The sequence below is a fragment of the Myotis daubentonii genome, chromosome 4 (genome assembly GCF_963259705.1).
Source record: "Myotis daubentonii chromosome 4, mMyoDau2.1, whole genome shotgun sequence".
Taxonomy (NCBI): domain Eukaryota; kingdom Metazoa; phylum Chordata; class Mammalia; order Chiroptera; family Vespertilionidae; genus Myotis; species Myotis daubentonii.
Window position 1 is genome coordinate 73,655,514 of NC_081843.1, and position 144,179 is coordinate 73,799,692.

General features: G+C 39.7%; 1 protein-coding gene, 1 non-coding gene and 1 pseudogene across 3 annotated transcripts; 1 reads left to right on the forward strand and 2 right to left on the reverse strand.

Moving 5' to 3' along the window:
* Positions 1-1,033: 1,033 nt before the first annotated feature.
* Positions 1,034-74,671, reverse strand: JMY (junction mediating and regulatory protein, p53 cofactor). 2 transcript variants are annotated; one of them, XM_059694242.1, is made up of 11 exons: positions 73,053-74,669; positions 49,229-49,402; positions 29,351-29,501; positions 25,240-25,409; positions 15,174-15,339; positions 14,599-14,786; positions 12,355-12,441; positions 11,220-11,315; positions 9,523-10,120; positions 7,944-8,254; positions 1,034-6,561 (listed from the first exon to the last, which is right to left on the reverse strand). In XM_059694242.1, exons 1-10 carry the CDS (start codon positions 74,085-74,087, stop codon positions 7,947-7,949), a joined length of 2,973 nt encoding a protein of 990 aa, XP_059550225.1. In that variant the 5' UTR covers positions 74,088-74,669; the 3' UTR covers positions 1,034-6,561; positions 7,944-7,946. The 2 variants fall into 2 exon arrangements, with proteins under 2 accessions (XP_059550225.1, XP_059550226.1); XM_059694243.1 differs by lacking the exon at positions 11,220-11,315 and having other exon boundaries at positions 73,053-74,671.
* Positions 74,672-88,480: 13,809 nt separating this feature from the next.
* On the reverse strand, positions 88,481-88,592 carry LOC132233914 (U6 spliceosomal RNA). The gene has a single exon (XR_009452764.1). It is a non-coding gene; the product is annotated as a U6 spliceosomal RNA (small nuclear RNA).
* A 23,114-nt stretch (positions 88,593-111,706) lies between these two features.
* On the forward strand, positions 111,707-112,419 carry LOC132232424 (chloride intracellular channel protein 1-like; annotated as a pseudogene).
* The last annotated feature ends 31,760 nt before the right edge of the window (positions 112,420-144,179 follow it).

Below are 144,179 nucleotides of genomic sequence, written 5' to 3' on the forward strand. Positions count from 1 at the left end.
GCTGACACTCTATCCATTGAGCCAAACCAGCTAGGGCTGCACCAAAGATTTTGTAAGCTTCTCCCAAAGGGCTTCCTGTAGCAAATTCATCACGTTTCAACCAACTTATAAAAACTCAGCAAGGTCAGGATAAGCAACAAGGCCACGCAGGAGTAAGGAATTCCAGTCAGGCCTAGATTTTCAGGAGGTTTTCACCTGTCATAGGAAAGATGACTAACCCCATAGAGAAGTCCACCCAGTAAACCCGTCCCAAGCCAATAGCACCATGATTTTCACAAGAGTGAACTAGATACTAGGAGTCTTCTGAAGTACTGTCGAGAGTGTATTAATGTATCTAAGTTTAATTCGAGGCAGAAGGTGTTATTCTGTTTGGCTAACGTTCCTCTCATGTCCATTTTATGGAAAAACTATCTAGTAATCAAAACCCTTTGGTTAGCTGCTGATATATCTGTAGAGAGAATACATGGAAGTAAGGCCTTTCCTGGGAGAAATTTCTCACTTCTTAATACAGAACCCCGAAGCCGGAAAGTCCCAAAGTTTATCCTGTTCAGCCCATCATTTTATAAATGACTTGGGGAAAAACTAGGGCTTAGCAGCATCTGTGACCTCAGTCTATTGAAGGACGCCTCCTTAGACCTGTGTGTGCTTCATCAAGCCAGTGTTGGGTAAGAGTATGTGCTGGGACCCAGTTAAGCTCGTCCTATGTTTAAGTATAAAGCCAATAATCTCTCCGTATTAGATGAACACAAATTGACTCCTAACATGAAAGGCATTTAAAGACCTTCCAATTTTGGAAGTCGTTGTTTTCAAACTATGTGGATAGTTATAGAGATGACATGAATAAGGCTGTTACTAGTACAGATAAAGCTGCCATGAAAATATTTCATAATAAACAGTAGTTGGGAAGAGCCAGAAGTATAGGGGTAAACAGTCACTGAATCCTGATCAACATAACAGGTGTATGACTTGCTGTGCTCCTTCTATTTGAAAAGAAGTGACAGTATCTCCCACCAATGTTAAACAAAGTGAGGTCAATGCAATAAATATATTTTATTAAAGAAAAAATGGAATATTGTTAAGCACCAAAACTGTATGTTGTTACATTGCATGTACAAGAAGAGAAAGGTGATTGCAATACTTGGTGTACAAGTACTTAACTCTGAAGTCATGAGTGTAAAAAACATGAAATACAAAGCAATACAATAATTACAATGCAGAAAAGTTGCACTAAAGAGTCAAAGGCAACAGTCAAAACAATTATTGGAGATTTCAGAATATTGCTATAAATGCTTGCGTAGTTTTTTCTTTGTACTTTTAATACTTTAGGATGTTAATTTAGCATACTTAAGTATTGTAAATTTGCAAGAGTTGGCATTTACAATACACTGTGCACACTGCCCATGTGATGTGATGCTGTTAAAGCCATCCTTAAAAGCCAAGCACAATGTGCTAGTGTTTTGCTTCTACCATTATAATATTGCACAAAGCTAGTAAATGGTGAATCAGTTTGCTATTAAAATTCTCATTTGACTGGAAAGGCTAAAAACATGTCAGTTTCATTAGTCCTAATGGGCTTTACTCACGCAAAATGACCTGTGGCCTTCAATTTTCATAAACTACATATTATGGTTTCAACCTTGGCAATACATACAGTACGACGAGAAATTCAGTGACACAGGGGATTCTGTCCACGTTGAAGAAGTCAGAAGTCACTACATGGGTTATATTGGCTATTCCTTTTGGTTAACCGTTGAAGGGAAAATGCCACCTTGTGATTATGGAGACTTCTTAAAACCAATTTAATTAGTATTGGGAAAAGCTAGAATAACTTGTTATATACTCTTTGATAGTTAACCATAGAACATGCAAGTTTAAAAAAAACACCAAAACACCAAAACTTCGCTTGTTAAAACTGAACTCTATAACCAATACCTATACCTTTTGTACATGTCTAAATATCATTTTCCATGGTCCTTCCTTAACTCCCCAAAATGAACCAATCTTAATTATAACCTGACTTTAAAAAACACACAAAAACTTTCCCCTAACCCTCAAAACAAATGTTTGAGATTCAGTGTGAAATAACATTGATAAAATATTTAATATGTCAATCTCAGAGGTATTTTCTGTACATGCACCTTACAGTGTGATAATAAATGCATGGAGAAGGGGAGAAACATTTATAAATTTGGAATTCAATTAAATTCCTCAAATGCCAAGCTATACATTTACTATGGGCAAAAGAGAACATTTCCAAATGAATACATCTTCGAAATAATTCAGTGGACAAACATTTAACACACACAATCCAGACTCCCTCTTACCTTTAAAAAGCCTCTGTTTACATACATGATAGTTTAGGCAGCAATATAAACTCATTTTTTGTAGGAAAACTTTTAGATTAGCCTATATTTATAGGATAAAAAATACCATTGCTTCATTTTACAAAGCAACTGAGCAGAGATTTTTTAAATGTGCTTTAACTACAGAGCACTCTGCAGTGAAGATCAGACACACCACTGAACTGTCAGTAGCTTCATAAATGCAGCGCGCTCCCACAGTAAGGTGCTCTACTTCCTGCCCTCTCTGCCATTGGAAGTAAGTCCTGCTGGTCAGTCCTCTACCTGAAGCATAGTTCTTCTATGCTAAGTAGTAAACGGGGAATAAAATCTGTTTAAAATGCACATTTAACTTTATATTATTTAAATTCAGTGCAAAAATTAGGCAAAACTTAAGGTTTCTGCTTTCACTATATAATGGTTGCACGTTAACAATGAGTCTGCCACAGTTTTTAAATGTTTTACATCTGTTCAAAATTTTTTTTTACAAATAACCTGGTAAAGTATATGAAATTTCAACTCCCTGATAAGGCCTTTAAGGACCCATTAGTACTTTACATGTTGGCATCTGATGTTAAGTGCATAATAAATTATAAAGATTAAAAAAACCCTTGTATTTAGTGAAAGAAAAAACTTTTCTTAGGCTAAAAGCATTACATTCTCAGTGAATGTAATTAAAAATGGAGTCTCAGGGAATGTATAAAGTTAAATTGTGTTAATTGTATACTGGTCCCATCCCAAACAGAGAGAATGTTCCCCCCATTTATTTTTGTTCCACTAATAAAAGAATTTCCATTCTTAGTGTCTGCTATGGCCAAAGTATGCTTCACAAAAGTGGTCACGCCATGTTACCAAATATTGCTACATAGTTCAGCTTTGTAGAAACCAAGGCCCCCTCCCCATCCTATATAATAAAAGGATTATATGCAAATTGACTGAATGGCAGAACGTCTGGTTGCTATGATGCACACTGACCACCAGGGGGCAGACGCTCAATGCAGGAGCTGCTCCCTGGTGGTCAGTGCACTCCCACAGGGGGAGCGCCACTCAGCCAGAAGCCCAGAAGCTGGGCTCACGGTTGGCGAGCACAGTGGCGGTGGCGGGAGCCTCTCCTGCCTCCGCAGCAGCACTAAGGATGTCCGACTGCCTGCTTAGGCCCGCTCCGCACGAAGTAGACCTAAGCTGTCAGTTGGTCATCCCCTGAAGGCTCCTGGACTGTAAGAGGGCGCAGGCCAGGCTGAAGGACGCCCCCAAGTGCATGAATCTCATGCACCGGGCCTCTAGTTACATGAAAGTGCTGAAATTTTTCTATGGTTTTATAGAAAAGCCCCACAGTCCCACTATGGAAATACTACACCTGATCAAATGTCATAGTCATGTCTAAAAGTCTATTTGAAAATGCATTTTATAGAAATGTTTAAGTTTCACAATAAAGAATTAAGGAATGATTGCTTTTATGCTGCTCACAAACTCAATAAGCCTATAAAATACACATCAAGTAAACAAGACAGTTGCTCATCTTTTAAAAATCTTTTTTAGCCAGGCATTTCTTCATATTGCTACAATATAGTACCATTGGGATTTTAAATCATTAGGAATACCTTTTCTATACATTCCACATTGGTTATATACACATAATTTTAGTTGCATTAGAAGAAATAGTTAACATTGACATTTAAGTGAGCAGTAAGTAATACTGTCCTCAAAACATCCCCCAGATCACCACCTGCTTGTTTCCCTATTTTAAATATATAGTAGTTGAGGCCAGATTAGTAAATTAACTTCTAAACTGATTCAGCATAAGCAAGCAGTTGTTTGCAGATTCTTATATATGGCAATGATACATTAACAGAAATATAGCTGTCAAATATTTTAAACCATATAAACAGTGTAGGCAAGTTTGGAAGTGGAAACGTGATCTATAAGTACCACCATAACTAAAATATATACAAATGAAATACTAAGGCCCAAGGTGCTCATCTTACTGGGGCAAGAAAAAAAAGAATTTAACCATGTCAACATAATTCCTGTTGGGGTCTAAAATTGCTTTAAAATTAAAATGAGGACTCAATTGGTCAACTCATCTTAATAGACAAGTCGATGGTAGTTATTTTAAATTTTAATATTATTTGTGAGAACTCTTAAAGGTTGATGACCTACAGTAACATGCAATTCTGTGGAAGTAGGAATCTGAATCTCTAAGGGAAGTGAGTGTGTTAAAGTTATTTACCAGAGAATGAGCATAGCTGGCTGCTCTAACCTACTCGTCTTCAAGTGTGAGATAACCTTCATGGAGATCACAGGACCCTTGGAATCGCAGCTGGAACACCAAATGGGTAGCAGTTCTCTCTAGACATATGAGAGTTCTAGTGCTTTTGCTGTTAATTTAACATTGCATTCTCCTGTATTTTTCTAAATGTCAATGAATGAAAAACAAAACAAGCATCCAAAGGCATAACATTGAAATGTGATTTTTTTTTTTTATGATTTGTAAATTTACTGAAACTTCTTAAAAAAAAAATACATTATCAAACCAATCATTCTTTGGGTTAGGAAGCATGCTTCAATGCCTTATGGATGTAGACAGGAAAAAATCTCCCCCACTCACCATCATGGGATGAAGATTAGTTTCTATATTAGATCTATATTTTCAATCTTCCCAGACAAGATGTGAAAACAGTGCTAGAATAAACCAATGTATTGTGAAACATATTACCAACATTTAAGCAGAAACATTTTGTTTTACATGACCTGATGTCAGAATATTTTCTCCATAATTGCTCTCAAGGAATACCACTTTAATGTGACAAAGGAGCGAGCATTTCTTTTTCCTCCGGAATATCGATTCATTGGAGGGCTTTTACACTGGGACTGCTTTCTGAGTCTAGGTCAGATAATTGCCTCATAAGAAATAAAAGTCTTTTTTGGTACTTCGGTCCTCCCTGCATATAAAGGCCAAGATCTGTCTTATACTCTACAGAGTACTGTACTGAGTCCAACATATCTACCTTCATTTAAGCCCACAGCAGTCCAGCTGAGAACACATAATGGCTCCATTCATATAAACGCATCCTTCAGGACTCCATTACAGCAAAACAGGCACCTAGAGCTACATACATCTTTAATTTAGTGACAATAACAAAGACTCTATCCAAAAACTCCACTCAAAGCATGTGAAATGCCAGCTAAAGAGGCTTTTCTGCTTGTCTAATTTTTTCTGCATATCTGTAGAGCACTTTTTTTCCACTGTGGAGCATAAAAATAAAAACTTAAATGGTACATGATAAAAAGACTTAAGATCTGCATTCCTATTATAGAATCCTGATTTTTGATTCTCAATAGGGAAGTCATGTTGAATTACAGTAATCAAGCAATAGTTCAAACAAAAAGACCAAAAATAATTTGAAATATTATCAAATTACAAAGTATTGCTTCTCATAAACAAAGCTGCACATAATATTCAAACTATTATAAATTCACAATTATGAAGAGCTATTTAAAAGCATGGAAATTTTACTTCAAAAACTTACAAAGTGTAAGAGTGTGTGGTCTTCTAAAAATATGCCATGTTAAATGTATCATATTGTGGTAAACACATTAATAGATGTATCTCCATAGTTTTGTATCTTTCCAGATATTGTTCAACATCTTTATGAAAATTCCTTTGGAGATAATGTGGAAATTTTCATCATCTGATTTTCTTTCAATTCCTGTCCCAATGGCTATCATGATAAACTTCTTTTTCAGAGTGTCACACTATTTATATAAGCTGATATGGGAGAAGCTCTGTAATTTTCAAGCAGATGACTATTCAGTGCACTGAACAATAGATTTCAAAGCAGTCCCAATACAGCTCACAGGAGACCTCTGTCCACCCAGTGCTCTTCCAACTCATAGCAACCCCTAGCTTTACTGGCCACTATAAGTATGTAAGTGGGTGGACAGGAGGGGAAGATGGTAAAAAAATGGGAATCTCTTTGAAGGCCTCTTCTTCACTATAGTCAGAAACATTGCACATCTAAAACTCATGTTAACCACCATCTATTGGAATGACTGAAAAAGTGAAAACTTGCCAATTGTGCTTCCTTATTTCACACCACTGAGCCAATACACTTTGGGTCTAATGGAATCCAATTCTGGAACCAAGTGTTTAAAATTTGTTTTTCAAAAGAATATGAATCGGTCTTCAACTGCAGGTATTTTTTTCTTTTTCGTGAGTCACCTGTTTACAAATGAAATAACAATGTATTAAAAAAAGAATGACCTAGTAAATGTAGAATGTACATATGCTCCCTCATAACTTTAGCAATATCCAGAATGAACACTGATGATTTTTCCTTATAAATGGCCATTTATATAGACAGTTAAAAAAAAAAAAAGGATATGCTTGCATTTAAAAGCAATAAAAATGAAAAAAATTTACATATGGGTTTTGATCACTGTTAAAAGGTTGTAAAGATTCTTTCAATTTTATTTACTTCTTTTAAAATAACATTTTATGTCAATACAAAAAGGAAAAATATAATCAAGCATGTTTAAGAATAGTTGTGCTGATGTGCCCTAGCCAGTTTGGCTCAGTGGATAGAGAGTTGGCCTGCAGACTAAAGGGTCCCAGGTTTGATTCCAGTCAAGGGCATGTACCTTGGTTGCAGGCTTCTCCTGGAGGCAACCAATCAATGTGTTTCTCTCACATAGATATTTCTCTCTGTCTTTCCCTCTCTCTTCCACTCTCCCTAAAAATCAATGGAAAAATATCCTAAGGTGAGGAGTAACAACAACAAAAAGAATAACTGTGCTGATGAATATGTTTATTCTTTACTCCCTCCAGGACTATGAGTCCCCCCTTTTTGGTGAATGTTGTGAAGCTGTATACTATTTAACTTATAATATATGTTATCGTTACTGATTCTATATATTTAACATAATTTATAATTATCACGTTACTTTAAAATTACCTTATTAAAATATACATTAAATAACGTATTAAAATAGTATGTTAAAATGTACTGGAATATAACTCTCTATTACCCTGGTAGAATGCCAAATGTGTAACCAATACTCATAGGGGTACTCAATAAGATATGTATATGTATAATTTTTATATTATATTAACTGCAATTTTAAACAATGCAGTTACTATAATAAGCCTAAAAATGATTAACCTCAGTTTTAAAGGCTCAGAAAGCTAAATAATCAGATAACACAATTACTTTTCTAGACTGATCTTCGAAAATTCCTTCACAGGCAGCTAATAAAACATCAAAATTTAATATGCATATGTTTGTAATAAAAATGCTTCAGTTAGAAAAGGCCTTTTCTGTTTTTAAAGACTTTCCCGGTATTAGATAAGAATATCCTCTATACTTGGGATATGACTGTACTGCCATATAAAAAACAGCATTTACATAGCAGTATCTTTGAAAAGTGCTTTCTTATTAAGTTTCTAGAAACTACAGAAGTAAAATCTTAAGTTTACAAATTTATGACCCAACTATAATTGGCCTGTATAATAAATAGTAAACCTCAGGCTCAATATAAGAGACCTCATCATATCCAATATAAAAGCCGTGTTACCAACGCTACTGAAGAAAGTAAGACATTTACTTGTTAGTTTTCCCATTCTGTGCAAGGCAAGGCCTCCTCTTCATCCTCAGACTCAGGGGATGCTTCTTTGATTCTCCTAAGAGCTTCATGGATGCTCCGTGTGAGAGGGTCTGTGTCAGGCAGAAGCGTGAAGGATTCTCTCAAAACTTCCTTCTGTACTTTCTTCAATTTTACCCCCTTCCTTATTTGTGCCAAGATATTATTACTATCATCTTCATCAGGAAAAGGAGGCAGAGTTCGTTGTTCAACCTTTTTCAGATGAAAACTACCACGTTTCAAGGAAGCTAACACCTCATCCATGGGTGAGCTCACTTTAGAAAATGAAAGAAAACAACTGGAGTTAGAATAACACATGAAAAGTCAAACTACTACAACCTCTAGACCAGGGGTCCTCAAATTTTTTAAACAGGGGGCCAGTTCACTGTCCCTTAGACCGTTGGAGGGCCGGACTATAGTTTAAAAAAAACTATGAACAAATTCCTATGCACACTGCACATATCTTATTTTGGAGTAAAAAAACAAAACGGGAACAAATACAATGTTTGTATTTGCATGTGGCCCGCGGGCCGTAGTTTGAGGACCCCTGCTCTAGACTGTAGGACTTGACAGCCCATGACACTGGAAACACCATCTACAAAATGGCCCATGCAGTGTGAACAGAAGGGTCCAAAGCACAGGGCATCCTAATTACACTTACTAAAAAGAAATCCCAAGACTCAATTCCATGTCAGGTATTATTGGTATTCCTATCATTTCCCATGTGAGAAAAGGGAACAGATTGGGAGCTAGGAGTTGGACTTTAGTAGTATCATGGGTGAGGCCCAAACTGAATTCCAAAGTGACTGGGTTACACATTTAATTTTTAAAAATTAATTTTGGTTCATTATAGTGATATTTTGCATTTAGTTGTTTTATACACGCAATTCTACTTGGATTAAGGTAAAAATATTTTAGAGGATAGTCTTTCAGATTAAAATATAATATGCAAAATGTTCTATATAATATTCTATGCAAGCTAAAGCTCCTTGAGGGCCAAGATTTTCTGTTCTTTTCAAAAAACAGCTTTAACACATAATATGACATGCAAGAAATTATACATATTACTCCTTGTTCTTCTTTGATTCCTTATATGAGAGTATACCAAGGTCCTCAATAAACACGTGACCAAATGTTACATTGTCCTGCCAATGCCATCCTAGTGTGATAATTCTGACGAAATGACTTAAGCTTTCCGGTGTGAATACCTTTCTTGTATTTCCCAGGTTTAAAATCACTTTTTTTTACACAAAAGGAGCTTCCTACTATGTATTACCAAATAGATCAAGTATCACTTCAGAAGATTTATTTTTAAAAATATGCCCAACAGCTAAAGGTACACACTGCTATGTCTGTAGAAATTTGTCGATATGGGTTGGTGAGAATTCTGCCCTGCTGTGACCTCGAAAACCTATTCGCTATCAAATAATGTCCAGAAATAATGTACTAGTATTAAGCTTCGTAAGATCCTGTGAAATAAAAAGTGCTTTGATTATGCCTCACTTTTTCAACAGATGAACATGAAAAGATCTCTTTAACTTACCTCTCCTTCTCTGCAAACCTTCAGCAGTCTTTTTGAGCTTCTTCCTGGCACTGACCAGCTGGCTGCTATCAAAGAGATGTGCTGAAGGGGCACTTGCAGATTTAGGGATCCTCTTCTCGTTCCCCTCCACTCTAGGCAGACCTTTCTCCAGTGTCTCTGGGATGTTGTCCTTAGCAACAGGCAGAGGTGGTGGCGGTGGGGGTGGGGGAGGAGGGGGTGGTGGGGGAGGTGGTGTTGGAGGAAGAGGTGGTGGGAGTGGATCTGTGGTAACAGAACCTGGTTCAAGGTCAATATTATTCAAAAGTGAAAGAGAAACAGTGGGGCACAGTTCCGAGGTAACACCACTGAGAGGTAATGAAGTGGCTTCAAGTTGCACTAATGAAGTATCTTCAAGTTGTATGAAGCTTTGGGCTTCTGCTGTCTGTGATGACCCAAGCTTGCCTCTTCCTTTCTGCACCTCTTCACTTTTCTCTTCTATCTGCAGTGCTCCTGGCAGAGAGTTGCATTGGTCCTCGCAGGGCACAGGACTAGCGGCACTTTTTCTTGCATGAGCCAGTCGCAATCTGCTTGACTTAAATATAACTTGGCCAGGGTACCTCTAAAAAAACAGAAGTTATCATACTGGTTAAATTATGTTAAAATGACTTATGAACAATTGGCTATTTTCTCTCTCAAATGAAAGATGTTCTTTTGGAGCTTTTGTAATTTTCAGGGAAACTTTTGTAATACAAAATTGTAATACAGTTATACAGAAAACCAGAATACCAAAGTGTAGTAACTTTCAAACAGTTATCACCAAACTCTTTAATGTGTGCTCATCATCGAATCCTTTATCAAGATCTTGTAATCCTCTTATCAACTTAAGCAACTATTCAAAATTACCACTATTAAAAAAAGGTCTTTACTGAATAAAATTATGAATTTAAACGGAAAAATAATAGGAATGTAAATTACACAACATAAATGATGTAAAACATATATGTGCAGAAAGCTAAGGGACTATTAGGTTCTTACATGTATTTTCAAATGCTTACAGATAAAATTTTTGGGAGTACTGACTGACATAACAACCCTCATTCTATATTTTTACTGTAGTGAAACCTAGCATTAATGCATTTGCTTACCTCAAGGCTTAACGCCCTTTTCACTTTAATACTAATAGGACTTTATCAAAAGCTTCCGACAGTGGAAGCTTTATCAACTAAAACCATTCAGCTCAAGCACAGTTCGAAGGAAATATTTAGCTGCTGTGATGTCAGTGTCCAGAGTCATGGTTTCACCTGGTAAGAAAACTGCTGAAGCATTTCTCATGTATGCTGATCCACTCTCTAATTCTGTCACTGATCATTTCCATAGATTACTACCATAGGTTGATGTATGTGGAATCAATAACAAGTTGATGCTTGAAATGGAGAGTTGGCTGTAAACTAATTAGTTTATAATTAGTTTATAATTCAAGGGGAACCCATGCTTCCCAGGGGCCTTGACCATTCCTCTTATACTCGACTGAAGTGGTAGCCAAGGGTCACAGGATATTAATTCTGGAAACAACCAGAGGAAAGGTAGCCATGCAATCAAAACTAACTTACTTTCTAAACAACAAAGGGAAAACCCAAGTTTTTCTCAGACAAAGAAATCTTATAATAGTAGTGTGTATGTAGCAATGAAAAACCATACAGTTACTGTACTTTTATTACCTGTTTAAAAGTTCGAAGTCTATCCAGTGTTCTCTGTCTTTCTTGGCTAACCCAAGCACTTTTTCTTTCTTCTTCATCATGTAATTTCTCTCTCTTCTGGTAAAAAATGAGTAGTAATTCAATTATGATGTTTCCCATTTCTTTTTATCATTATTAGGAAAAAAAGAACAGAGTTCTCCCAGTATGTCAGGTGGGTAACCCCAAAGAATGATGCATTAAACAAAATATTTTATGGCATGAAGCACTATCCATTTTTAACAAATTATCATTTTAAAATTCACAATGGTAATAATAATACTATTTTATTTTTTTCATTTACTCCAAATTAAAGAATTTTATTATGTAAAATAGAATAAAATCTCTGAACTAAAAAATGTTTCATTTTTGTGGCCCTGGCTTAAACAATTTTAGTATGAAATACTTATAACTGTTAATTCTGCTAACTCAAACAGTGGACCTTAAAATAAATCCATAAACACTTGGTCAGTAATTTAGGTATTACACAGGTCAACCAATATAACCAACAGTTAGAAAAAAATAAAAGTAGTTCCAGCATCATACATAAATTATTTGCTTTACTATCATAACTTATAGCTGGCAGTTATCTGTACAAAAATTAAAAATTTTTCTCATATTGTTGAATCAACTGAAAGTCATCTAAATTAAGTCTTATTAGGCAGAACAAATATTAAATAAATGAAAAGGCTTTCTAGATAAGCAAATGGGTTATGAAACTTTATTTTTCTGCTTTGTTTTAAAAAATTGGGGTTACTTCCCCCAAGACCAGATAATTTCACATGGAGTATGATGGTGGTTCCAGTGTGTCATTAATCTGTCTTTTTTCCATTTGTCTGCTGTCCTTTACAAATTCTATCATCCATTATTCTCTTATTCTATTGCTTCTCTCTCCTTTCCCACCAGCTTTGTCCTGGACAATATAATTTCTAATGAGACTTACTGCTCACATTTGCCTTAGATGATTACATCAAAATCTAAAGGATGACTGGAATCATCAAACTAAAAGTGTACATGAAGTTTCAGGAAACCGTCATGCACAATGCTCAACTGGTAATGTTACTAGACACTACAGTAAAAATCGAAGTTTTGTTCTAAGTCTCCAAGAATACAAACTTACTAGTTGTACTGTGTGATGGGTTCTGTAGTTCTCTTCACTCTGAAGGTGCTGATGGAATTTTTCATTGTGTTTTGCAATACAAATTTCCTATAAACACATAAAATATGTTTTAATATAAGTGGAACTTAAAGATTTAAACAACATACCAGGGTTTATGTGATAAGTCACATTTTAACATATAACTGCATAGCAAAGTATCAAATAAACCACCTCTGGTTTCTCATTTGTAAGACTGAAGCAGCATAAGCCAAATAATCAGGATCTTAAAAAGAGTCTTCTATCAAATTATTAAAACTTCTCTTCCATTCCTGATTTGCCGGAAGCCGGTCCATCCTTGCTGTTTCAAGGGACCTGGCATATATGGCATACTGTTCTTAATATGTTTGCTCACCTTCTTGGCACTATGTGTTTTAACCAAGGTCTCCTCTCTGAGAAAGGTTGTTTCCCCAGGTAGGGATTTTCCCCTGAAGTTAGGGAGAGAATAAAACCCTTTAACTAAGTGCCAGGCGGGTAATTAATCACTTTAACTATGAACAATCATGCTTAAGCTACATAATCTTTACTCCCTGGAATGGAGATAAGAAACGCCCTAACCTTTGTACTAGAGATTGATAGGATTGAATCAACTGGTATAAATACAGATGTAACAAGACAGAAAGAGACAGAACTTAGAAGACAGAACCAAGAGGCACAGAACCTAGACCAGAACCTACACAGAACCTAGAGACAGAACCTAGCGAGAGAACATGGCAAAAGATCCTGGACTGAACCTGACTACAGAAATTGGCAAGAGAACCTGACTAGAACCTGGTGACTGAACCTGGCTGGAGAACCTGGACAGAACCTGGCTGGAGAACCTAGCGAGGGAACATGGCTACAGAACCTGGCTGGAGAACCTGGAGAACCTAGCAAGAGAACATGGACACAGAACCTGGCTGGAGATCCTAAGCAGAACCTCTCTGGAGATCCAGACCAGAACTTGGCTGGAGATCCTGGCTGGAGATCCTGGCTAGGCTGCTGATCAACTGAACACTGTCTCCGTGTCCTTCCTTCTTCGCCGACTCCGTCTACGCCTTTGGGAACCCCTGGACCTGCTGGGGTTGGACCCCGGCACTGATTTCCCTTTTTTGGAGGGGGAGGGATGGGGCAAGGCAGAGTGGAAGAGGGTGTCCTTATGTAATCTCAAAGGTCTCTTTCAGCTCTATGGTCTGTGGCCAGAATATTCTGTCTTACTGTACTCCTTAAACTGTCTGGGCAAAAAGGATATACAACTCCTGGCTTAAAGTCTGTATTCTTAAACTCTCTCTGATGAATTAAAGAACATGATTTTGTCCAAACTGCTTTGAAGCATATTATGAAATCTTAAACTTCTTGCCACAGACTTTAGAACAAAAAGAGACCTTAAAGACTAGAAAGTCAGAATTATGTTCTTTCTAATCACGTGAAAACAAAAACGTAATAATAAAATGGGATATATGTGCTTCTTTACAAAATAATGCACTGCCATTTGGCAATTTCAGTGGCACCACGCTGAATCTATATTTTCCCTGCATCCTTTTGGAAAGCCCTCCAGATGAAAAGGTTTCCATTAGTTCCCAACACTCTCAGAGCTACACCAAAGATTACTCTTCTAATCAGAGAAAGGCATCTAAGGAATGACATTTTAAGCCAGTAAACTATTTTTCTAAAGCAACTGTTGATATTATATTCTCCCCCCACACTGGGTTAAATCTCTTGCCTAACAAGTATTGATCATGAAATGAACTTATCCAGGGCAGTCTCCCTGGGGAAAAAAGGCAGTCCTATACAGTGACATGATACAGTGGTATACTGACTTAGGCTTCTGGGTCACACAGACCTCAGATAGAATCCTACCTTACCCCATACTAGGCACTTTTTCTTGGGTCATTTATTTAACCTTGGTTCCCTTGGTTATAAAATGAGAATACAGGTCCACAATCCCTTATCCAGAACAAAGGTCAGATGTGTTTTGAAATTGAATTTTTTTTCAGATTTTAAAAAGGTGATAGGTTACATATATCATATTACCAAGGAACTCCAGCAGGATTCTGAAGCAGCACCCCATAATAACTTACTTCATTTTAAAAGATGAACAAGTATTAGTGACAAACTAGATTAAAATGATTAGCTATGGATCAAGGATTAGGTAATGAATAAAAGCAAAATTTAAAATTAAGGCTGAATTTCATAAATACATAACCTATTATACCTTTTTTTTAATACCTTTTTATTTCTGAGGTAGGCTTTCTTGGCTGAAACCCGTCCACGTCTTGCTTCCAGCTGGCGTGCTTTCTGCTGAAGTTTATGCAGCTCTTCTCTCTGTAAATGCACCGATGCTGCCATCTCTTCCTTCTCCAGCATGGCCTCCATGCTTTCATAAGTGTCATAGTACACCACTTCATCTCTCTTTTCTGGTACAGAATAGCAACAAAGGGTAACGGTTAAGAGCGTGGACTGCAGGGACAGAACAGGGTTCTCATCCACTTACTGGCTCTATAACCTCAGGCAAAGCCATTATCTATATATATAAAAGCCTAAGCAACCGTTATGATCCGACGGTAGCTATGACGCACACTGACCACCAGGGAGCAGACGCTCAATGCAGGAGCTGCCTCCTGGTGGTCAGTGCGCTTCCACAGCCAACCTCCTGCAGCTGGCCAACCTCCTACAGTCCCTCCCCCCTGCTGGCTGGCCAGGTCGAGGGACCCTACCTATGCATGAATTTGTGCACCGGGCCTCTAGTCTCTTTTAAAGCATTCTATCTTTTGTGGACTTATGTGGTTAAATGTACACCATACCAGATATAAGTCTTTTGATGCTTTCTAGTTGTGCTGTCAACAATAACTCTTCACACTTCAAGATTTCAAACTGTACTTCATACAACTGAAGTTGCAGATCATAATAATCAGCTTCTAACTGATCCAATCGGGCTATGGCTTCTGTACCACCCTGCAAACTCTGCATCTGTATTGAAAATAAAAATATTTCTAGTTGGTGGGGACAAGAAAAAAAGTCATGTTATAATTTCTAATTAGAAATGAAAACTAATCAGACAGGATAAACCCATAAAGCAATTGTTCTAAGAAACTTATGGGCAAGAATGAAGATTTTCAAAAGACATAAAAACAGTAATAATTAAAACATATGGTTTCAGAAATAACTAGGCAAACACTGTAAAAATAAGGTTTTTAAAGTTTATGTTACAGCTCATCTATATTTAGGTTAATATATTATTCTAATTATCTTGACATAAATATTAATGGCATCCCTTTTCACTGACAAAAAGAGGTTGATAGTTTTGCAGTTATCCTTTTCATATAAGATACATGAATACCATTAGGCCATACTTGGATAGACACAACAGAGGGGGGAAAGTCTGCTGAACACCATACATCAAGAGCTTTATTTTGCTCCAAGGTCACAGCCTGGCTGGCTTCTAGGACCTGTTGACTGGAGAAGAAGGTGAGTGGATGTGAGCTAGAGCAGCATGACAACTGCTTTCCATGGAAATCCTTGCAACCTACTGATAATGATCATTATTAATATCTAAATAAACACACTCAGGGTCCTACAGTGAACCTAAGGGATTCAGACATTTCTATATATGTCTCATGAAGTAGTTGGGTGATCTTGAATGAGATTTTTTGTTGGTTGGTTTTTAGTCCTGAAGTGAGAGGGAAGATATTTTGCTGGGCACCAGAAGAAAATCACCATGAGAAAAAGTATAAGTTAGATAATGGTTCCATATATTTCTATTTGGCTTTTTGGAAAAAGACAGGTGCAAGAAACTTTTCATGAGTCTGTAATATGGCAATAGTTTTCTGGTATGAGAGAGGAGGTATTCTTCCAAAAACGTTTCTTCTAAGAACATGGCACCACTCTTTGGCAGTTTAAAAGTTCAAGCTCAGAAGTTCCAAGAGACTCCTGGCACAGGTATCAATTTTCTGGGAACTAGCAGCACCGTGAGGAGGCCCTCGGCTCAAGTGGCATGCTAAGGAGTGACTAACAAAGGAAATGGGGGGAGAACAAAGAGGGAAATGAGAGAAATGTTTATGAGCTCTAGTGAGACATCACCGGGGCTTCCAGAATCCCAGGAACACACTTAACTGACAGTCCTGGGCAGCCATGGCAGCAGACAGTGAATTCTCATTGCTACAAAATAACCCCTTCTGGCTAGTGAGGTTGGTAAAACATGTTAGCACATAAAGAGTATTTTAAAACAAGATTCCGGCCTTCCTTTACATTTTAGATATCCATACAGTTCAATTCTTTTAATAAAAATTTTGAACTGTAAAACAACAGTTAAGCTGGGGTCTAAATGTGCAACAGTATACATTTAAAAATAACCAGATGAATTAAATACAGTGCTATTTAATTTTATAAACATTTTATAAATATATAGTTAATAAGTTATCTAACTTGTAAGTCAGTGATCCTGCTACACTAGGGAACATGAGTAACAAACAAGAAATATAGAACAAACTCAAAATGGGATTAATTATAGTTTCACATTAAGGAGAATGCTGACACAATGAAATCCTGCTGCTTCTGTCCTAAGTCATAAACGAAGAATCTAGGAGTGATTTCTTTGCTAAGACTCCCAGTCTTGCTATAAATTACAAACCCTTTACAGACTATCTTGGGGGTCTTGTCCAGTCCTGGAGATCACAGTCCCATGATACGAAGAGATAGAATGTGTAATATTAGAAGGCTTTAATTCTCTTAAGTGGGGATTTATAATCAGTAAAACCTTAGTGTGAATCACTAAAGGTATCACTAAAAACCTTCATCTATGATCAGTTCTCCAGTGGTGCTGTCCAGTGCGGGCTGTCCCATCTTTACTACCTCTGGTTCTCGCCAGCCAGAAGTGACCATTTATCTGCCACTATTATGACATGTGCTAACTACCAGACTCCTGTCCCATACTTTGGCTAAGGAAGAAAGTTCAAAGTCCCCTGCTAACATACCTGTACATTGTCAGCTGTCTCAACTACAAGTAGAACAATACTCCAAATTCCTGCCCAGGGCCCAAGTACCTTAAAAGCATTTGAGATGAATAATGATACCAGAGTACAGCAAATAGCAAAGAAAGGAAGGGGTATTCTTTCACAATAAGTGATCTCATCCCCAATTTTCTGGCTTAGTGAGTTCTCTTCAGAGCAAGGGAGTCCAGAAGTGTATTTGGCATGGCTGGGTTCAAAAGAAGGGCGAAACCTCATGAGAGACAGAAGCACAGACAAGAAATCTGTTAAGTACCAAACTCTGAGAGAACAAACAATAGGGCAGTGATGGGTCTCAGGAAAGTTAGAGAGATGTAGAGAGGACTTCCATGGGATAAGCTAGGAGAAGGGGGTTAAAGACAAGCCAGGGAAATCTTAAGAGGGCAAAATGGTGCTGAGAGGTTTATCTAAACTTCAACATGGTGGGGAAATTCTCACTGAAAGGCATGGAGAGGTATGCGAAGGCCACATTGCTCCAAATCTCTTCCCTGTAACATCTGAAATTTCCAGACTGACTTTTTTCCTGGTGCCTAACTCAGATGACAGCCACAGAACTAAGGGAATGGGAATCCAGAGTGGATGGAGCACTAATTGTGAGCAATGGAGCCATGCAGAGAAGGAAGGTGCCACAGATGAAACCTGGGGGGTAGTGCTTCCCCTGACAAGGAGGAAGTCTAAAGAGCAGGTTAAGTGTTCAAGAAAAAGAATCAATGCCAATGAAAAAATTCTGTTCGTTTCACCCTTCTAAATAAACTTTTGAAATCAAGACCCCAAACCAAACTGTGACTTCCTAAGGTAGCCTAAGTAGTACTAGCAATGTTAGAACGAGCTCAATTCTACCAATTCCTACAAGGATGGTCTTTCCACTTAGACCAGTGGTTCTCAGCCTTCTGGCCCTTTAAAAGAGTTCCTCATGTTGTGACCCCCAACCATTAAATTATTTTTGTTGCTACTTCATAACTGTAATTTTGCTGCTGTTACGAATCGTAATGTAAATATCTGATATGCAGATGGTCTTAGGTGACCCCTGTGAAAGGGTCATTTGACTGCCAAAAGGGTCGCGACCCACAGGATGAGAACCACTGACTTAGACAAAAGTAGGGAGCACTATTCCAATAAATATGGAAAAGGAAACAAAGAAAAATATTTCTGCAGTAAATCTAGCAAGGAAATGGAAGTACAGGAAGTATTAGTCGACATCCGTATATCCACATAAGTACATCATACACTGTTGACCCCACAGATAATCATTCCCCCCTGCACAATAATGATATAGTAGTTTTCATGTGTACCTATTTTACTGACCGTACTATATCATAAAAACACATATAAAGTCATTTACATAAAGACCGATAGCCCTGTCCTGCCTTTTACTGTATTACGCTAGAAAACCTCACAACATGTGAGGGGCTGTGAAAAACAGAATATCTATGGGTTGAGCCAATATAGTAGCCAACAAATACTCACTGAGCACTCACCACTATGTGAGTTACAGAGAAGACGGCAGTAAACAAGAAATGAAGCACGGGTTCAAAGAGTAGTCATAAAAATAATGCACAGTGTAAGAGAAATAACATTAAAGGCAAGCTCGGCAAGCATTCAATCAAGACTAGCCCTTTTATGTGGAAAAGATGAAAAGAACATGAGACTTATAACCAGACAAACCTGGGGTTCCACCATAACAGCTGCACGAATAGGGAACTACATACAAGCTGACAGAATTATCTAAAATTCCACATTTCAGAAATATTTTAAAATTGGAAATATACATAATTTCTTTGATGTTGAAACCTAATCTCGCCATCCATTTGTAGGAAAATATGATCTGACTTGATGTGAGTCCCTATTTATTCCATCTAATATAAATATCTATATGTTTCATTACTGAAATGCTAACACCTGTCTAGTAGTTACATGCCCTCAACTGGCTTTCTAAAACCTAAAAAACTAAGAATTCTGAAACATACCTGGTCTTGGGGGTTTCAGATAATGACTTATGGGCTTATAGCACAAAGGGTTATGTTTGGGAATTGAGATAATAAGCACTAAGGACAGGGCCTGAAACATTTACAACTTTTTTTTATAACCACTATCAAAATATAACTTAGATAGTAAAAATGGAATTTCACAATTAACATTAGAGCTTTTGGAGTGGAACCTAGCTTTCTGTACTAAGAGACTGAAATACCTACTGTACAGATATGATGAAACAGACTCTATCTGCTTACTGACAAAAAAATTAAAAACACAAAACCAGCCTCTCTGCCTCAACAAGCACTCTGGCTTCCCCACCTATGTTCCTTGAGGTTGAAACTTTTTGGAAAGGCCCATACGAAAAAAAAACATCTTAAAACATGGGAATTATATTTTTCCCACCTCTGTATTCCCTTCCATGATACATGCACAGTTAGCTAAGATCACAATAATATCAAATGTTTATTTTGGGGTTCTTACTCTATGCCAGGCATTTTGCTAAATGACTTATATACATGAACTCATAACTCTACTAGAGGTATATATTATTTCTAATTTATAGAGAAGTTAAATAATTCACCCAAGGTGGGATCTGTAACTCTGTCCAATTTAGCAGCCACAAGCCATACGTGGCTATTTAAATAATTTAAAATAAAAAATTCTGCTCCTCTGTCATATATGCCACATTTCAGTGGCTCAAAACAAATATGGCTAGTAGCTTAGCTTATGGGAAAGTGCAGATGTAGGACATTTTCATCACTGAAGGAAGTTCTGTTGAAGATCTCTGTCTATATCATAAGCTCATGCTCATTATACTATAAGTGCTCAATAATCTCTCTATATAAAAAGCCAGCAACTGGAACGCCGAAATGACCGGTCACTATGATGCCCACTGTGGCCAGCCAACCAGCCTGAATGGGGGCAGGACCGGCCGGCCAACCACCCGTGGCCCCTCCCCGCCACCGGCCCAGGCCCCCCGATCAGCTCCCATTGGGGAGGGCCAGCTGGACCCCACCTGTGCACGAATTCATGCACTGGGCCTCTAGTCAATAACTAATGACTTAAATAAACTGACATAGAAGGCTATAACCTTAATTAATCATAATTTAGCCATATGCTTTTTGGAGAAAGACAAAATAATGAAATAAAAGGAACTAGCCTCAGGATTGGTAAATACAATCAGCTCAATATTCTGTAAGTTTATGTATATTCATAGTGATGACCTCAAAGAATCAGTTTTAAAAATATGAATGGGAATGGTTAAAATCCTCTGCCAAGACAAGAAAGCACATTGGTATATTTTAGAACTTTCAACCACAAGGACTGGAATCCAAAGGGTTTTCTGGTTAATTCCCTATTAACCAGAGAACATGGTCAACAGAAGGTAACAGTCCACAAATTAATTGAGATATATGATTTGTTTCATGATGGCATCTTAATTTTAGTATCTATTTCAATTAATAACTATAAAAAGAATCCCTTATTTCATTAATAAACATTATTTTAATGATACTTCTAAAATATATCCTACTCCTAACCCTGTGTAATTATATGTAGCTTAACCTTGTTCAGTGGTTTAAAATCTGATGTGATCTGTAAGTAATAATATCTAAAATTAAAGATGTATCTGGATAGACTGTGCTGTTGTTTTAAAATCTGGATTGATGGGGAATATACTATTGAAAGTGTGGAATAAAATAGTCACAACTAATTGAACTCACCCTTTCAAAAGTATTGGGCCAAAAGGGCAATGATATTTTCAAGAGTTTTTATGGAAAAATTTGAACACCAGCAGATAGAGGCTCAGATACAGATGATCTGGGAACCTACTAAATTTTTGTGCAAAGCTGTGCATATGTGTATTTCTCTGAGTACAGGGTTCCTCGCTTTCAAATCATTAAAGGGACAAATTGTCTGTGACCTAAAAAGGGTAAGAATGGCTATAATCAAGACTCAGAAACAGTTAAAAAGGAGATAGAGTAAAAGGCATCATACTTATTCTGAATACTAGTGTTAAGAAAATTTAAAATTTAAATAGAATTTTGCTTGCCCAGTGACATTTAATATTTCGGTGTTAATTTAGAAATTTTGTTTCAAGTTCAGCATTATACTCATGTCAAATATTACTAAATATTTTCAATTTAATTGCTATTTTTAAAGTGTTTTGTCACATCAGGAAGAAGTCTTTTGTCTTCAAAATAACCTAAGGAAACACAACATAGTGACATTTTTTAAAAGAACAAAAGTCTCCCCATCACTTAAATCACAGGGTAGTACTGTATCACAAGGTCTTCACTGGCAAGCGTTTGTTTGGGATGGGCTTAATAACTGACATTTGTTCTGTTTCTCATGAGTAATGTGGTCACCTTAAATTAACGCTAATAAAACTGTATAGTAAATCATCACAGACGCATATAAAAAGCACAATGCATATATTATATACACACAACAATCATAAACCTGGCAAGAATGACTAACTGGCAGTTTTACCAAAACCTTTGAAGATTCAAATACAATCCAGAACGTTAAAAAACAGACTGTTAAGGTAACAGGATGGCTCCAAGGAAAATGACCCCACAGATAATCATCATCCCAGATTCTCAGGGCCCATTTTAGCATCCTCTACCACCCTAGACCAATTCCAGTAAGAATAATGTTCCTGCAATAGCAAGTACTGCAATCAGAAACCTTACACTCAGCAGCTCTTTTAGGCACCCTAAAACAAACATAACAAAAAAGTACCGATGAATGCTACAAGATGGATGAACCTTGAAAACATGCTAAATAAAACCACATATTTTATGATTCCCTATGTTGTCAGAACAACTCAATGTCAGTCTGCTTAGAATAAAGCTAGTCAATGTGATGAAGACAAAGAGTGATACTCTACTTCACAGGCAATGAAGTGCTAGGATTTTAAGTTTCAAAAGTTCTGGAACTTAGAAGAAAATTCCAGACGGCTAGTAACAAAAAGATCCAATTTTATCTTTAACAATAGCAGCAAATAAGAAAATGTAAGGGAAAAATAAAACTACAATTTTAACTTCATTAAAAAAAAATAAATCCTCACCCGAGGATATGTTTTTTCATTGGTTCTAGAGAGAGGAAGAGGGAAAGAGAGAAACATTTATCAGTTGTCTCCCATACATGCCCTGCAACCTGGGTATGTACCCTGACTAGGAATTGAACCCGTGACCCTTTGGTGCACAGGATGACACCCTAACCACTGAGTTACACCAGCCAGGGCTCATATAGTATTTTTTAAACAAGAGGCAAGCATATGCACTTTTAAAATGTCAATGAGAACTGTCTTGGTATGCCTCCTAAGCCCAAAATGTTTCATAAAGCTATATTAATACTAGAGGCCCGGTGCATAAAATTGGTGCACTAGGGGATGGTGGCGGTGGTGGAGCGGGGTTCCCTTAGCCCGGCCTGCACCCTCTCACAGTCGGACATCCCTCTCACAATCCGGGTAGGCCCGATCCCAGCCTGGACCTCAAGCCCTCAGCTGCCTAGAAATACCCTGAGTAGCTTTAAAAGCAGCAATTTCAGGTTATCAAAACATAATGTAAGTTTAATCTTTCTCAATTTCCTATTGCCTTTAACTCAAACCTCTTTCATTACAGAATTAAAGATCTAAATTATGAGAAACGCTTTGCTTTCAATGATCATTAGTAAAACAGAATTTGAAAAGTTTCCTGTGTAAAGAAAATGGGTTAAGAATTTAAGAATGGCTTTCAAATCAATTTTCTAGAAACTGCCCAGAATAATATTTCATAAAAACAAATCTGATCATGTTACTCCTTGATTAAAATCTTACAATGGCTCTATACTGTTTTTAGGGTAAAATTCAAAATTCTTGGCAGGGCATAGAAGGCCAACCCTAAACTTTGCTTACTTTCCAACTTCCTTTCTCACTCTCCTCCAGATAACTAGGCTGACTTTTCCTGCCTCTACTAGGACTCCTGCAACATGTAGTTCTCTTCACCTATGACCTTTGGGTCAAAGTGGAATATACCTCCAAGGGTCCACTTTGCATATAATGATACCTGTCTATTTCACAGCTCATTTGCACACTGCCCATGTCTTACCCCACCATACTCTAAGAACTCAAAACACCAGGACTGCACCTTTTTATGCTTAAAGAAAGGGGGGGAGGGAGTAATCATGTCTTTATCCCCATCACCTATTATAATTCCTAGCAAAAACATTAAAACCTTAAACAAATAGTTATTAAATGAATAAACTGAGCAGGGACATTTTAGTTGGGTAGAATTCTAACAAGCAGAAAAAGGAGGCAAAGGAAAGGGAAGAGTTAAAGATGACCCTAAGGTTTTGGGCCTGGAGTATCTTGAAGAACCATGCGCCCTTAGCAGAAAGGAGAGATTTGAGGAAGACCTGCTATACGGGGAAATGAAGGAGTTTGGTTTTAGAAATATTTCATGTGTGACATATTGGCCCCCAAAAAGTGATTTCATTTCCCCCCCCAAAACGACTTAATAATGTATGATACAATAAATTGTTAACTATCTCAATAAGGTAGAAAATGGGTAAAGAAAAGGAAAAGTAATCCAAAATTTATTTAATAATTTGACTGCTTTTCATCTTTGATATGCTAGTGTTTTGAGTTTTAACTCTGGGTACAGCACACAAACTGAATAGTTGTGCCTAAACAATCAAATGTTACTACCTACTATCTAGAACACCTGCTTAGATCCATCCCTAACACTAGTTTTAATCTTCATTCACTATTAAAACTATATACTTTCCTGATTTTCAAAAATACTGTATTCCTAGACCATAACATTTGCTTCTTCAAACACTTAGAAAAACTAGCAGCATACACCATTGTAGATAGTTAAGTACTCTTTTATAAAAAGCTATTTGTTCTGGCTGAGTTTAATAATAAAACATAAAATATATAATAGTATTTCAAAACTAATGGTTCAGAACAGCCGTGGGCAAACTACGGCCCACGGGCCGGATCCGGCCCGTTTGAAATGAATAAAACTAAAAAAAAAAAAAGACCGTACCCTTTTATGTAATGATGTTTACTTTGAATTTATATTAGTTCACACAAACACTCCATCCATGCTTTTGTTCCGGCCCTCCGGTCCAGTTTAAGAACCCATTGTGGCCCTCGAGTCAAAAAGTTTGCCCACCTCTGGTTTAGAAGGTACATATTTAGTATACATTTAATGGTTGCAATATTTTCAAGCAAGATTTGGGCATTAATGGTATATCCAGTGCTGTTTTGGACCCTACAAGGAATACTAAAACCACTGATAAACAGGATGAGAATGAAAAAAAAATTAATTTTTATAAGTTCATTTTAGGTAGGTTTTAAGAAACCTTTTCAAGGATTTCTATAGCTTTTTCTCTTTTTTTTGTATCCATGAAGAGAAAATTGAAGCCCAGTCAAGAAAATTGGACCTCTATTAACCTTGTTTTGTTCCAGAAGAAATAAAGTGAAAGTTCCAAAGGTAATGGTCTGAGCATAATATAATGAAGTCTAACAAAATGTTACTGCCCTAGGATTTTTGCTTAATTTCCCTAGGCAGTGAAACTTTAATAATTGTTGGAAAGCTTTGAACATTACAGTATAAAAATTTTAAAAGAAAGCAAAGGAATTCTAACGTAGACCTCCTTTTTGTCTTAATAGTGCATTGATGCCTATATTCCCACTGTGATGCTGTGAAAATACCATATGTATCTAACTTTTCTATTAATGGCACCTCAAATCATAGGCCCCATCATGAGTATTATTGTCTAATGGACTCAGTGCAAAATAAATAGTTGATTGTACAATCAGAAAAATGTCAGTCTTGTACAAAGATAAAATTAAATCTTAAGTTTTAAAAATTTTTTTATCTTTCTGCATTTTTGTTACCTCTTCTTTTAGTGCATGTTTCCTCTGTTCCAAACAGATCTCTTTAGCGCGCATCATCTGCAGCGTCTCCTTAGAAACTGCATACTGGAGTTTCTCCATACGTTCAGCGGCTGCTGCCCAAGATGCTTTACCAAATTTCTTCTGATCTGCTCGCATTCGATCGTACACAGCTATTAATAACAATTTTTTAAGTCATTAAGATATAAAACAACTTGATACTAAAGAATTTGAAAGACTTAGCTTTCACTAACCACATACTCAAACATCCAAATCCTACCCCCATGATAATTTACTTATAATGACTCTTAAATATTATTCAACAATATCTTAGATTCTAATGTCTTCAATAAAAATTTTAAATAATCTTCCTCAGAAATAACTTTATGAAAATGAAACTAAGTTGTCAGATTAACTTTAAAAATGCTTTCACATGTCCAGTGTCATTACTTTCAAAGTTTCTATATAAACTTTATTCTGTGATGGTTTATACATTTTTCCTGGTAATCTTAGTTGAAATATTCAAGATTATTTAAAATTATATAAGTCCCACTAAAATTCACTTCTGTGGATGACCTTATTTCCTGTGACCTTGAGAAAGTAACTTGTTAGTTCCAAGAGTTTAGAAAATAGATTCCATATAATTCTCTACATAAACAATGTTATCATCTGTGAATAGGAAGGACTATTATATTTCTTCCTTTCCAAACTATATACATTTTATTTCTTTTTCTCACCTTATTACAACCAGCTAAGATTTACTGTATTACATTCAATAGCAATAGCAAGCATGAACATTTCTTGACTTTTTACCTAGTTTATGGGGTATTTAGTCTTTTACCATTAATTGAGAGGATGTCTTTAGGGTTTTTGTAGATGCACTGTATTAATTTAAGGAAATTTCTTTCTGTTCCTAGTTTGCTGAGCTTTTTTAGCACGTGATGTTATATTTTGCCGAATGCTTTTTCAACATCTACTGATCATGCCTTTTTTTAAAATTAAGACTAGAATTTCTCAACACCAGCACTTTTGACATTATACGCCAGAAAATTCTTAGCCATTATGGTGGGCTGTCCTGTGCAACATAGAATGTCAAACACAATCTCTGGCCTCTGCTGGCTAGATGCTAGTAATACGCTATGCTGTCGTGAAAACCAAATATGTCTCCAGACACTGCTCCGTGTCCTTTTGTGTGACACATCACAACCAGTTAAAAATCACTGCTTTAGACCTTCAATACAGTAGAATGCATTGATTGATGTTCACATACCGAATGAGGAAAGATAAACCCCATTTGGTCATGATTGTTAATTTTTAAATATTTTAAAATTTGCCAATATTTTGTTGAGGATTTTTGCATCTATCTATGTAGAATGTAGGTCTATCGTTTTCTTCTTTTTTGTACTGTTTTTGTGTAGTTTTGGATTTAGGGAATTGCTGGTCTCATTTAATATAAATTGGAAGTGTTCCTTTACTTTTCTATTTTCTGGAAGAGATTGTGTAGAAAGAGCTGCATTACTATTCAGATATTTGGTAACATTTGCCAGTGAAACCATTTGGGCCTAGAAAATTCTTTTTTGAAAGATTTAAACTACAAATCCAATATCTTTAATAGTTATAAAAATATTCGTTATTATCAACTTGTATGAATTGTGGTAATTTTGTTTTTAAGGGAATTGTTCCATTTCACCTTTGTTAAATTTGCATGTGAAGTGTTGTCTGTAGCATTTTCTTTATTATCCTTTTGATGCCTGCAAGTTCTATAGCAATATCTCATCTTAATATAATGTATTTTTAAATGTAAAGTATTTTTATGTGTAGTTGAAATGGACATGAAATAGGAGATGATGACTGATAATAAAGTATATGTGATTTTCAAAATTCCTTAATCATATTATACTATTTTTTCCCAAAAGACTGAAGATGGGGAGAGACAAGTAATATGGCTTACTCAAACTTTTGCCACCTGCTTAGGCAAATATCTATATTTCAGGACCAGGAGAGATGGGACACGATAACCTTGGTGACTAAAACTATGAGTTTAAAAAGTAGCAATAGCATAAACGTCAGACACTTTTGCCAGCATCTATGCACAAAATCACTCACATCAACATTAAAACAAAAAGTATTACCAACTAAAACATACCTTAAAAGAATGAAGGAAAGCACTTTGTAGTCAAACACTACATGTTAATTATAATTCCATCTATCTAAAGCATTTTATGAAATCTAAGAAACAAACCATATTTACTTTATTCTTTAACAAATAAAAATCACATGTAATTATTGACAGCTTTTATCACAGCTATCAAATTTCACTTTGTATAGAAGTGAAACATCTGCATAAGAACCTGAACACATTCTATACCATATTAATCACCAAAACAGAATTAAAGATTTGAAGATTAAAGAATAAAGCTCAAAACCTATTAAAAGGAATAATGTCCTTTCATAATAACAAAGGTAAAACATAAAAGCCCAGAAGTGAACTGAACAAGAAATGTGTAGGACCCAGATAAAAAACCAAAACTAAAACAAAACAAAAAGCCTAATCAACTTGAATAAATGGCATGATATATCAACCACACTTTCCCCCTACAAATTATCCTATAACATGTTTATTTAACAAATAAAGCATTTACTCTTCCTCATGAATATTAAAATCCTCTTTCAAATCCTAAAACATTGTAGTTTTGATCAGAATTATATTAGTTTGGGAAGAAATAATTCTAATTTAAAAAAAAAGAGTATATGTGATTTTTCAAAAGGGTTATAATACTATTTTAGTGAAGAATAATTGAGTATAGCTAAGATATTTTAAAAAATAATGAGAGGGGTTAATTGATAAACTAGGTAATAAATTTTGTTATAAAGTTACAATTACAGTATAAGAACAGAAAAGACAGTCTAGAAAGAAATCTAAGTATATAAAAGGATTTTTAGTACGTTTTAATATTTGGAGGAACACAGAAACTTACTTTAGAAACTACAGGTTAACATAATTTAAAGATTAAAAAGGAAATCATTCTTAAAAGCTGATAATTTTTACAAATAAAATTTGTATAACAAAAAATGTTAAAAGGAAATTTAGGAATAGATATTTGCAACAGATGTCAAAATTATACAACTATAATAGAAATATAATAAAAATATCAATGAACATATTAGGAGCTCTTACAGAGCAATACAAAAAATACCATAGAAAAATAGGCAAAATGTTAACTGAAAAAAGAATATGCAAATACCAATTATTACATGAAAACAAAAAATATCAACATTCAATAACCAAAGAAATGTAAAATTTAAAAACATGATACTATTTTCACTTATCAAATTGTTGGTTTTGTGTGTTTTTATGACAATGCCGAAGGATGTGGAGAAATCAAGGAAAAGTATTCTCATTCTGCATTGGCATTCTGAAGGGATAAATTGCTTTAAATTAAACTTAAGAAAATGTGGATTTGATGAAAGAATCACCTGAATGTTAATCTGTATTATTAACTGCAGGTAAAGAGAATAACAGATAATTAATATAATGAACAGCCCTGAGTTTGAATTCATATTAAGAAGCCACTGAAGAACTTCTATGGCCACCTATGGAAGGAAGTTGAAAGAAATGAACCTTCACAGAGTTTGCCCTGTGTCTCATTTGGCTTGTCCTGATTTGTATCATTTATAAGTTCTAAGAATGTGCTTTCCTGAGTTCTTTGAGTCCTTGTAGTGAATTACTGAACCCAAAAAAAGCTATGGGAACCCCCAAATTGGTAGCAAGTTGGTTAGAAGAGCAGATGGCCTGAGGACCCCCCCTAAATGAGGGAGTAGTGCCCGAGATGAGGATAGTCTTGTTCAAGACTCACCGCTGTGCCTTTAAATTGTGGGGTCTGTAATTGTGAATAATTAGTGTCAGAACTGAATTATACTATATCAATATCCCATTACTAATATATCTAGAAAAGACTCAAAGGATATAACTTTGTTAATAGTGATCTTCCTTCCTAATTGTTAGGACTATTAGTGATTTTCATATACTTTTCAACACAGTTAATGTGAAGATAAAATATTTAAACCACTTGTTTTCAAAATTAAACAAGGATAACTTCACTGAGAAACTCACCTTTTTGAGCTTTAGCTGTTATTTCAAAATATTTGACAGTAAGATCTTGAATAGAGAGCACAGCCATGTGAGCTTTCCGCTGCCAATCAGCATCTTCTTTTTGTAAACTTTCAATTCTTCGGGGACCCAGATAATCATTCTCCATGGAAATCTTTAGAGAGAGAAAAAGAAAAATTAAGTTCTGCCCAGCTGGTGTGCTCAGTGGTTAGATGTCGCTCCATTAACCAAGAGGTCACTGGTTCGATTCTAGGTCAAGATACATGCCCCGGTTGTGGGCTCAATCCCCAGTAAGAGGCATGCAGGAGGCAGCCAATAGATGATTTTCTCTCATCACTGAAGTCTCTATCTCTCTAACCCTCTCCCTTCCTCTCTCTAAAATCAATAAAATAAAACATTTTTTAAAAGTTCTTTTCTTTCTTTTATTCATTTCTTAAGCATTTACTGAATGCTTACATCAGGCACTGTGCTTGATTCTAAAACAAAGAATACTTGTTTTTCCCTGCTTTAGAGTGCTAGCTATTAATTCATAACACAAGAAAATTAACACTGTTGAAGATCCTGACATAAAACTTGTCCTCCCTTCATCCTTCTCTATCTTCTTTTTCATCCTTTCTTCCTCCATATATAAACAAAAGGCATTTAGCACACTGTTGTAACTGGTTATTTTGGGGTGCTGAGATCATGAGAAATTTATTTCCTCCTTTGTGATAATTATATTTTCAGTGAGGTTAAGAGTTATTTGTGCCAATAAAATACTTATTTAATAAATGATAAGTAGCCGAAACCGGTTTGGCTCAGTCGATAGAGTGTCGGCCTGCGGACTGAAAGGTCCCAGGTTTGATTCCGGTCAAGGGCATGTACCTGGGTTGCAGGCACATCCCCAGTGGGAGATGTGCAGGAGGCAGTTGATCGATGTTTCTCTCTCATCGATGTTTCTAACTTTCTATCTCTCTCCCTTCCTCTCTGTAAAAAATCAATAAAATATATAAAAATAAATAAATAAATAAATAAATAAATAAATAAATAAATAAATGATAAGTAAAATAAAAACTCAATATTTTAAGACTGATAATACATAAAAACCTACCCATCTACCTAATGAAGGGCTCTGGAAAAAAATAAAAATTTAGCTTTGTATTATTTACGAGAGTCATGACTGAAACAAAAACACTAAGGAAAGTGAAACCCAAATGATGGATATGGATATACCAGGTGAATGCTAAAACAAAATTAACTGAAGTGACAATATTAATATTACGGTACATAAAATCATCACATAGGTAAGTTTAACATGGAAGAAGGGTGCAATCCAACAAGAATATCAATGAACTCTTTATACACATTCCATCCTACTTTATCATATCTTGAGAAAAGACTGTTAAAAATGAAATGAGAAGTTAAAACCATGAGGAACGTGAAAGTAAAATATACAGAAAAATGTTGATACACTCCTGGGATACTTTTTAAAAAGTTATCAAGTGTTACAAGCCTTGATATAAAAATTGATAATAAGTTTCAAAAGCAGAAACTGTACAGGCCATATTCTCTAAATTGTGCAATAAATAGAAATTGAAAGTCTAAAACCAAAATAAAATTTTAATCACCTGGAAATTTAACACCCAATGGAAGGTAACATTTACTGTTAGCTATAATACACTTGTTCCTTAAGCAAATGAGGAGTCTTCCAGATAGAGGAATAGTGTGCCCAGCACACAGTGAACAATTTTTAGCAGTGTTAAGACAATGCCAGAGAAGAGGGAGGGGTCAAGAATAATCCAAGATTACTGGGGGGAAATATGTATGTGCAATTGGCATTTCCTTAAAAAGTAAACAGTGAAGGGAGGAATAGCTTATTTCAAAAGGAAGAAGACAGAGGATTTCGTTTTGCGTATTTTAGATTTGAGTTTGCAAAGGTCATGGCCAGAAATATAAATCTGGGTCACCTTGACACACAGAAGACATTTAAAGCCATGAGAATAAATGAGGGTACCTAAGGAAGTCACAAGGGAAAGGCTCATGACTGAGCCCTAAGTTCATTCCGGCACTCAGGTTGGGTGAAAAAGTGCATACAGAAACCAAGCCAGAGGTAGGGGGTACACCCGGAAAAGTGTGGAATTACATAAGGAGCAAGATTCAAAGGAGGAGAAATTGATGCTATCACACACTATTTAGGGATCAAGTAGGATGATAACTAGTATCCAGACTTAACAGCATCAAGATCACTGACCTTAGCCAACAACAGGTCTGGGAAATTAGCAAACTCCCTTTGCCCATTAACTCACATCTCAGCTGAAGTACTGGTTCACTTCCAAACATGTTTTTCATAGGGAGAGTAATGAGGACATGTAACAATAAATATTCTTTTGAAAGATATGTGAATTGAGGAAAATATGGTGGGGCTAAAAAACAATAAGGCTTAAGGTAAGGCCCTTTGCTTTTTGTTTTATTTTAATGAAGATCATGGAGCGGTTTGAGCAGTGAAAAGATGTATCAAGCAGAACCTATAGATGCAGGAAAGAGATGGGGCTAACAAGAGTGGGAAGGTCCTTGAAAGATAAGAAGGGACAGGATCAGAGTACTGGTGTAGGGATTTGCTTTTGGCAAAAAGAGAAAGAATTCCTTCACGGCACAAAGAAAGGTAGGTTTGGGGTTTGGTAAAGAAAGGATGAAGGGAACTCCTGTTCCAAGATCTCTGTTTTCCCTTGTGAAGAAAGAGCCCAGATAAGAATAAGTTGATGCAGGGAAGGGGAGAAGATAAGACACTAATAGCTGCTTTTAGATGGCAGGATGATAACCACTTAGAAAGATTCATTAAGTAAATATTAATAATGAGACTAAACAGGCCCTAGCTGGTTTGGTTCAATGGCTAGAGCATCGGCCTATGAAGGGTCCTGGGTTTGATTCCAGTCAAGGGCACATGCCTGGGTTGCACGCTTGATCCCTAGAAGGCGGCCAATCAATGATTCTCATCAATCATGTTTCTATCTCTCTCTCTCCCTCTCCCTTCCTCTCTGAAATCAATAAAAATAGATTTTTTAAAAAATGATGAGACTAAACAGGTGGTAATGGTGAAAAAGACACACACTTATATACTGCTAGTGGAACTATATAATGATTAAAACATTTTTTGGAAAGTATTTTATGATACCATACTTTTTGAAGGTATTTAAGACAATATCTTCCAAGAATAATAACCAGAGTGTTCACTGCAATATTGTGCAGAGATGTAATTTCAATTACATAAAAGAATACCCAGGAAAAAAAAGACAAAATATGTAAAGTATATTATTATTGATGTCATCTTTTGGTAGTAAATTATTGGTAATATTTTTCTTCCTGTTTAAAATCTGAACTTTCCAAATCTTCTTTATTATACATATATTTTTAAGCATGAACAAGAAAAAATGCTTTTATCTTTTCTTGGGGTCACAAATCATACCAACTAGACAGGCTGAAGACACACCATCCCAGAGGTTTCCTGTTTCTAGTCAAGCAAACAATGAGCTCATGTTTTCATACATAAGGCCCCAAAATTATGAGACTTACCTCTTTTTTCCAGTGTGTGGGGGAGAGGAAGTGGAGATATGGATCAGAACATAAATGCCTTCCTTATTAATTTGGAAACAGAATTATGTAAACTCCATTTCTGAGACTATAAAAATAGTACCAAGCAAAGACAATGAAGCCAGTAGAAGCAGCTTGGATTCTTGATATCCAATTCCATACTCATCTAGACTAGATTTTTTTTAAAATTCTCAAATGATTACTGTATCTCCAGTTTCAAACTGCAGGAGTCAAACTTAAATGATGCTACTACTGGATACGGTTGATTTTTTTTTCCTTTTAGATTTTCCCATGGCTAATATTTGGAAATCATCTCAATTACATAATTTGAATGTAGAGACTACTGTTATCAGTAGGTGCTTTAGAGGAAATATATGAGTAACATGTATATTCTCCTCCCAAGAAACTTACAATCTAATTGAGGGTAAGAAGAGAGATATCTGTGATGAAGAAATCTGGTTTGAAATGAGACTAGCTCTGCTGTGAGACCTTTGACAAAGGTCTCAATTATTCAATTATTCACTCAAAACAATCATGTATAATATTTGCTCAGTGCCAGTATTGTAGGTACCAGAGATCACAAGCTATTCAACCTAGTGGAGGACATAAATACCCAAATAAAGAATTACAATCTTATCTAATAAAAGAGAAACATGGTAATTAGCCATACCTCTGCTACCCTTCCCATTGGCTAATCAGGGCGATATGCAAATTAACTGCCAGCCAAGATGGCGGCCGGCAGCCAGGCAGCTTGAAGCGAAGATGAGGCTTGCTTGCTTCAGTGACGGAGGACTCCAACATTCCCCGCCTGCTGCTGCCGGCCTCTGAGCTTGCAGTTTGAAACATTGTTACAAATATAGAAGCTAAACAAAACCCCAGAAACATGCTTTCAGCCAGCCGGGATCTCAGAGCTGGAGTTGAAACAGTATTTCAATTATAGAACCAAAAAAAACCAGATACCCGCTTTCAGCAGCCGAGGCCTAAGAGCTGGAGCCAAGCCTCAGAGCTAAAGCTAGCCCAGAATAAAAAAGAAAAAAAGGAGAGGTTGGGAGCTTCAGTCACCCCCAGCCTGAAAACAGCCCTCAGCCCCTCACCCAGACTGGCCAGGCAACCCAGTGGGGACCCCCACCCTGAAGGGTGTGTGACCAGCTGCAAAGAGCCATCATCCCCTCATCCAGACTGGCCAGGCACCCAAGCGGGACCCCCACCCTGATCCAGGACACCCTTCAGGGCAAACCAGCCAGCCCCACCCATGCACCAGGCCTCTATCCTATATAGTAAAAGGGTAATATGCCTCCCAGCACCGGGATCAGCGGAGCCACGAGGCCTCCCGGCACCGGGATCAGTGTGACGGGGCAGCGCCCAAAGCCCCTGATCGCCCTGCAGCTCTGTGTGTGACAGGGGGCGGGGCCACAACCTCCCTATCCTCCCTGCTCTGTTCGTGACAGGTGAAGGCACCCCAACCCCCTGATCAACCCTGCTCTGTGCCTGATAGGGGGGAGCTCCCCAACCCCCTGATCGCCCTGCGGCTCTGTGTGTGACAGGGTGCGGCGCCCCAACCCCCTGATCGGCCCTGCTCCGTGACAGGGTGTGGCGCCCCAACCCCCTGATCCGCCCTGCTCTGTGTGTGACAGGGGCGGTGCCCCAACTCCCCTATCAGCCCTACTCTGTGAGTGACAGGGGGGAGCTCCTCAACCCCCTGATCGGCCCTGCTCTGTGCGTGACAGGGGGGAGCTCCCCAACCCCCTGATCGACCCTGCTCTGTGCGTGACAGGGTATGGAGCCCCAACCCCCCTGATGGGCCCTGCTCTGTGAGTGACAGGGGGCAGCGCCCCAACCCCCTGATCCGACCTGCTCTGTGCGTGACAGAGGGTGGCGCCGCAACCTCCCCATCCACCCTGCCTTGAGTGTGACGGGGCGGTGCCCCAACCCCTCAATTGGCCCTACCCTGAGCATGACTGAGGGTGGCATCGCAACCTCCCGATCCGCCCTGCTGTGTGCATGACAGGGGGCGGTGCCCCAACTCCCCAATCAGTCCTGCTCTGAGCCCAACCAGGGGCTGCACCTAGGGATTGGGCCTGCCCTCTGCCACCCAGGAGGAGGCCTAAGCCAGCAGGTCATTATCTCCCGAGGGATCCCAGACTGTGAGAGGGCACAGGCCGGGCTGAGGGATTCTCCCTCACCCCGAGTGCACAAATTTTTGTGCACTGGGCCTCTAGTCTAATCTAATAAAAGACAAACATGCAAATTGACCATACCTTTGCTATGCCTTAAGCCACGCCCACCGCCAATCAGAGCAACTCTATGCAAATTAACCCAACCAAGATGGCAGCCGGCAGCCACGGAGCTGAAGCGAGCAGGAGCTTGGCTGCTCCAGTAATGGAGGAAGCCAAGCTTCCCAGCCGGCTCTGAGCGCCACTGAAAGCAACAAAGTTTCAATTATAGAAGGTAAATAAATCCCAGAATAATAAAAAGAAAAGAAAAAAATGAGTGGCTGGGAGCTTCCGTCACCAGGGGGCATAGCCAGCCTGAAAACGGCCCTTAGCCCCTCACCCAGACTGGCCAGGCACCCCAGTGAGGACCCCCCACCCTAAAGGGGGTGTGGCCAGCCTGAAAACAGCCATCAGCCCCTCACCCAGGCTGGCCAAACCTCCATGGGGTGAGGGTCCCCACTGGGGGGGTGGGGGGAGGGCTTGACCAGCCTGCAAACAGCCATCAGTCACTCAACCAGGCTGGCCACACCCTCATGGGGTGAGGGTCCCCACTGGGGGGCTTGGCCACCCTGCAAACAGCCTTCAGCCACTCACCCAGGCTGGCCAGACACCCCAGGGGGACCCCCACCCTGATCCGGGACAGCCTTCAGGGCAAACCAGCTGGCCCCCACCCATGCACCAGGTCTCTATCCTATATAATAAAAGGGTAATATGCAAATTGACCCCAACAGCAGAAGGACTGGGAATGACTGGTGACTATGACACACACTGACCACCAGGGGGGAGACACTCAATGCAGGAGCTGCCCCCTGGTGGTCAGTGCGCTCCCACAGGGGGAGCTCTGCTCAGCCACAAGCCAGGCTGATGGCTGCCAGTACAGCGGTGGTGATGGGAGCCTCTCCTGCCTCCTCAGCAGCACTAAGGATGTCCGACTGCAGCTTAGGCCTGCTCCCTGCTGGCAAGTGGACATCCCCTGAGGGCTCCTGGGCTGCCAGAGTGATGTCTGACTGCCAGCTTAGGCCCAATTCCCCAGGGAGCGGGCCTAAACCAGCAGGTGGTCATCCCTTAAGGGATCCCAGACTGCGAGAGGGAACAGGCTAGGCTGAGGGACCCCCCCGCCCCCCGCGAGTGCACAAATTTTTGTGCACCGGGCCTCTAGTCCTATATAATAAAAGGCTAATATGCATATCAACCAAACGGCAGAACAACTAGTCGCTATAACGCGCACTGACCACCGGGGTCTGACACTCAATGCAGGAGCTGCCCCCTGGTAGTCAGTGAGCTCCCACAAGGGAAGCGCCGTCCAGCCAGAAGCCAGGCTCACAGCTGGCAAGGGCAGCTGTGGTGGCAGGAGCCTCTTCTGGCTCGGCGGCTGTGCTAAGGATGTTCAACTGACAGCTTAGGCCTAAGCTGTCAGTTGGATATCCCCTGAAGGCTCCTGGATTGCAAGAGGGCGCAGGTCGAGTTGAGTGACACCCCCCCCCGAGTTCACAAATTTCGTGCACCGGGCCTCTAGTAGAGTATGAAAAATGCCATGATAGAGTATGCTTAAGATACCATGGGGAGCACCAGCTGTGGAGTTTGGGGTGCAAAGTCTGGGCAAACTTTCTAAAGGGAATAATGAGTAAGTAGCATTTTGACCAGATATTATAGATGGCAAACAGTGTCTCTGTGTAACAAGGAATAAAGGTGTTTTAAGATCTTTAAGAAAAATGAAAGGTTTGTTGAGAGGAACTTAGCTATTTATAGGGAGCAGGGTGAGGTAAAGAAGGGTATAGGGGGGATAAATGATAATGGGGGAAAAATAAAGAGAAAAAAATCACTACAAAAAAATAGAACTTACTGAGGTTCATAACTGCAGAAGCTTTAGACGTTGAGGCATAGGATTTTGACAGGCACAGATGGAGAAAGAGAACCTCCTTCAAAAGGCATGCTGGAAGCAAGAATTAACCTGAGCAAAAGCCTAGAGGCAGGAAAGATAAGTGTATGATAAGAGATAGATAGCAGTCCAGCCTGGCAGGGGTTTAGGTAAAATAGATAAAGGTAATGGGAGATAGGACCAGAAAAGGAGGTTGTGATCACCACGAGGCCTTTAAATGTCAGGCTGAGGAATTTGTATTTAATTTGACAGGAAACAGGAAACCTCTGTGGGATTCTTAGCAGTAAGTGGCATATTTAGACTACAGCTTAGATTTAAGGGTTCTAGAAGACTTGTTTGCTATTACAAAACCATCAAGGTTTCTGCTTTTTATTGTGATTACTTCTGACTTTAAAGCACTCAAGTTAAAAAATATAATATTAGAATTCGCAAGTATGGAATAGTAATTTAATAAATTGAACACTTCAGCCAAAATTTTAAACTCTTACTCAGCACATTTTGAATAGAAATCCTTTTCAAAGACCTGACTGATTAAACTTTGTACCCTTTAAAGAACTTGGAAGTTTATTTTACCTAAGATCATAAGTTAGGTTACTAGATGTTTTCCCTAACTTTGAAAATCTGAAATGTATGCAAATGGCTTGTCTGTTAGCTCCAAGTTCCACCTTCTGCCCTGTGATGCGAGGGTTCAAGCTCTGCAAACCACATTTAGGCTTTGTCAATAGGAAGGGTGGGAGGAGATTTCAGGGTTGGAGGAGGTAAAAGAGATTTGCTTCTTCCCATCTGCATCATTTGACTTTACTGTTTGCTGTTCCTGTGAGCATCATCCCAGCCTCGCTTCTTCAACCCAGCATCTGCAGTATTTTCCTGAAGCAGTTAACAGAATCCAGTTCCCAGCTTTCCCACCTTTGCAAAACAACCTTCATTGTGTGCCCCCAACCCCCAGCCCCTCCTCCGAAAGACAAACCAGCACCAGCCCACCAGTGCACTATCCCTAGAGAGCAGGGTCTCTCCACTAGTGCAGCTCAAACACCAGCACTAGGTGAGCGATGTCCTCTTCCTCAGAGACTAGTTTCGCCGGGACCCGACCCATCCTCTTTGCTGATTATTAATAAAGTACGTCTTTCCTTTATACCCCCCAAACCTAAGAGTGGTGGCTGTTTTGGCAATTGTTAACTCTGTATCTTACAGAGCTACGTTCTTGCCTTCTTAATGATCTGATTAACAACTTTATACCTAATTAACAACTCTTTATATTGAAGTCCCTTTGCTGAAGTATCTGGTTTGATTTTCCAACAGACACAACTATGAAACAGAAATTTAATAAACAGAACAAGCAGTGTTCCAAATTCAAAAATCTTAACTCAGATTATTAGCAGAAATTATTTTCACTTGAACAATTAAACACTGTACACGGAATTGAGAAAATTTGCATTATGGCATTTTGAAGAGAAAAAGTTAAAAAATAAATCCAGTCACAATTATTTGAAGATAATTTACACGTTGTTGGATTATCTTTACCTTCACTGTTCATGTATATATTATGCTTTTCAATGTTGTTTTTTACTGACTTTGAAATTTAGTAGCTAATGTTTCAGCCAACTGTTAAAAAATGTGATTACAACTGCACCTAAGACAGTAAGCGAAGATAGGATACTAAGTTCATTTCCTAACTTGGCAAATTTGAAGATGCACAGCATTGGTCATCTGGATCATGTGCTAAACACAGTGACACCTCTGTTTTCAATTTCAGAACTAGAAAGAAAACAGTGCCTGTTTTTAGCATGGAAAAAAGAATGTGTCAGTTTAGGTAGCTAGGACAGTGAGATTCGTTTATAAATACAAATTTCTTGGCACAGAATTACTTATGATAAACACATCACTTGCTTAGATACCGGGTTTTAGGTGAGAAATTAGTGTTATTCCTGTCTATTGTTAGGAGAGTGGGAAAGAAAAAAACAACTCCAATTCTTAGGTGAAACAAATTTCAGGATAAATTTGTGAATATACTGATGTAGCAATACCGGGAATTGAACCCACAACCATCATACATAATGATGCAAACTTTCCAGGCCCAGGGGTCATCTGAAGTGACTGTTAACAGAATGAAAGGATTAGCTTTGGCAGCATCTATTCATAAATGTTTATACTCAAAGCTAATATTAGACATAATATTCTCAGTAAAGAGTGTAAAATAATACGTTTTTTAGAAGGTGAAATTTAAAGGCAAGGAAACAAAACAACAACAAAAAAAGCTCAGGTAAGAGATAAGGACCTTAATGTACAGTGGCACTATGTAGTTCGCAGTGTGCTAGCCTATGCTCAGCCAAGCCATGTGTACTGTTCCATCTGCCTAAAGGGGGGCTCCACTCTAATCTGTCAGCTGGGGTGGGGGTGAGTGGGTAACTTTTTTATTTCACAAAGTACTTATTGATTTACTTGGTCCTGGAGAAGGAAAGGGGTGAAGAAGAACACATTCAAAATTCACTAGGAAAAAGGTCACAAAATTTGGTAGCTATATAGAGGGATTCAACAGTAGAGGATTTCGAGAATTAAATCAATGATTTGGAACATGAGGAAGCAAAAAACACCCAATTAGAAAAGCAAAAAGCAAAAAGAATCCAAAAAGATGAAGATAGTGTAAGGAGCCTCTGGGACAACTTCAAGCGTACCAACAATCACATTATGGGGGTGCCAGAAGGAGAAGAGAGAGAGCAAAATACTAAAAACCTATTTGAAGAAATAATGACAGAAAACTTCCCTTACCTGGTTAAAGAAATAGACTTACAAGTCTACGAAGTGCAGAGAGTCCCAAAAAATAGGAACCCAAAGAGGCCCACATCAAGATACATCATAATTAAACTGCCAAGAATTAGAGACAGAGAATCTTAAAAGCAACAAGGGATCACCCATAAGACTATCAGCTGATTTCTCAACAGAAACTTTGCAGGCCAGAAGGGAGTGGCAAGAAATACTCAAAGTGATGAATAGCAAGGACTTAAACCAAGATTACTCTACCCAGCAAAGCTATCATTTAGAATTTAAGGTCAGATACAGAGCTTTACAGACAAGAAAAAAATGAAAGAAATTCATCACCACCAAAACAGTATTATATAAAATGTTGAAGGGTATTCTTTAAGGAGAGGAAGAAGTATAAGAGTGCAAATGTGCATTACCTATGGTCACAGACAATAGGATGGTGAAGGCCTGGGGTTGGGCAGGAACCAGGTGGAGGGGGGCAATAGGGGGGGAAAAGGGGGACATCTGTAATACTCTCAACAATAAATATTAAAAAAAAAATGTGCCATAGCTGTGGCCAGGTGGCTCATTTGGTTGGAGCATCATCATGTATGATGGTTGTGGGTTCAATGCCCGGTGGTCAAGGAACATACCTAAGTTTCCTTTTTTTAAAAAAAATATATTTTATTGATTTTTTACCAAGAGGAAGGGAGAGGGATAGAGAGTTAGAAACATCGATGAGAGAGAAACATCGATCATCTGCCTCCTGCACACTCCCCACTGGGGATGTGCCCACAACCAAGGTACATGCCCTTGACTGGAATCGAACCTGGGACCCTTGAGTCTGTAGGCCGACGTTCTATCCACTGAGCCAAACCGGTTAGGGCTAAGTTTCCTCTTTAATCCACGGCTGGGCATCATAGTGAAGGCAACTAATCGAAGTTTACCTCTCTCCGTTTCCCCCCTCTCCCCCCTTCCTCCTCTTCTCCTCTCTCTCTCTCTCAAATCAATTTAAAACAATAACAACATATCTTTGCATGAGGATTTTAAAAAATAAATAAATAAATAAAAATAAAAATGAAAAGATGTGGTCTTCCACAATAGACTACTACGTGGATGTAAAAAACGAAGGAACTCTTAACCTTTGCAACAGCACGGACTGAGATTACTATGCTAAAAGACAAATATGATCTCATTTATACGTAGAATTTAATGAACAAAATAAACTGACGAACAAACTAGAAACAAAGGTATGGATACATGGAACAGACTGACAGTTGTTAGAGAGGAGAGGGGAGGGGGCGGACTGAATGACAGAAGGTAAAGGGATTAGCCCAGTGGTTCTCAACCTCTGGCCCTTTAAAACAGTTCCTCATGTTGTGACCCCCAACCATAAAATTATTTTCGTTGCTACTTCATAACTGTAATGTTGCTACTGTTATGAATCGTAATGTAAATATCTGATATGCAGGATGGTCTTAGGCGACCCCTGTGAAAGGGTCGTTCGACTGCCAAAGGGGTCGTGACCCACAGGTTGAGAACCGCTGGATTAGCCAAAGAACATCCTATATAATAAAACTATAATATGCAAATCGACTGAACGGCGGAATGACCAGCAGAACAACCAATCGCTATGACGCACACTGACCACCAGGTGGGCAGTAAGGAGCGAGGGGTCCTGGACTCCACCCCCCCCCAGTGCATGAATTTCGTGCACCGGGCGGGCCTTTAGTATATGCATAACTCATAAATACAGACAACAGTGTAGTGATTGATGGCCAGAAGGAAGAGGGGGTGGGAGCTAGGTAAGAAGGGCAAAGGAGGGGAGGAGGGAAATGGGAGTATCTGTAATACTGTCAACAATAAAGTTTAAAAAAAATGGCCAAACTGCATTCTAGCCCCTGAACCCCTTTCCTTTCATTTCCTACAAAACACCTAAGACCTGAGGCATTCCAAACAATTCACACCCTGTGGTGTAACTAAAGCAGATTTTCAGTCAAACAGACAATGTGTTTCAATCCCAGCCATGCCACTTACTGCTGCTAAATTGGTGTGATGATTCATTAATTTGTTTCAATAATTTATTGTGACTAAAGCACAGGTACTATGTCTGTTTACTATATACCATTCTTGTATCTATATATCTCTATCTGGAATATTCTCAATTCCAATTTCCTATACAGACATAGGTAACCACTTCCTACAGGCTTGCTCTCAATAATCCCTCTTTTCCCATGTATCTTTAGGCAGTGTTGATCACCCCATTTTGCATTCTTCTACATCAAGGATGGGAAACCTATATTCTGCCAACAGCCATTTGGATATTTACAACATCATTCATCATTCAAGGATCATATAAAATTATCAACCTAAAAATTCACTTGCTATATTTGGTCAACTTAATTTAATTACTCACCTCTAATGACTTGGCAGGGCCAGACCAAATGATTTTATAGGCCTTATATGGCCTGCCATCAGGATGTTCCCCACTCCTCCCAGGGGTGGGCAAACTTTTTGACTCCACAATGGGTTCTTAAACTGGACCGGAGGGCCGGAACAAAAGCATGGATGGAGTGTTTGTGTGAACTAATATAAGTTCAAAGTAAACATCATTACATAAAAGGGTACGGTCTTTTTTTTTTTTTTTTTTTTTAGTTTTATTCATTTCAAACGGGCCGGATCCGGCCCGTGGGCCGTAGTTTGCCCACGGCTGAACAGGCCCATACTGCTCATTTATTTTCCTTTTTAAAAAAATCACCTCTATCAACAAAATGTACCCATTTTAAGTGTAAATTTTGATAAATTTATACACCCACATAGCAGCCACTATAATCAAGATTTAGAGTATATCAATCACCCCAAAAGATTCTGTTATACCTGCTACCTCTCAATCTCTCCTGCCCCACTCCACCCCAGGCAACAACTGTTTACCTTTCTGTCAATATAGGGGGAAAAAATCACTTCTAGAATTTATGAAAATGGAATCAGTTTATACTCTGTGTTTGGTGTTTTTTGCTCAGCATAATTTTTAGTAATCTATTTTATTGAGGTTAAATTTACATGCCATCAAGTGAATCCATTGAAAGTGCTCATTTGACAAGTTTTGATAGCTGTACACATACAAGAAACAACCACTACAATTGAAATACAGAAGATTTCTATCACCTCCAAAAGATTCCTCATGCCCCTTTGCCATCCATCCCTTTACACTGTATATATAGTCTTTTTTGTCTTCTATGCTTTGGGATTTATCCATGTGTGTCTATCAATAGTTAATTCCTTTGCATTGCTGAGTATTCTCCCCTATTATATGGAAACTAGGGACCCGGTGCATGAAATTTGTACACTCGTTGGGGGGGGGGGGGGGTTGTCCCTCAGCCCGGCCTGTGCCTTCTCACAGTCAGGGATCCCTCGGGGAGCGGGCCTAAGCCAACAGTTGGACATCCTTAGCGCTGCCAGGGAGGCGGGAGAAGCTCCCACCACCGCTGCTGTGCTTGCCAGCCGTGAGCCTGGCTCTGTGTTAACACATTGTCTGCGGGTAGTTTTTATCGCGCACTAACAGGTGGTGCGGGCCATTTTTGCTAATTTTTTGCGCAAATGGGAACTTTCAGTAAAATTATGATAACTTTAGTTTTACATATTTTTTTTCAATGAAACTTTTTGTGATTTACTATAAAATGTATACTGAATTATTTTTCTTAGAATCACACTGAATGCATGGCGAGGCAGAGAATTGTGTGAAGGGATGACTCTACGCAGTTGAATAGATTACCGTTATACCTGGAAGTACATACATAATTCACCATTGTATGTGTTAGAGACCCAAATTTTGTCCTTTGGAATTCGTATATCTGCATGTTAGCATCCCTTTAGAGCAATAAAAAAGTATAAAAATAAACATATTTATATGTTACCCACATTCCACCGCTAGTCTATAAAAAATGTATTAATACGTGTCCTGCGCTCTACCAGTCAACGTAAAACGTATAAATACGTTTCCCGCATACAACGTGTTAAGCGTTTGCCCCCTGGTGGTCAGTGCACGTCATAGCAACCAGTCATTCTGCCGTTCGGTTGATTTGCATATTAGCCTTTTATTATTTAGGACTAGAGGCCCAGTGCACAAAATTCGTGCATGGGAAGGGGGTGGTCCCCTCAGCCTGGCCTGCACACTCTCCTAACCGCTCACCTGCCTGCCTGCCTGATCACCCCTAACCGCCTCTGCCTTGGCCCCCGCCACAGTGGCTTTGTCTGGAAGAAGGACTGGACGACCGGAAGATGTCCTGTCGACCTGGTCTAATTAACATATTACCCTTTTATTAGCATAGATAGCACATTTTGTTTATCCATTCACCTGTTGATGGTCATATGGGTTGTTCCAATTTGGGGTTACTATGAATAAAGTTGGCATGAAAATTAGTGAGTAAATCTTTTTGTGAACAGATGTTTTCATTTCTCATATAAATAACTAGTCAAACAGCTGATTTGTCAAGGTATGTATATGTTTTTTTGAAAAAACTGCTTGTTTTCCAAGGTGGTTGTATGACTTTAAAGTCCTGCTAGGACTGTATGAGAATTCCAGTTACTCTACATCCTCACCAGCCTGTGGGAGCGCCAGGATTTTTTATTATAATCATTCTAATGAGTGTGTAATAGTATCTCATACGGCTTTAATTTGAATTTCCCTGGGGACCATGTTAAGTATCTTTGTATGTGCTTACTAGCCATTTCTTTAAATGCTTTTTAAAATATTTAGCCCATTTTCAAAATTTTTGGTTTTTATCTTATTAAGCTGTACACTTCCTTTCTCAGGTGTATTAGAAGTCTTTTCTCTCAATCTATGGCTTATCATCCCATTTTCTTAGCAATCTTTCAAAGAGCAAAACTGTTTAATTTTGATGAAGTCTAAATTTTTTTTAATTTTACCTTTATTATTTAAAGTATTACAGATGTCTACTTTTTACCCATTGATACCCCATCCCCACTTCAGTCATCTCTCCAGGCCTTCACCCCGCTATTGTCTGTGTCCATGGTTATGCATACAAATTCTTTGGCTGATCTCTTCCCCCCCACCACCCCTTCCTTCTAAGGCTCTTGAGTCTGTTCCATGTATTGATGCCTCTGGACCTATTTTGTTTGTCAGTTTATTTTGTTCATTAGATTCCACATATAAGTGAGATCATGTGATACTTTGTCTTTCTCTGACTTGTTTCACTTAGCATAATACTCTCTAGGTCCCTCCATGCTGTCTCAAAGGGTAAGAGATCCCCGTTTTTACAGCTGCATAGTATTCCACCGATGAAGTCTAATCTATCTTTCTTAAGTTCTGCATTCTACCTAAAAAACTTTTGCCTTTCCTTCCCAATGAAGCTATAAATTTTCTATGTTTTCTTATATATGTTTTATAATTTGAGCTTTTATGTTTTAGGTCTAAGATAGATTCCAAATTAATTTTTGTGTAAAATATAAGGACTGAGGTTCATCTTTTTTACGTGGGTATCCAGTTGTTCTAGCACCATTTGTTGAAAGGATTCTTTTCCCAAATGAATTGCCTTGTTACCTTTTGTGGAAAACTGGTATGTAACAATGGGTCTATTTCTGAATTCAGTTGTGTTTCATTAGTTTACATGTCTATTCTATGTCAATACCCCAACGTCTGGATTCTCCATCTTTTTGTAAGCTTTGAAGTCAGGTATTAAGTCCTCTAACTTTTATCTTTTTCAAAAATGTCAAGGCTGTTCCAGGTTCTTTGCCTTTCTATATACATTTTGTAATCAACTTGTCAGTTTTTGTATATTAAAAAATACCATACTGGAATTTTAATTTGAATCCACAGATCAAGTGATAGCTGATAAACATTATTGAGTCTTCCAATCCATTATGACTGTCTATCTCTCCATTTATTTAGGTACTAGAGACCCGGTGCACAAAAATTTGTGCACTGGGGGGTGTGGGGGGGAGGGGGGGAGAGAGTCCTTCAGCCCGGCCTGTGCCCTCTCGTGGTCTGAGACCACTCGGGGGATGACCACCTGCTGGCTTAGGCCCGCTCCCTGGGGGAATAGGCATAAGCTGGCAGTCAGACATCCCTCTGGCAGCCCAGCAGCCCTCAGGGGATGTCCACTTGCCAGTGGGGAGCAGGCCTAAGCTGCAGTCGGACATCTTTAGCGCTGCTGAGGAGGCGGGAGAGGATCCCACCACCACTACTGTACTGGCAGCCGTCAGCTGTGGGAGCGCACTGACCACCAGAGGGCAGCTCCTGCATTGAGCATCTGCCCCCCTGTGGTCAGTGTGTGTCATAGTGACCAGTCATTCCCAGTCGTTCTGCTGTTAGGATCAATTTGCATATTACCCTTTTATTATATAGGAGTGCCTGGCCAGCCTGGGTGAGGGGCTGATGGCTGTTTGCAGGCTGGCCACAGCCCCTTCAGGGTGGGGGTCCCCCTTGGGGTGCCTGGCCAGCCTGGGTGAGGAGCTGAGGGCCGTTTTCAGGCTGGCTAAGCCCCCCAGTGGGGACCCTCACCCCATGAGGGTGTGGCCAGCCTGGGTGAGGGGCTGATGGCTGTTTGCAGGCTGGCCACAACCCCCAGCCACCCAAGTTCCCAGTGGAGGCTGGCTGGAAGCAGGTATCTGGGATTTGTCTTCTATAATTTAAACTTTGTTGCCATGAGCGGAGGTTTGGCTTCCTCCATCGCCCAGGCAACCAAGCCTCCTGCTAGCTCCAGTTCCATGGCTGCCGTCCACCATCTTGGTTGGGTTAATTTGCATATAGTTGCTCTGATTGGCTGGTGGGCGTGGCTTGGGGCATAGCAAAGGTACAGTCAATTAGCATCTTTGTCTTTTATTAGTGTAGATGTTTTAATTTCTCTCAACAAGGTTTTATAATTTTCAGTATACATGACTTGAGAAGATAGAACATGCAATTGAATTTTTAATACTGACCTCCTGGTTAAAATTATATATTATTCCAGTAGCTTTTAGATTTCTTATAATTTTTTATATTCATGGTCATGTAATCTACAAATAAAGAGAGCTTTACTTTGGCTTTTCCAATTTATGCCTTTTTCCTCTTGCCTTACTGAACTGGTGAGAACAATCTTGCCTTGCTCCCAATCTTAAGGGAAAGAAGTCAGGTATGATGTTAGACTTTTCATACATGCCCTTAATCAGGCTGAAGAAGTTCCCCTCTCCTCCTAGTCTGTTGACTTTTTATGATGAAATTTTTAAAATGATTTTCTGCAGCTGTAGAAATAACATTGTTTTTTTCCTTTATTCTGACTATATGGTGAGTTACATTTATTTATCTTTGAATGTTAACCCAACCTTATACTATTTCTGAGATAAACTGAAACATGTCATAGCATCCTTTTTATAAATTACTAGATCCTATTTTTAATATTATGTTAATGAATACTGCATCTACATTCATGATGGATGTTAATCTGTAGGTTTGTTGTTTTTTTTTCCTGTAAATGTCATTTGGCTTTGGTATCAGAATAATTAATGCTGGCTAGAAAAATAAGTTGGAAAGTGTCCCTTACTTTGTTTTCTGAAAGAGTTGGTGTAAAACTGGTATTACTTCTTCCTTAAATCTTTGATAAATCCTCTAATGGTGTCATCTGGAATTGGAAGTTTTCTTTGAGGGAAGGTTTTAAGTTATGAATTCAACTTTGTTAATATAGGGCTATCAAAACTTATATATTTCTCTTTGAATCCATTTTGATAGTTTGTATTTTTCAAAGGTTTCCATTTCATCTAAGTTGTAGACTTTATTGACAGAAATTTGTTCATATTCTCTTGTTAGCCATTTAAAATCTGTAGAAATTTTAGTGATAGCTATACTTTCAGTAAAGTGATATGTGGTTCTCTTTTTAAAAAATCAATTTAGTTAGGCTTATAAAATATAACAGCACCATTAAACACACTTATCTGACAAACTGCATGAGCTCACAAACTAAATCTAATACTTCTATTTAAACCTTCACAAAGGTAAAAAGAACGAAGAGTCATAGTTGATTGGGCATTTAGGAGCAATATCACAAAAACAGCAATAAAGTAAAATACCATATTTACCTTTAAAAAAGTTACAAATTTAAAAACTTTGTCTATTCCTCCTTATCTATATTCTGCTTTCCAGGAAAAATGAAACAAAATGTAATGCTAGTGGATAACACAGCATGACAAGTAGGTTCAATCAATTTGCTAATGTCAATACTTAATACAAATCTTGATATAATTAATATGAAAGCAAAATGCACATAGATTCTGATATGGGGCCTCCATGTCATTCAGTTCATTCCTGCCTTCCAGGCAATTTCTCAAATGACAAAAATCTCTATTTCATTAAAAAATTTGGAGGATGTTCTGGTGCCTACAAATTATTACATTATTTACAAGTTACTATTTTAACCAAAATACCAAGTTTATGATAAACTGACTGACAACCCCAATATTTTTCAAAAGTATTAATAAAGGAGTATGAGTTTCATTTCTTTGCTGCTCTATATTCTGACTGATTAGTAAAGGGGAAAAAATACAGACATACCTCATTCACCTTTTCATAATTTTTCAAATATACTACTCATCCTTGCTCCCAATCATAAAGTTCCCAGAATAACTGCTAATTTCTTTTCTAAAAAAATTGATTGATTGATTTTAGACAGAAAGAGAGACAGAGACACAATGATTTGTTGTTCCACTTATTTATGCATTTATTGATTGCTTCCTGCATGTGCCCTGACCAGGGATTGAACCAGCAATCTTGGTTTACTGGGATGAGGTGACGACGTTCTAACCAACTAAGCTACCTGGTCAGGGCCTAAGTAAAGATGCACACCTGAGAGGGAAGAAAGGTGTGGATGTGCTCCAGAGAGAGCCCACTGCCAATTTCTCAAATACACATTTTTTATATAATCTGTTCCAATTTAAACCATCATACAAAAACACAATTTTCATGTCCTAGATCAGCAACATTTCCATGTGAATTAAACAGAGTACAGTTATTTGAGGTCAGCTCTAAAACCCAATCCTTAAAATTTGCCTCAAAAAATGTTACACTTTACACATGAAAATTAGGTATCATGAATTTTAAAGCTCTACCATTAAATCCTTGTAACTTTCAAAACAAGGTCTTCCCAAAACAAATGTTCCCAACTTCTGGTAAAGAAGTCTAGGACTACCTGGTACCCAAAACATTAAAAGGGAGACAGGAGTAGAAAGAGATGTACAGGAAAGCGGCAGGGGAATCTCTCACTGTATTTACTTTCTAGGCTGCTCTCCTGGCTACTCAGCAGAATTGTCTTTTGAGATGCTTTACAATGATGTGTTTAGGCTCTACATAGCCCAAACCTATCAAACTAGAATCTTTGTGAACAAAGAACCAGATATGTACATTTTTATGAAGTTCCACTAGTAATTAAAATGCATGGCCAGCCAGGTTGAGAACTATGAAACAGGCAGGCTACTATTTAGGTTTTAAAAAAATACCTTGATCTGCTGTCTTCGTAGCATGGCAAGTTCTCTCATGTCTCGGAATGGCTGTAGTAAATACTGATAGAGTTCAGTTGTGGCTTCTGCAAGGCTGCTGTAGGCTTCATCCTCCATCTGATACAAGTTCAGAAGCTCCACCATGCTCTCTGTATTCTTGTGCTTATCCAAGAGCTGTGGAACAATAAGATTTTACTACAAAGAAATCCGATTTTATATATATATATATATATGTATTAAAAAAAAAAGAAATCTGATTATAACAGCCTATAAATATTGGCTTTTTGCACCCTATCATGAGGACATGGGAACCCTGAAACACAGAAGCAAGTGGGAACAAAAAGCTCCAATTGCCTTTTATCCCTCATATACATGCCTTAGGTGTATTATTCAAGACTGCTGCCTGAATTATCCTTTTCAAACTGTTTTCACCATATTATTCCTGTGCTCTGTATTTTCTAGGACTCCATACTATTTATTTGTCTAGTTAACGCTTTAAAAAAGTTTTCCAGCCTGACCGGTTTGGCTCAGTGGATAGAGCGTCGGCCTGCGGACTGAAGGGTCCCGGGTTCGATTCCGGTCAAGGGCATGTACCTGGGTTGCGGGCACATCCCCAGTAGGGGGCGTGCAGGAGGCAGCTGATCGATGTTTCTATCTCTCTATCCCTCTCCTTCTCCCTTCCTCTCTGTAAAAAAAAAAAAAAAAAAAAAAGTTTTCCATGGTCTAGTACCTTTCTCCATATTTATTTTTTAAAAACTTTATTGCTAATCTACAAGATAGCTAACAACTCTTGCCAATTTCCCCAAATCTTCTTGCCACTCCTTTCTTCCTCCCAATTTGGAACTCAATTTAACTTTCTTCATTGCTCATGTATGTATCTATGTATCATTCATTCATTCATTCATTCATTCATTCCTCAATAAATATGGGCTGAGATCTAACATATCAGACAGTGGGCTAGGAGCTGGGGATACAAAAGCATAGTCCTTTCCTCATGGAGTTCACAGTATTGCTCTATTTAAAAACATTACACAAGAAAGAAAAAAAAAAAGAGAAAGAAAAAATAAAAACATTACAGCCCAGCCTGCATGGCTCAGTGGTTGAGTGTTGACCTATGACCCAGGAGGTCATGGTTTGATTCCCGGTCAGGGCATACGCCTGGGGTTGCGGGCTCGATCCCATGTGGGGCATGTAGGAGGCAGCTGATTGATAATTCTCTCTCATCATTGATGTTTCTATCTCTTGCACCCTCTCTTCCCCTCTCTGAAATAAAAAAAAAATATATAAAATAAAAACATTATAAACAATAATATGTTATGAAGAATATTATGTTTTAAGAGTATAAAAGTAACACAATAAAATGATAGGTCCCATAAAAAAAAAGGGCAGGAGTTGGTGTTATATAAACTGCGACCTACTTTACAGAGTAGAGAGAAAAGGCTGTCCAAGGAAGTATAAGCTGGAATTTACAGGACCTCTAAAAGAACCATGTGGCAAAAATAAAAAAATATTTTACTTATTTATTCTCAGAGTCCATTTACTGGGTGACAGTGTCATCTGCCTACAGGCACAAAATTCTGCTTTTCTTTCTGATGCCTAGTTTCCACTACTACCTTCCTTCTTCAACTTCTTGCGTTAGCTATCACATTTTGTTATACACAATATTATGCTAAATTTATACTTCAGGATTCACTTCCTTCCCAGGTTCTTGACCACAGTGCAGCAGTACTAGGGCATTTAGTATTCTGCCTACTATATCAGTAATAATCATGGCAAATCAGATAATCTACATTATAGTGCTTTTATAAAAAAAAGTACCTTATAAATATTAGTTATTCTACTGTTTCAAGGCTATTATAATTCCAACTTTCATGGCTAACATGGAGAACTTCCACTTCTACTATCTCTTGAGTAGTTCCTATTAGTCCTATTAAAGCAACTCTCCCTCTGACAATAACTATAAACTTGGGCAAAATATTATAAAACAACTGCCTAAAGGCACTATAGAGTGGCCAAAAGTAAATGAGAACAGAATTTGGTAAAAGAGTGGATTTAGGATACAGGGAATTAAGGATTACTATTAGGTTTCTGGCATTCATTGAGACAAAGAACACAAGAATAGACACAAGTTTTCAGAGGTAAAGATTATAGATTCAGAGACACTCTCCAAATTGCTCTTTAGATATCCAAGAGGAGAGGTCATGTAGGGGATGTAAAATGTCTAAGATCAACTTTATCTTTAAGAGGTCTACAATCTAACTAGAGAAACAAAGAACAGATATAAAAGTAAAATAATGATTGTAAGTAACAGTAAAAGTTTAGAGAAAAAAATGGATCAGAGTAAGCTAAAGCAGTTGAAAAAGGTGTTCTAAAGCTAGTATTTGAGTTGGGTCTTAAAGGATAGGAAACATTAGGGAACCCTGGTACACTGCTGGTGGGAATGCAGACTGGTGCGACCATGATGAAAACAGTATGGAGTTTCCTCAAAAAATTAAAAATGGATCTGCCATTTGACCCAGTGATCCTACTTCTAGGAATATATCCTTTCGAAACCCAAAGCACAAATCAGAAAGAATGTATGTATGCACCCCTATGTTTATAGCAGCACAATTTGCAATAGCTAAGATCTGGAAACAGCCCAAGTGCCCATCGGTAGATGAGTGGATAAAAAAGCTGTGGTACATTTATACCATGGAATACTATGCAGCAGTAAAAAAGAAGACTCCATTAATCTTTGAGACAGCATGGAGGGACCTAGAGAGTATCATGCTAAGTGAAATAAGCCAATCAAAGACAAGTATCACATGATTGTACTCATATGTGGAATCTAAGTAACAAAATAATGTTGCTGATGAATGGAGTGGATCCAGAGACATGGAAGCATGGAACAGAGTGGGGAATCTCAGAGAGAAGGTGGGGTGGGTGGGTGGGTAGGAGGTAATCAACCAAAGACCTTGGATGCATATATGCATAACCCATGGACATAGACAATAGGGTGCTGAAGGCCTGGTGGGGGGTGGGGGTGTAGGAGGACTAGGGGTGGGCTGGAGGGGGTCAATGGGGGGGAAAAGGGGGACATGTGTAATACTTTCAACAATAAAGAATTATTTAAAAATAAATAAATAAACGAGAGCAATAAAACACTTAAAATAGAAAAAAAAAGAATAGGAAGTACTAAATATGTGAAGAAGAGCAGCCCAAATTCAAAAAAGCACATGAATAAAGCATGAGAAATCTTGGTGGGAGGAAGGGGAGTGGCAGAAGTAGAGGGTACACACTAGGGAGGCAGGGGATCACACTGAGTCTATAAATGCAGCACAATCTAATAAGCAGTGAAACCATCTATGGAGTAGAAAACAATAGATTATGCATGTGGTCAATCCACCCCATTTTACCATCAACACCAGCATCATCTGGGAACTTGTAAGAAATATCGAACCTCAGGGCCAACTCCAGACCCACAGAATCAGAATCTGAATTTTAACAAGATCGTTCATAAAGTAGGCTGGTCAAAGTTTGAGGAGCATTCTTTCAGTGCTGCTTTTTGGGTAAATATATTAATATACCCATTTAACTATAATGTGAGGATGTCTCCATAAAGTTATATAAATTATGTGTTCCATATTCAAATACGTGCAGTTATGGTATGTAAATTTTTCTTGAACCTAAAATAATTTTTCCACTTACTTTCTCTCACTATATTTACTGTTATTTTACATTAGATCAATTAGCACTGTTTAACTAAAATTAAGCCAACATTCCCATTTCTCATGGTTTAGTTCTCTATTGAAGCACTTTTACCTATTCTAAGGAAAAAAAGAAAAAGAAAAAAAACCTTTGCTACTACAGCCAATCACAGAATGACCTTCATCTTTAGACGAGAGGTACAAGGCTATTCCCTCTCTTCCTGTCTAATGTCCAGTATCTTATCTCCAGTACATGGGTCATTCAATGAAGTTGGATGTTTAAAGCCAACAGCCATTACAATCACCAAATTAATTCTCTTCATTCTGACGACATACTTCTTATTGTGTTGGTTTTTTTTATTTTATTTTAATTTGGTCTTATACTCCTACAAAGAAACAATAAAATGATCATGAAGATATTCTAGTTCTTTTGAGAAAAATCTGCTTTAAAAAAATCTATTTTAGAATAAACTAAAAAATTACAATAGAAATAGATTTCAATAAGCTGTTATCATTTCTATGCAAAAAGCAACAGCCCTTGTACAGTCAATATAAGCAACAACCAGCAAGGATTCCATTTACAACAACAAAGAAGAAAAATACTTAGGACTAAACTTAAATCTATTAAGAGCCATGTAAATAAAATGTTAAAGGAGGCCAAAAGACAATGTAAATAAATGAAAGACTAATAAAAATACCAATTCTTTCTTATTAAATTAATTTATAAATTTCACACAGTAATAACATAGCCTCTTGACATTTTTTTTAATATATTTTTTATTTGATTTTTTATAGAGAGGAAGGGAGAGAGATAGAGAGTTAGAAACATCGATGAGAGAAAAACATCGATCAGCTGCCTCCTGCACATCTCCTACTGGGGATGTGCCCACAACCCAGGTACATGCCCTTGACCGGAATCGAACCTGGGACCTTTCAATCCGCAGGCCGACGCTCTATCCACTGAGCCAAACCGGTTTCGGCTTGACATTTTTATGTCATAAGAAAAGTCCAACATTCACATGGAAAAATAAGAGGAAAAAATAAAAATAAGGAAAATTCTTTAATAAACTGTATTTGTGAAGAAGGGAAATGGCCTTACCAGGTAATTTAAATATTTGCTATAAGCATCAAGCACAATAAAGTAGTAAAGAGTTCAGATATATGAAAATTTACTGCATGATAAGTCTGAATCATTCAAAAAACCATTTTTGTGATAGCTGTCATTTCATCAGGAAAAATAAGCTGGGTCCCTACCTTATTCCTTACACCAAAATAAATTCCACTGGCTCACAATTTAAAAGCAAATAACAAAATCATAAAACTAGGAGAAAAAACAAGGGGTGTTTTTGTTGCTTTAAATAATCTCATTATGGGGGACTTTAAAGCATGACCCAAAATCTAGAAACTATTAAAAGAGTAATACACCTTGCTATAAAATCTTTAAACTTTATAAACAGGCATAAAAAAATAAAATCAAGAGACAAATGACAAAGGGAAAAATATTTGTGAAACATAGACAATTTCTGTAGTCACACAACACATTAAAAACCAGTAAAGAATTGGAATGGGTTCACAGAAATGACTTGAACAAATGAAGACTCACTCATGAGAATTGCAAAATAAATTACAAACTAAAACTTTTCATGGATAAGGTAAAAAAGGTTTTGAAAATAGAGTTTTGTGTTGAAAAGGATATAAAAACAGAAAGCAATTTAAACAAAATGCACATTCTCTTTGACCCAGCAATTCCTCTTATAAAATTTATCCTATAAATATACTTTCACATCTGAGAAAAGATACGCTATTTTAATAGCAAGAGCAAAAGATCAGTAAAAAAATAAAATAAAAATCCTGTGTATCAAAACAAATCCATTCAATGGAGTATTATTTAGCCCTTAAAAGAAACATAACCTAGCTCTAGCAGGTTTAGCTCAGTGGATAGAGCATCTGCCTGCAGACCAAACAGTCCTGGGTTCAATTCCGGTCAAGGGCATGTACCTGGGTTGCAGGCTCCTCCCTGGCCTGGGCCCTGGTCAGCGCTCATGCAGGAGGCAACCAATTGATGTGTTTCTCTCTCTGTCTCCCTCTCTTCCACTCTCTCTAAAAATCAATGGAAAAATATCCTTGGGTGAGGACTAAAAACAGAAAAAGAAAAATAGCCTAAGAGAAAAAACCCCAATATGTATACTAGAGTATATAGTATATATGGGTTGTTTAAAACATAGGGAGTATCAATGTCCTATATATATTTGTATATGTGACTTTATCTGAAAATAAACTCTTATGGGTGATTACCTCTGAGAAGGGGAACCACAGACAAGAAATGAGGGTAGAAGGAGAGAAGATTTACATTTCAATTATACTTTTTTCAATCATGATCTATCAAGTGAATACATACTTTTTTTAAAGAGAAAGGTTGTTGTTTTTTAATTGAATAACCTTATGTAAGTTTCAGGTGTACAGTATTCCCTTTACCTATTTTGCCCCCCACCCTCTGGCAACGACCAATCTGTTGTCTGTTATCTATGAGTTTGTTTTTGTTCTTTCATTTCTTTATGTTTTATGTTCCACAAATGAAATCATACGTTTTTGTTCTTTTATATCTGATTTATTTCACTTGGTATTAATACCCTCAAGATACATCCATATTGTCGAAAACGGCAATATTTCATCTTTGTATGGCTGAGGAGTATTCCATTGTATATATAGCCGACCTCATACAGCTGAAAATACGTGTATAACTAAAGTAGACCCTCTGTATATGCAGATTCCCAAATTTAGATGGAAAATACTGTTATCTATCTGTGGCTGGGTGAATCCACAAATTTGAAACCCAGGGATGTGGAGGGCCAACAGTATATTTATTGGAAAAAATCCTTCTATAAGTAGACCTGTGCAGCTCAAACCCAGTTGTATATAACTGTACATACCACATCTTTAACTATTTTGTCTATTCTTTATCCATTCTATTGATGGACACTTAGGTTGTTTCCATATCTTAGCTATCCTCCTATATAATAAAAGCATAATATGCAAATTGACCAAACAACAGAATGACCAGTCAGCAGGGGGTGGGGTTGGCAAGCAGGCAGCGCCCGGCCAGCCAAGGTGTGTGCCAGCAGGCAGAGGGAGGGAACGGCATTTGGGGGTGGGGGGACGTGGCAGTGACCAGCGGCAGCAGAAGGGCGATTGGGGGGCACACCCAGTTGCTTCCCGTAGAGGAAGGCCAGACTGCGGCTTATGCCTGCTTCCCGTGGGGAGCAGGCCTAAGCCATTAGTAGAACATCCCCTGAGGACTCCCAGACTGTGAGAGGGTGCAGGTTGGGCTGAGGGACCTCCCCTACTCCAGTGCACAGATTTTCGTGCACCGGGTCTCTAGTTATAAATAAGGCTGCAATGAACAAAGGGGTACATATACCTTTTCAAATTAGTGCTTTCATATTCTTCAGTTAAATACCCAGAAGAGGAATTGCTAAATAATACTGTAGTTGCATGCTTAATATTTTGAGGAACCTTCCTCCATACTGTTTTTCACAGTGGCTGCACCAATTTACAATCCCACCAATAGAGTTAGAGGGTTCCCTTTTCTCCTCATCCTTTCCACTTGTTATTTCTAATAATTTTTATAATAGCTATTCTAACAGGTATGGGGTAATAACTAGTGGTTTTGATTTGCATTTCCCTAATAATTAGTGATGTAGAATATCTTTTCATGTGCCTATTGGCCAACTGTACATCTGAAGGAAGGTTTTATATTCTATCCCGTCTCCACTTACCCACACACAAAGGTATTTTGGCTTACAAATACAACTTTTCCAAAAGATAAGGCATAAGAAATAAGAAAATACTACATACTTCTCTTTCTGTGCTCATCTATCTATTATTTATAAGTAGATAAATCTTGTGTTGAATCAGCTGTTAAGCTACAATTGAAAAGAAGTATTATAAAAAGAACAGCAGCTGTATGAATGATCAATTTATAATTACAGCACTTAAGTCCCAGAAATTAATTCTAACTGGTGGCACAGGTACTCACTTCCAACACAGCTTTACCACCTCAAGACTACAGCTATCAGAAACATAATAACCAGATTAAGGAAGGATAGAACAAGAAAACTGTATTAAAAAAAACCCCACAATTATAGTGCTTACAATGAATTATAAACTATCTTTTTATAGTTTTAAAGGCAATAATTCTCTCCTTACAAGAAAATGTACATTCACAGAAGCCCTTTAACTTTTATTCCACTTGAAAATGGAAAACATTCAAGATTATTTTCTATGAAGTTTTAGTAATAGCAGAAATTAAAAGAATGAGGGGGGGGGAACAAAAATAGTAGCAACATTTCTCAATTGTAAAGTTCTCCAGAGTCATTTACAAGTGATCAAATGCCATGATTCAACAGTAAGACAATCCTCAGACACAAGGTTTCTTTGAGCTCTTCTTACAGAGACACTAAAGTAAATGTTAACACAACAAACAGTTTAGATACTATTTTCTGCCAAAACAAAATCAAGTCATAATTCCACTCTACACAACTATGTGCAATGAAAAAAGAAAATCAATTATTCTATTTAAATATTAACACATTTATATATATTATTTCCCACATGCCTTTTATTCTCAAACAGAACAGCACAGTACTTTACAAAGCTATTATGCAGTAACTAAACTTAATACTCTTGCAGAGAAGCCCAAGGCATCTCACCTAACACTGCTAATTTATTAATTTGTCTTCTTTGCTATAAAGTTTCATGTTTTTCCAACATTACCTTACCTTAAAACCAATTATAGCTTCATTGGCAATCTATTTTAATCTAAGTATCTGCAAATAATGTTTAAGTAAAGGAAATGAATTTTAAAACTTCAAAAGATAGAATTTACTAATAAGCACCAGGCTTTTTTAGACTCTAAACCATGTCCTATAATTCGTGATAAAAAAAATTCAACTGCTAAAAGAACATAACCACTAATCCAGCGGTTCTCAATTTGTGGGTCGCGACCCCTCTGGGGGTCGAACGACCCTTTCACAGGGGTTGCCTAAGACCATCCTGCATATCAGATATTTACATTATGATTCATAACAGTAGCAAAATTACAGTTATGAAGTAGCAACGAAAATAACTTTATGGTTGGGGGTCACAACATGAGGAACTGTATTTAAAGGGCCAGAAGGTTGAGAACCACTGCACTAATCTGTTATAATAACAATTTAATTTTCTATTTTGCTAACCCAAACTGACGAAATCCAGGAAATAAACTTGAGCTGCTGACATTTCAGGTCATATAAACTACAAAATGTGCAAGGTGCTATAAGATAATGCACATTAAAGAAAAAAGTAGAAAGAAGCCCTAGCCAGTTTTTCTCAGGGGTTAGAGCAGCCCATGGACTGAAGTGTTTAGGGTTCAATTCTGGTCAAAGCACATACTGTGGTTGCAGACCCGATCCCCAGCCCTGGTAGGGGCGCGTGTGGGAGGCAACCGGTCAATGTGTCTGTCTTTTATTCCACTTGAAAATGGAAAACATTCAAGATGATTTTCTATGAAGTTTTAGGAATAGCAGAACTATTAATGTTCAAAACACATCAATGTTTTTCTCTGTCTCTACCCTCCTTTCCACTCTCTCTAAAAATCAATGGGAAAAATATCCTCAGGTGAGGGTTAACAAACAAACAAACAAATAGTAGAAAGAAAGTTGGATTATGTGGGATTAAGGATGTTTGAAGTGTATAGGAAAAGCCTGAATTTAAATATAGAAAATGCAGATTGGCTAAATTTGAGAAGACACACTGATAGACATTAACTGAGTCAGAATGTAGATGGATTTGAATGAGAATACAACATGCCTGCAAAGGATGATTTCATAAGGGCTCAAGTACAACCAACATAATAAAGATGAACAACAGAAATACAGAGGAAAGAAGGAACAGGGGCCTAAGAATGTAAAGGTGGAATTATTCCTGCTCAGAAGCTGACACATCTCTCATGCAATTTTAGGAAGTTATTTTATTCTCTGGGTACCGTTTTTTCCCCACCTCCCTGATTTAATCCTGATAAATCTAGGCTCTTAACCTACTACAAGGTCTTAATTATTGATTCTTAAAACAGAAACAAAGCTCTGCTTGTTGCCAAATTTCTCTAGGGCAAGGACCCACAACTTTTAACAGGTTCTTAAAGGAGTCAGCGACAACAGTTAAAAACATTTTTTTTTCCATGAACCTATTATAATCACTGCAACAGAAAAAAATCGCAAAACCACCCTGTGCCACTTACTACTTTCCCCAGTGCCATTCAACTTGGTTTCTAACTGAGTAACCTATTACAAATACAGGACAGGAAGACACCTACTGTTTAATCATGGAGTCCCCATCCAGTACCTTGCCAACCAGAGTTAGTTCAAGGGTAATTCCTCTGACATCATGATTATAGGATTGCTACTATCCTTGAAAATCTTGGAGTAATTTTGAAGTCCTAGATAGAAAATTTAGAAGCTAAACTCTTTTGGGCAGTTTCATAGATTTCTTCCCATCTCTAATGTGTTAAACCCAAGACTGAATGCCTCATTTTTTTCTTAATTAGGAAGATGTTAAAGAAACAACATAATCCAAAAATAGTATCTTCACCATTACATTATTATCAAGATATGCAAATCATAATGAAAACGGGTAACTCAGGATTAGCAAAGGAAAAGCAATGAAACTGGATCTGTGGGCATGGGATCTACATTAGGTCTACCTAAGACTTACTTACCAGGTCTGTTTCCGCAACTGACTAGTAAAGACCAATGCCACATACATTTTTCACATTCACAAAGTACACTGCTCAACTCTGTTATTGTTTTGTAAAACTGTTCAATCATTTTAATTTTATTTCCATGTTAATCATTGATTATTTGTTAATAACTGTTAATTCTAAAATTCAATTTTAGAAAGTATAAGGGCCACTGTCAATAAGGACTCATTCTGATACTTTAAAAATCGATTTTCAGATCCTTTACTTCATATATAAGTGGTAAATTAGACTTCATTTTACTCCTGGGAAAATACATGCTTTTAGTTAAAATGTTAGCTGCATGCAAACCAACTTTAAAAAGCAGATCAAAGAACATCTACTGAGCACCTACTGTGTATAGAAGCCCTGAAGGCCCTAGATGGTTTGGCTCAGGGGATAGAGCAGTGATGGCGAACCTTTTGAGCTGGGCGTGTCAGCATTTTGAAAAACCCTAACTTAACTCTGGTGCCGTGTCACATATAGAAATTTTTTGATATTTGCAACCATAGTAAAACAAAGATGTATATTTTTGATATTTATTTTATATATTTAAATGCCATTTAACAAAGAAAAATCAACCAAAAAAATGAGTTCACGTGTCACCTCTGACACGCGTGTCATAGTTCACCATCACTGGGATAGAGCATCGACCTGCGGACTGAAGGGTCCCAGGTTCGATTCCAGTCAAGGGCACATGCCCGGGTTGCGGGCTCGATCCCCAGTGTGGGGCGTGCAGGAGGCAGCCGATCAATGATTCTCTCTCATCATTGATGTTTCTATCTCTCTCTCCCTGACCCTTCCTCTCTGAAATCAATAAAAATATATTAAAATATATATATATATATATATATATATATATATACATATTTTTTTAAAAAAGCAGCACTGGAGGATTTGAGACATAGGAAAATAAAATAAAATCCATCTTTGTCTCTTAGGGACTTACAATGTATTTTAAAGAGCAGAAGGGGTTCCCACAAACAGAAAAACACAGGGCAGCACTTATGGATGATATGAGCCGAATGTAACATAACACCTCTCTGATCTCTGAATTTCTGATAGAAATTCCTCTTGTTTCTGACAGTGGTCAGAAACGGCTTTCTACAGGACGTTTCTGACCTGGCCCAGGTAAGAAAGGTAGAACGTAGACAAGCAAAAAAAGCAAGACATGGGGGAAGGAGGGTCCTGTACAATGGAGCATGATATATGATTAATTCAGTGAAAATGGTGAAAAGAGCTTGGTTAGAATAATGAAAGGTTCATGTAGAGAAGAGAAATAATAATACTGGCAGGCTAACTCAAATGATCCTGAATGTTAGGAATCTGGACTCTCTCTTCAGGAATGAAAGAGTTCATTGATGTGTGTGTGTGTGTGTGTGTGTGTGTGTGTGTATTTGGGAGCAAAGTATAGAAAGTTTATATTGCAAGAAAGATGCTGGAAGAAAGCTAAAACTAGTCTAGGGATGAAATAGTGAGAGATTAAGCTAAAATAGCTTCAGGAGTGACATGGAAAAGCAGTAATTAATGCTGAGTGCGATTCCACAGTTCTTAAGTTCTAAAATTTATATTTAACATTTCTGAATTGGTATGCATTTACAAATCAACGTGGACATAAAACACAGTGTTGCTTTGCCTACATTGAAAAAACTGTCCCAAATTGATCATGTGTCATAATCAATCAGAACCAACAAACACTGGATTTGGAAGAACTGAACAATTCTGAGAATTAATGGAAGCGAAGCACTTCCAGAGAAATAGCAAAGACTTAGATTAAAAGCGGCTGCATCAGATAGAGCCACAGACCAAGTCAGGGATGGCAGATGGAGAATATGCTCTGGCCCAGCCACTGTGGCTCAGTGGTTGAGTGTCAACCTATGAACTAGGAGGTGATGGTCTGATTCCCTCAATTCCTGATCAGGGAATAAAAATCAACAACTTATAAAACTTCAACTTATAAAAATTCAAAAGCTATATCTTCAAAAGTAAAAACCATGACCTGTGGCACAACAATAATGTGCTATAATCCTCCTTCTACCAATTATTTCACTGTATTTTCCAAGATTGCTACTTGACCCTAAAGGTACTTGACCTAGGCATGTGCCCTGACCAGGAATGGAGGGAATCGAACGGGTCAGCTTTATGGTGAATATATCCAGCCCTGCTATACTTTTCAAGTCATTAAGCTAGAAAAAGGGTTTAGGATTATTTCCAGAAAAAAAATTTGTAATTACAGTGCTGTCCTTGTAAAGACTGGAGTAAACTTGGCACATATTTCATAGCAATGGCTTCACATTTCAGAAAGTGAACATTATGATATTGGTTCAGTTAGCCCGATTACCTATATTATATATACAATTCAAAGGTGAGATAAAGCAAAATCTACATTAACTAATTAGACCTCGTACCCCAAAATGCTGTAATAAGAACACTTACAAAATCTAATACTTCATCTATTGAATAAAATTAATTACATTATTTATAATAAAGAAAACACCAAAAGTATACCCAATTGTCCAAAACCAGATTAATTTTCCACTCCTTTCCAACCAAACATGAACAGCAATTTTCAAAAAAAAAAAAAAAATCAGCATATGAAAATACGTACATTTTCTAAATAAGAAATAAAATTCTGAATTCTTTGAAAAACATACTAAATAAAGATGGAGGAAAAAGTTGACTATTAAACATGTACCATAAAGACACATTTGTGGTTCCCCCCCCCCCACATAAAGGCAATATTTTAAGTGGTGGCTGGACTTCTTAACCACACAACCCACAAAAATGACTACCCAAAAATAGAGGTAAATTTGTACAAGTACAATGAAAAATATTAGAATACAACATTTTGCAAGAGCAAGTATTAAAATACGGGTCAGAAAAAATAAAATAAAATACGGGTCAGAAATGTCAGCACTTTAAAGAAAGGCAAGTTCAATTAAAAAGAATAAGTGAAATAGTCTTATTTCAAGTTTTAGGTTTCATAGGCTCAATGTATAGAGTAAAACCTGTTCAAGAACCAACTCCCAAGGCCCTCCAGGGAGCCAGAGACTTTATAACACACTATTTACAAACATATCAACAGGCTTCACTGTGAGTTTGCATATAATTTCCTTTTACTAAAATAACGAATGTTATGCATTGCCACGAATTTTTTAAGTTTAAATATTATTACGATAATAATCCTAGCCCCCTTTCTCTCTTAATCCTTCATTTCTTTAACTCTACCTGTGATAACCTTTTCATTTTCCTTTAGCAAACCCAATACCAAAATTCACATGACAGAGGCAGGATTTTCAAATAAAAACAAGGAAAGTTAACATCCTTAACTGCCTTCCTCTCCCACCTAGCCAAAAAAATTAAGCCAATTATTTAGTAACTAGAGTCCTGGTGCACGAAATTCATGCATGCGAATAGCCCCTAGACCTGGCCAGTGATCAGGGCCAATCGGGGACTTCCAGCTGCCGGTCGGGGCCTTCCTTCCCAGATGCCGACTGCCAACCAGGGCCTTCCTTCATTCCGCACCACCCCCTGTGAGCAATAGATACAACTCCCAGTCTCCCGGTTGAACTCCTGAGGGGACAATTTGCATATTAGGCTTCTATAGGGATAGATGTTATCAGGGGGAAGGGGGGGGATAATATTAACTATTTGATGTTATGAACTAATTACTTAAAATGGGAATAAACAGTGAGAAGGAGGAGGTATTTTTTAGATTGTAGCTTAGAATATACCAAATGCCCTAGGTCAAAGATGGTGAACCTTTTGAGCTCAGTGTGTCAGCATTTTGAAAAACCCTAACTTAACTCTGGTGCCATGTCACATATAGAAATTTTTTGATATTTGCAACCATAGTAAAACAAAGACTTATATTTTTTTATATTTATTTTATATATTTAAATGCCATTTAACAAAGAAAAACCAACCAAAAAAATGAGTTCGCGTGTCACCTCTGACACGTGTGTCATAGGTTCGCCATCACTGCCCTAGGTTCTACTGTGTGTACGTGTGTGTGGGAGTAATCTTTGGGATTACAGGTTTCTCTACTCACAGACAACATTGTTGATTGTAATATATGTACATAATCAAAGTTTATGAAAAACAATCAGCCAGTCACTATTAATGTTTTTGTCCAGTGATGAGACATTAACCATGTACTTTAATTTGACAATGGTTAAGTAGTTTATCAGCCTCACTCCCTTTCTACAGGGATGAAGATAGCCCAGTGGTTAAGAAAGCAGGTGGGCATCTAATCTGTCAGGCTTAGATTTGAATCAGATTCTGTATATTAGATATGTTATCTTGGACAAATTTTTCTATTTCTTTGAACCTATTTCCTCTACTGCAAAATCCCTACCTCTTAGGTTGATATGAAGATTAATATAAATAAGAGTTAACATTTACCATGTCCATACTACCCAAAGCAATCTATAGATTCAATGCAACCCCCATTAAAATACCAATGGCATACTTCAAAGATCTAGAAAAAACTCTCTAAAAATTCATCTGGAAAAAAAAAAAAGACCCTGAATAGCTGCAGCAATCTTGAGAAAAAGGAACAAAGTTGGAGAAATCACAATACCAGATATTAAGCTATATTACAAACCCACTGTTCTCAAACTGCCTGGTACTAGCACAAGATGGAACAGAACAGAGAACCCAGAAATCGACCCAAGCCATTATGCTCAATTAATATTTGACAAAGGAGGCAAGAACATACAATGGAGTCAAGATAGTCTCTTCAATAAATGGTGTTGGGAAAATTGGATGGATACATGCAAAAAAAATGAAACTGGACCAACTTACACCATACGCAAAAATAAACTCAAAATGGATAAAGGACTTAAATGTAAGGCAGGAAACCATAAAAATCTTAGAAGAAATTATGGTCAGCAAAATAGCAGACCTTTGTCGTAGCAATATCTTTACTGATACAGCTCCTAGGGCAATGGAAACTAAGGAGAAAATAAACAAATGGGACTACATCAAAATAAAAAGCTTCTGCACAACAAAAGAAACCCTCAATGGAACAACAAGAAAGCCCACTGCATGGGAGAACATATTTACCAATGTTATCTCTGATAAGGGTTTAATCTCCAAAATTTATAGGGAACTCATACAACTTAACAAAAGAAAGATAAACAATTCAATCAAAAAATGGGCAAAGGACCTAAATAGACACCTTTCGAAAGAGGACATACAGAAGGCCAAGAGACATATGAAAACATGCTCAAAGTCACTAATCATCTGAGAGACGCAAATCAAAACAATGAGGTACCCTCTCACACCTGTTAGAATGGCTATCATCAACAAATCGACAAATGACAAGTGCTGGAGAGGATGCGGAGAAAAAGGAATCCTCGTGCACTGCTGGTGGGAATGCAGACAGGTGAAGCCACTGTGCAAGACAGTATGGAGATTCCTCAAAAAATTAAAAATGGAACTCCCATTTGACCCAGTGATCCCACTTCTAGGAATATATCCCAAGAAAACAGAAACACCAATCAGAAAGGATATATGCACCCCTATGTTCATAGCAGCACAATTCACCATAGCTAAGATTTGGAAATAGCCTAAGTGCCCATCAGCAGATGAGTGGATTAGAAAACTGTGGTTCATCTACACAATGGAACACTATGCTGCTGTAAAAAAGGAATTCTTACCATTTGCAATAGCATGGATGGAACTAGAGAGCATAAGCTAAGCGAATTAAGCCAATCAGAGAAAAGTAAATATCATATGATCTCACTCATTTGTGGACTATAATGAACAATATAAAATGATGAACAAAAGTAGAACCAGAGTCATAGAAGCATCTAATAGACTGTCCAACCTAAGAGGGAATGCAGGAGGTGAGGGGGTAAGAGATCAACCAAAGGACTTGTATGCATGCATATGAGCATAACCAATGGACACAGACAGTAGAGGGGGGGAGTGTGAGGGCATGGGTTGGGGGCAGCCGGGGAGAGGTCAATGGGGGGAAAAGGAGACTTATGTAATACATTAAACAGTAAGTAATTTAAATTTTTTTTAAAAGTTAACATTTACCAAGTATTTACTAGTCTAAGTATTTTACATAAAACCTATTTTAAATCACTCTATGAGGCAGCAGTATTATTCTCCTCAGTTTACAGATGAGGAAGCTAAGGTACTGAAGAGAATTAGGTAGGCCCAAATTCACAAAACTATTAAGTAGAGGACCAGGAAACAAACTCTTGAAACCTACCTATTAGCTTCTATCTACAGACTAACAGAGATAATATACTTAAAGATATCCCCACAATACTTGACCCACAGGAAGCATTCAATAAAGGTTATTGTGATTACTGAAAACTAGAACCTCATATACTTCTCTACACATAGGTCACTCCAGTTAGGCCTTGTTATTGTCCATAGAAGACAAAGATTCACCTAGATAAGGAAGGTGAAGAGGAAGAAAGACTTAGAGAAATAATTTTAGGAATTAAACATTCATTTTGTTAGTACAACTTCAACAAGCTATCAAAAACTAATGGGAAAAGCAGTTTGAATACTGAAACTACTAGTATAGGGAAAAGTACAAAAAACAATACACCTTCAAGCTCAGCTAAGGAACAAAGTGAGGACAAGAAAACAAACACAAAAACAGGAAGAAACACTACTCCTGGCCTCTTCTAATGCCCTCTGCATCCAAAAATTAATTAGGGCTTTTTTAAAGCCTAAAAACCCTAGCAACATTGGATAATCACATTATTGCAGGGAGACCTAAACCTGGACACTAGCACATAAAACAAGTGGCCTAAGTCCCAACCCTTGCAACACTGTGCTTATAAACTACCCTACATTCCTTTAAAAGGACACTGTAACTTCACTTTACAAACAGGAAACTAAAGTTAGAGGATGGAAAGTGACAACCTAAGACCAAGCAACAAGTATCAGAATTAGGACAAAAACACAGATTTTCCTGAGCCATGTCTAATAAATTTTCTTTCCACTAAGCACAAATTAATGACAGTGTAGTAAAATGCTTCTCAACTAATTCCTACCATCAGGATGACCTGGTAACCAATTTTATTTTCACAAAGAAAATGACCATTCTTGTTTATCGCTGTCTTCTCCCAGTGACTACTTACTTGAAGGCACTATTTGTTGAATAAACTAAGCTCCCCCAAGTCATCACCCTCAAACCTTAAAGTTACAAATAAAATCCCAAGTTATTAAAGGAACTTCATACATTTATTCATAAGACAATGCTCCTCTATACAAAATGTCTACATCAGGCTTCTTTTTATTTCATAGCCTATTCTACAAAACCCTGAACAATGTGAAAATAGTATATTATATGCAATATGACCATATAAAATCTTAAATTCAAAGACAAAAGCATAAAAAGGAAATTCCCTACATTTAAGAAAACTCACAAAATTTTCTAGCTTTTTGCTGAATGAATCCTTCTCTGGTTTTAATAACTTACATATTGTGTTAAGGCTACTTGGTATTTACAGTCCCCTACAAGAAGCTTGAAAAGCCAAATGAACTTCACCTCCACCACACACACTCCTCCAAAAAGCACCAAGAATTATTATTTAGTCTTTACTGCCTATGCCTCTTACCCTTGCAACTTAGTTTTTTGCCTATCCACAACTGAGGGAATAGGTCAGATTCAGAGGGAGCAGATTCTGGCCTTTTAAAAAAGAGTAAAAGAAGCCATAGGAAACTTTTCATTAAAAACAAAACAAAGCAGACATACATTTAACCAAATAGGGAAGGCCACCTTGTGCTTTGAAGTCCCACTTCCAATAATATTCTACAGTCAATGAAAGATCAAATAAAGCAGCAATGGAGAACAGTGAGAGACTGATTAAAGTTACATGAACATTTGGGGAGTGAAGATTGCTAATTCAAACATTCTGCCTTTATGTTTGACAAACTAAGCCTCTTGTTCACCTTCTCCCTTCAACACACACATCCCCCGCCCCCCGGTCCCGCCCCTTATACTCAAATTACTAAAGTGTCTGTCCAACTTGACCTTGTTTTAGCAAGGAGGAAACATGCCCGATTTCATGTTTGTGAAATATTTGGTGGGCTGGGCATCATGTGATGTTAAATGGCAAGCAGAGAAAACAACACGTAAATTAGTTATCAGGAAAACTGCCATCCTGTCACCAGTCTCCATGTTTCTGCTTCACAAAAGTGCTAAACTAGAGGCATATATTCATATTTTTTTTCTATACTTATCTCTTTTTTCAGTGATATGAAAAATGACCAAAAATTTATTTGAGCACAGGATTGAAGAAAATGATTAGTATCTAAGTAATTATTTTAACAGCTTCCAGCTTTCAAGTCTTTCATCATAACTCTCAAGAATCCCACAAAATTTACTTAGCTTCATTATTCCGTAACTGTATTTAACAGGACAGCAGTTTGCACTATTTTCATGGAAATATACAGGCAGAACAGCTCTCTTCATTGCAATACACTGTCTTTCCCCAGCGTGCTTCTACTATTTATACCCACCTAATCATGGATCATAGCTCACTGACCCAATAAAGTCCAACATCCGAGGGCTCCTGTCACTTCTATAATGTATATAGTTGGGGTTTTAGCAAGTCTCTAAAGTTTTATAGCTAACCTTAGTTTTCCAGAAAACTTAGGAGAGTCATAATTGAGAGGAGAGGTAATAAGCAAACAGTCTTGTTAGAGCTCCTTGCTCCTTCTGTTAAATAACCTCAGAAGTTAGGATTTGTTTTTGGCTGAGTCACTTTTTGTTGTTGTTAATCCTCACCCAGAGAAATTTTTCCATTGATTTCTTAAAGCAGAGAGGAAGAAGGGAGAGAGACACAAGAGAAACATCATTTGAGAGACACATCTATTGGTTGGGTCGGGGAGCGACCTGAAATTCAGGTATGTGCCCTTGACCTCAATCAAACCCTCAACCCTTCAGTCCTCTGACAAATGCTCTATCCACTAAGCGAAACAGGCTAGGTCATTTTAACATACAAATGTCTTAAGGAAAAGTAGGAATGGCAGGAAGGGCACACAGTTGGACTAAGATAAATCTATGTTTGAATCTGAATTTGGTCACTCCTTAGTTGTTTAACCTTGACCAAATCTGTGTAACATCTTTAAGTTTCAACTTCTGCTTCAGCAAAATATGTAAAAACAAAACACCACTTAGCTCAAAAGATAGTGGGGAGGATGTAAGGAGAATGTGAAGTGCCCAATACCTAAGTCGCCAATAAATCAGTTACATTGCCTGAGAGAAATATTGAGTTGAAAACTCTAGAGAATCCTTATTACATGAAAGAGACCATTAACACTTCTTGGAAGTCTCCTTTATAAATACCAGACACTTTGTTGGGCACTTTTTCATACTGTCTTAATTAAATCTTAAAATATCCTTTAAGTATTTTCCCCATTTCCCTGTTTTAAGAGTTTAAATAACTAAGCAGGTTACAGAGGTGGTAAGTCTATATTCGAATCCAGGTGGTTCTGATTCCAAACCCTGGGTAGGCTCTGGTTACTGTGTGCTTTATGTGGATGGCTACTTATGTAAACATATGCTGCTTTCAAACAGTGGTTTCAACTAGAAAGAAGTTAGAATTGAGGACAGTTTTACAAACATAATAAATTCCTAAGTGAACAATGATTTATAGATCTTAATCAAGCCTACCATCATAGTTATTAAGGTTTGTTATCTAAAAGACCACAAATAATAATTTCAAGAATAATTGTCCTTATACAGAAACCATTATTACAAAACCTAAGTCATCAAAAGTAAGCCATAGTATGGGCCACCCATTGCACACACACTATAATACAATCTTCAGCTCTGACCAATGACCTAGGCTATTGCTGAAACCATTCCAAGAGACCTTGGTGGCACTTAATTCACTCAGGGATTTGAGTGCCTGTTGTATAAATAGCATTATTTACAGTAAACTCTTGTAAAAGTCCAAGACAAACCTACCCTATAATAAATTTGACACTTCATTTATATTCAAGATTGAGGTCCTAAGTGGTATACAATTCATATGTAATCTAAAAATAAGTTCTAAGTACTGTATAAATTATAGCTCTTCCCAAACTTATTTCCAGTCAAATGACCAAATTTGTGAATCATTAACAAAAACTTTTAGCAGAAAACTTAAGGTTTAATTCTTCAATATTTCAAAAGCCAAGGATAAAGGAATACTTCTTATAACTCAATCTTAAGTGTATTCCAAAAATTAAACTCCAATATTGTTTACAAAGCATACCAGCCATGGGTGCTAATTTACAAAGCACATAATTTACATTTGTGGTTTTAAAGCTCTTTTTGAAAAACACATTTAGGAGTTTGATAAAAGCCTTTCTCCAAAAATGCAAACATGCCTATGCATATAAAATGTTACATGCCCATTAAAGTCCAAATATAGTTCCCCTCAACTTATAGGGAACTCACCAACCTCAGATAAAGACCCCTTATTTAGGAAATCATTTACATTTTTAAGAGATCTTTCTCCTAGCTTTTCAATAGCATGGTCCCTTGAGTAATTTACATTTGTCATTTTATAAAAACTTATTTACCCACAACTTGACATTAACAGGACACTTCTTCCAAACCCTTTAAATCCTTACAATACTAAAAACAAACTCTGGTGTCCTTTGTCCACTAATATTAAGAATGCTCACAAGATGTGTGGCCCTGAACTAGGGGGTGGCAAAGAAGAGAATTCCAAGATATTGTCAAGGCCAGTAACCTTGAAAAGTTTATAATCTATTTGCACAGTCTGTTCTATTAAAAAAAAACACACACACAACTCCTTTCAACAATTTACTGACTATTTTGAACAAAAACAGGTGTAGTTTTTAAGATGAAACCATTAGCCCTAACAGATCTGGCACAGTTCATAGAGCATCGGCCTGTGGACCAGAGGGTCCTGGGTTCGGTTCTTGTCTTGTTTGCAGACTCCTGCCTGGCCCTGGGCTGTGCAGAAGGCAACCAATTGATGTGTTACTCTCACATTGATGCTTCTCTCTGTCTTTCCCTCTCTCTAAAAATCAATGGACAAATATCCTCAGGTAAGGATTAAAAAAAAAAAAAAAAAAGGTGAAACCTTTACATGGATAGGAAAAGCAATTCTGTAGAAAAAGAAACCAGAAAATAGAGTCACAGAAATTAAGGAAATAACACGACCAAACAACTACATTTTTAAAGTAACTTATACCTAAGAATGTGTCTGATTTAGCAAATACACCTAGCTTAAAAAACTAGCCAACTCACAAGTCACCTTGAAAACTGGAAATACAAAAACATTGAATTAGCTGTAATTACTAAACTCAATAGAATAACTCAAAAATGACACATTCCATAAAGATTTTACCTACCAAAAAAAATTACTGCAAAATATTAAGACAGCAAAGATTTAAGCAGCTGGGGAACAAAAAACATGGCTGGTATGTTATACACCCCCATTATCATGCCCATGGCAAACATCACTAATTAATCACACCACACTTTCCCCCCATTGAGTCTCATAATTTCAACAGAACCTTCCAGTAGAAATCAGGAGGGCATTAAAACTGAACCTGTTTATTTCCTTGACAGCTGTTTTTAAAATACTATTCAAGTCAACTAAATGAAGCACCAAAAGTTTATGTATTTAACGTTCAATGAATTTATACTAAATTTTATTTATTTTGAGATGTTTCCCAACACAAAAAATCTTCTTTAAAAGTTTAAAAACTTCTTTATTAAACAGAATATGATGGTCAACATAACTTTACTTAATTAGTAAAAAATACGTTTTTAAAAATGTAAACACCCTCCCCCATGAAAGGGTTCTAGAAAACTGCAACTAACTATACTTTTGGCAGCCTTCATTTTTTACCCAATTTGAATTAAAAAAAGACAAAATAACTTTTTCTGAAGTATTAATAAAATAAAATCAGACATGCCTATAAGACTTAGGGATTAAAAAATACAAAGTATAATACATATGTATAAATCACATGAGAGAAAGAAGCACTAACTTTGTTCTTAAAATTTCAATGAAATACAGGTCAATATTAGAAATACTCTAAAGAGAATGTATGTGGCCATTTAAGATTTCTGTCCCTTACAAAAAACAATCCTAGGTAGAACAGACTCCAGAAAGGAGATGATACCAAAGGAAATAAAAACCCTGGAACGCTAGGATCATATTACAGGTGGGTAATGTTTAGCATAAAATACACTAAGTGGAAGGAGTGAAAACCTGGATTCAGGAAGTTGTATGAGAACACTGTGGGGTGAGGAAGAGTTATTTCCTAAATCCTCAAATCTAGCAAAGAAAGACCATATTCTAAAAACCAGAAGGCTCCAACTTCCTGGCCTCAATAGCAGCATTCAAGTATTATATAAATATAGATAAGGTTAACAGATGACAACACAATGTGAGGAATATAAACACTATTTACCTACCCAAGTCCAACCTCAATTGGTACTAATACTAAAAATAATAAATTGCTCTGAGAAAGTATCTTTTAGTGTCCATTAGAGGAAACTGAATATATGTGAAAATACTTTTTCAGTGAAGTTCTTTCAGAAGCTGTAAGCATAACCTCAAATTATATATATTTACGGATTGTAGAACTCCCTATGTATATCCACTCCGATCTTTTCCCCACATTGCACTATACTGCACTACTTTTTGATCCCTAAGTACAAAAGTATACTAAACATTCCTGCCCGGGGCATTTTTTCTCCCTAAAACAGGAGTGAAACACGATCTGTAAAGACTTGAAATATTCCTGAAGTGTGTCTAAAACCTTTAAGAAAACATTTGCAACCAAATGTCATTTAGTGCTTTTTCCTTTGCACAGGCCACTTACTTGGAGGGCAATGAATTTACAATTTGCCTAAGTTGCCAAACTACATATGGAGGTAAAAGCAAACCAACTTTACTCCATAAAACAATTTTGAGTAAATGAGCATGACACCAAGAAATGACACCAGGGTTAATGCCTGGGTAGTTATTGCTAGAAGGAGATTTAGAGAGCAAAGAGAAATAAATTCTCACTTCGCTTACATTTACGGGGCGCCTTTTATCCCCAAAGTGGCTTTAATCTTAGTGGCAGTACATAAACAGAGCACTTACAATACAGAACCTATCTGATAAATGGGAGAGGATATCTGAAGACTTACCAAAGCTTCTGCCGAGGGCCAGTTAAGGAAAGCCAGTTTTCCTACCACTGAAAGGAACGAAGGGGGAGGCAAGTCACAATAACCCGTCGTCTTCCTTTAACCTTGTCTAGAAAAACAAGTGTCCCAAATGTGCACCGTCTAGAGCACTCTAGACTCTAGTAGACCGAGACTCCAGCCTTTGGTAACGAGCAACGAAAAGCTGTGACTGAAGCCCCAACTTACCTCCTGGATGCGCTTCCTGGCGCGCTGGAGCACTTCTTCGTAGCCCTTCTGCCGCAGCTCGCTGAGGCTTTCGTAATACTCCTCGGGGTCGTCGGTCTCAGTGAACAGTACCTGGGAGAGGATCTTCCAACCGCAGGTGTCCAGGCCGTGGCCCAGGTAGACCTGGAGCTGGTAACACAGAGTGTCGATCTCCTGCTCCGTCATCTCCGGGGCGCCCCCAAACAGCACGGTCCACATACCCGAGGGCTCCTCGGGGAAGACCGGCAGGCACGGCTCCAGCTGCGAGTTCACCGAGCACAGCTGCTGGTGCACCGCGCGCAGGTCCTGGAAGGAGAAGAGCCCGGCCCAGCTGCACTCCTCCGCCGCGGACTCTAGTTCGGTAGCCGGTTGCTCCGGGTCGGAGAGCGCCAGGGACGCCGGGGCCGCTTCGTCCTCCCTCACCATTTCCAGCACCTCGATCTCCTCGGAGACGGCCCCGCAGGCGCTCACTACCCGCACCGAGGACACGGGGACCTCCTTGGGCGCCGGTGGGACTGCCGCAGCGGCGGCCCCCGCCACATCTCTGCCTTCCGATCCCTTCCGGACCGGCGTGGGCTTGGTCCGCACGGGGCTCCCGAGAGGGCTCTCCGCCCCTTTGGCGGCTGAACTCCGCAGCAGCGAATCCCCCCGAAGGTTGCGCGTACTCCGCGGAGAGCCGCTCTCCGCCCAGGCCGGGCTCCTCCGGGGCCCCGGGCTCCTCCCCGGAGTCGCAGAGGCAGTGGCCTCCGGCCGCCCCTTGCCCGCGGGGCTGCCCGGCCCGCGAGTCCCGTCGGACGCGGCAGCACCAGACTCGGCGCCCCCTCGCGTCCCCGCCGGCTCCCGGGAGCCGCTCCTCTGCCTCTGGGCCGTCCGGTTGTGGCAGGTTATGGCAAACTTGCCCTCGATCTCGTTCCAGGCCACAATAAAGACGAACTTGTGCTTCTCGCGCTCGTCGAACACATGGGGCCGCACAGCCACCCAGTCCGATTCGAGCGTCTCCTCCAGCGCGAACGACATGGTGGCTCCGGCGCCAGGCCGCGGGGGAGGCGACGCTGCTCCTGCCCGCCCGAGGACTCACCGGCTGGCTGCGCCGCGCCCCCCGCTCACCCTCGCCGGGCGCCTTCAGCCATCTTAGCGTCCCAGCCGGCTCTCCTCGCTTGGCCGCCCGTCCTCCCCGCACTCGGACCCGCCGCGCTCCTTTGTGGACCGGCTCGCGGGAGAGACAGACAATGCGCGTCCCTGGAGCAGGTAGTTCACATGGTCACGTGCAGCCGGATCTGTTTACAAGCCCCGCGCTGTGGCAGCACCCCGCGCCCGCCCGCCCACCGCGCGAGGCCGCGGTGCTGCGTCTGCGGCGCCCAGGAGGTAAGACGCGGGTCCCGCGCGGCCGGAAAGGCCGGCGGGCGGTGGGGGCCGGCGGTGTGTGCGTCTCCTCCGCTCGCCCGGGCCGATCTCCCCGCCTCCTCCTCTTCCCGACCGCGCGGAGCTGTCTGACGGATGGACGCGTCTCCTCAACTCTGAGCTTCGGTATCGCCACAATGTTAGCATTCGGCTGCTGACGTCGGCGGCTCCACGAGGGACGTAAACACCGGCACGTGCCGCACGCTGGTGACGCGGCGGCGGCGGCGGCGCGCACACCCCGCCCGCGCGCGCCGGCGCCGCCCCTCGGCGTCTCCCCGCCCCTCCCGCGAGCACTGCGCTCCGACCCTTTCCTCCCTGAGCTCCACCGCCTCCCGCAGGCTGCGGGGTATGAGGGGGTTAGGGTGACAGGTGTGCCCCGCGGGCCAGGTGGCCTCCGAACCCCGGGAGAAAAGGAGCAAAGGCTGAGGAACGGAGACTTTTCCAACTCCAGCCGTTCCAAGGGGGCCCTCAAATGTAAGTCCACCTCCATCCCCCTGGGGGGAGTCGGGATGGAGAAGTCCTGTATTCTGTACTCCGTAACATTACGCCAACCTTGTGATGAACTTTTGGGTTTCCCCAAAACTGTTGGATGTACCCTCACACCCTCGAGACACAATTTCATCGGTGTTTTATTGCTTCAGGTTTCATCATGGTGCAGTTCTTTGAGCCTCATTTTGAGATCATTGGTTTGAGCACTTTTGAAGTTGTGTTCAATTAGGGATTCCCAGAATGCACATGCAAAAAATAAAAATAAAAATCATGTAAATCTGGAGAATGCTGCTGTCCATACTGAACTATGATAAAACATTCTTAAAACATCCTAGTGGATCTTATGATCCAGTGTACGTTATTGGCATTTTTTTCTTATTCGTGTCCAATTCATGTTGCAGGTATTCTGCATCCGCAGTAAAGTACAATGAGCATTCGTTCTTTTACTTTTATACATATTTCAAAAACATATGCAAAATCGCTTGAATTAACCGTGCATTGTCAGCTACACTTACTTTTGCTTCAGTGTTGTCCTGACATCTGACTAAACAGCAGAAGTTTTAGCCCTATCACTCGGCAGGACATTTTAGACCTATGGATCTGCTTTGCCAGTGAAAGGGAGGGGGGCACTTTGGGCAGGATGAGCCAAGAGGGAACAGAACTGGCTTTTAAACCTTTTTGCAGTTCTTTATGTGGAACCACACATTTTCAAAGCTTGTAAATGAACTTGTGTCAACTCTCAGATGCAAATCAGAGAAGGTAGGAATAAAGAAAACCCATCACAAATAGTTATCACCATCTAAGCAAACAATAGCACATTATAGAAAAAATTTTCATCTTTTCTACTGAAGAGTTACTCCTGAAAGTTTTTCCTGATAAAAAGTGGGCATAATCACGAGGTCTCTTCATGTAATACATTATGGATCAGTCTGAATAAGAATAAGCAAACAAAGAGTATGTTTCTAGGAAACATTTTTATATACATGTATTGCAGTATTTATCCACAGATATAAAATTATGCCTTATCACTGTAGTGCTAAAGAAACTTGACTGGTGGTCACACGGGTATTAAATATTTTCCCCTAGTCCTCTGGCCACTGTGTTTTGTCAAAAGGGTTGTTTCAATGGTTCTTGTTTCCTCTATCTAAGTAATTGTTACACTAGAAATGAAAAGAAACAAACAAAAATTCCCATGGAAGGCTACTGTAGTACTCTACAATTCTTTGTTTAGGTCTGTATCTGATTGTCAAGCGAGATCTCTGAGTGTATAAATTACTTCCTGGGAATACGTAAAGCTACAGAAAAGGCACGTACACCATACTAGCTTTGAAAGGGGTTGAAAATGTTTATCTCTTGCAATTTTTTTAAACTGCTGTGAATTGTTAGGTAATCTGGGAAATGCTTTAACTCTCTAGGTCTTTTAATAAAAACCATACTAGTTTACATAGTGATTTTCTTTTTTTTTTTTTAATTAAATCTTTATTGTTCAGATTATTACATTTGTTCCTTTTTTTTTTCCCCCATAACTCCCCTCCTCCCAGTTCCCGCCCCACCCTCCGCCCTCACTCCCCACCCACTGTCCTCATCCATAGGTGCACGATTTTTGTCCAGTCTCTTCCCACATCTCCCACACCCCTTTCCCCCCCAAGAATAGTCAGTCCATTCCCTTTCTATGTCCCTGATTCTATTATAATCAACAGTTCATTCTGTTCATCAGATTATTTATTCACTTGATTCTTAGATTCACTTGTTGATAGATGCATATTTGTTGTTCATAATTTGTATCTTTACCTTTTTCTTCCTCTTCCTCTTCTTAAAGGATACCTTTCAGCATTTCATATAATCCTGGTTTGGTGGTGATGAACTCCTTTAGCTTTTCCTTATCTGTGAAGCTCTTTATCTGACCTTCAATTCTGAATGATAGCTTTGCTGGATAAAGTAATCTTGGTTGTAGGTTCTTGGTATTCATCACTTTGAATATTTCTTGCCACTCCCTTCTGGCCTGCAAAGTTTCTGTTGAGAAATCAGCTGACAGTCGTATGGGTATTCCCTTGTAGGTAACTGAGTTTCTTTCTCTTGCTGTTTTTAAGATTCTCTCTTTATCTTTTGCTCTTGGCATTTTAATTATGATGTGTCTTGGTGTGGTCCTCTTTGGATTCCTTTTGTTTGGGGTTCTCCGCGCTTCTTGGACCTGTAAGTCCATTTCTTTCACCAGGTGGGGGAAGTTTTCTGTCATTATTTCTTCAAATAGATTTTCAATATCGTGCTCTCTCTCTTCTTCTGGCACCCCTATAATTCTGATGTTGGTACGCTTGAAGCTGTCCCAGAGGCTCCTTACACTATCCTCGCATTTTTGGATTCTTTTTTCATTTTGCTTTTCCGGTTGGATGTTTTTTGCTTCCTCGCATTTCAAATCATTGACTTGATTCTTGCGCTCCTCTGGTCTGCTGTCGGGCGTCTGTATAATATTCGTTATTTCAGTCCGTGTGTGCTTAATTTCTAGTTGGTTCCCCAATATAAGATCGAGGGTCTTATTAGTTTTCGTGTAGATCTCATTAAGTTTATCGGCAGCTTCTAAACAGTTCTTGAGAGACCTTAAAAGTGTGGTTCTGAACTCTATTTCTTCCATTGACAATTTTGTCCTGTTTCTTTGTCTCCGCATTTTATAATGCTTCCTTGGTGCACCCCCTAGTGGTCTTTGTTCGCAGTCTTATAGATAAATCTTGATTGTTGTAGCTAATTCCAGGGAGGGTTTGACCTCCAGGCCAAGTGGCTATGAGAATCAGCTGTGTCAGCAGTGAGAGAACTTCTGTCCTCTAGGGAGGTGCTAATCTAGCCTTTGCCTGAGGCTATCCAGCAAATGCCTCTGTGCAGGGCTTGGGTAGGGCGGGTCGCACAGGATCAACAGGGTGGGCTGGAGAGAGCAGTTATGGCGGCTCTCAGTCCTGTCCCAAGGGGCTCTGCCTCTCTGAGTCCCAGCACCCGCTGCAAAGCTCGGAGAGAAAGCTGCACTCGCTCTGACCGAAGCCAGACAGTCCCGCTTCTCCCGTTTGAGTCTGGGTCCCTAAAGACTCGCCCAGATCTGGTGCTCAGAGTCTGCGACTCCCTCCCGATTGAAAACAACAACCGCGCCCTCCGCCGCCAGCCCGCTCCGCGCGCACTCCGCACCTCAGAATTTGACTTCAGCACTGCGCCTCCTCTGAGTGTCCGTATGCGTTTCTCTTTCCTCCTAGTTGTAGGACTTCCACTCAGCCAGCGTTCCTGTGGTTCTGGGTGATGTCCCTTCCGTTTTTTGGTTTCACTTTTGAAGTAGTTGTTCAAAGCAGCAAACTCCGGCGTTAACCTATGCCGCCATCTTGGTTCTCTACATAGTGATTTTCAAATTTCATAGCATTTTCCTGTACATATTTATTTTATCTTTATAATAATCATATAATATAGGTATGAAAGGAATAAATCTTTACATTTTATATGTAAACATAGTTTGGATTAGTTAGGTTAAACATCCCAGGATTGGGAGCAGGGGACAACTTGAGTTAAGGGCCTAATGGACATCTGTTCTAGTTAGATTCTCTCAGAAGCAGACGCTGAAAAGTCAGGAATGTCCAAATGTATTGGAGGGCAGTGGATGGTGTAACACCTGTGAAAGAAAAAGGACTGAAGTAGAATTGGAGCTCCAGACCAAAGATTAGGTGTGTGTTTTTTAAATTTTATTTTTCAATTACACTTTACATTCAATATTATTTTGTATTAGTTTCATGTGTGCTGCATAGTGTTAGACAATCATAAACTTTACAAAATATTCCTCCCAGTATTTACAGTACCCACCTGGCACTGTGCATAGTTATTACAATATTATTGACTATATTTCTTATACTGTACTTTTTAATCCCTTCACCATTTTCACCCAGTCCCCCAACCTTCCCCTCTGGCAACCATCAGTCTGTTCTCTGTATCTATGAGCTTGCTTCTATTTTGTTTGTTCATTTATTTTGTTCTTTAGATGCCACTTATAATGAAATCATATGGTATTTATCTTTCTCTGACTGACTTTTCACTTAACACCCTCTAGGTCCATCCATGCTGTCGCAAATGGTAAGATTTCATTCTTTCTTATGGCTGAGTAATATTCCATTGTACATATGTAGCGCTACTTTTTTTATCTGCTCCTCTATTGATGGGCACCAGGGTTACTTTCATATTTAGGCTACTGTAAATAATGCTGAAATGAACATAGGGTTGTGTCTGTTCTTTCAAATTAGTGCTTTGGATACACACCCTGAGGTGGAATTGCTGAGTGATAAGGCAGTTCCATTTTTAAATTTTTTTTTTTTGAGGAACCTCCATACTGTTTTCTTTTTTATTGTTGAATTTATTGGTGTTACATTGGTTAATAAAATGATATAGGTTTCAGGTATACAATTCTATAATACATTCATCTGTATATTATATTGTGTTGTTCACCACCCCAATCCATACTGTGTTCTATAGTTGCTGCAGCAATCTGCATTTTCACCAATAGTACACAAAGGTTCCTTTTTCTCTACATCCTCACCAACACTTGTTTTTTGATGATTTATTGATGATAGCCATTCTGACAGGTGTGAAGTGATATCTTATTGTGGTTTTAATTTGCATTTCTCTGATGCAAAGATTGTTTCTTTTTTCTTTTTCTTTTTTTATTGATTTCAGAAAGGAAGGGAGAGGGAGAGAGAAATAGAAACGTCAATGATGAGAGAGAATTATTGATAAGGCTAGAGAATTCTCTTGCTCTCATTTGGGGGTTGTTTCTTTGTCTCCTCATTTTGGCTGTCTGTTTGGGTTTTGACTATGTATTCGGTAGATCCTCTACACCTCTGAATTTCTAGTACAGGACTGTGTCAAATGCTGTTTCTGATTAAGTAGATCAGGCAAAGCCTCAAAACCTCCAGAGACTGCTGCTGCCTACAGATTGATAGGATTCTGACTTGACTTGCCCCAGGGTGGGGCAGTTGCTTCTGTTAAGTGGTCTCAGAGCAAGGTGTTTTCCAATAGGGTGGGTCAACTGTCTTCTCCGCAGGCAAGTCAAATGTCTGGTTGGGAAAGATGTCCTCTGCTGCATGAGGGAATGACTCAGCACAGGAAACTAGGGTCATCTGCCTTCTGAGCTCTAACCCCTGAGTCCCCAATCCTGGCTTCTGCTAACACAGCTCTAGTCTACTCTGCCCTCCCTCTGTCAGAGCACAAGGTGGGTGGCTCCACAGGGAATTTTGTGCATTGGTCCTTTAAGAGGGTGCCTGAACTTTCAGCAATCACTCTCTGGCAGACAGCAACCCCGCTGCTTTTCACAGCCAGACGTTATGTGGGTACCCTTCTCAGTTGTGTTCTTTGCTGGGGGACACAGCTTGGGGATTAGATCCCAGAGTTCTCAGTGGCAATCACCATAGCTGAGATATCTCTCTGGGACTTCAGTTGCTGTCTGTGGGTGCCCGGCCAGTCCTTTAGCACCTCCGCCCCTCCTACCAGTCTCTATGCAGTCTCCACTTTTGGTGTCAGGGTTCTCTCCTGCAAGTTTTACATTGATTATTCAGGACGTTTTTCTATATTTTACTTTTTTATTGATTTCAGAGAGGAAGGGAAAGGGATATAGAGAGAGAAATATCAATGATGAGAAAGAATCATTGATTAGCTGCCACCTGCACCCCCCACACTGGGGATTGAGCCCACAGTCTGGGCATGTGCCTTTGGCCGGAATCGAACCTGGGACCCTTTAGTCCGCAGGCTGGCCTCTAGCCACTGAGCCAGACCTTTCTGTATTTTAGTTGTAATTCCAGTTTGTTCCTGGGAGCATGTCTGTGCAGCATCTACTCACTCTGCCGCCATTTTTTATCTCTCCCTGATCGGTCTTTTTAAGAAATAGTGCCACACTGGGGGTTCAGTGTTGCTGCTCTGTTGCTGGCAGGTTGAACATTCAAAGCAGACAATTACTAGATTGGCCTTCATAAGTGGGAGTCCATGTTGTTTGACCCATGCAAAGCCTCCATCTCTGCCACTGTGGCCATGTCATGTTTGCCTGCAGAGGAGACCCCCCCTCACATTTCTAATGCCCTTGGTGAATGGTGTATTCTTTAGGCCTCCCTGGGAAACACAGTCCTTCTAGCTTCATATAACACATCCATTCCAGCATTCCCACTTCCCTGAGTCTTTACTCCCTCCCTCTTCTGTATACCATGTGAATTCAAGCATTTCAATTCAGGATCTGTGAAGGCTATTCTGTTTCCCAGGTTTCCAGGAGTTACTCTAGCTGCAAGTTACAACATCCTCTAGGGCAGCCGTGGGCAAACTACGGCCTGCAGGCCGGATCCAGCCCATTTGAAATGAATAAAACTAAAAAAAAAAAAAAAAAGACTGTACCCTTTTATGTAATGATGTTTACTTTGAATTTATATTAGTTCACACAAACACTCCATCCATGCTTTTGTTCCGGCCCTCCAGTCCAGTTTAAGAACCCATTGTGGCCCTCGAGTCAAAAAGTTTGCCCCCCCCTGCTCTAGGGTCATAGCTTAAATATTAAATTATCTTGCCCTGAGAGTGTCAATAAACAAAGTTAGTTACAGCTTTTCATTATGTCTATAGGGTGAAACTTCATAACAGCCCTGGCTGGGCAGGTCAGTTGTTTCGAGCATCATCCCGATAGCCAAGGTTGCAGGTTCATCGCTGGTCAGGGCACACAGAATAATCAATCAATGAATGCATAAATAAGGAAAAAAACAAATGAATGCCTCTCTCTCTCTCTCTCTCTCTCTCTCTCTCTCTCTCTCTCTCTCTCCCCCTCTCTCTCACTCTCAAATCAACAAATAAAATTTTTACAAAAGAAAATTCCCATAACAACCCTCAAATTCCATTATTCTTATATTTATTACTAGGGGCCCGGTGCACAAAATTCGTGCACTGGGTGTGTGTGTGGGGGGGAGTGTCCTTCAGCCCAGCCTGCCCCTTCTCACATACTGGGAGCCCTCAGGCGTTGACCCCCATCACCCTCCAATCGCAGGATCGGCCCCTTGCCCAGGCCTGACGCCTCCGCCAGAGGTGTCAGGCTTGGACAGGGGACCCCCATCTCCCCCCGATCACTGGCTCTGGCCCCCGCCCAGGCCTGAGGCCTCTGGCCCAGGAATCATGCCTGGGCAGGGGACCCCCATCTCCCTCTGATCGCTTGCTCCACCCCCCGCCCAAGCTTGACGCCTCTGACCCAGGCTTCAGGCCTGGGCAAGGGGACCATCATATCCCCCCAATCCCCGGCTCCGCCCCCCACCCAGGCCTGATGCCTCGGCCAGAGGAGTTGACCCTCTCACCCTCCGATCACCAATCACCGGATCGGCCCCTTGACCAGGCCTGAGGCCTCCGGCAGAGGTGTCAGGCCTGGGCAGGGGACCCCCAGCTCCCCGCGGTTGCAGGCTCCGCCCCTGCCCAGGCCTAACGCCTCTGGCCTAGGCGTCCAGCCCGGGCAGCGGGGACCCGCAGCTGCAGCGGCCCCGCGATCATGGGCTTCGCTTTAGGCCCAGGAAAGGGACCCCTAGCTCCCAGGACTGCCAGCTTCGACCGTGCCCAGCTCCCATCGCTGGCTCCACCCCTACTTCCTGCTATCACCGATCAGGGCCGCCTTTGCCCTGCCCCCCAGCTCTTAGCTCCCCCCTGGGTTTCTGATCACTGTCAGTGGCAGGGGGCTTCTTCCTGCTTTCCCTTTCGCCTCCCTGCATTGTGCCTACATATGCAAATTAACTGCCAATCTTAGTTGGCAGTTAATTTGCATATAGCCCTGATTAGCCAATGAAAAGGGTATCGTCGTACGCCAATTACCATTTTTCTCTTTTATTAGATAGGATTCCCCTTTCATTTCAAATGGCTAAATCATTGCACCAGCCGGTGCATTCCTTTCCACTGGCACATTGTCCTAACTCACCCTCAGAGAAAACTTTAGAAACAGGACTCACCTTTTGGTAGGGGCTCTCTGTGCTATACCCATCACTCAGAATGGGATGCTTATTGCTAGTCAGGTGGGGAGTGATCTAGTCTCCAAATCCCATCTTCTTGTTTTCTTGGACTACTTCTAGTACCATCTGTGCTGGCTGGGCTCTCTGGGAAGCAGACACTGAGGGAGTGAGCAGTGTAAAAAGTTTATGGAGAGGAACACCTATGAAAGAAAAGGGGAGGAGGCTACATGAGTAGAGGGGCATCAGCCTGGAATCTCTGCCAGACCAATGGAGAAACTTGAGCAGTGCTTGTTAGATGAGGTGTAAGCTGCACAGGAATGGCTAGACAGCCTTGCGCAGTCATCCAGTCACCAGGTAAGTCAGCCAAGAAGAATGTTATCTTGGCTACCATTGTCACAGCTCATCATACATAGCCTGGGGGCCACCTTGAGAAGTCTAAGGTGAATACAAAAGGTGCTGATCAGCTGGGAGCTGTCAGCTAAGCCCACTTTTTGCAGCTGAATAGAAAGACTTTCTTGAAAGGGAATCTGAGTAGTACATGTTCATGGCTACTCATTTTAGCATTTTAAGTTACGTCTATTATGGCCAAGTATTCCTATTTTACAGCTCCCAAGCAGTGAGAGTGAAAAAAGGGAAAAAAATGAGGCATGAAAAGTGTGAAGCTCTGTACAGTGTACCTGACTGCTCTGCCACCAGTTTGTAAGACACAGTAGGTCACTCTGCACCCATTCTCCCTCAGCAAGTGGGGCTTCCCCAGAGGGGATGCAAGAAAACACCATGTTGTGGTTGAGCATCGACCTATGAACCAGGAGGTCAGGGTTCCATTCCCAGTCAGATAGGGGCCGTGCAGGCAGCTGCCTATCGATGATTCTTATCATTGATGTTTCTATTTCTCTATTCCTTACCTTTCCTCTCTGAAATCAATAAAAATATATTTAAAAATAAAGCACCATGTTTTCAGGAATGGAGAAAACGGGGAATGTGTCTTCCTGGCTCCTTCTCATCTATCATTTCCAAAAAACGAGTTTCACCTGGTATGGAGTTCACACTTGAGGTTGCATCTTCCATCCCTTCAAGGAAACTAAAGTTTGGGCTCTGCACGGTGGCGTTTCAACCCAGCCTAGAAATAGAGGGTGGCTCAGCACCAGTAGGTTCAACAGCCACTCACAGATAGGAGCCAGCCACACAACTCCCAAAGGCAGCAGTGGTGGGTGGTCTGAGATACAGGCAGTGCTTTCTGAAAGAAAGGTAGTTGAATAGAGCTGAGAAGGTGAACTAAGTTTACATCTGATAAAAAAAAAAATTGAATTTTCATTTTTGGGCTGTATCAAAGAGGAATAGCATGCTTAAATTAGGACTTCAATATTTCTTTAAAGCTTAAAATAGGTATTCCGTATTATTATTAATGCAACATGTGTTCATATGTCAACACAGGTATATTTGAAACTGCAAGTAATCTGAAACAAGAAACTTTAAATACTACTGAGATACCACTTTTAAAACCTTGTATCTCTTTTCATACATTTTCTAGGCTTATTTACAAAAAGGAGATCCTACTATAAGTACTGTTTTGTAAACTATCTCTTTCACTTAATGTGTCTTAGAGATATTAATAAACATGTATCTTTAATATTTAAAAACAATCTTTGGCCTGGCCGGAGTGGCTCAGTTGGTTGGAATGTCCTGTGCACCGAAAGGTTGCAGGTTCGATTCCCAGTCAGGGAACATACCTGGGTTGGGAGTTCAATCCTGGTTGGGGCACGTATTGATAGCAACTGATCAATGTTTCTCTTTCACATTGATGTGTTTGTTTTTTTTTCTCTCTCTAAAATCAATAAAAAACATATCCTCAGATGGGGATTAAAAAAAAAATCCACCAATGAATGCATAAATAAGTAGAACAACAACTCAATGTTTCTCTCTCTCTCTTTCTCTCTCCCCCCTTCCTTTCTCTATCTAAAAAATCAATTGCAAAAATAATCTTTATATCCTAAATTTTATTTCTCTTTTCATTCTTAATGTCCTATCTAGGGAATCCTTTGAAACTCATACACTTAATCACTGTGTTACTTAAGATTTTCCAAGAAGTAGATACCAAGATGGGATTCGATGTGCAAGAGCTTTTTTGTAAAAACACCTGTGAGGGAAAATAGTGAGTAAGCAGAGGAAAGTGTTGGAGCGCTGGTGCATTGTGAAAGAAAGGAGGAGGATGTAATGCGGTGTAAGAAAGTTTTTTTTCTTTTCTTTATTGATTAAGGTATTACATATGCGCCCTTATCCCCCCATTGCCCCTACCACCTCCCCTATTCATGCCCTCACCGCCCCCCCCCCCCGTGTCTGTGTCCATTGGTTATGCTTATATGCATGCATACAAGTCCTTTGGTTGATCTCTCCCTCTAACCCCCATCCTCCCCTACCTTCCCTCTGAGGTTTGATGGTCTGATTGATGTTTCTCTGTCTCTGGATCTGTTTTTGTTCATCAGTTTATGTTCATATATTCCACAAATGAGTGAGATCATGTGATATTTATCTTTCTCTGACTGGCTTATTTCGTTTAGCATAATGCTCTCCAGTTCCATCCATGCTGTTGCAAATGGTAAGAATTCCTTCTTTTTTATTGCAGTGTAGTATTCCATTGTGTAGATGTACCACAGTTTTATAATCCACTCATCTACAGATGGGCACTTAGGCTGTTTCCAAATCTTAGCTATGGTAAATCGTGCTGCTATGAACATAGGGATGCATATATCCTTTCTGATTGGTGTTTCTAGTTTTTGATAAGGCTAGAATCCTCTAGCCAGAGCTACCCACCCGTCAGAGGAGTTTGGTGTCTCACAGCGATAGGCCTGCTCGAGTCTCCCTGCCACAATTCAGTTACTAGTTAGGAGCAGCCTGTGGGAAATGTGGTGGATTCATAATGCAGCAGCCGGGGCATCAGTATTATGCTCAGAGATCTGAAAGGCAATCTCATGGCTGCCACAAACACCATCTGTGCTTAAAAACACACACTTGATACTATTCATTCATTGACTCATGACACATCAAGGGCAAAATATGAATACGATGTGGTGCTCACATTCTAGTAATTGGCTTCCGTTTTAGTGAATTATCATGAATAGTGTTTCAGACATTAGAAACAGAAATAGACAGATTTCCAAAATCCCCTGGGGCAGATCTTCAGAGTATGGCTTTATTATTTTGTTTGAAATGATTTTTCAGATTCCAGGGTAAATTCTAAGGATGCAGTTTGGGTTCTTCCTCTTTCTGTAGCATGCATTCCTGTATTTATCTTACCTAATGCAGATCATCTGGGTGAGTTTAACATAATAAATTAAAATCTAGAATGTGGAACAATAACTGCATTTCTAAAAAATGTTTTTGAGAGTAAGAACAATGTACACAAACCCAAACACACAATTTTCCTTACTTTCCTATCATGTATCCTTTATTTTATATTTATGATCGTGTATTGATTTCCTGTGGCTGGTGTAACAAATTACCACAAACTTTGTGACTTAAAACAACACAAACTTATTATCTTAAAATTCTGGAGATGAGAAGTCTGAAATGAGTCTGGGCTAAAGTCAAGGTGTCCGCAGGGCTGCATTCCTTCTGGAGTGCTAGGGTAAAATCCATTTCCTTTCCAACTTCTAGAAGTTGCCCATAGGCATGTAGCTCTTTTTATCTTGAGTCAGTAATGGTAGGAAGAATTCTTCTCATAGCATGCCACCTTTCTTCTGAGATAGATCCAGCTTCTGTTGCCATATCTTTCTCTGACTTTTGACTTCTGCCTTCTTCTCCCACTTTTAAGGACCCTTGGGACTCTATTGAACCCACTAGGATAATCCAGGACAATTTATTATTTTCAAGTTGACTTATTAGCAAGCTTTATGCCATCTGCAATCTTAATTCCCTTTTGCCATTTAATCTTACATATTTTCAGGTTTCACAGATTAGCACACGAACATCTTTGGGTGGGGTAGGGGAGGAGAAGCATTATTCCACCTACCACAGGCCTTATAGCCAAGGCCTCCAAAACACTTCACCTGCGAAGTGATGAGGGTGGCCAGTCTGTGTGGGTGGGTAGGTTTAAAGAGAAGGGGATGGTTTTGCTTGCTCCATTTGTCCTTGGGCTGCTCAAGCTGAACAGTAGGTGACCACTGTTTTCAAGGAACCAACCCAATGTGTCTGGTTTGGTTCAGAGCTTGTTTCATCCCTAGCAGTGAGTGCCTCTTGGTCTGGAAAGTTAGCTTGTCTCATAACACCCACAGCTAGGACATTCTCTATGTAATTATGAATTGCATTTGTTTTACATTAAAAGAGAATGATCACTAGAGTTTGTCGGTGTTGGATTTTTCCCACTGTGAGGTTCTTAAACTTTCTTTTGCTTCGTAATTAATATTAAAGCAATTCATGTTAGAGATCCTTTCAATATGGAAGGTTTGTAATGGAGACCTAACATTTTATTATTTATAATAAAAATCATCTATACAGAAAAAAAAATACCCAGCCCCAGTCAGGCACATGCAGGAAACAACCAATCAATGTGTCTCTCTTACATTGATGTTTTTCTTTCTCTCTCTTCCCCCTCCCCCATCCCTTCCATTCTCTCTAAAAATCAATGGGAAAATATCCTCAGGTCAGGATTAAACAAACAGAAAAAAAATACCATGTCATTAAAACAAAATTAATTGTAGCTAACATTAACATGGCTATATTTCAAAAGGAATGTTAAATAGAAACAAGAAGTTGATGCCGTTTTAATTTTTAAGTAAGCAAAATGACATTCTCTATTATTTATAGAGTTACACTTATGTGGTAAAGATATTTTAAAATAAAAGGGCAGGACCCACACCAAGATCCAAATAGCGTTACCTTTGAGGAGAGAGGGAAATGAGTAGTATTGGGAGGTATACTAAAAGGACTTCCAGGTATGCACATTGGCTAAATCTAGGTGTTGAGTTTATGGGTGTTTATTATATTACTTTCTCTGCTTCCTGGTATGTTTGAGATAGTTCGTATTTTTAAAGCATTTAAACATTCCATCCCCTTTGTTTATAAAGTAATCACATAAGTATATGCCATCACTTGGCATGAATAGGAAAGGAAAAGAATGTCTTCTATTAATCTGCAATTGCCATATTTTCTGGTATATCCCTTGCTGCACCACTTTTTATAAAACACTGACTTGTGGCACTGATTAAAGTGTACTCCCCCAAGGTTTATGTGCCCAGTTATTTTTGTGGGAGTTAAACCACATTGCTGCAGAGGGAGAACACTGGTGTTCTCAGGAACAGGAAATTAAAAGAAGCACAGTAGGTAGTTAAGTCTGCTAAGGTAAGTCCTATATTCTACCCCCTCCCCCAATTTAAAAAAATCCAGACTTTAACCAGTTTAATGGAGAAAGGATATTAAGTTGTAATTGCTTACACCCTCCCTCCCTCCTCCTCCTCCTCCTCCTCCTCCTCCTCCTCCTCCTCCTCCTCCTCCTCCTCCTCCTCCTCCTCCTCCACCTCCTCCTCCTCCTTCTCTTCCTTCTTCTTCTTTTGCTTAAATATGGAACACTTCACGAATTTGCATGTCATCCTTGCACAGGAGCCATGCTAATTTACTCTGTATCGTTCCAATTTTAGTACAGTATATGTGCTGCCGAAGCGAGCACTACACCCTTCCTTCTTATTCTCTGATCCGAGTTATTTCATGTAGCTCTGTTTTGTATAGCTGCCATCCTCATGGATTTTGTTTTTGTCTTTTTATTGAACTTAGTTAACATTTCCATGTATCCACCTAGTCCCCACACTAGTCAGTGTTCCATAGTTTTCCGTCTTGATAATACACTGCAGTTTGCTTAGCCTTACTGCATTGTTGAACTTTTGAGATTTTTCCAACTTTCCAGTATTATGAATAGCATTTCTATGACCATCTTTGTACAAACTATTTTCTTTCTGGTCATTTCCTTGAGGTATAATCCTAAAGTGGAATTAAGCCAAAGGGTATGAATAGTTTTATGACTTTAAATTCATATTCCAATACTATATCAATTTATCTTAGACTCAGCAATATTGGGTTTATACATTTAATATATTTTCTAAATTTACTAGGAATATAATGATTATTAAAAGCCATTTCTTTGTTTCAATTCTGCAGTGTGGGCAAGGCTGGGTGGGGACTGCTGGTCTCTGCTCCATGTAATTTTTGCTGGGACAGCTTGGCTGGGGCTGGAGGATCCAAGATACTTGACTTACATGTCTGGCGCCTCAGTTGCCCCTCTTGCTCCAATAGGGAGGTTGTACTCAGGAACCTTAAGAAAGCAAAAGCCAAAGCTGCCCAGGCCTGCGCCTGGCAGGATGCCACTATTGCTGCATTCAATTGGACAGAGCCAGCCAGATTCAAGGAGAGAGGAAATAGACTCCACTATGGATGAAAAAGGAATGATACGTGTGAACAGGGATGGGAGGTTTCAAGCAGGGAAAATATGCTGGTCACGTGGTAGACAAATAATAGCAGTTGGAATCATTGAGTGAAGGAACAAATGAATGAACAAATGAATAGATTAATAAAAAACATAGGACAGAAAATATTTTTAAATATACAAGACAGTATATAGACAATAAAATGTTTAAATCTTTCCTTTTAAAGGGAATGTATTTAACAGTAGAAACTGACAATATTTAATTTTGTACCAAAAGAGAGGCTGAGGGAAGCAATGGATATTCTATGTCATCTTGATAGACAGATGGTGTTGGGCCAGACTAGAGTGTGTGAGGTGGGGTCATTTCAGCGAGACTAGGGGGAAGTATCCACAGCAGTGTCTAAGGCAGGTAGGACAGAGGTCAAGTCTGGAGAGGTCAGCTCTGGGAATGTGGAGCAAGAGCAGGAGCAAGAAGTGATGGAGGTTCTGTAGGACCAGGCAGTAAGTTCAGATCAGCAAGACCAGATCAGCAAGGACAGGAACATGAGAAACTAAAAGGGGCTCAGGTCAACAGGAGACAAGATACTGGCCATCAGCAAAATGTGTAGTGCTTGACCTGGGCATTCTGCTTGGCTAGTCTGATGCTGGGTAGGGCCTGGACCTGGGTTAGGGCTGTGCAGTACCTGTGACCTAGAGAAATTCCCAGGGAGAGATGGCTGTGTGAGCCTTTAGCACCTGCAAGGTGGGTAAAGGGATCCAGGTGGAGCATTGCAGTATGCACCACATGTGGCATTGATGGTTGGATGACTAAGGACAAGTAAAGTGCTGAATCCAGAAATGATAGGATTTACTGCTGAGTTGGTGAGAAGGGATGAAAAATGTGAAATTAGATGGTGAAAAGCATTTGAAAAAATTCAAGCTCCATTCTTAGTAAACTATATAAATGAAAATAAACCTCTTAATAACAGAAGTAGATGGATGCCTTCTTAACATGGCAAAATATCCATATTTCAACCAAAGAGTTAAAATTATGTTTAGCGGGAAGCATCAAGCCCCTTCCCATGAAAGTCAAGGACAAGACCGGGATATTCATATTCACCATGATTATTAACATGGTTCTGGAGGTAGTAGCTAATGCAACACAAGTAAAGAAATAAAAGATATAAAAATGGGAAATGGCCGAAACCGGTTTGGCTTACTGGATAGAGCGTCGGCCTGCAGACTGAAAGGTCCCAGGTTCGATTCCGGTCAAGGGCATGTACCTGGGTTGCGGGCACATCCCCAGTAGGAGATGTGCAGGAGGCGGCTGATCGATGTTTCTCTCTCATCGATGTTTCTGACTCTATCCCTCTCCTTTCCTCTCTGTAAAAAATCAATAAAATATATTAAAAAAAATAAAAAAAGGGAAATGAAGAGTAAAATTTTCATTAGAAGCATAAAGATAAATTGTACCTATCAAATTAGCAAAGATAAAATCATTTGATATGCACCTGGTTGCTCATAATGTGGAGAAACAGGCTCTCCGATACACTGATAGTGGGACAGTAAATGACTACAGCCTTCTCTGGGAGACAGTCTGGCAATAGTTATTAAAATTAAACACATGTATTTAAAGTTAAACACAATTTGGCCCTGTCCAGGTAGTTCAGTTGGTTAGAGCATCATCCCCATACACCAGGGTTGCAAGTTTGATCCTCATTCAGGTCAGGGCACATATAAGAATCAACCAATGAAGGCATATATAAGTGGAACAACAAACCTCTCTCTCTCTCTCTCTCTCTCTCTCTCTCTCTCTCTCTCTCTCAAATAAATAAATAAATAAATAATACAAATATATAAGTATATTAAATTCAGCTTGGTATATTACTGCAAAGGAAACAACCTAAATGTCCACCAATAGGCACAGCTTAAGTTATAGTCCAACCATGAGATAAGTGCTGTGTAACTTTTAAAATGAATGAAGCAGATTTGTTTGTACTGATATGAAGTGACTAGAGGCCCAGTGCATGACATTCATGCACTGGGGGCAGGGGGACCCTCAGCCCAGCCTGTGCTCTTTAGCAGTCTGGGAACCCTCGGGGGATGTCCGACTGATGGCCACCGCTGCTGCGCTCGCCAGTTGTTAGCCATAGCGACTGGTTATTCTGCCATTCGGTTAATTTGCATATTATCCTTTTATTATATAGGACTAGAGGCCTGGTGCACAAAAATTTGTGCACTCGGAGGGGCGGGGGGTCCCTCAGCCCGGCCTGTGCCCTCTCGCAGTCTGGGACCCCTCAGGAGATAAAGACCTGCTGGCTTAGGCCTGCTCCCGGATGGCAGAGGGCAGGCCTAATCCCTAGGTGCAGCCCCTGGTAGGGCTCAGAGCAGGGCCGATTGGGGAGTTGGGGCGCCACCCCCTGTCATGCACAGAGCAGGGCGGATTGGGAGGTTGCGATGCCACCCTCAGTCACGCTCAGGGTAGGGCTGATTGGGGGGTTGGGGCACCGCCCCCTGTCACACTCAAGGCAGGGTCGATGGGGAGGTTGCAGTGCCACCCCCTGTCACACACAGAGCAGTGCCCATCAGGTGGGTTGGGGAGCTCCCCCCTGTCATGCACAGAGTAGGGCCAATAGGGGAGTTGGGGCACAGAGCAGGGTGGATCAGAGGGTTGGGGTGCCGCCCTCTATCACCCACAGAGCAGGGCCAATCAGGGGGTTGGGGCGCTGCCACTGTCACACTCAGGGCAGGGCCGATGGGGAGGTTAGGGCTCTACCCCATCACACACAGAGCAGGGCACGTGGGGTGAGGGTTGGGGCGCTGCCTGGATCAGGGCGGGGGTCCCCACTGGGGTGCCTGTCCAGCCTGGGTGATGGGATGATGGCTGTTTGCAGCTGGTCACACACCCTTCAGGGTGGGGGTCCCCACTGGGGTGCCTGGCCAGTCTGGGTGAGGGGCTGAGGGCTGTTTTCAGGCTGGGGGTGACTGAAGCTCCCAACTGCTCCTTTTTTTCTTTTTTTTTTATTCTGGGCCAGCTTTAGCTTTGAGGCTTGGCTCCAGCTCTTAGGCCTCCGCTGCTGAAAGCAGGTTTCTGGCCTTTGTTTACCTTCTGTATTTGAAACAATGTTGCGATCCTGCTGGCTGAAGCCTGGGCGACTAAAGCAGGTTTCTGGGATTTTGTTTAGCTTCTATATTTGTAACATAGTTGCTTAGAGTTGCAGCTCAGAGGCCTGCAGTGGCAGGCGGGGAATGTTGGAGTCCTCCGTCACTGAAGCAAGCAAGCCTCATGTTAGTTTCAAGCTGCCTGGCTGCCAGCCGCCATCTTGGCTGGCAGTTAATTTGCATATTGCCCTGATTAGCCAATGGGAAGGGTAGCGGTCATATGCTAATTACCATGTTTCTCTTTTATTAGATAGGGTTGTTAAAATAAATTGTTGAATGAAAAGAATCAAGATGTATGCTCTGCTATTTTTGGTGTTTTTAAAAAACAACATATATGCATATAAAATCTATAAGGAAACTGATAATAGATGCTTCCAGAAATTTGAACTGGGTATTTGGGAGAATAAGATAAAAAGGAAACTTTTAAGATTACATTGTTTTGTCCCTTTTGAATTTTATGCCTATTTAAAAATTAATGTAAATAAATAAATGGACAAAAGAGACGGACCCAAATCAAGCAAGTATTTAAAACAACACAACTGACAACAAACTTTTATAAATAGTGACTGTAGGAAAAAGTCATCTCCTTTTCCCAAAAAAGGAGAAATAAGGAAAACTGGATTAATAATCTGTAGGAAAGTGTGTCAGAGATGAATTATAGAAATTTAACCCCCTTCAGCCTGTAGCTGTGGGGGGAAGGGGAGATTCCTTTGGTGTTTTGTCCAAGAAAAAAATTGTTACAACATTCTCTGAGTTCTAACCAATTTTTTATTTTATGGCCTGCAAGGGCTTGTCTCCTCACGGGCTTGGGGTAAACACCAGGGTGCATCACTCCTGAGCAGGCTAGCAGGCATACCAGGCTCCTAGGCGCTCAGTGTCTGCAGAGAGACTTGTTTGGGCTGAGGTGTGGCTGAAGCCACTTGGGGACTATACGCCAGCAGAAAGGACAATGACATCCCTTGTGCTCTTGGTTAATGTAGCAAGCGTGAGGGTGTCTTGTGTGGCTCGGGGATAAGTGTGCCTTGGCACAAAGCAGTCTGAGCATAGATGAAAGCTGCCTAGAACCTGGAGACCTTGATAGGGTGGGTGGTCATCACTCTCCTAGGAAATTGAGTTTGAGGGTAACACATCCGAATAAAAAAAAAGCGGGGGGGGGGGGGTTAAGCCAGTTCAAACCTGTTTACTCATTGGAAAATTCTTACTGTTGGCCTTCATAGGGTTTCATATAGATCCCTAACTACTAAAGACTTTACCCTTATTTCACTGCCCTTTCAATAATTATTCTAATAGAAACAAGAATCTCATGGAGGCCACTTTTTCATTACTGGAATGCAAGCCCCTTTGCCATAGCAAATCATACAGACATGCCTCTGTATGCTCATGATGTAGTTTTAATAACATGTATTATGGGTGGCCTCTATAAGCAACTGTTCCCACTGTCTTAACTTCTGCAGAAAGAGTAGCTCAGATTTCAGCTTCTGCCTTCTGTGGTCATTCACCAGAATTCAAATTAGCTCCATGTCATAGGTCAAGTTGTGTAGGTTACTGGTTGTACAGTTTGCAGCTAATTCACTCTGGCAGGCACATCAGGAAATTATGCTGTTCAGCAGCGAATGTTCCACAGGAACATTACTAGACTTTTTCTATGGCTGAGAGGCAAAATTAATGACACCTGCTCTAAAAGTTTTCCACATCAAGCTTATTTATGTATACCAGGCTCTGCCTGCCCAAGCACCACTGATAAGACGATGAGTCCCATGCAATTCAGATTTGTATGTTTCTAGTACCTCAGCCAGATACGAGAATGGAGGCAAAGGCGATTCTGGCTTTGGCTGAGGTATTCTGCAGTTCACCTTCCCTAAGAGCAGAGTTTGGGGCAAGGTTTTCAACTTGCTTAATAGATGTTAGCCTTGCCCCTTGCTTGCCTGATGTACAAGATGTAGTATCTTCTATCAGTCAGCAACATAAAATCCTAACACTACATTCTAGTTGGAGAATAACCCTGGATAGTCATTATTTTACTTTCTTAAAAAGATAAGCAGAGAAAAATGACATTTAGTCAAGATTGTTTCAGGAACATGTTATCCATCTACTTTTTGGTGACTTTTAAGAGCTGTACTTGTATCTTCTTAGATTATTGTAAAGCTATATATTTATGCAACATTAACTAAGTCCTCTCCAGAGTCCCCATTATTGCATTTATCTTTTAGAGAGTGCAAGGACCAAATTTGCTGTAAAACTATTGTCACCTACATAAGGCATTACATAATGTGTTTACTTTATTTTAGGGTTTAGTAGTAAGGGGAAAAGCCCTTCTGAAAAACTAGTTTCTTTATTTCCCATTCTAAGAGCAATATTATATTAGTCTTCTCTTTCTGGTGGCAGAAACAGAATTAGTAATCTTGCATAGTTGCCATGTTAGCTTTTGGGGCTAGAGTATATGCTTCCTCCTCTCCTCCTTTTTATAACTTTGGTATTATATTTCTGTCCCAATAAATGTGTTCATATGTGTCTCTTATTGGAAGCTACTGTATGGTCTACATTTAGTTTTAGAAAAAGTAGGGCTATGAATTTATATTACCATAAAATAATTTCAGAAAACAATATTATGTTTATTTTAAAAGATAACAACTATAAAAACAATAACAAAAAATGAACAATAACAGCAGATTGTATCCACGCAAGGAAGAAGATTTTTAAAATAACAAATGCCTGATAAAGAAAAAGTACTCAAGATTCATTTTGTTTCATTCATTCTAGAATTCATTCCTAACAGTAAAATATTAGATAAACTCATTGATTTTCTAAATGCATTAGTATGCTCCATGTTGGAGGTTGGCATCTATACTCTTCTGGGAGATTCCAGGAAAGGATAGGAATTGGGAAAAGGACAGGAATGGGGAGGGCAGTGGGTGCTCTACATCCATTAAAATATATGCACACCAGTTTAACCTGCCTTGGTGGGTCAGGTCTGACTCTTCCTGGCCTGGTTCAGCAATAAAGTATTGTAGACACTTTGAGGGTAAAGAATTTTACCAGGCATGAATGAGCTAAGATTTTCTATTAAATATTTGCTGGTGGTGATCCAAGTGTCCCAGGGCCTGAGCTCCGGCCCTTGTCCCCATGCTTCCCTTGCCAGCAGATGATAGCCCCATCTCTTGTGACCTAGGAAGCTGTTTGCCCGAGAGCCTTTAGCTTGTGTGGGTATAGGTCTTGGAAAAGAAATTTACACCCTTTCTTTACCCAAACTCCATGTCTGTAAATATAAAGTTAGCTGTGTTTTAAAATATTATGCTCTTTAGAATACCCATAAGTCTTCAACATTCCTTTCCCTTAATTTTTCATAGCTGTATATGAGACAATGTAATATGAAAATGTTCTTGGGTACTTTGCAAGTTTTTGATAAAATCAACATATCACTGCCCTGGCTGGTTTGGCTCAGTGGATGGAACACCGGCCTGCAGACTGAAGGGTCCCAGGTTAGATTCCAGTGAAGGGCATGTACCTTGGTTGCGGGCACATCCCCAGTAGGGGGTGTGCAGGAGGCAGCTGATAGATGTTTCTCTCTTATCGATGTTTCTAACTCTCTATCCCTCTCCCTTCCTCTCTGTAAAAAGTCAATTATATATATATATATATATATATATATGTATATATATATATATATATATATATAAATTAACACATCACCCATCATAATCATAACATTGGGGGATCACTCTAGTTCACTGGTTCTCAAACTTTAGTGTGTATCAGATCACCTGGAGGCCTTGCTGAAATTCAGGTTGCTGGGCCTACTTTCTAATTCACGAAGTCTGAGGTAGGGCTTGAGAATTTGCATTTCTAACAAATTCCCAAGTGATTCTGATGCTGCTAGTGCAGGATCACACTTTGAGGACCAGGGCTCTAATCCAGCTGCCTTTACCCAGTTGTCTGCCTATTGTGATCTTTGGTGCCTGCTGTTCTAAATGCTGTTTGCAAATGTGCAGCGCATCCTCGGGAGTGGGAGACTGACTAATCTGGTGACGGTGTGACCTGCATTATCTGCAGCTGGTGGCTGACTGCAAAATGAAGCAATTAAAGATTAAGACATAACTCACAGGAAATTAATGTGAAGCACCACTGAGTATAAAACCCATAAAACTGCTAGCATTCCCCTGTGTTGGTCACACACGTGCATCCTGCTTTGCTCTGCTGTTCTCCCAAACATGGATGGGACCACACCCGGAACAAATAAAGCATGGTCTGTCTCTGCCATGAGGTCACATAAGGTCATAGGCAGACAAGAGAATGGTAGTAAATTCAATAAAATAAGATTCTGGTGCTTATGATAAAGAAAAATGCTATTATATTAAATTTAACTTTCTAAATATCCATACGCAGTCTAACTGTAGCAGAGTGGAAATCTGACTTTTTCTTGCCTCAAAAGAGTGGCTTCTTTATGCCAAAATATTTTCTCTCTGAATGTTTTCTATGAATCAGAACTTCACATGACTATTTCCTATGGATTCATTATTGATTTTGATGGTAATTATGAGAATACAAATCTGAAGCATATTATAAGATAAATATGAATTTGTAATATAGACTGATGAGGTAGAAACAAGCTGAAATTTCATAATGCTGATTAATAATTCATTTAACTTCTTAATATTTTATATATTTGAATTTCTTTTTATATACCCTCATTTAAAAAGTTTAAGTTAATTAGCACCAGGTAAAATGAATTGATATACAGTCTAGAAAGTCAGGTTGGATTTATTTGCCAAAAATTAGTTTGAAGGCTTTCTTCCTATTATGTCCCTTTTATGAGGTCACAAAGTCACTTTTCATATCACAGACTTCCCCAAACAGTTTCTTATTCCTGATGTTTTCTTTGAGTAACCAGAACAAAATGACAGTTTCTTTTTTATTCATCCATCTAAGCTTTGAGTGTTATTTGTCTGAATCTGTTCCATCTGCTATTCATAATGATTGCACTTATGCATATGATTTAGGATAGAATTGATTTGGATAAAACTTATTTACATTTAAATTACTACTCAGGAAGATGGAATGTAAGAAGTTTGATTGTAGCTTCCTAGCTCTTACTTGACTTAATCACAATATGGTTCTCAACTTGCAAATATAGTTTCATTTATAGGACAATGCTATACATTTTGAGTGATAATTGATTTTGATAATTTTTCAAATTATTTTTGTTGTCTAATCAGGAAGATTAAGCATTTGAAACAAATAGGTGTGAATTTATTGAGAGGGCAAAACATCTCTAAGTCAATAAGTTTATCAAGATTTTGGTTGGCATATTATATGATATGTTAATATATCAACCAAAGCACACACACAAAAATGTACATATACATAAATGTTATATTTGATTAAAACAAATATGCTGAAATTTTTCTAAAGATGCACAAAAATGTTGAAATTAACATAATTTAGAGAATCAATCTTACACCCTCATCCCCTGACTCCTTGGGGACTGGGTACAGCACAAGAAGTTATGCAAACTCCTGTTTGCCATTGTTACTTTGCAGAAATTAACATAGGGGATGAGATTCTGGGCCTGGTATGTATACAGAACAATGAGCTAGGTGTGTTAACCTTGGAAATAGCTCAACAGGCAGATGCTAGAAGTACAACTAAACAGTAATGTGCCCTGCCCTCTCCGCTGTGGATCTGGGTCTCTGTGCTGATCCTTTTATATAGAGAAAGATATTTTGTTCTTTAATATACCTTACCATAAATATACTGCCTTTGAGAATTATTGTTTTTCCTTAGAAGGTATCGAGTGTGTGTGTGTGTGTGTGTTTCACTTAATACTCACCTCCAGAATGCTCCAGAAGAATGAAGGACACATCTTCTGGTTACACAGAGAGAAAGACTGGAGCGGCCCAGATCTTGGAATACTGAAGTTCATGCTGGGCTGTCCTGGACTATCTCAGACATATAATTGCCACATATTGATTGGACTTGAGAGAGATTTTTGTTTTGTCAGCAAGATATTTATAAATCATTTCTCAGAGTGGGTTAACATTGCAGAACTAATGTTACCTACAATAATAGCTAACATTAAGAGCTTAATAGTATTAACTAACAAGAGGCCTTTACAATGACCCTGTGAGGCTTATTATCTTAATTATTCAGAGGAAGAAGCTGAGGCACAGAAATGCTGAGTAACTTTATTTATCCCCCTCAGTGGTAAGTGGTAGAGCTGGGACTAGGCCCTTCCCAGTCTGGTTCAAGAGCCTGCACTCTGTGGTGCATGTATGAGAGGGATGGAGAGGGAGAAGGAAAAGGAGAGGGAGGCTTTGAAAATAGAAAAGCTCATCAGAGTTGGGGCAAATTCTGCTTAGGGTGGCAGTTGTTTTTTTTGTTTGTTTGTTTTTTGTTCTTTAAAAAAGTGGGCAAACTGTCTTAGGATGAGTAATGGGCTCCTGCCTGGGCCCTGCTGATGGAGATATTCAGCCAGAATGTGTTCTGGGTGTCACATCTCAGGAAAGCCAAGTAAAACTTCCTAGAGAAGAACAATAGAATTGATAAGGACATGGAGCAGATTCTACAGGAAACAAGAATAGGTACTCAAGACATTTCCCTCTGATGACCCCAACTCCCAACCCCATTAGAGTCAGCAAAAGATAAAGAAAATCACTGTTCTAGAAGTTGGGAGTTAGGATTTTCTTGGCTACTAGTATTTCTTTAACCAGCTATGTGGACGTGAGCAAGCCTCTGAACATTGCTGGGCTTGGTTTCCTTATTCTACAAGATGGATTCTGGGTTTCCAGGGAACAATTTATACACCAAGGCAGCATAGGGTGGCAGTTAGGAGCACTGACTCCGGAACCAAACCACCTGAGTTTGTAACCCAGTTCCTATTTAACTTCTCGGTGCCTACATTCTCTGTAATATAGGATAATTGTTCCTATTTCATGGGGTTGTTGGGGGGAAACAAAAGGTTAGTACTTATACGTTCTTTTTCTTCTTCCCCCTGCCCCCCAAACCACCAAAAGAAGTTCTACAACTTGGTGGGTATTTGGTGGACTGATGCATTGATGGATTGATTAATATTTTTAGTTTTCTTTTTAAATGTTTATTTGTATTGACTTTAGAGAGAGAAGGAAGGAGGGAGGGAGAGAGCAGGGAGGGAGGGAGAGACAGAACCATCAATTAGTTGATCCACTTATTTATGCATTTATTGGTTGATCTTGTATGTGCCCTGACCTGGGATTGAACCCGCAACCTTGGCATCTCGGGACAACGCTCTAACCAACTGAGCTACCCGGTCAGGGCACATACATGCTTTAGAACAGTGCTTGGCACACAGTAAGCTCTCAATAAATGCTAGCTATTAACACTATGGGTATCTAGTACAGTTTCAGAATTCTCTTTGTAACTGCATTCTGTCTCCAAGCAGGGATCCCCTAACGCTTAGCTACTGTCTAGGCAGGATTCAAGCAGGTGTATTCAGGAGTTGGATCAAGGGAAAAAGAAAGAGGGGCGTTAAGGCTAGAAGAAGGGCTAAATAAGTTAGTACACATTGTGTAGAAATCGGCAACATTTGCATACTGTGTGTGAAACTTGTTTCCCTATGCAAAGTCAACAACTGATAATGAGCTTGGGCAGCTGGAGGTGTCACCTTTCAGGCGGGTCCCACCCTCTCCTCTGCCACCACCTGTCTCCCTCCCACCTTCCCACATTCTGCTACTCTCCTTTTCCTGTCAGCATTGGCCATCACCACTACCTGCTGTCATAGTATCAAGGTAGGTATCCAGATCCCACTCAGAAAGTGTTTATCTCTGCTAAATCTCAAGAGAGGAGCTTCATGAGTCCAAGGCATTGCTAGAGCTGGATTCATCTTCCTGAAAAGGGTGAATGAAATGAGATAATTTTTAGTTGAGATTATATCAGAATTCAAAGTTTTAAAGCCCTCTATGAAACAAACAAAAGTCCTATGAGATTTTCCTTGAGGTATACTCAAGTTGAAACATGTCATTATAGACCAAGACTTATAATTTAAATTATGATATACTCCTTAATTTAAAATAGATTCTCCTTAACTTAGAATATATTTTTCTTAAAGCTTTAAATTTTAGGAATGAAACTTTTGAGACCATTCAGTTCCATGTCAGCATTTTTTTTAGAGGAGGAACCCCGAGGTGGTGAGGTGAGATACTTGTCCTTCACATAGCTAATTAGCAGTGTCAGGACAAGAACCGAATTTTCAGTAAAAAAATTTTTTCCTTATATCACAGCAGGCTCCCCCTTCAAGGTAATTATTGTTATTACATTTTAAAGGGTTCCAGAATGTGAGGACAAGTGAAATTAGTGGCATCAACAGCTCATGTGGAATGGTGGATAAAGGTACAGGGTCTGTGGCCAAACTGGCAGGATGGGAGTCCTGTAGTCCGCTGTTACCAGCAGTGTTATCTTCAGCAGGTTATTCCACCTCTCTGTAAAGCCACAATTAACCCGATTGAAAATGTCTTAATCTGTAGAGTGTTCTGCTCTATATTAGAGACAGAATAAGTATTAGATGCATGTAAGTCAGGAACTATTTATGTGTTTACATGCTCAATAATTGTTATAATTTCTGAAAGACACACGAAGAAGTATCTACTTCAATTATAGTTCTACTTTTGCTAAATTAAGAATACTTAGGAATGTCTACATCCTGGTTCCTTTTTATAGGTCTTTCCCTATTTAAGAATCTTGAGAAATTAGAATTCTCTTCCTAATTCCATCCTGTCCCCACCTCAGTTCAAGCAGATATTCCCCCAACTCTGTAATCCAGACAGAGGATAAAAACCTGGGCAGAGCTTGATCTTAGCCATATACCCAGTGTTCAGACCAGTGCCTGAAAAATAAATGTTTGAGGGGGGTTGGAGGGCTGGGTGAAAAAGGTAAAGGGATTAAGCAAAAAAAACCCAAAAAAAACCCCACAAAAAACAACAACCCCAAAACAAGCAAACAAGCAAACAAATGAACAAACAAAAAGCAGACACAGACAACAGTATGATTATTACCAGAGAGAAAGAGGTGGAAGAGGGCAGAGGGGGATAAAAGGTGGCGGAAAGAGACTTGACTTTGGATGGTGAGTGCATGATGCAGTATGCAGATGATGTGTTACAGAATTGCACACTTGAAACCTATATGGTTTTATAACCAATGTCACCCCAATTAGTTCAATAAAAAATTGAAAACAACAAGTGTGTGATGACCCACGTCCCGCGTGGTTCAGAGTTCGGGTTCTGGAGAAGGGCCGCTCGCAAATGACAGAGATGAGACAAGAAATAATAATTTGGAAATTGGGGGGGGGCCAGGCGGGAGTCCAACACAAGAGGAAGGACTCCGCTTGTGCTCAGGCCTTGCCATCCTTTTATTCAGTTTGGGATCCACCTATAGCCCTTAGGCAGGCAATGTCCAATAACAGACAAACTACCTTATCAGTGAGGATTTACATGACTATCTGGTCGGGAAGTTGCTTCAGCTACTTTTCGCTGGAGCATTGTCTCGACTAAACAGTGGGTGCATAGCTCTGACCTTTGCCAGAGCTCAAGGATCACCAGCATTCCGGGCTCCTTGTCCACACCTCTCTGTAGTGAGACAATAGGCAGCTTCCCACACAAATGAACAAACAAGACAGAGAAACAAAAACTCACAGACACATACAACAGTATGGTAGTTACCAGATAGAAGGGGGTGGGGGAGTAACAAAGGGTAAAGAGGGTCAAATATATGGTGAGGAGGAAGGCTTGACTTTGGGTGGTAAACACACAATGCAATATGCAGATGATATATACAGATTTGTACATTTGAAACCTATATACTTTTATTAACCAGTATCACCCAATAAATTTATTTTTTAAAAAGAAAAATAATTTAGAAAAAAATAATTGTGAAAGATGATTGCAGTGGTATCACCAGAATTTTGATATAGGAATGGTTTAGTGGTGATCATCTGGTTGGGACTGGAGATTAGGAAACTTGAATTGAAATTAAAATTGTATTTGCTGTAGAAAATGATGGTAATTAAATTGTTTGCGGGTAGTTTTTATCATGCGCTAACAGGTGGCGCGGGCCATTTTTGCTAATTTTTTGCGTAAATAGCAACGTTCAGTAAAATTAATTTACATATTTATACGTTACCCGCATTCTACCGCTAGTCTATAAAAAACGTATTAATATGTGTCCCACGCTCTACTACACTGGTAGAACGTATAAAACGTATAAATACGTTTCCCGCATACAATGTGTTAAAGGGGTGTGGATAATATCCCCTCATGACAGCCCTTTAAATCACCAGTAAATGAATATGTGAATGAATGAGTAAAGGAATGAATGAATGAATATAGTAGAGCTAGAGCTGTTTCAGTAGACACCACCACTGAGATACAACCTCCAAGCAATACCAGCGGTGGGAGGGTGGGTCTCAAAATGGGAACTGAGATGGACTAATTTGATATAAATTGGGTATTAATGTATCATCTTTACCTGTCAACAACCCTAGACTGGAGAAGTCTGAATTTTAAGAATTATACAAAAGATGTATTCAATGCCATTGCAGGAAGACAACTTACACATGGCCTTTCACCTAAGACTTGTGCCCTAAGATTTGAAAACAGTGTGCTAGAATGTGTATATTTACTGTCAATATTCTCAACTCTTTTTAATTGTTCTTCACCATGGCATGAGATTAATAAGGCAACCATTTTATATCTTGATGTGAAAGAAACTCAAGTATAAACTATTATTGTCATGTTTATAATCCAGAATGATCTGGATGAAGTAGTGTATTTAGATACCTAAATGGAGAGTTTGTGCTGAGTTTTTAATTTATTAGATTGATTTGTTGAATTTTAAATTAATTAGATTGTGAATTTTTAATTCACATGGGACCAAGAATTACATGTCTTCTTTGTTGACAAGCTTTATCTTCTCCATGCAAGCCCAGTCTCTAGCTTTCTGTTTTTATTTTTCTATCTGGAACTTGTCTGACTGGTCTTTGCTTCTGAAGACATCAGGTCATATGAAAATCTTGGCATTCCTTGCTTGATGACTGCATAAATGACTAATTACATGTGAGGCATATTATATTCTTGTTAGGTAACTTCATGTATTTCAGAGAATCACTAGGACATTACAGCATTTTGTAATTTTGTAATCAGCATTTTCTTTAAAAAGGACTGCAGTGCTCTAACTGGTTTGGCTCAGTGGATAGAGCGTTGGCCTGCGGACTGAAGGGTCCCAGGTTCGATTCCGGTGAAGGGCATGTACCTTGGTTGCGGGCACATCCCTAGTAAGGGGTGTGCAGGAGGCAGCTGATTGATGTTTCTCTCTCATCGATGTTTCTAACTCTCTATTTCCTCTCCCTTCCTCTCTGTAAAAAATCAATAAAATATATAAATAAATAAAAAAGGACTACGATATTTGTTAAAGTAGAAAATTGTTTTATTCTCTTTTCTTTCTAGAGGTTTTAGATTTTAGTTGGGGCCTTTTTGGCAAACACTGCCTTTTCACTGGAGCTGAAACATGGTTTGATTTATTTTTATTGTTTCTGAGTTTATTTACCAATGTAATTAATATTGTCAAAACTGTTCTTGGAATAGAGCTTAATCCCTCAGCTTTCGTTTCTGATGTTAGGATGATTAGCTTTGGAGAAATAATTTTTTTTTAAACTTGTGTGCCAGGCACATTAGCAGTGGTTGTTAGCATTCCTTAGCTTCCTGCTTCTGCCCACGTTTGTTTACATGCTCACTCATCCATAACATCTCAAAATTAATCACTGTTCCTTCAGTCTGGGGAAAATTAAGAGGCCTCTTTTCTAATGAACTTCTTCCTACAAATGGACCATAAGAGCCGCTTGCTGACACAAATTCCCTTTTCTAAGAAAAGGAAGTCACTGTTTTTAACATGGTACTCCTTAGCTTGTCTTAGCCAGGATATTTTATTCAAATATCCCCATTTAAAAATATTAGGATGCTTAATAAAAATTAATTTTAGTAGTGCTGCTTTCATTCTATATGTCTCTTCTTTCCTTTTACTTAACCTTTTGTGACCCATTGGAATTTTCAAGTACCTTAGTAAAAATATTCCCACAGTTTCATATGATGGGGCCTTGGACTAACAGGACTGTAAGTGTCAATTGTCCTGTTAGAACTTAGGTTCCATTGATGACAGATTGTGTAATAAATAGTGCAGAAATGAGTTACTGTTTTGTTACTGTTTTCACCAAAAGGTGGCATTTCTTTTCTCTATAAGGGCATCTAATTTTAAGTTGCTAAAGACCAAAATTTCAATTCATAAAAGTTATTCTATTAATTTGGCTTTCCCCCTACTCTTTCTATATTTTATTTATTTATTTGTTGTTGGTGTTTTTATATATATATATAAAATATATATATATATATATTTTATTGATTTTTTACAGAGAGGAAGGGAGAGGGATAGAGAGTTAGAAACATTGATGAGAGAGAAACATTGATCAGCTGCCTCCTGCACATCTCCTACTGGGGATGGGCCCGCAACCCAGGTACATGCCCTTGACCGGAATCGAACCTGGGACCTTTCAGTCCACAGGCCGACACTCTATCCACTGAGCCAAACCGGTTTCGGCTGTTTTTTTGTTTTTTTTAACACAAAAGTTATGACTTCATCTTCGTCTACTCTCCTCTTCTTCACATTCCCCACTCTGTAGAAGATCAGGACAGAAATTCATGGGGAGTCTGACAGAAAGGAATGGAGAAGAGGGAGAGGCTTAGGAGGGTGAACAGCTGGTGAGCAAGTGGAGTAGTCCTGTCGTCAACACTTGTGAGCTCCGCTTCCTCATCTCCCTAACCTGAGGAAGCTAGATGAGTTTGTCATTGGCCACTGCAGCTTCCTTTGGCTGCTTCTCATGACTCCGAGACCATCCTCAATTGCCTCAGAAGGCAATTGTTTATCTTCCTTGTTGGCCCACAGGGTGATTCTGCCACTGTAGCTGCTGGCCTGGCATCATGGAAATCTAACAAGCCTGCCTTGCAGAGACCTAACAGATCGGCTTCTTTATCTTCTCTCCTTTATTACAGTCAGAGAGAGGCCCAGAGGAGGAAGCTGCAGGCGTAGAAGTCATTCTCTACAAGGGAGCTCTTGTGAAATTCACTCTGCAGGGAAAACAATACTGTGGGGGTGTCATTTTCAGTTGTGCTGTTGCTGGCATGACAATTTAAACAGTTCTGTTTCCCTGATCTGTTTGGGCTTGGTTTCCACTCTTGCATAATGCACATGCGGGGTTCTTTGTATTTGGACAGCAGAGAGTCCACAGATACCTGGGCTCAGAGAGCTGCACTGTTCTCTAGTTTTCTGAGTTAAGCAGAATCGAAGATATGTATATATGTATGTGTGTGTATGTATAAATATAGCCTCATATTTTTATGGCTAAAACAACATAGCAATATTAAAGGTCAGTTGTAACCATTATTAATATATAGTTTAGCTATACCAAAAATACATTGTTCTTGACTCTGGGTGCTCATTAGAATTAACTGAGAACTTTTCAAATTATTGATGCCCAGATTTTACTTTAAACCAATTGAATCTAATCTAGAGTGGTGGCATCCAGACATTTGTATTTTTAATAAACTGCTCAGATGGGTGGAGGACCACTGGAAGAAGATAATACTGTTAAATAACCAGGTTACTCTCTAACCAGGTTAAGAAATACATTTTCCTGGTGAATCTTTCCCTGGACAAATTTCCCTCCCTAGCCCTAGAGGTAATCATTAGCCTAAATTTTAGTATTTATCATTTTTATCCGGATATTTAAACTTTTACCACATGTGTATGTGTGTTTGTAACAATATATGGTATGGCATTTATAAGTTTTAACAACTTTGTATAATGACATGAAGTCATATCTACCTTACTGAAGATTTTTGTGCTCAAGATTTATTCATACCCCTTTTAAAAGCACTCCGTGGGCCTTTTGCTAATGACCCACTGCGCTGTCAAGAAAGGTCAAAGTGAAAACACCACTTTTGGCCCTAACCGGTTTGGCTCAGTGGATAAAGCGTTGGCCTGCGGACCGAGAGGTCCCGGGTTCGATTCTGGTCAAGGGCATGTACCTTGGTTGCAAGCACATCCCCAGTAGGAGATGTGCAGGAGGCAGCTGATCGATGTTTCTCTCTCATTAATGTTTCTAACACTCTATCCCTCTCCCTTCCTCTCTGTAAAAAATCAATAAAATATATTAAAAAAACCAAAAACACCACTTTTGGGTGAAGCAGCAGCAGCATATTGTGTTGTTTTGCTTCAATGGTGGTGTGACAAGGTGGAAAGGAAGAAAGAAAGAAAGAAAAAAGAAAGAAAGAAAGAGCAAGAGAAAGAAAGAGAAAGAAAAGAAAGAAAAGAAATGGAAGAAAGCTTAAAAAAAGACTTATTCATATTAATATATGTAGCTTTAGCTCATTGTCACTAAATATAGTATCCTATTATATAAAAAAACATTTTTTTTGAAGTGAGCCAGTGCTTGTATCATTTTAACAGAACTATTTCCATTTTGGGATATTTTCTCCCAGTCTTCAAGTATACATATATTAATAGTGAACAAACAACAAATACTGGCAAGGATGTGGAGAAAAAGGAACCCTACCTAGTACATAGCTGGTGGGAATGCAGACTGGTACAACCACTATGAAAAAACAATTTTTTCCTCAAAAAAATTAAAAATGGAACTGCCATTTGACTCAGATATCCCATTTCTAGACATATATCCTAAGAATCCTAAAACACCAATCAGAAAGAAGATATGCAACCACCCTAACTGGTTTGGCTCAGTGGATAGAGCAGTGATGGCGAACCTTTTGAGCTCGGCGTGTCAGCATTTTAAAAAACCCTAACTTAACTCTGGTGCCGTGTCACATATAGAAATTTTTTGATATTTGCAACCATAGTAAAACAAAGATTTATATTTTTGATATTTATTTTATATATTTAAATGCCATTTAACAAAGAAAAATCAACCAAAAAAATGAGTTCACGTGTCACCTCTGACACGCGTGTCATAGGTTCGCCATCACTGGGATAGAGCATCGGCCTGTGGACTGAAGGGTCCCGGGTTTGATTCCGGTCAAGGGCATGTACCTTGATTGCGGGCACATCCCCAGTAAGCGGTGTGCAGGAGGCAGCTGATTGATGTTTCTCTCATCGATGTTTCTAACTGTCTATCCCTCTCCCCTTCTCTCTGTAAAGAAATCAATGAAATATTTTAAAAACAAAAAGAATATGTGCACCCTTATGTTCATAGCAGCATTATTCACAATAGCTAAGATTTGGAAACAGCCCAAGTGCCCATCAATAGATAAATGGTTAAAAAAACTGTGGTACATTTACACAATGGGATATTAGGCAGCTGTAAAAAAGGAAGGCTCTCTTACCCTTTGAGGCAGCATGGATGGACCTGGAGAGTATTATGCTAAGTGAAATAAGCCAGTCAGAGAAAGATAAATATCACATGATCTCACTTATATGTGGAATCTATTGAACAAATTAAACTGACAAACAAAATAGACCCAGAGACATGGAAGCATGCAACAGACTGATGAATTTCAGAGTGGGGGACAGACGGGAAGAGATTAACCAAAGAACTTACATGTATATATCCATAATTCATGGACAGACAATAGTGCAGTGAAGGCCTGAGGAAGGGGCAGAAGTGGGGGAAGGGGGTCAGTGAGGGGGGAAAAAGGGGGACATCTGTAATACTTTCAACAATAAAGATAAATTTTAAAATATAGTGATAATTCCATTATAATTCAACTTTGGGTGCTTTTTAAAATTTATTATAAACTTCTTTCCATGTTTCATAATGATTATTTAATTACTACATAATTTCCCTTCATGTTTATTTACCATGATTTACCTAACTATACCCCTAATATAGTTTGGGAAATGGAGCTGATAATGCTGTAAGGAAGATTTGGAGGTATGTAGCTCACTTGTTCAATTATTTCCCTAGAATAACTTTCCATGAGTAGGATCATTGAATCAAAGCCTTTAAATTATTTTATGATTCTTGATACATTTTATAATACAGTTTTTTAAACACAATTTACCATCTCTGGTTTAACACTAGATGATTTTGTTTCACTGCAGGGGTCCTCAAACTACGGCCCACGGGCCATATGCAAATACAAATATCGTATTTGTTCCCGTTTTGTTTTTTTACTTCAAAATAAGATATGTGCCGTGTGCGTAGGAATTTGTTCATAGTTTTTTTTTTAAACTATAGTCCGGCCCTCCAACGGTCTGAGGGACAGTGAACTGGCCCCCTGTTTAAAAAGTTTGAGGAACCCTGCACTAGAGAATATGATATTAGGAATGCTTCTTTTGGAGAAGACATACTCTTGGTTCCAAACTCTTAGAACAAATCAAACACTGAAGAAAGTTCCCAACATGGAATCAATATAAATAGACTAATATACAAAGCTAAATGGAATAGCAAATACATGAGAAATAGCAAATAAATTACATAATAAATCTTTTCCAGATGTGAATGAACAATGATAATTGAAAATCCCAGACTTATGTTGCTTAAACTCTTTACTAAACCTCAGCCTTCTCACCTGTAGAATGGGATTATGAGAAATAATAATAACAATGAGTAGCATAACAACATTTTTACAGTCGTTATCATGTGCTGAACACTATTCTAAATACTTTACATATGCTAGCATTGAATTTTTCTATCAACCGTATCATGTAGACATTATTATTTTTCCTGTGTTATAGTTGAGGAACTGAAGTACAGAGAGGCTAAATGACGTTTCTAATGTCATATAGCTAGTAAATGCAGAGCCAGAATTCTAACTCAGACATTCTGGCTCCAGAGTTTACACTTATAATCATTAAATAAATAAGATGATTCATATAAATACCTAGTCAAATGCCTGGCACAAAGTAAGTACTCAATAAGTACTTGCTATTTTATTATTATGTATTTTTAAAAAACCAACTGAGTTAGTACAGAGAATTAATTTAAAAGCTCTAGAAAACAGAGTCATGAGTGGAAGTTTCAGCAAGGCAAATTTTGAGTCAGTAACAATAGTGCACTCTTGGGCACTGGACAGGGATAAAGGGAGGCTGAATGGCCACTTGTCAAGAACATTGTAAAATAAACTTCTGCATCAGGTGGATTGCTGAATCAGATGATCTCTAAGACTCTTTCCAACTATAGGATTTTATTATTCTAGGTCAGAATCTTATGGTTGTTGTTTTTTTCTACACAGTAGAGCTTCATTTGTTTTCTTTAATATTAGTTTCAGTTTATGATCCTTGTTGATGATATTTTCATTGTAATTATCTGAATCATTCACCAAGGAGAGTGTGGCTTTGTTGTGTAAGCCTTTGGTAGTCTATTGTGTCGTAATGTTTGATATGTTACAGCACTTGAACATTATAATGATGGGTGCTGGAGAAACCAACATATAAACCAATAAGTTACTATGTTGTGCTGGTCAGCCCTCCTAGCAGGCATCTACAGGGTTACTGTCACTTGGCTAAATCGCCTTTGGAATCTGTCATCTTTAGCTATCAAGAGAACATTCAGGCCTATGAAATCATCATATGTGGCTTTAAATGTTTCCATTGAAATTGCTTATGATAGAAGTGAGTTGATGTCACATAACAATTTGCAAGTGACTCAGGGATGTTCCAGTGAGTTTCCTCCTTGGGGGAAGTACTGTAATAGTTTTGCTCCAGTCTTGGGGAAGCCACATCTGCCTTTAGGATTTGCCTTGCCTTTGGATTTCAGCCTGGGCAATTGTTTTGTCTTTACTATTGTATCTTAAGCAATCCTATAGAATAACGCACAATTTTATATGTCAACTTGATGTCATTTCTCCCAAAAGGGTAATTATTTAAAAGGCATAGTCAATTCCATTACAAAGTTGTTGATGGAATTTATAGCAGATATACTGGACTGGCTCAGAGTACTTAGAAAACAATTTCTTCTTAGTTATATGTTGTTGTCTTTAATTTAATGTTTTACATTGTGCTGAATGCAGTTACTATGGAGATAGATGAAAATAGGCATAGAGTTTTGGGTGTCAAATTGTTAACAAATTTACTGTGTTAAAATAGAATGTGGAGTCAGAAGGAAGGAAGATAACAACTTTCAAAACAATATTATGAGATTTAATCTATAATGTAGAGGGGAATGAGAAAACCAGAGAGCAGATAGAACTTTATTCTTTATCTTAAGATTTTCCAAAATCTGAAGATAAGGAATTTGAAGTGTTCCTTTTTAAATATTCACTGAAACACACAATTTGCCTTATAAAATCTCCTTATTTAGTGGGATTTGACTACTTCCAACATTGAATTTAAACAATAACTCTCCTAAAACAAAACTTGTTATAGGTTAACTTCTTTTTATAATGGTACTTTCATGCAAATAGCTCAGGTATTTATATTATGCATATCCATATTTATACTCGGTGTTTAACTTAGAAACACTGTAAATCAAATTTAAAAAATGAAAAAGTGCCATTTTATTTTGAGTAAGCTATAGTTTGCTTTGTAATCTGACTGACTAATAAACAATTATGAGTACACATTTGAGGCATCTTGCTTTTGGGAACTTCTAAGAAGGTGGCAAGCTATCTGACAGTAATTACAGGTGTCATTATCTTTGTGTTATTCATAATGAATCCAATAGGATGAGGGTGGTGTCTTTCCAGTCACCCACGAATTTGGATTAGAACCCTTAAGACTGGAATGACAGCAGTGGGCAATCAGAATGATTGCTTTTTTGGAATATAGGTAGCATTTCTAAAAGAACTTGTATTATTTACATACATAAAGTAAATATTGAAAGATTGGCTAAAGCTAAAAATACCCAAGGTAATGTTGCAGGACTGGATAATAAAAGAATGGGCTCATATTGTGGACTTTTTCAGATAGACATTTTCTTTTTTATCATGCTTACTTAAGATGAAAGTCAATTTTTTATTCAAATAAAATAGAGGAGCTCCTTGATCCAGCCCCAGAGGGGATTGAGTTGAAGGAGCTGAGTATAGGGTCTACGGGACTGGTGGAGAGCCAGTCTAAAGTGAGTGACTGGCTGGTGTTGAGCTGAGGGGACAGTCCTAGCTCTTGGGGAGAGAATCTTTGCTTGTGAGACCGGCCTTCCTGCGCCTGGGCCCCTCCCTTTCCCTCAGCGAAGGCAACTTCCTGGACTCCAGTGCACCATGGCTGAAGAACAACTTCTGGTCGAATGTTTGTAAAGGCTACCAGGGATGGGGCACGACTGAGGGCCCCTTCTCCCAGAGACTCTTCATGGTGCTCTGGCTCAAGGGAGTCACCTTCAGCATCACCACCACACCAGGAGGTTAACCAAGATGGTACAGAAGCTGTGCTCAAGAAGGCAGCTCCCATTTCTGTTGTATGGCAACAAAGTGTGTACAAGTCACCAGCAAGATTAAGCAATTTTTGGAGGCAGTGCTGTGTCCTCCAGGTACCCCAAATTGGCAACTCTGAACCCTGAATACAACACAGCTGGCCTGGTCATACTTGCCAGATTTTCTCCCTACATCAAGAATTCAAACCCAAGCCTCAGTGATAATCTGGAGAAGGGGCTCCTGAAAGCCCTGAAAGTTTAGACCATTACTTGACAACCCCCCCTGCCCCGCCCCCAGAAGAAGTGGATGAGACCAGTGCTGGGCATCTCTGAGAGGAAGTTTCTGGATAGCGATGAGCTCATTCTGGCTGAGTGCAGCCCATTGCCAAAGCTCCACATAGTACAGGTGGTGTGTAAGAAGTACCACAGATTCTCCATCTCAGGTGTGCCAAGGCGTGCATCGGTACTTGCCCAATGCTTATGCACGGACAGTTCGTCTCCACCTGTCCAGATGTCGAGGACATCGAGCTTGTCTATGAGCAAGTGGCCAAAGCCCTCAAATAAGCTCCTCCTGAGCTACCTCACCCCTCTCCATTTTTCTCCACAAAAGCTCCTGGTAGTTTCCACTTGGCTACCCCTTGGACACACTCCAAAATGTCCAGTGGGAAGTGAATTCTCGAGCACTTGTGCAGGACTGCCTTGGGGATGAAGGGAAGGAATGGGAGATCTGGGAGATTTTTATTGTGGGGTGGGGTGGGATGGGTAGGACAATGTATTTCAGTAATAAAATGCAGAATAAAAAAAATAAAACAGAAGAAAATTAAGAAACATAATTCAGAAGGGAGTTGACAAAAATTTTCCCCCAAGAAATGACAAATGTATATTATAGCCAAGTAAAAATCTCAATTAACATTACTCTTAAGCAGATTATACTTTGATAACATCTTGCTACATGTTAGAGATTGTATAGTTATAAGTATGAAATTTGAAACTTTCTTTGACATATTCCATTTCATGTAACATTTGGAAAAAAGTATGCTGAGCATAGCAGTATATCATTTATAAAACAAGGCAAGAAAATTTAATTTAGAATCTTCTCCTGGTAGATTAGTTGAACAAACAGTACTCTCCTATAGACTGAGAAGTTGACACTGGCCTTTTGCCCATGGTAAAGCCCTGAGTAGGGACAAGGCACCCGATTCTGAGATGTTAAAAAAAAAGGAGTGTTTCTCTTCTCTGCTGGGGAAGGAAGCACAAAGTGATTGAGGCATCTTGAGTTTATGCCTCCTATTTGAAAAGTCCTTCTTGTGCAGGTATTTCTCTTTGCTTTTAACACCTTCTGTTGTGGAATAACCCAGCCAGATGGTTACTTGACAAAATACATTTTTTAAAAAAATGAAGGGATAGCTTATAAAAAATGATGTGCCAACAAATTAGACAATCTGGAAGAAATGGTTAAATTCCTAGAAACATACAGTCTTCCAAATCTGAATCAAGAAGAAAATCTGAACAGACTAATTACAATTAATGAAATGGAAGCAGTAATCAAAAAACTTTCAAGAAACAAAAACCCTGGGCTCGATGACTTCACAGGTGAATTTTATCTAACATTCAAAGAAGAACTAAAACCCATCCTTCTCAAACTACTTCAAATAATTCAAGAGGAGGGAAGATTCCCAAACCTGTTTTAGGAGGCCAGGATTATACTATTTCCAAAGCCAGATAAAGACACTACAGAGAAAAAAATTATAGGTCAGTATCTCTGATGAACATATATGCATAAATCATCAACAAAATATTAGCAAACTGAACTCAGCAATACATTGACCAAGTGGGTTTTATTCCTGGGATGCAAGGTTGGTACAATATCTGCAAATCAATTAACATGATACATTACATAAAGTAAAGAATACAAATAATATGATCATATCAATAGATGCAGAAAAGCATTTGACAAAATCCAGTACCCATTTATGATAAAAGCTCTCAGCAAAGTGGGAATAAAGGGAACGTACCTCAACATAATAAAGGCCATATATGACAAACCTACAGCTAACATAATACTCAACAGGGGAACAACTAAAAGCATTTTCCTTAAAATCAGAAACCCAGGGATTTCACTTCTGGGTATATATCTGAAGAAACCCAAAGCACTAATTCAAAAGCATATATCCACCCCTGTATTCATTGCAGCATTATTTGCAATAGCCAAGACATGGAAGCAACCCAAGTGCTCAACAATAGACAGGCGGATAAAAAAGTAGTGCTACATATATATGATGGAACACCACTGGGCCATAAAAAAGAATGAAATCTTAGCATTTGCAACAGCATGGAGGGACCTGAGCATATTATGCTAAGTGAAATAAATTAGAGAAGGACAAATACCATTTTGTTCTTTAAATCCTAAAGAACAAAATAAACAAAATAGTCTCAGACCAGAGGGGAGGGAGGTAGGGAGGTTGGGAGGCTGGGTGAAAATACTGAAGGGATTAAGATGTACAAAGTGGTAGTTACAAAATCGTGCTAGGGATGTCAAGTACAGCGTAGGGAATATAGGCGGTACAACTGTAATAACTATGTATGGTGCCAGGGAAGGACACTTTGTAAAGTATGTGATTGTCCAACCAAGTGTATGTTGTACACCTGAAACTAATACAAAATGCTAGTAATACTACTTGTAAACCGTAATTGAAAAATAAAATAAACGAACAATTTAAAAACTGCAGGGAGGGCTGCTCCATGACAAGGTTGGTATGGAAGAGTTCATGTTATTGGGTTGAGTCCTGTGAATCACTGTCGTAGAAGGTGAGGTCAGTGGCCTGCCTGCTGAGATCCCAGCAGTAGTGAAGGGAAGTCTGGCCAGTGCCATTTGGGGGGCAAAACTGCCTCATCATCATGGTGGCCTTGCCCTCCCTACTCCTTTTTCCCACCCCACCCCTCCAGTCAGCCCAGCCTGATGGCTGCTTATACCCCTCTGCTGAGGAAAAGAAAGGTTTCTCCTCTGCTCACTTTTTGATGGTGCTATAAATTCCTCTTAGGAACCAACCTTTACAAAGAGCAGGAACCCCTGCACCCAATGCACTCGGGACTCCACAGACCAAGTCAGCGACTTGATCCAGTCTCCTGGCAGTGATTTAGGCATGAATCAAAGGATTTAGAACTGCAAGGGGCTTAAAAAACTTAACCAATCCAACTTTTCATTTTACACGTGAAGATCTGAGACTGTGTGAGAGCCACGGAGCTAATTAGTGCCAGAGAAATGGGGCAAGAACCCAAGTGTCCCTAGCAGAGTTCTTGTAAATGGAAGAGCATGTCATCATCTCAGATCTGTGGGTGTAGCCTCCAGGCCAGTGCTCATTCCAATGTGTAGTTACTAAGTGATGTTGGCAGGAAACATAATTTTCGATGGGGTGATTTTGGGCTTCATATTTAAAGAAATGAATCGTGAGTCTGTCATGTGCAAATAAAAGCCAAACAGTTCTCTTCACACTGTTTTATAAAACAATTATAAGCCCCACAGCTTTCCTTACTGGAATGTGTCCTTAACTGAACTCAAGATTAAACACTTCACCTTTGACCCCTTTGAATGTCTTTCACACGGAGGAAGCTAAACTTGAAATCCTGAATTCTCTGCTCCATATTTAGAGATGATTTTCTTTGTAGTAGATACTTTTTATCCGAGGCTTAAGACTAGACAGCTGTGTATCCATTTAATAGGAAGACCTAAATTTTGTCCCATCTAGGCACCCTGCCCAACTTGCAAAGTAGGAATCCTTGCAACTCTTTTTTTTCATTTGGCCTGTTATATTTTGTGTAAATTTATATAAAGCAAAGAATGTTCAAGGAGCAGAAACAGACAGACAAAAACATTTCATTATTAGCCTCCTGGAAGCAGAATGCATTGCTTTGTTCCTGCTCTCCATAAATACACAGAGAAACAGAATGCAGATATTGGTCCTATGAAAGTTTTAAAACAGGTGACTTTTTACAACATTATTTACCTATTGTGTGCTAGACATTTTTTTTCATGTGTTCTTTTATTCAAGGAAATGCTTTATTCTCCTCCTGGTTTGTAGTTGTCTTAAAAACTTACTCTTGGGAAAGGATTTTATGTTGATTATTTATATTTTAGTTTATGTATTTACCCCATAAATACCTCTTGAGCAACGATTATGTGTCAGACAGTATGCTAGGTGCGTGGATACAGTAGGGAGAAAGCAATTAGAAAAATTCATGCCTTTATGGCTTGATTAGTGAGATAAAAACTTAAGGAACTCTGTGAAGGAGATGTACAAAGTGCTAGGAGACGGCGGGGGCGGGGGGGGGGGGGGGTTGACCTGCTCATAAAAGCCAAAGAAAGCTTCCCTGTAGAGCGATGTTTGAGTTGAAATGTGAAGGAATTGAAGTTATCAAGGAGGGAAGAGTGATTCAAGTCAAGAAAACAGTACATGCAAAAGCCCTGTAATAGTGGAGGGTGAAGGAATATAATATGTATTAAAATTTTTGTTTTTTCTGTAATATGGTGAGTAGGTTTCACTGGGTTTTAAAGGATACAAGTAGACTGAGTAGGAGTTACTAAAATAGACAAAGCTTGGCTAAAATGGTGGAGAAGATAGAGGGAAACCAACAATTTTGACAGAGCTGGGGAATGGTTTGGCCATGAAGGTGAGGGAGAGGGGGTGTCATGGATGACTTCTGGTTTTCAGGCTTGTTCAATGGGATACTAGTTCACTGAGGTGAGCCACTATGGAAGGAAACCAGGTTAGGAGTATCGGTGAGTATGGGTAGTGGTAAAAGCATGAGTTCATTAAGGTTGGACACTTTTCAGAATCTCAAGAGGATAAGGTAAGTTGCCAGTTATATAGATAAGTTTGAAGTCTGAGAAGACAGACACTTGGACTGGAGATAGAAATTTGTGAGTCATTTCTGTATGGGTAGTAATGAAGAAATTGAATAGAGATGAGAGCACCTGGGGAGAGAATATTTTAGAGTGAATTTGAATAAATGCCTTGCTCTCCTCTGGGATGTGCCTTTTAAGCCTTGTCTAGGTACAGAATAAATAGCTTTGATTCCTGCTCCAGGTCTTTTAGCAGTTGGAAAGACATATGAATTGGGCAGAAATGTCCTTAACATTATGCCAAATAGATGGAATCTGCTGGAATTGTTGAAAAGTCAATCCAAAAGACATGAGCAATATTTTTAAAATCTTTTTTAAAAATCAAGTTTTAGCTATCTGCTTGGAAGGCAGATAGTGCATATGGAAAGAACAGGTAAAATGCAGAGGTGTACACAGTAAATCAAATACTGTGTTGGCAAAATAAAGCCACCTGATTAAAATGATCAAAGATGTCCTTTTTAATGTAAAGTAGTTTGAAGATATGTTTTGTGTGAAGATTGAATTAACCTCAAACATCTTTTCTTTTTAATTTTTAAAAGTAAATTTTATAGTTGATTTTAGAGAGGAAGGGAAACATCAATCCCCGTACTAGGTATGTGCCCTGGCCTGTGTGTTCACTTCCTTCATGATGTGACATGTAATAGCCATCACAGGTAGGAGAGCTGTGGCTCTTCCTTAGTGTTCTTGCTCTTGCCCTCCCTGCCACGGAGTGGTTGAATATTCCTTCCCTGTCTTGTTAATTTGGAGTTGAGAAATTATCCTTCCAGAAAAAACAGTTATTTATTGATTATCTACTATGTGGTGGGCATTGTGCTGGATGTTTTCATCTTTATTACCTTATTTAAGAACAAATAGGTATTTATTAGGTGTCCACTATATTACGAGGCACTGTGAAGAATCCAAATAGGTAGAATCAAGAGTTTATCCTCAGGGTGCTTATGGTCTGGTTGGAATGAAGAGACAAGAAACCAGAAAATAATTAGTATTTAATGACTAACATACATGCTATTCAGGTTAGAATAATCCTAAGAGGCTCCCTGGAGGAGGTAGGAGTTGATTTGGGCTTTGAAGGAGGGGGGAAGTTTGGAGAAGCAGAACTGGTGTGGGAAGGGACATCCGAGAGGAAGAACAGTCTGAGAGGATGCCAGGCTTGGTAAAGCACAAGAAAGAGTCGAGCTGACTGCCAGCTGGAGCTACCCCAACAGAGCACCTTCCTTAATGATCTTGATGCTACAGCTGGTGCTTAATGCCTGGAACTTTTAAATCAACCAGGTAGAGAGAACTCATTAAAGTTTTTCTTTTAATATAAAAGTAATGTAACATTTTATAAAACATTTGGGAAATACACCTGGTTATAAAAAAAGACAATTTAAATTACCCCTAATCCCACTACTATTATTAATATTTTGGTATATAGGCTTCTGGAAAACCTTGTATTCATACAGATGGACAAACTGGCACACAAAATCAACCAACAGGTCTCTGAAAACAGGATTTTCTATGATAGTGTATTGTTACAGTCATCCAACAAAATACTGTAAATAAAAATATTGATACATTTATGAACTATGAAATGCTTCCACACAATGAAACACTAAGAAACTGTTTTAAAAAGATGTATTGTTTTTAAAAGATGAAAGATAGATGTAGATTTATACATCTGTCTTTCATCTTTTTAAAACACTTTCTTTTTTTTATCTCAAATGCTCCCAATTAATTTTTTTAATTAAATCTTTATTGTTCAGATTATTACAGTTGTTCCTCTTTTTTCCCCCCATAGCTCCCCTCCACCCGGCTCCCACCCCACCCTCTGCCTTTACCCCTCCCCCCCAATGTCCTCATCCATAGGTACACGATTTTTGTCCATTCTCTTCCTGCACCCCCCACACTCCTTCCCCCCCCCCAAGAATAGTCAGTCCACTCCCTTTCTATGCCCCTGATTCTATTATATTCACTAGTTTATTCTGTTCCTCAGATTATTTATTCACTTGATTTTTAGATTCACTTGTTGATAGATGTGTATTTGTTGTTCATAATTTGTATCTTTACCTTTTTCTTCTTCTTCCTCTTCTTAAAAGATACCTTTCAGCATTTCATATAATACTGGTTTGGTGGTAATGAACTCCTTTAGCTTTTTCTTATCTGTGAAGCTCTTTATCTGACCTCAGTTCTGAATGATAGCTTTGCTGGATAAAGTAATCTTGGTTGTAGGTTCTTGGTATTCATCACTTTGAATATTTCTTGCCACTCCCTTCTGGCCTGCATAGTTTCTGTTGAGAAATCAGCTGACAGTCGTATGGGTACTCCCTTGTAGGTAACTGACTTTTTTTCTCTTGCTACTTTTAAGATTCTCTCTTTGTCTTTTGCTCTTGGCATTTTAATTATGATGTGTCTTGGTGTGGTCCTCTTTAGATTCCTTTTGTTTGGGGTTCTCTGCACTTCCTGCACTTGTAAGTCTATTTCTTTCACCAGGTAGGGGAAGTTTTCTGTCATTATTTCTTCAAATAGGTTTTTAATATCTTGCTCTCTCTCTTCTTCTGGCACCCCTATAATTCGGATGTTGGTACGTTTGAAGTTGTCCAGAGGCTCCTTACACTATCTTCATATTTTTGGAGTCTTTTTGTTTTTCTGGTTGGTTGTTTTTTGCTTCTTCGTATTTCAAATCTTTGACTTGATTCTTGTGATCCTCTAGTCTGCTGTTGGAACTCTGTATAATATTCTTTATTTTAGTCAGTGTATGCTTAATTTCTAGTTGGTCCTTTTTCATATCCTCGAAGGTCTCACTAGATTTCATGAGGGTCTTACTAAATTTATCAGCGGTCTCACTAGACATATTGAGGGTCTTACTAAATTTATCGGTGGTTCCTAGAAAATTCTTGTAAAACCTTATAAGTGTGGTTTTGAACTCTATATCCAGTAGTTTGCTTTCCTCCATTTCTGTCATTTGTGACCTGTTTCTTTGTCTCCGCATTTTGGCTGCTTCCCTGTGTTGATAGAGTGGCTTTCTGTGCTAGGTGTCCTATAGGGCCCAGTGGCTCAGCCTCCCCAGTTACCTGAGGTGGACACTCTTGGTGCTCCCCTTTGCGGGCTTTGTGCACAGTCTTATTGTAGTTAAGCCTTGATTGTTGTAGGTATCACTAGGAGGAATTGACCTCCAGGCCATTTGGCTGTGAGAATCAGCTGTGTCTATGATGGGAGAACTTCTGTGCTGGAGACACCCTTCTGGGGCAAGACTTGCTTCAGTGGGGCTTTGGTGCTCACTGAGTCTGTCCCCTGAGTGTGTCCCTTATGGAGCTGAGGAGTTGTAATCTGGATGGTCCCACTCTGACCACTGGGCACACTGGCTCTTGGATTTCTAAGGAGGTGCTAATTTAGCCCCTGCCTGAGGCTACCCAGCAGGATCTATGGAGAGATCTGCAGATTCCTCTTTTTTTATTTGGGGTTTGGAGGTGCCCAGATGAGGCCCAGCTGTGAATAAATGCAAGCTGCTGTGGGGCCTTGGGCCTTCTTTTGGATGTTCTGGGTCTCTCTGACCCAGCTGCAGTTTGTTAGGTAATTTTCAGATTGCAAAGGGCCAGGCCTTTCATATGCAAAAGCTTCTGTGCACAGCTTGTGTGGGGAGGGGTCTCAGGGAATCAACAGGGTGGAGCAAACAGCTATGGCTGCTCCTCAGTCCTACCCTAAAAGGCCCCACATCTCAGTGTCCCAGTAATTGCTGCAAGCACCTCTGAGAGAAAGCCGCCCTCAAGTTCCGACCAATGCCAGACAGTCCAGTTTCTCCCCGTATGAGTCTGGGTCTCCAGAGACTCGCCCGGAACTGGAGTTCAGAGCAGCCGGGAGCTTGAGACTCCCTCCCGATTGAAAAAGTCAACCGTGTCCTCAGTTGCCAGCCCTTTCCACGTGCACCTCCGTACCTCTGCACTTTACTTCCACACTGCACCTCCTCTGAGTCTCAATGTGCTTTTCTCTTTCCTTCTAGTTGTAGAATTTCCACTCAGCCAGCCTTCCTGTGGTTCTGGATGATGTCCGTTTTGTCTTTTAGTTGTATTTTTGATGTGGTTGTGCGAGGCAGCAATTTCCGGTATTTACCTATGCCGCCATCTTGGTTTACCTATGCCGCCATCTTAGAGAAACTCTCTAAAACAGTTTCTTAGTATTTTATTGTGTGGAAGCACTTCATACTTCATATATATTCATGAGCAGGACTTCAGTACCTGCTCAGGGGAATAACCACCACCTCCCTACCCCACAGCTGCTTCTGTGTCTGCAAGAAGTGCGCATGCTCCTTTCTGTGACATGGGGAGGGCGAGAGCCTGAGTTGAGGGGTTCCACCATAGCATAGCAGCTGTACCAGTGCAGGGATGGAGGGAGGGAGGGCGGGGAAGGAGCAAGGGGGAATATATATTCATATATACTTTTATACAAGAAATTCCATAATATATTACTAGGTGAAAAAAGCATGTTACAGAACAGTATCCTATCTAATCCTATCTAATAAAAGAGAAACATGGTAATTAGCGTACGACCGCTACCCTTCCCATTGGCTAATCAGGGCGATATGCAAATTAACTGCCAACAAAGATGGCGGTTAACCACCAACAAAGATGGCGGTTAATTTGCATATGTAGACGCAATGCTGGGAGGTGAAAGGGGAAGAAGCCGCCTGCCACACAGTGATCGGAAACCAAAGTGGCAGCTAAGAGCCGGGTGGCAAGGCAAAAGTGGCCCTGGGGCTCAAAGGGAAGGAGGCGATGGTGGGGCCCCACACCCTGTGTGGCCAGGCCATCGGCAGGCAGCTCAGGCTGAACAAGGGGATGGCAGGGGCCCCCGCTCCGTGTGCAGCCTGCTCCGTGTGCGGCCAGGCCATTGGCGTGGAGCTCAGGCAGAACAAGGGGATGGCAGGGGTCCCCGCCCCGCGTGCAGCCCGCTCCATGTGCAGCCCTTCCTGAGTGCAGCCCCAGCCATCTGTGGGGCTCAGAGGGAACATGGCGATGGCGTTGGCCCCGCCCCCTGTGCGCCTAGGCCATGGGCGTTGGGCTCAGGAGGCTCCACCAGCGAAGCGGGACTGTGGATTGGGAATGGGCACAAGGCAGACCTCCTGGTCCTTTCTCCTCAGCTGGCAGGCTCCTATCAATCATCAGTTTCTACTGAAAGGAATGTGGCGCCTCCACTGTGCAGCCTCCCAGGACTCGCAGGCTCCGGAGTGGAGACTTCAACAAGGACTTCAGGCCTGCTCAGGGGAATAACCACCACCCCCCTACCCCACAGCTGCTTCTGTGTCTGCAAGAAGTGCGCATGCTCCTTTCTGTGACATGGGCAGGGCGAGAGCCTGAGTTGAGGGGTTCCACCATAGCATAGCAGCTGGACCAGTGCAGGGATGGAGGGAGGGCGGGGAAGGAGCAAGGGGGAAGCCCTGGTTCCCAGCTCCTCCTCCCACAGGCATGGCCCTTGCTGCTGATACGATAAAAGGAGTTGTGTTTTTCTAATTCTGTCTGGGTAAAGGAAACAAGTGTCTGTGGATTTCTGATCTTATTCTCAGAGTTGCCCGTTAATCCCTCTGGATGCATCATGTCCAACCTCCATAGGATCCGAGGGGCAGGATCAACCTTCATTCCATAGTTGAGGAAATTGACCAATAAACACAGGTGTCTCATGCCTCAGTGTTAACTACCACAGAAATCTCTGGGTAATGACTCAGATTCTATATCTAAGGGTATATTTTCTTCTGTTTTCATGTTTAATTCATCCTCAAGAATCAAATAATACAATAAAGAATAAAATGAGTTCAGGGGGCTCAGCATTGTATTCCCAGGGCCTTTCGTCCCACACAAACCGCAGAGCTCAGTTATCCTGAGATGAAAGGAAAGGAAAGAGAAACATGAAAGGTTTCCCAGCTCAGTCACAGAGACATCTCATAACCACATATTAAGGACACGGCATTAACTTAGGAGTGGGAAGGACACAAATGGAATAGAATATGGAGCCACTTGGAGTGAGCAGACCAGCAGGGGGACAGTTGGGGGCAAGCAGGCCAGCAGGGGGTGGGGGTAGTTAGGGGCAAGCAGGCCGGCAGGGAGGGTAGTTGGGGTGAGCACACTGGTACAGGGGGAAGTTGGGGCTGATCAGGCTGGTGTGGGGTGGGGGCGGCATTTGGGGGCGAGTAGGCTGGTGGCGGGGGGAAGTTGGGGGCAAGCAGGCTGGCAGGCGGAGTGGTTAGGGGCAATCAGGCAGGCAGGCAGGTGAGTGGTTAGGAACCAGCAGTCCCAGATTGTGAGAGGGATGTCCGACTGCCAGTTTAGGCCCAATCCCTGTAAACCAGCAGTAGGACATCCTTCCAGGGGTCCCAGATTGGAGAGGGTGCAGGCCGGGCTGAGGGACACTCCCCCCAGCCCCCGAGTGCACAAATTTTTGTGCACTGGGCCACTAGTTAATGTATAATTCACTTATTGGCATTATTTTAATTTTTAAACGACATAACTGAAATATCAATAAGGATATTCCCATTTAAAAACTATGTGACTAATAATTATGTGACATTTTTCCATTTTTAAATACTAGAGGCCCAGTGCATGGATTCGTGAACAGGTGGGGTCCAGCCAGCTGCCCTGATGGGGACCAGTCGGGCCAGGCAGGCAGGGGGTAGGGGAATTGGGAGGTTGGCCAGCCTGCTCTGCCCCCGATTGGGGTGGGACATCTGATCAGGGGTGGGGCCAGCCAGGGGGAGGGGCTGCAGGCAGTTGGGGCAGCAGTGTGTGTCATAGCAACCGGTCATTTTGGTTGTTGAGGTCATTCCATAGTTCTGGTCGCTTGGCATATATATATATATATATATATATATATATATATATATATATATATATATATTCTTTAAGCATAACTTCTATTGGTTATGTAATATGTCATCATATGAGCATGCAACAATCTATTTAATCATTTCTTTGTTGTTCCAAGTTTTACATTATTATAAAATCTTTCTCACACACACACTTTTATTTATTTTATTTACTTAAAAATATATTTTATTGATTTTTTACAGAGAGGAAGGGAGAGGGATAGAGAGTTAGAAATGTCGATGAGAGAGAAACATCGATCAGCTGCCTCCTGCACACTCCCTACTGGGGATGTGCCTGCAACCAAGGTACATGCCCTTGACCAGAATCTAACTTGTGACCTTTGAGTCCACAGGCTGACGTTCTATCCACTGAGCCAAACCCGTTAGGGCCACACACACACTTTTATTTATTTATTTATTTATTTTATTTTTTTTTTATTGCTTAAAGTATTACAAAGGGTATTACATATGTATCCATTTTATCCCCCCGCCCTAGACAGTCCCCTAGTCTTCCCTATCCCCCAGTGTCTTATGTTCATTGGTTATGCTTATATGCATGCATACAAGTCCTTTAGTTGATCTCTTACCCCCCTACCTCCTGCCCCCCAACCTTCCCCGGCCTTCCCGCTGCAGTTTGACAATCTGTTTGAGGCAGCTCTGCCTCTGTATCTATTATTGTTCAGAAGTTTATAATGGTCTCTATTGTCCATGAATGAGTGAGATCATGTGGTATTTTTCCTTTATTGACTGGCTTATTTCACTTAGCATAATGCTCTCCAGTTCCATCCATGACGTTGCAAATGGTAAGAGTTCCTTCCTTTTTAGATCAGCATAGTATTCCATCGTGTAGATGTACCACAGTTTTCTAATCCATTCATCTACTGATGGGCACTTAGGCTGTTTCCAGATCTTAGCTATGGTGAATTGTGCTGCTATGAACATAGGGGTGCATATATCCTTTCTGATTGGTGTTTCTGGTTTCTTGGGATATATTCCTAGAAGTGGGATCACAGGGTCAAATGGGAGTTCCATTTTCAGTTTTTTAAGGAAACTCCATACTGTCTTCCATAGTGGCTGCACCAGTCTGCATTCCCACCAGCAGTGCACGAGTGTTCCTTTTTCTCCACATCCTCTCCAGCACTTGTCGTTTGTTGATTTGTTGATGATAGCCAGTCTGACAGGTGTGAGATGGTACCTCATTGTTGTTTTGATTTGCATCTCTCGGATGATTAGTGACTTTGAGCATGTTTTCATATGTCTCTTGGCTTTCTGAATGTCCTCTTTTGAAAGGTGTCTATTTAGGTCCTTTGCCCATTTTTTGATTGGATTGTTTATCTTCCTTTTGTTAAGTTGTATGAGTTCCCTATAAATTTTGGAGATTAGGCCCTTATCAGATATGTCATTGGCAAATACGTTTTCCCACACAGTGGGTTTTCTCGTTGTTTTGTTGATGGTTTCTTTTGCTGTGCAGAAGCTTTTTATTTTGATGTAGTCCCATTTGTTCATTTTTTCTTTAGTTTCAAGTGCCCTAGGAGCTGTATCAGTGAAGAAATTGCTTCGCCTTATGTCTGAGATTTTGTTGCCTTTGGATTCTTCTAGAATTTTTATGGTTTCCTGTCGTACATTTAAGTCCTTTATCCATTTTGAATTTATTTTTGTGTATGGTGTAAGTTGGTGGTCTAGTTTCATTTTCTTGCATATATCTGTCCAATTTTCCCAGCACCATTTATTGAAGAGACTATCTTGGCTCCATTGTATGTTCTTGCCTCCTTTGTCAAATATTAATTGAGCATATTGGTTCGGGCCGATTTCTGGGGTCTCTATTCTATTCCATTGATCTATATGCCTATTCTTGTGCCAGTACCAGGCAGTTTTGAGAACAGTGGCTTTGTAATACAACTTGATATCTGGTATTGAGATCCCACCTACTTTGTTCTTTTTCAGGATTGCTGCAGCTATTCGGGGTCTTTTTTTATTCCAGATGAATTTTTGGAAAGTTCGTTCTAGATCTCTGAAGTATGCCGTTGGTATTTTAATGGGAAGTGCGTTGAATTTATAGATTGCTTTGGGTAGTATGGACATTTTAATGATGTTGATTCTACCAATCCATGAACACGGTATGTTCTTCCATCTGTTTATGTCTTCCTCTATGTCTTTTTTCAACGTCCTGTAGTTTTCTGAGTAGAGGTCTTTTACCTCTTTAGTTAAGTTTATTCCTAGGTAGCTTAATTTTTTTGGTGCAATGGTAAACGGGATTGTTTTTATAATCTCTCTTTCTGAAAGTTCACTATTGGTGTATAGAAATGCCTCAGATTTCTTGGGGTTAATTTTGTATCCTGCTACATTGCCAAATTCATGTATTAAGTCTAGTAGCTTTTTGATGGAATCTCTAGGGTTTTGTATGTATAATATCATGTCGTCTGCAAATAAGGACAGTTTTACTTCCTCTTTTCCAATTTGGATGCGTTTTATTTCTTCTTCTTGCCTAATTGCAATGGCTAACACTTCCAGTGGGCCACACACACACTTTTAAAATATAGATTCCTAGAACTATTGAGACAAGGGAAGTAAATGTGTTTGAGGTTCTTGCCAAATTGCTTTCCAGGAAGACTGTCATGGTTTTTCCTTTCTATCAACTGTGTACAAAAGTACAGGTCTCAGTGTAGTTAAAATTCCTTTTAAAGTTAATAGGAGAAATAGTACTTCATTGTCATTTGTATTTATATAACTAATGACATTCAAGATTTTTTGTTTATCAGCCGCACATATTTTTATTTGAATAATTTAATTCTTAACATTTATTTTTATATTACTTAAAAATTAATAGACTTAATTTTTAGAACAGTTTTACATTTACAGAAAAATTGAACAAAAAGTACAGAGATTCCCCACATGTCTTTTATCCATTCTCCTCTCAGTTTCCCCTATTATTAACATCTTGCATTAATATGCATTAATATTTGTTTTAATTGGTGAACCAGTATTGCTACATTATTATTAACTAAAATCTACAGTGGGTTCACTCTTTCTGTTGTACAGACTGTGGGTTTTGACAAATGTAGGACATATATTCACCATTACAGTATCATACAGAATAGTTTCACTGCCCTAAAAAATTATCTGGGTTTATCTATTTATTCCTCCTTCCACCATAACCTCTGATAACTGCTGATTTCTTTATTGTCTCCAGAGTCTTCTCTTTTCAGACTGGCTTCTTTGACTGAGCAGTATGCATTTAAGGTTCCTCCATGTTTTTTCGTGGCTTGAGAACTTAATTTTATAGTTGAATAATATTCAATTGTATGGATATACCATGGTTTGTTTATTTATCTATTGAAGAATATCTTGTTTGTTTCCAAGTTTGGAAATATAAATAAACCCGCTGTAAGCATTTGTATGTAAGTTTTTGTATGGACATAAGTTTCAACTAATTTGGCTAAATACCAAGGAGTATGATTGCTGAATCATATGGTTAAGAGAATGCTTAGGTTTATAAGAAACTGCTGAACTGTCTTCCAAAGTGGCTGTACCACTTTGCATTCCCACAAGCCATGAGTGATGATTGTTGCTTATAGCACATTTAAACAACACATTAACAGCAATAACAAGAAAAAAAAATCTTTGCAGAAGCTATTTATCTGTGAAGAAGAACCATTTATGCACAGAGCTTTCTTCCCCGCAGCTTACTGATCGTATTTTAATACTTTTTTCAGTGGATAGTGTTTTACTTCACTGTGAAGGATTTGGCCGTAGATAAATTCCTCCAGAATTCTATGTGTTTTTTATGTTGGATGTTTTGAATTCTTGGTTGTAATAATAATTAATAATTCTTTCCTAAGCCTTAATAAATCCATATGTTGCACTCAGTAACATCACACAGAACATAAGTCAACACTTTGCTTTATTTGTTACACCACAGTAAAATCTTTCACCAATCAATTGTGCATGTAGGCAACATTAACTTCAGTGTGTAACTCCAGTTTTACACATTGAAGTTAATGTTGCCTACATGCATAAATTTTTTTCTTTGAATTGAATTATTTTTAGGTTCATGCAGTGAAGGACTCACTTGTCCTAGCACTTGTACCAGAGAGCTCCCAGGACTGTATCACAGAAACAGATTCATTTAATCATAGGTTCATGAGCTAGAGCAGCTGTGGGCAAACTACGGCCTGCGGGCCGGATCCGGCCCATTTGAAATGAATAAAACTAAAAAAAAAAAAAAAAAAGGACCGTACCCTTTTATGTAATGATGTTTACTTTGAATTTATATTAGTTCACACAAACACTCCATCCATGCTTTTGTTCCAGCCCTCCGGTCCAGTTTAAGAACCCATTGTGGCCCTCGAGCCAAAAAGTTTGCCCACCCCTGAGCTAGAGGGACTCTCCAGGAGCTTTTTAGTTCAGTCATAAGCCTGACCCAATTTAAGTCACATCCAACATAGGATGCTTGCCCTAATCTAAAATTCCAGGTATTCTATTCTACTGAAGCAGAAAGGTTCACAAGTTTTTTATTTTTCAATGCATTCTTCCTTAGGTTAACCCAAACTTCTTCACCTGCAGTTGGAAAATCATTTGTTTCTATTTTTTTTGTTTGTTTGTTTCAAAAGCAACCATGAACATTTCTCTTGAAAGTTACTAAGAGAGTAGATCTTAAATGTTCTCACCATTACATGAAACAACAACAAAAAAAGTAATTATGTGAGGTGAAGGATATGTTAACTAACCTTATTGTGGTAAACATTTTGAAAAATATACAGAGTGGGGCAAAAGGTGGTTTACAACTGCTCATATGGAAAATAATACAATCCTATCTAACAAAAGAGAAACATGGTAATTGGCGTACGACCGCTACCCTTCCCGTTGAAAAATCAGGGCAATATGCAAATTAACTGCCAGCCAAGATGGCGGCCGGCAGCCAGGCAGTTTGAAACTAACATGAGGCTTGCTTGCTTCAGTGACGGAGGACTCCAACCTTCCCCACCTGCCGCTGCATGCCTCTGAGCTGCAAGCAACTATGTAACAAACATAGAAGCTAAACAAAACCCCAGAAACCTGTTTTAGTCCGCCAGGCTTCAGCCAGCAGGATTGCAACATTGTAAGCAAAGGCCAGAATCCGCCAGGCTTCAGCCAGCAGGATAGCAACATTGAAAGCAAAGGCCAGAAACCTACTTTCAGCAGCAGAGGCCTAAGAGCTGGAGCCAAGCCTCAAAGCTAAAGCTGGCCCAAATTAAAAATAAAAAGAAAAAAAGGAGCGGTTGGGAGCTTCAGTCACCCGCCAGCCTGAAAATAGCCCTCAGCCCCTCACCCAGACTGGCCAGGCACCCCAGTGGGGACCCCCACCTTGAAGGGTGTGTGACCAGCTGCAAACAGCCATCATCCCATCACCCAGGCTGGCCAGGCAACCCAGTGGGGACCCACACCCTGAAGGATGTGTGACCAGCTGCAAACAGCCATCATCCCCTCACCCAGGCTGCCAGGCACCCCAGTGGGGAACCCCCACCCTGATCCAGGACACCCTTCAGGGAAAACCAGCTGGCCCCCACCCGTGCACCAGGCCTCTACCCTATATAGTAAAAGGGTAATATGCCTCCCAGCACCAGGATCAGCGGAGCCGCGAAGCCTCCCGGCACTGGGATCAGCATGACAGGGGGCAGCGCCCAAACCCATTGATCGCCCTGCGGCTCTGTGTGTGACAGGGTGTGGTGCCCCAACCCCCTGATCGGCCCTGCTCTGTGTGTGACAGGGTGCGGCGCCCCAACACCCCCCCCCCCCACACGGGCCCTGCTCTGTGTGTGACGGGGTAGAGCCATAACCTCCCCATCGGCCCTGCCCTGAGTGTGAGAGTGGCGGTGCCCCAACCCCCTGATCGGCCCTGCTCTGTGGGTGATAGAGGGCGGCGCCCCAACTCCCCAATCGGCCCTGCTCTGAGCCCGATCAGGGCCTGCACCTAGGGATTGGGCCTGCCCTCTGCCACCCGGGAGCAGGCCTAAGCCAGCAGGTTGTTATCTCCCGAGGGGTCCCAGACTGCGAGAGGGCACAGGCCGGGCTAAGGGACCCCCCCTCCCCCCCCAAGTGCACAAATTTTTGTGCACCGGGCCTCTAGTCCTATCTAATAAAAGAGAAACATGGTAATTGGCATACGACCGCTACCCTTCCCATTGGCTAATCAGCGAGATATGCAAATTAACTGCCAGCCAAGATGGCGGCCGGCAGCCAGGCAGCTTGAAACTAACATGAGGCTTGCTTGCTTCAGTGACGGAGGAAACCAACGTTCCCCGCCTGCTTTGCCGGCCTCTGAGCCTGCAGTTTCAGAAACATTGTAACAAATATAGAAGCTAAACAAAACCCCAGAAACCTGCTTTCAGCGAGCCCGGGATCTCAGAGCTGGAGTTATACAGTGTTTCGATTATAGAACCGAAACAAACCAGATACCTTCTTTCAGCAGCAGAAGCCTCAGAGCTGGAGCCAAGCCTCAGAGCTAAAGCTGGCCCAGAATGAAAAAAAAGAAAAAAAGGAGCAGTTGGGAGCTTCAGTCGGCCTGAAAACAGCCCTCAGCCCCTCACCCAGACTGGCCAGGCACCCCAGTGGGGACCCACACCCTGAATGGTGTGTGACCAGCTGCAAACAGCCATCATCCCCTCACACAGGCTGGCCAGTCACCCCAGTGGGGACCCCCACCCTGATCCAGGACACCCTTCAGGGAAAACCAGCCAGCCCCACCCATGCACCAGGCCTCTATCCTATATAGTAAAAGGGTAATATGCCTCCCAGCACCGGGATCAGCGGAGCCGAGAGGCCTCCCGGCACCGGGATCAGTGTGACGGGGCAGCACCCAAATCCCCTGATCGCCCTGCGGCTCTGTTTGTGACAGGGGGCGAGGCCATAACCTCCCTATCCATCCTGCTCTGTTCGTGACAGGGTGCAGCGCCCCAACCCCCTGATCAGCCCTGCTCTGTGCCTGATAGGGGGGAGCTCCCCAATCCCCTGATCACCCTGCAGCTCTGTGTGTGACAGGGTGCGGCGCCTCAACCCCCTGATCGGCCCTTCTCTGTGACGGGGTAGAGCCATAACCTCCCCATCGGCCCTGCCCTGAGTGTGAGAGTGGCGGTGCCCCAATCCCCTGATCGGCCCTGTTCTGGGGTGATAGAGGGTGGCGCCCCAACCCCCCCACCCCCCACGGGCCCTGCTTTGTGTGTGATGGGGTAGAGCCATAACCTCCCCATCGGCCCTGCCCTGAGTGTGAGAGTGGCGGTGCCCCAATCCCCTGATCGGCCCTGTTCTGGGGTGATAGAGGGTGGCGCCCCAACCCCCCCACCCCCCACGGGCCCTGCTTTGTGTGTGATGGGGTAGAGCCATAACCTCCCCATCGGCCCTGCCCTGAGTGTGACAGTGGCGGCGACCCAACCCCCTGATCGGCCCTGCTCTGTGGGTGATAGAGGGCGGCGCCTCAACCCCCTGATCTGCCCTGCTCTGTGTGTGATAGGGTCGGTGCCCCAACTCCCTTATCGGCCCTACTCTGTGAGTGACAGGGGGGAGCTCCTCAACCCCCTGATGGGCCCTGCTCTGTGCATGACAGGGGGCAGCCCCCCAATCCCCAGATCGACCCTGCTCTGTGCATGACAGGGGGGAGCTCCCCAACCCCCTGATTGACCCTGCTCTGTGCGTGACAGGGGGTGGCGCCGCAACCTCCCCATCGACCCTGCCTTGAGTGTGACAGGGGGCGGTGCCCCAACCCCCCAATCGGCCCTGCTCTGAGCCTGACCAGGGGCTGCACCTAGGGATTAGGCCTGCCCTCTGTCACCCAGGAGCAGGCCTAAGCCAGCAGGTCATTATCTCCTGAGGGGTCCCAGACTGCGAGAGGGCACAGGCTGGGCTGAGGGACCCCCCCCCCCCCCGAGTGCACAAATTTTTGTGCACTGGGCCTCTAGTCTATATATATAAAAGCCTAGTATTCAAATTGTCCCTGCGGGAGTTCGACCGGAAGACCTATAGCTCACTATGACATGCGCTGACCACCAGGGGCGTGGAATTAAAGAAGGCCCTGGCTGGCAGTTGGCAGCCGGGGAAGGGAGGCCCCAGCCGGCAGCTGGATGGAAGGCCCTGATTGGCCCTGATCACCAGCCAGGCCTAGGGATCCTATCCATGCATGAATTTCATGTGCTGGGCCTCTAGTAATTAATTAGTAATATAAGAATAAACTGTTTTGTGTACTCACATCTGTAGACCTACTTTTTTCCCACCCAGTCTGTGTATCAAATTACATTGTACACCTTAAACTTACACAATGTTATGTGTTAATTGTATGTCAATAAAGCTGGAAAAAATGTAAATCTTTTACATACATAAAGACATATTCCCTTTCCCCTTGACTTTTGTGTCATTCTTAAATATGACTTTCTTTTATTTCTGGATTTTTCTATTTTTTTTTTTTGCATGAGATTTTTAAAATTGAATTTTGGTTAATAAAATTATATAGGTTTCAGGAGTATAGTTCTATAATACATAATCTATATATTGTATTGTGTATTCACCTACCCAAGCCAAGTCTCCTTCCATTATCAGTTATCCCCCATACCCTCTTCTACCTCCCACCACCCCCTTTTCCCTCTGGTAATACTGTTGTTTGTGTTCATGAGTTTTTTTCTTAAGCCTTCACCTTTTTCACTCAACCCCCAACCCCCTTCCCCTCTGACAGCTCTCTGTCTATTCTTGTTTTGTGTATCTATGAGTGTGTTTCTATTTTGTTTGTTCGTTTATTTTATTCATTAGATTCCACATGTAAGTGAAATCATATTCTGTGACTGGCATATTTCACTTAGCATAATATTCTCCACGTTCATCCATACAGTCACACAAGGTAAAATTTACTTCTTTTTTACAGTTGAATAGCATTCTATTGTGTAAATGTACCACAGCTTTTATATCCACTGATCTACTGATGGGCACTTGGGCTGCTTCCAAATCTTGGCTATTGTAAATAACACTGCAATGAACATAGGGGTGCATATATTCTTTCAAATTAGTGTTTTGGGTTTCTTCCAGTATATTCCCAGAAGTGGAATTTCTGGGTCATAAGGCAGTTCCATTTTTTTTTTAAGGAAACTCCATACTGTTTTCCACAGTAAGCTGCACCAAGTTGCATTCCCACCAACAGTGCACAAGGATTCCCTTTTCCCCATATCCTTGCCAACACTTGTTGTTTGTTGATTTATTGATGTTAGCCACTTTGATGGATATGAAGTGATATCTCATTGTGGTTCTAATTTGCATTTCATCTGATGATTAGTGATATTGAACATATTTTCATATGTCTATTGGCCATCTGTATGTTCCCCTTGGAGAACTGTCTATTCAGGTCCTTTGCCCATTTTTTAATTGGATTTTTTTTTTTGGTGTTGAGTTTATAAGTTCTTTATAAGTTTTGGATATTAGCTCCTTATCAAATGTACTAGTATCTTTGGCGAATATGTTCTTTAATTCATGGGTTGTCTTTTCATTTTGTTGATGGTTTCCTTTGCTGTACAAAAACTTTTTAGTTTGATATTGTCCCGTTTGTTTATTTTTCCTTTTGCTTTGCTTGCCTGAGGAGATATATCAGAAAAAATATTGCTCTGAGAGATGTCAGAGATTTTACTTCTAGGAGTTTTATGGTTTTGAGCCTAACATTTATGTCTTTAATCCATTTGGAGTTTATTTTTGTGTATGGTGTAAAAAGGTGATCCGGTTTCAGTTTTTTGCATGTATCTGTCCAGTTTTTCCAACACCATTTTTAAAAAATATATTTTTATTGATTTCAGAGAGTAAGGGAGAGAGAGAGATAGAAACATCAATGATGAGAGAGAATCATTGATTGCTCCATGCATGCCCCCTATTGGGGATTGAGCCCACAACCCAGGCGTGTGCTCTTGATTGAAATCAAACCTAGGACCCGTTAGCCCCCAGGCTGATGCTCAAATCACTCAGCCAAACCAGCTTGGGCTCCAACACCATTTTTTGAATAGACTATCTTTACCCCATTTTACATTCTTGACTCCTTAGTCAAATATTAATTGACCATAAAGGCATGGGTTTATTTCTGGGCTCCCAATTCTGTTTCATTGATCTATATGTTGTTTCTATGCCTGTACCAGACTGTTTTGATGAGTTTGACCTTACAGTAAGTTTGATACCAGACAGTGTGGTTCCTCCCACTTTGTTCTTCTTTCTCGAGATTTCTGTGGCTATTCAGGGTCTTTTGTTTTTCTGTTATTTTTGAACTTGCATATTTGTATCTTTCTGAACAATTCAGTTAACATTTACAGAGCAGCTACTATGTACCAAATATTAGACTAAGTTCTAGGAACTTTTTTAAGGAACTATCAAGGATAGGAGTTGGCACACTTTTTTTCTGGAAAGGACCAGAGAGCAAATGTCTTAGGTTATGGGGACTATACAGTCTCTGTCCTACTACTCCACTCTGCCTTTGAAGAGCAAAGACAGCTGTAGACAATAAGTAAACAAATGGACATGGCTGTGTGCCAATAAAACTTTTTCACAAACACAGGTGGTAGACCTCTGTCAAGGAGATCACTTGTACTCTAAAACAAATTAGAATATAATGTTGCCCAACCCGTAAGGCTTAGTGGTTGAGCCATGACCTTTGAACCAGGAGGTCATGGTTTGATCTCCAGTTAGGGCACATGCCTGAGTTTTGGGCTGAATCACTAGTGGGGGTGTGCAGGAAGCAGCCAATCAATGGTTCTCTCTCATCATTGATGTTTCTATCTCTCATCCCCTCTCCCTTCCTCTCTGAAATCATATAGATAGATAGATAGATAGATAGATAGATATAGATATAGATATTTTTTTTCAAAAAAGACTATAATGTAAAGCAGTGATGGCGAACCTTTTGAGCTCGGCGTGTCAGCATTTTGAAAAACCCTAACTTAACTCTGGTGTCATGTCACATATAGAAATTTTTTGATATTTGCAACCATAGTAAAACAAAGATTTATATATATTTTTTAAAAAATATATTTTATTGATTTTCTACAGAGAGGAAGGGAGAGGGATAGAGAGTTTGAAACATCGATGAGAGAGAAACATCGATCAGCTGCCTCCTGCACACCTCCTACTGGGGATGTGCCCGCAACCAAGGTACATGCCCTTGACTGGAATCGAACCTGGGGCCCTTCAGTCCACAGGCCAACACTCTATCCACTGAGCCAAACTGGCTAGGGCAAGATTTATATTTTTGATATTTATTTTATATATTTAAATGCCATTTAACAAAGAAAAATCAACCAAAAAAATGAGTTCGCGTGTCACCTATGACACACGTGTCATAGGTTCACCATCACTGATATAAAGAGTACATTAGCAGTATAAATGTGTTAAGTAAACTCTATTTGCAGGATGAACAACTTACTGTTGGAATACAGTATAGGGAATAATACATTTTACTGGGGGCTGCTGAACAAGGATTTAAAGGATTTCAGGAGGAAGAAAGGATTTCAAAAAGAGAATTTCAACTAGTGTGAGCAAAAGCTGTGAGCATGAAAGAACATGTCAGGTCTGGGAAATCTTGAATTCTTTTGTGGCTAAAACACAGTGTGTTTAAAGGAAGATGTGGGGGAAAGCTATGCTGGAGCCAGATGTGAACGGTCCTGTGGCTAACCACTGGGAACTGGATTTTAGCTGTAGGGAAAGATTGGGACACAATCACCTCTATTTAAGAATAAATTCTGGAGGTCTACACCATGCGGAGGGCATTTTAGAGTGGGAGAGAGTGGAGGCAAGGAGACAAGTTATAAAACCATTTCTGCTGCCCAAGTGAAGCTTGAACTGAGGAAGGGGCTTTGGGATAGAAAAGAGACTTTCGGAGGATGATTAACTGGCCATAATAACAGAATGATTGTTTCTGGAATTCTGGGATGATTAACTGGTTGGTTGTGTGCCAGTTATTTGGTACTTAGATTTTAGATTTGCTCCCCGACCCTTTCTTTGCCTTTTCTTGCTTTGTATCTCAGGGAACTGACCACCCCACCCCCTTCCCACAAACTACAGTTCCCAGCTCCCTTGCCTTCTGGCTTCTGGGTAAGCACAGCCAAATGGGAGTTGGCAGAAGAGAACCCAAGTGATTTCTCCCTCTCTCCCCGATCCTGTGGCATTAGCAGCAGTGGCTGAGTCGCCTTTGTATATCTAGCTCCTGCTGTGGTCCAAGGTTCCAACTTCTACTTGGTGACTTTGGCTCTTTGACATCATCACACCACCTCTTCTGTGTTGTTTCAGCCCTAGCGATAATAGTGGCTTTCTGCCATTCCTAATCTCTGGGTTGCCTCACCTTCCTCTGTTTTCTCTTTTAGCTTTTCTGACATGTTTGTAACCCATTCCCCAGGTTAAATTCCTTCAATTGAACTACCTAGCATAGGTTCCATTTTTTTTCAGACCAGATCCTGACTGATTAAAAATAATCAGCCTTAACTCCTGCTCCCTCTAGTACAGCGGTTCTCAACCTGTGGGTCGCGACCCCTTTGGCGGTCGAATGACCTTTTCACAGGGGTCGCCTAAGACCATCCTGCATATCAGATATTTACATTACGATTCATAACAGTAGCAACATTACAGTTATGAAGTAGCAATGAAAATAGTTTTATGGTTGGGGGTCACAACATGAGGAACTGTACTTAAAGGGCCAGAAGGTTGAGAACCACTGCTCTAGTATATCCTTCACAAAGCTAGACAGACGAATTTTTTTCAAATTAAAAAGTTAAAATTAATTTCACCAAATTAATTTCTGCCTCAGGGCCTTTGCACTTGACACTCCTGCTGGGAATGCCCTTTTCTCAGCTCTCTGAACGTGTTGTCTTCACACAGGTCTCTGTTTTCATGCCACATCTTCAGAGATACCACCACCACTTATCTCATTATTCTGGTTTGTGTTCTTCATCACATGTATCACCCTGTGAAATTATATCCTTTATATCTTACTTCTTTAAAGCTTGAGGGCAGAAAAATTTGCCTTGTTCACTTTTCCATTCTCAGCACCTAGTATGGGCTCTGGCATATATTAAGGATGACATAAGTATTTGTCGATTAATAAATGAATACTTGTTTTACTTTTATTGTATATCAGAGGTGCTTTGTATATTTTATTTTTATTACTTTATTATTTATTTTTATTATTTGACTTTTGTGCTTTCTCTTCCCGAAATGCCCTCTCCCATTCCATCGTCACTATTCATCTTTCAAAACAGGTGGAATCCTTTCCTGTAGGAAGCTTTCTCCTCCCTATTCCACATATGTAACTCACTTCTCCTTTTGGGTTCCATCAGCAAGACTACATTTTATTGCATTTATTTAATATTTGTCTCCTTTTCCTTGGTAGTAACCTCTTAAGGAGAGGTAAGACTCATGAGTTTTCACTTTGATAACTTCAGTATCTAGAACAGTACCTAACACACAGTTGCATTTAGTAAATATTTGTTGAACAAATGAATGAAGTGGCAGGTACAGGAGATTTTCCAACTTCACATTTCTATTTGTTTCCATAAACTATGAATCACTGGGAAAGAGAAATGGTTATATATCTGTAAAATGGGGAGGATGGTACCAACCGCACACCATTTGTGGGAAAGATTGAGGTAATGAAATGAAAACTTCTAGGAAAGTATAAGTATAATACAAATAAAACCCATCATTCCTATATTATGGGGAAAGGGTTTCTTCCATTGACAAGATACATTCTGATGTGAATGTCAGTTTTACTCAATACTGTCTACAAGAAACCTTAAAATTTCTAGAATTTTTAGGATGATTTGGGAAGAAGGTGTCTTTGTAGAAGTAAGGTTAAGATACACTTCGAAGAAAACATCATTAGGAGCACATGCTTGCCCTTTTAAAGGTTTGGTTAATCGTAGGATGAAGGCCTTCTGTTAAATTTTCTAGGGATAAGTCTACAAAGACCATAGGTAAGAGAAGTACACACTTAGGGAGGCCCTCACCCTACAGCTAGACTTAGGTGCTGGTCCAAGGTGGGCAGAGTCATGTACAACGTGAACTCAAGTCCCTAATCCAACAGCGTGAAGGACTGATTGTTATCCGAGCACTGGAGTATTGGGTCCTTACAGGTGCCCTCTTGCTTTTGTGCCTTTAACTCAGCGATTTTCAAATGGTGTGCCACAAGAATTTTTAAAACATGCAATACCAGCCCTAGCTGGTTTGCAAAGCTCAGTGGATAGAGCATCAGCCTGCGGACCGAAGGCTCCCGGGTTTGATTCCAGTCAAGGGCACATACTTTTGTTGCAGACTTCTCCCTATCTCCGGCCCTGGTTGGGGCATGTGCAGGAGGCAACCAATCCATGTATTTCTCTCAAATAGATCTTTCTCTCTGTCTTTCCCTCTCTCTTCCACTCTCTCTAAAAAACAATGGAAAAATATCCTCGGGTGAGGATTAAAAACAAAACAAAAAAAAACATGCAATACTTGACTATTTAGTCAGGGTCACTGACTTTTTTCCCAGTGGTTCTCAACCTTCTGGCCCTTTAGATACAGTTCCTCATGTTGGACCCCCAACCATAAAATTATTTTCGTTGCTACTTCATAACTGTAATGTTGCTACTGTTATGAATCGTAATGTAAATATCTGATATGCAGGATGGTCTTAGGCGACCCCTGTGAAAGGGTCGTTCCACCGCCAAAGGGGTCGCGACCCACAGGTTGAGAACCGCTCCTTTAGATTGTCAAAGAAAGAAATGACAACAGCCAACACAATAGCCGTCCTGTGTGAATGAATCAAAATTACACCTACTTTTTTTTTGTTAGATTGGAAAAAAATACATTTTTTGGTGTCACAGAATTTTAGTAATTAGTTCATGTGTGCCATGAGATGAAAACGGTTGAAAAAAATCACTCCTTTAACTCTTCAGCTCCTGCTGCTGTCACTTAGAGAAGAAAAGGGCAAGGTGAAAATGTATGATCCACTCTTTCTACCAACATCTTTATCCTTTGCTCTTCTCAGGTCCTTTGTATACTGAGAGGCTATTTTTTCTCCAGCCATATTTTACATTGAGTAGCACTAAGTACATAATTTATATTAAGCGAAAGCCAGAAAGGAGAGACAGACCTTTTTAACTTTTAATACATTTAAAACAGACTTAGAAACTTTAAAAACATTTAAAAGTATTTAAGCACCCAAGTGCTTTTTATAAGGATAAAACTAATGACAGAATGTTGGTTTTCATCCAAGAATTTCTTAAAGACAAAAGCAGTCAATTAAAACACATCTTGATTGATCCTAGGGGCTGTGGGTGAGGACATTGGGTTGAACTGGGACCCTCTATGTAAAATTGATTGTGGTCTCAGAATTTAAAATGAATTCATAGTGTGCTGAGGAGCTTTCTCCCTTTGTGTCACCCACACTGCCCTTCCACGAAGGTGGTCTTAATCATAATTTCAGACATAATTTAGTTGAAGCACTTTTTAAAAATCCCAGTTCTATTAAAACAATTATGAATATTTTTGCTACTGCACAGAGCCAAGTTTTAAAAGAAACTAAAGTAGACCTTAAAAAATTAAAAAGAACGAATTGCCTGCTCCCCCCAACTCCCTGCCTTTTAAAAATTAAGTATTCTAAGAAAATATTATATGTGAGTGGCTGGCATTTAAGCATTAGTTGCTCTTCTCTGTGCTGCCATACTTCTATGTTAGTCTCTTTCTCTCTCTCTCTCTTTTTAAAATACAATATTGCATTTAATTGCATGTTTCTACATCCATCTCCCTCATTAGACCTGAGCTCATCTGGACCAGGACCAAGTATTATCCCTCTTACGTTCCTCAGTGCCTGTGTTATGAGAGTGCCTAGTGTAGAGTTGTTTTTCAATAACTACTTCTTGAATGAATGAAACATTTTAAGTTCTAGGCCTTTGTTTGACTCTCAACCTAATTATATAATTATATAATTTTTAATTCATAATTAGCACTAGCTCTTAATCGGATCAAAAGATGCCCAAGCCCACTTCTAGTAAAAGCAATACAAATGAAAACTACTACCTTTTCATCAGTCATATTCTTGCATATATTGTACACACAGTATCGATACTTTGTTAGTTTGTACACTAATATTACTTCTAGAAAGGCATTTTGGTAATATCTATCAAAATTCCAAACGAATATGCCCTTTGACCCAGTAATTCCACTTCTAGGAATTTGGTTGACAGATATTCTCTCACAGATGATATATGTATGAAATTCACTGTGGCATTGTTTATAGTAGTGAGAGCCTGGAAATGACCTAAATGTACACCAAGAGGGGACTAGTTAAATAAATAATGGTACATGCATGCAATAGACAACCTACTCCAGAGGAAAAGAATAATGAGGCAGCTTTGCATATATTGATATGGGGTGATTACTAAGATAAATCACTAAGTTAAAAAAAGAGATTTAAGACAGTATGTAATATGCTCCCATGTATTATTTAAGTAATGAGAAGATAAATAGACACATTTGCATGTATATCATAGCTATCGAAGAATGGATTCAGAAAACTCTAGTAATATTGGCTGCTTCTAGTTCTGGGTGGAAGGTAACAGGGAGCTATGATCTGTCACTCACAACACGAATGTTCTATTTAACCTACATGTTTAACCCTTTACGATTTTCCCATTGCTCTTAGGATTAAGTACAAAATTCTTATAGCCCACAAAATGCTTCATGGCAGGACTCTGCTCTATCTCCCTTGCCTCATCGCAGCCCTCTCGCTCTTTGTTTGGTCTGCTTTCAGTTCTCTTTCCCCTCTCATGGCCTTTGCAGATGCTGTTCCTCTGCCTGGAACACTCATCCCCTCCATCCTCGCCTAATTTTCCTAGTGGTCTTTGAGACATCAATGTTGAGGCTATTTCAGCAAAGTAACCTTTGTTACCTCCCAGGCTAGTGTAGTCCCCTCATAGGTGCTCCCATAGCACTCCAAACATCTCTTTCAGTAGCTAACACTACAATTGCAATTAATAAATTATTTGCTTGATGTCTGTTTTCCTTACTAAGCTGTAAGCTGATGTCTGTCTTGGCTACCTAGCACAAAGCAGGCACTCCTAACCACTTGTGGAAGGAAGACTAGGATTGTAGTAATAAAGATGGGAGGAAGGGAGAAAAAGAGAAGGTAGCCAGTAAGGGAGAAGGGATGGAGGGAAGGAAGGTAGGAAGGGAGGGAGGGAGGAAAGGAAAGGGAAGGGAGGAAGGAGGGAGGGAGGGAGGAAGGAAGGGAGGGAGGGAGGAAGGAAAAACAATAGCACTAAAACCATTGTAAAGAGCTATCCCTAAGTGTGTTCTTCATTAGTAATTAGTTTGTGGGCTTACTAGTCTCAGATTTATTTGAAAATTATATCGTTAACTGCGTGGCCTTAGAATTTCTACTTCATAAAAATTGGGTATATTGGTTTATTTGGGTATTTTGTTTAGTAAAAAAGGGTTTATCATCACTGATGGATTTTTTGTTCTACTTTAGCCTAAAAATTATGTGGTTCTGAATATCTCTTCTCTTACCACTGAGAGGCAGTAACTTTTTACACAGAAAGCAATGATTTCTATCTTTTATGAGTGGAGAAGGTGTTTCAATATATATGTGTTATGAGTTTAGGCTATTTTAAATATTCCATATATTTTTTATATTGATGCTGCTATTTTTAAATATCAACCGGATGTCAAAGACCTAAATATAAACCCTGAAACAATAAAATACATAGAAGAAAACACAGGTAGTAACCTAGGGACCTTGGTGTTAGAGAAGACTTTGACCTGAAGAGCATGGGAAGTAAAACCAAAAATAAATGAATGGAACTATATCAAACTAAAAAGCTCTGCACAGTAAAAGAAACCGCCAACAAAAAAGGCAACCAACTGAATGGGAAAAGATATTTGCAAACAACACTTCTAATAAGAGGTTAATATCCAAAATTAATAAAGAACTCACACAACTCAACAACAACAAAAAAAAACCCCAAAATCCTATTTAAAAATGGGCAGAGTACCTAAACAGGCACTTCTCTCAAGAAGACATACAAGTGACCAACAGTTATATGAAAAGATGCTCAACTTCACTAGCTATTGGGGAAATGCAAGTCAAAACCACAATGGGATACCACCTCACACCTGTTAGAATGGCTGTTATAAAAAAGACAAATAATAACAAGTATCAGAGAAAAAGGAACCCTCATACACTGCTGGCGGGAATGTAAATTGGTACAGCTACTATGGAAAGTAGTATGGAGGTTCCTAAAAGTATTAAGAATAGAGTTCCTATATGACCCATCAATCCCGCTTCTGGGTCTTTGCCTGAACAATTTGAAAATATTTATTTGTAAAGATATCTGTACCCCTATGCTCCTCACAGCATTATGCATGGTGACCACGACATGGAAACAACTAAAGTGACCTTCAGTAGAAGATTGGATAAAGAACGCATGGTACATATATACAATGGAACACTACTCAGTCATACGAAAAGCTGAAATATTATCATTTGTGACAACATGAATAGATCTTTAGAATATCATGCTGAGCAAAGTAAGTCAGATAGAAAAAGTAAAAATCCATATGATTTTACTCATATGTGAGATATAAAACTGAAAGCAACAAATGAACAAAAAAGCCAAGCAAACAAAAACTCATGGACAGCAACAGAATGGTGGTTACCAGAGGGAAAGGGGGTTGGGGAGAATAGAAAAGAGTAAAAGGGGCTCAAATATATGGTGATGGAAGATTTGACTTTGGGTGGTGAATACACAATGCAATATATAGATGATGTATTATAGAATCGTATACCCGAAACCTATATAATTTGATTAACCAATGTCACCCCAATAAATTTAATAAAATAAAAATATATGATTAAAAAAGAAACTAAATATGAATTTGATGCTTATTTGTTTGTACTTAGATTGAGATCAAGGTTCTTCCCCAGCCTCTAAGGCCCTGAATGAGCTGGCTGCTGCCATCTTTCTGCTCCAGCCTTGGCCTTCTCAAGCCAACATCATTTCCCTTCAAAGCCTTGCCACCTGTTATTTCTTCCTGGAATGCCGTCTTCACTCAGGTCTCTGCTCCAATGTCAGCAACTCAGAAAGGACTCAGAAGGGGCCTGCAGATGAAGAGCTCTGAAACTTAAGCTTCATTACCTTCAGACTCAGTGCCCCTCTATCTTCACTCCCTGCGGTGTAAGCCAGCAGGGCACACAGGCTGTGCCCCCAGAGGCTCTCCCAGGCTTGGCTGGCAGAGGGGCTCAATAATTTGTTGAACAAATGACTTAATAAATGTTAAATTGGATTTAGTATCAATCTCTAGAATTTGTTCTTGGAATGTATGAATGTTGATTTTTCATAAGAGCCGTTTTAATTAAACTTGATTGCATTTAAAGTGTTCTGAGCATTGATTGTGCTAATAGGATAATTTTCTGAAATGGCAGCGTTTACCTGATATCACAATGTGTTCATTTCTTTGGCTAGAAGTTTTGAAACAGTAAAGCCACAGATTCTGGAGAGTTTGCATGGACCTCAGATCTTTGATACAGCAGCTTTCAAATTTTCTTGCTGAATTGGCTTCCAAGATGATAATAATAATAATAATAATAATAATAATAATAAAACAATTGATACCATCACACATTTTCAAGTTATTAATTTTTTAAAAATCATAAGTGTATATATTTTCAAAGGATGTAATTTCTAATTCAATGTAAGTTGACACTTTAAAAAGCTAACTGTATTAATTGGAAGCAAAATACCAAGTTAATTTGATTTCTGCCTGTTTTTATCCCTTTTAAAAAATAGATTAACGAGCTCTTCTTTAACAGTAGAAAATATTATAGTATTAATTTTTCTCTCTTAAATTAGTATTCTCATTCCATTCCTTCTCTCCCTCTCAATGTCATATATGTATATGCCTGAAAGTCTTCTATGGATAGACCCACCAAATTTTTCCATAACAAAAGTATGTGTATATATTCAAATTTAAAATTTTAAAGCTTTTTGTGATAGTCTCAAAGTATTAAAGGTTTCTTCTGCATTGAGTTATAATTATTATTAACAGAGAATATATAAATATATGTCAAATTTTGATATGTAAGTATGAATAGTAAAATTTTATTAGAAATACATTTCTTCATTAGATGACTGGAACTATTTTTTTCAGTTAGTTTATGTATCCATGTTTGAATATTGTTTATTGCTAGAATGAAAGTTTATCATCAATGCCATGCCCCTTGTTTTATAGATATGTTCTGAGAAACCTTATTCACATGAATAAGCAGATGGAAAAGAAGAATATTCTGTTATAGCACTATCACTCAATTCTATGAACTCCTTCCAAGTTTTACATCAGTAATTATATAATAATATATCATCAGGAATCATTATTAATGCACTGTCAGCTAACATGTCCTGCTTCAATTGTATTGATAGAAAAGAATTAGGAACTATCTGGCTTGCAAAAAGATTAATCAATCATTGAAGTGATTCACTTTCTCAACATTGGCATGTAGGAGTCTCCCTGTGTTTGGTGCCTCAGAGGTTTTTACATTTCAGGTTTTGCTATGCACTGTAGAAATATTTGGGATAAATG

What these genes read in the sequence shown, in the direction of transcription:
- JMY (XM_059694242.1), bottom strand. Translation starts at nt 74,087, where the DNA reads ATGTCGTTCGCGCTGGAGGAGACGCTCGAATCGGACTGGGTGGCTGTG. An exon ending in AACAGCTAAAGCTCAAAAAG is followed by an intron (nt 25,410 to 29,350) that starts GTGAGTTTCTCA and finishes TGTTATTAATAG; the next exon opens with CTGTGTACGATCGAATGCGA. An exon ending in AGGTTTGCAGAGAAGGAGAG is followed by an intron (nt 8,255 to 9,522) that starts GTAAGTTAAAGA and finishes CATTTTCTAAAG; the next exon opens with TGAGCTCACCCATGGATGAG.